The sequence below is a fragment of the Phacochoerus africanus genome, chromosome 3, assembly GCF_016906955.1.
Source record: "Phacochoerus africanus isolate WHEZ1 chromosome 3, ROS_Pafr_v1, whole genome shotgun sequence".
In the NCBI taxonomy this organism is placed as follows: Eukaryota; Metazoa; Chordata; class Mammalia; order Artiodactyla; family Suidae; genus Phacochoerus; species Phacochoerus africanus.
The window spans coordinates 30,677,358-30,785,287 of NC_062546.1; the positions used below are offsets into that span (position 1 = coordinate 30,677,358).

At 48.9% G+C, this 107,930-nt stretch overlaps 5 protein-coding genes across 10 annotated transcripts; all 5 read right to left on the bottom strand.

Moving 5' to 3' along the window:
- Positions 1–915: 915 nt before the first annotated feature.
- On the bottom strand, positions 916–2,907 carry AVP (arginine vasopressin). Its single transcript, XM_047770351.1, has 3 exons — positions 2,725–2,907; positions 1,334–1,535; positions 916–1,158 (listed from the first exon to the last, which is right to left on the bottom strand). Exons 1-3 carry the CDS (start codon positions 2,842–2,844, stop codon positions 980–982), a joined length of 501 nt encoding a protein of 166 aa, XP_047626307.1. The 5' UTR covers positions 2,845–2,907; the 3' UTR covers positions 916–979.
- Positions 2,908–22,944: 20,037 nt separating this feature from the next.
- Positions 22,945–63,681, bottom strand: UBOX5 (U-box domain containing 5). Of its 3 annotated transcripts, none has more exons than XM_047771479.1 (6): positions 63,581–63,681; positions 37,829–37,996; positions 31,135–31,229; positions 27,941–29,141; positions 26,694–26,855; positions 22,945–23,702 (listed from the first exon to the last, which is right to left on the bottom strand). In XM_047771479.1, exons 3-6 carry the CDS (start codon positions 31,186–31,188, stop codon positions 23,494–23,496), a joined length of 1,626 nt encoding a protein of 541 aa, XP_047627435.1. In that variant the 5' UTR covers positions 31,189–31,229; positions 37,829–37,996; positions 63,581–63,681; the 3' UTR covers positions 22,945–23,493. The 3 variants fall into 3 exon arrangements, with proteins under 3 accessions (XP_047627435.1, XP_047627436.1, XP_047627437.1); XM_047771480.1 differs by lacking the exon at positions 63,581–63,681 and adding an exon at positions 54,014–54,124; XM_047771481.1 differs by lacking the exon at positions 37,829–37,996 and having other exon boundaries at positions 63,581–63,654.
- FASTKD5 (FAST kinase domains 5) lies at positions 51,563–63,674 on the bottom strand. The gene is made up of 2 exons (XM_047771478.1): positions 63,581–63,674; positions 51,563–54,287 (listed from the first exon to the last, which is right to left on the bottom strand). The coding sequence occupies exon 2, from the start codon at positions 54,248–54,250 to the stop codon at positions 51,809–51,811; it is 2,442 nt and encodes an 813-aa protein (XP_047627434.1). The 5' UTR covers positions 54,251–54,287; positions 63,581–63,674; the 3' UTR covers positions 51,563–51,808.
- Positions 63,682–65,809: 2,128 nt separating the features above from the next.
- Positions 65,810–76,127, bottom strand: LZTS3 (leucine zipper tumor suppressor family member 3). 4 transcript variants are annotated; one of them, XM_047771484.1, is made up of 5 exons: positions 75,808–76,127; positions 70,837–71,063; positions 69,878–70,348; positions 68,667–69,533; positions 65,810–68,377 (listed from the first exon to the last, which is right to left on the bottom strand). In XM_047771484.1, exons 3-5 carry the CDS (start codon positions 70,328–70,330, stop codon positions 67,679–67,681), a joined length of 2,019 nt encoding a protein of 672 aa, XP_047627440.1. In that variant the 5' UTR covers positions 70,331–70,348; positions 70,837–71,063; positions 75,808–76,127; the 3' UTR covers positions 65,810–67,678. The 4 variants fall into 4 exon arrangements, with proteins under 4 accessions (XP_047627440.1, XP_047627441.1, XP_047627438.1 ...); XM_047771485.1 differs by lacking the exon at positions 75,808–76,127 and adding an exon at positions 75,478–75,626 and having other exon boundaries at positions 70,875–71,063; XM_047771482.1 differs by lacking the exon at positions 75,808–76,127 and adding an exon at positions 75,478–75,626.
- A 17,342-nt stretch (positions 76,128–93,469) lies between these two features.
- Positions 93,470–104,922, bottom strand: DDRGK1 (DDRGK domain containing 1). The gene is made up of 9 exons (XM_047771487.1): positions 104,744–104,922; positions 103,352–103,549; positions 102,065–102,177; positions 101,745–101,846; positions 98,255–98,377; positions 97,916–97,954; positions 94,683–94,739; positions 94,093–94,141; positions 93,470–93,770 (listed from the first exon to the last, which is right to left on the bottom strand). The coding sequence occupies exons 1-9, from the start codon at positions 104,832–104,834 to the stop codon at positions 93,604–93,606; spliced, it is 939 nt and encodes a 312-aa protein (XP_047627443.1). The 5' UTR covers positions 104,835–104,922; the 3' UTR covers positions 93,470–93,603.
- Positions 104,923–107,930: the final 3,008 nt, after the last annotated feature.

Below are 107,930 nucleotides of genomic sequence, written 5' to 3' on the forward strand. Positions count from 1 at the left end.
TTTAGGGCTGCGCCCCCGGCATTTGGAAGTTCCCAGGCTAGGGGTCCAATCGAGCTTTAGCTGCCAACCTGCACTGCAACCACGGCAACTCAGGATCCGAGCCATGTGTGTGACGTACCCCACAGCTCATGGCAACACTGGATCCCTAACCCACTGAGCAAGGCCGGGGATCGAACCTGCATCCTCATGGATACTAGTCAGGTTTGTTTACCACAGACCCACGATGGGAACGCCATTATTTTATTATTTATTTTGCTTTTTCTCATCCAAGGAATATGGAGGTTCCCAGGCTAGGGGTGGAATCAGAGCTGCAGCTGCCAGACTACCCCACAGCCACAGCAACAGCAACTTGGGCTCCGAGCTGCGCCTTCGACCTACACCACAGTTTATAGCAACCACAGATGGTAACCCACTGAGCAAGGCTGGGAATCCAACCTGCATCCTCATGGATACTCATCAGGTTCTTTACCGCTAAGCCAGGACAGGAACTCCAGTCTCAGGATGTAAATAGGGACGGGAACTCCAGGTCACCCTTGGCATATTGCCCCTCCACTCTTCTCTCTGACTCTCATTCTCTCTCTCTCTCTCCATCCTTGTACTGTCTCTCTCTCTTGCAGTCTGGTCCACCAACGTCTTTCCCCGTCTCTGCCTTTATTTCCATCCGTCTACCAAATCCCCAGCCCAGCCCTTCCACAGCCACTCCCCGGCACTGGCCCTTCCCCTCCTTGCCCCCCAGGTCGCCCCGTCTGCCGCCACAGGAGTATCTAGAACTGTGCTGGTCCCAGATCGCTTCCCCTACAGGATTTGTCCCTTTTCTGGGGTGGATTTGCCCACAACCTCGGGTCTGGGAACTGGTCCCCACCCTCCCGTCCTCTCCCCTCCCCAGCCGCAGAGACAGAGACGCACGCTAGTCAGTGCCTTTAAAACCGTTTATTTTTCGTGCTGCGAGAGCGGGGTGGGGTGGGGCGGTCTGGAAGGCTCAGTAGACGCCGGGCTGGGCGGGCTCCGCGGGCTCGGGCGCCCCCGCCAGTTGCACCAGCCGCAGCAGCAGAGCCCCGCTCGGCCCGTCCAGCAGGGTCGCGTTGCTCCGGTCGCTGGCGCGGGCGCGGCGGAGAAAGCTGGCGCCCTCCCGGCACTCGGGCTCGGTCACGCAGCTCTCTGCGGAGAGCACGGACTCAGCGCGCGGCGCGGGAGCGCAGTTGGGTGCCCAGACCACCAGTTCCTCCCCAGACCCAGACCCAGACAGACCCAGATCCAGACCGCCCCCCACCCCACCCCATCCCCGGCCCCCAGCTGACCCGGCGCCCCACCCGCCCAGGCCCCGGCCGCTTACCGTCGTTGCAGCAGATGCCGGCGGCGGCACAGCGGCCCCCGCTCCCGCACGGCTTCTGGCCGGACTGGCAGGGAGACGGCAGGTAGTTCTCCTCCTGGCAGCGCAGCGCCTCGGCTGTGCCCACGAAGCAGCCCAGCTCATCCCCGCAGCAGATGCTGGGCCCGAAGCAGCGGCCTTTGCCCCCGGGGCCGCAGGGGAGGCACTGGCGGAAGGGCAGGGGTGAGCCGGGGTCGGGGAGGGGACCGGGCTGGGGCGGGAGACCCTGCGGGGCGAGGGGCTGAGCCGGGCAGGGGAGGGCTGGGGGATCGGGTCTCTCTGGCGCTGTTTGGGCCCCGAAAGCGGTCGAAGGCGGGCAGTCAAAAGCTACTGATTCGCTCGGTTTTCAGTGACAGCCCTCAGCATCCTCCCGCTTCGTTGCAGGAAGGATCCCCCACTCTTTCCTGGCAGCTCCTGGTGTGCGCGCTTCACTCAGCTGCCCACTGCCCTCCCCTTAGTGCAGACAGACCTTCCTCTCCTGCCCTCCTTGCTCAAACTCCCTAACACTGCCCTGCCCGCCGCAGGGAGGCCCCTGCACCCCACCCCCATCCCAGGCGACTCCCAGGTCCTCCCCCCTTGTCCTGTTCCATCTCTTGCCTTGCTCTGCTTCTCAAGCCAGTGGGCCTCACTGGGGCCCTGGCCTCTGCTCACCTGCACAGACTGACTGTGGGGGTGGCAGGGGGAGGAGGGCATGAGGCACCAAGCAGAGGGAGAGGTCCTCCGTCAGGCCTGCCCACCTACCCACCCTAGTTTGTTCATCAGCTCAAAGTTGGCTACCGTGGCCATGGCAGCATTGGGCTTGGGGATTGAATTTCCTTCAGCTCTGCTGAAGATGGAATACGAGGGAATCAACTGGACTTGCAGCTTGAGAGATTTGGGCTAGGTACCCCACTGAACTTCCTTACAGGATGCCTGGGGGCACTTCCCACTTGGGCAAGTTCAGGGTAATGGCCAGCTTGTGTGTGCAGGCAGCGGCCTGTAAGCTGGAGAGACTTGAGGCTGGGCAGAGGCCTCGGAAACTCCAGCCGGTCCTGGGGGAGAGGCCCCCACGGGCACAGACGAGGCTTCACAGCCCAGTTCTCCCTGATCCAGCCCCAAGGCCAGATCCTGCGGAAACATCGGTCTTCCCTGCATCCTTGTCTGGATGGGGACAGTGTCTAGAAAGCCCTGCAGCCTGTCCTAGTCCACCCAACAGCCTGGTCCCCTCTGCCTCGCCATGCGAGGCCTCCCTTAAGCTGGGCATGTCCCCTAAAGCCTGCCTCGCCGAAGACTTCCCTTCCTAGTCCCCGCCCTGTGGTGCCATCCCTGGTCCTCTGGCCCTGCCCGGCAGCCCTGAGATGGGCCACGGTTCTTACCTGTCTCAGCTCCAAGTCGGACATGGCCCTCTTGCCTCCCTTCGGGCAGTTCTGGAAGTAGCAAGCGGAGGTGAGGGCCAGCAGGCCGAGGAAGCAGGCGGGCAGAGTGGCGTCAGGCATCCTGGCTCAGGTGGGCACAGTGTGCAGGGCTGCTCTGCCGACTGTGCTGCGCTGCCTTCGCCAGCTGCCTATTTATGTCCACAGGTGTCCCCTCGGAGGTGACGTGGTTGCCACCCCCCCCCTCCCCAGTGGCTCCCCAGGAGCCCACAGCTGCCAGGTCCCCAGTCGTCAGCAGTGATTCAGGCATCTGGGGACGCACGTGGGCCTGTCTGTGCAGGGGACAGTGGGGGAGGGGTGCTGGCCTCGGGGCTGTCATCAGCAGTGGTGTGGTCAAGATGTGACAGGAGCTGCCACAATTGTGATTTCGAACTTTCTGGGCTCAGGGAGAGGGATAGATGGGGTGTGGGGGGGGCACCTGGAAACCATCTCCAAGCATTCTGGTGCCCAGGAGAGGCTGGGGCTCAATGGTGCCCCCCGCACACACCCCAGAGAAGAGGGTGGGGGCTGCTGTGTAAGGAGCAGGCCAGGCCCCAGCCCAGGAGTGGTGGGCAGGGAACAGTCGGTGGGCTGGACCCCATCAGGAGGGTTAGCCCTATGAAAGGACGAGTGACCAAGAACGGCACACACCCGACGTGCTGCAGACAGATGCCTTTGTGCCCTCTTAACCAGAAAAGAAAGCGCTGCCCATAACCCTGTGTCGCTGGAGGCAAGGGACCAACATGAAACTGGGACCTGTCTCTTGGGAGGAGGGGGACGGCTCCTGGAAGGGAGTTGGGGGGTGCTCCTCTGCCCACACACACCCAGAGCAGGGTCCAGTGACTCAGGGACGGCTTACCTTGAGGACAGCTTCTTGGCAGATCCCCATTATTCCCCTCCCAGAGAGGAACATAGGGTAGAAGGAACATCTATGGAGGAAAGAGGAAATCCAGACCCGGAAAGGTTCAAAGGTCAAGGGAGAAACTGACAGCCAGCTTACCTCAGTTCCTGCCCCGACGAGGACCCTGGCAGGTACCAGCTCAGGTGTGTGTGGGGGGGGATGCTGGGGGGCTTTGGGGCTAGAGGAGAGGAGGGGCCACAGCAAATGGGTCCAGCCTGAGAAAGCAGCCTTTGGTTTGTGACTCTGAGCTGCGCAAGTGGCCCTCTGGTCCTTGGACCCAAACTAGTCACCCTGCACCTCTCACCCTGCACAGCCCCCAGCTTGCCAGCCCCCAGGATCTTGGCACCCTCTCCAGGGTGCTGCCAGGAAGCTCTAGCTGCCTCCTGCCCACCAAGTGCCTTGCCGGGTCCTGGGTCCCGGGGGTGGTGGGCTTTGAGGATGCAGGAGCCCAGTGGCCTGGTGGAATCTGGCCTCTGCTGCTTGAAATGTCACGACTTGGGTCTGTCGCTGACCTCTCTGTGCCACATTTTTCTCCAGTGGGAAGCAGGGACAATTCTAGCACCCACATCACAGGGTTGTCCTGAGGACTGAGATAATATAATATATGAGAGCTTTGGAAAAGTGCCCATACCACCATAAAGTTAATAATAGTACTGTATTATTATTGTTATTTTTTTTAAATTTTTTAAATTACTCAATGAGTTTTATTACATTTATAGGCGTTCAACAATCATCACAACCAAATTTTATAGCATTTCCATCCCAAACCCTCAGTGCATCCTCCCACCCCCCCACCCCCAACCTATCTCCTTTGGAAACCATAAGTTTTTCAAAGTCTGTGAGTCAGTATCTGTTCTCCAAAGAAGTTCATTGTGTCCTTTTTTTAGATTCCACATGTCAGTGATAGCATTTGATGTTGGTGTCTCATTGTCTGAATGACTTCACTTAGCATGATAATTTCTAGGTCCATTCGTGTTGCTGCAAATGCCGTTATTTCTTTCCTTTTGATGGCTGAGTAATATTCCATTGTGTATATGTGCCACATCTTCTTTATCCACTCTTCTGTCGATAGACATTTAGATTCTTTCCATGTCTTGGCTATTTATTATTGGCTATTTTTTGTTTTTTCTTTTTTAGGGCTTCCCCCAAGGCATAAGAAAGTCCCCAGGCTAGGGAATCAAATCAGAGCGGCAGCTGCCAACTTATGCCACGGCCACAGCAACAACAGATCGCAGCCGTGTCTGCGACCTACACCACAACTCACAGCAACGCCAGATCCTAACCCCCTGAGCAAGGCCAGGGATCGAACTCGCGTCCTCACAGATACTACTCAGGTTCGTTACCACTGAGACACAGTGGGAACTCCTATATCATTATTACCAAGACCTGAAAAGATTTTTCCAGGGAGAGTAGCTTCTGAGTTAACAGGAGGAAACATTTCATTCCTTTCATGGCCTAGAAATAAACTTGGTCTGGACTTTGCCCTCCTGAGACTTGGGGCTGTGGGGCAGGCAGAGGCGGGGAAGCCAGAGGCCTGGCTTTGGTCCAGCTGTGTGGCCTTGGCCCAGCACCGTACCCTCTCTGCACTTTAGGTTTGAGCTGCCGACTGAAAACTGAAGGGGCTACAGGCAGTGAAGGGCTCAGGCTCTGGGACAAGCTGTGTCCTGACCAGCAGGGTCTCCCCGAATCATCATGCTAAGACTGGCTCCCCACACCAGGGCCCCTCTGAAGACCTCCAACCCCACTTCTACATAAGTGCTAATACCTCCCTTCTTGGAAAATATATTGGCTGGAAAAAGTCCCATTACTGTGTTGACGGGCTGCATTTCTTTTTATTTATTTTTAATTATTTACTTATTGCTTTTTTAGGCCCACACGTGCAGCATGTGTTCCAGGCTAGAGGTCAAATTGGAGCTGTAGCTGCCGCCCTACACCACAGGCACAGCAACTCCAGATCCGAGCTGCATCTGCAAACAACACTACAAGTCACCGCAATAGCACTGATCCTTAACACACTGAACGAAGCCAGGGATCGAACCCGCATCCTCATGGATCCCAGTCAGGTTTGTTTCTGCTGAGCCGCAATGGGAACTCCTTCTTAGGTAATTACTTCTAATGCCATAATGGTATAACCCTTCTACAAACTAATGATTCCCAAATGCCTCTCCCCCAAGTGCCAGACTTGCAGTTACAACTACCCAGTGGCACCTCTCCCTGGATGTTCAATAGGCCTTTCCAACTGAACATGGTCAGACTCAGCTCCTGATTCTGAGCTGCTTCCTTGGTCATTCCCAGGACTCTCCAGCTCTGCAGTTCACACCACCATCCAGGGAGCTGGTCCTCCCAGATCCTGGGACTCACTTTGGTCCATTGCTTTCCCTCAATGTTAGTCCTACCTCTAAAATCGGTCTCAAATGATCTGCCTTTGTCCACCCCTGCTTTGGAATTTCAGAGCCTGCTGCTTCCTTGTCCTAAAAGGCTCGGATTCCCCTGACTGCTTTCCAGTGTCATCTCCCAAGAGGAGCCTTCTCTGAGTTTGCACCTGGAGCGTTCCTCACCCATACCTCAATTATTTGCTAACTTGGTATATGTTGATGAATTTATTTTATTTTTATTTTTTGTCTTTTTTTTAGGGCCACACCTGCAGCATATAGAGGTTCCCAGGCTAAGGGGTCTAATCGGACCTACAGCTGCCAGCCTATGCCACAGCCACAGCAACGCCAGATCTGAGCTGTGTCTGTGACCTACACCACAGCTCATGGCAATGCCGGCTCCTTAACCCACTGAGTGAGGCCAGGGATCGAACCCACAACCTCATGGTTCCTAGTCAGATTTGTTTCCGCTGTGCCACGTTGGGAACTCCTATGCTGATGAATTTAAAAGCACCTACTAAAATTTTCAGTTTGTTTGTTTATCCTTTTTTTCTGTGTATGGTTGTACTCCCTCTAGAATGAAAGCCCCAGAGCAGAAAAGATTCCATCTTTGTGTCCTATACTGTAGCCCCACTCCTGGTATAGTGGGGCTACAATAAGTTATGGAATGAAGGATGGGAGGGAGGGGAGCGCCAGGTACCGGCCTTAGTTCTCCAGGGAGCACTGTGTGACCTTGGGTAAGTCACACCTGTTGCCAAGCTTCTAAATGTACTGACCCCATGTCCTAGCTCACTGAGGTCTTACAGGAATCAGAGGAAGTTGCTATAAAGGGTTGGGGTTTTCTGAAATCTTTACCTAACAAAGAGTTGCAAGCCTTCAGATTAAACCCCAAATCGCAGAATGTTAAGTACCTTCTTACGCTTAGGCCATCTTTTCTTTTCTTTTCTCTTCTCTCTCTTTTTTTTTTTTTTTTTTTTGCTTTTAGGGCCGTACCCGGGGCATATGGAAGCTCCCAGGCTAAGGGTCAAATCGGAGTCGAAGCTGCTGGCCTACATCCCAACCACAGCAATGCAGGATCCGAGCCAAGTCTGCAACCCACACCACAGTTCACCACAACGCCAGATCCCCAACCCACTGAGCAAGGCCACGAGATCGAACTTGGATCTTCATGGATACTAGTCAGATTCGTTTCCGCTGCGAGACAACGGGAACTCCCTAGACCATTTCTTTTTCTTTCTTTCTTTCTTTCTTTCTTTCTTTCTTTCTTTCTTTCTTTCTTTCTTTCTTTCTTTCTTTCTTTCTTTCTCTTTCTTTCTTCCTTCCTTCCTTCCTTCCTTCCTTCCTTCCTTCCTTCCTTCCTTCCTTCTCTTCCTTTCTTCCTTTCTTTCCTTCCTTCCTTCCTTCTTTCTTTTTTGTCTTTTTGCCTTTTCTAGGGCCACTCCTGTGGCATATGGAGGTTCCCAGGCTAGGGGTCCAATCAGAGCTGTAGCTGCTGGCCTACACCACAGCCATAGCAATGCCAGATCTGAGCCGCGTCTTCAACCTACACCACAGCTCACAGCAATGCCAGATCCTTAACCCACTGAGCGAGGCCAGGGATCGAACCTGCAACCTCATGGTTCCTATAGACAATCTTTTCTGAGAACAGTCCCCTCACTGTCCCCCAATTCCTGTTCCTTGTTCTTCTTTTCTTGGGGTCAACCCGGTGCCTGTGCCATACAACATCCCTGCTACCCTCCAACATGAATGGTCTCATTTTCAAACAAGTCAGCTGCCAGCTGCCAGTAGATAGCATCTTATCTCATCTGCTTCCTATTAGTCCGACTGGAGACCCCTGGGCGGTGTGGACACACACGTGACCTATGCAGAGGTGAACGAAATTGAGCGAAGTTGTAGGAGCCCAAGAACTGCTGATGGAATTGAAGCAAAGAGGGTGTGTTGTATCTCTCACTATCGTCCTGTATTAATAAATCCATTTCTTGCCTATCACTTAAAAAAAAAAAAAAAAAAAAGAGGGCATGCTAAGCAGGGACAAGAAGAATGCTGGGCCTTAGTACGAAACTGCCTTGGGTCTGCACCAGGAGTAAGAAAAAGGGAAAAAAAGCTTTCATCTCATCAGACAGGAGGGAGCTGAATATGAATATTTATCAGCTCGCTAAAGGGGGTTCCTTAAGCTTAAAAGAAATCAGAAATGAGAAGTTAGAAAATTTCTGGAGTTCTGGTCTTGGCGCAGTGGTTAACAAATCCGACTAGGAACCATGAGGTTGCAGGTTCAGTCCCTGCCCTTGCTCAGTGGGTTAACGATCCAGCATCCAGCGTTGCCATGAGCTGTGGTGTAGGTTGCAGACGCTGGCTTGGATCCCGCGTTGCTGTGGCTCTGGAATAGGCCGGTGGCTACAGCTCCGATTTGACCCCTAGCCTAGGAACCTCCACATGCCGTGGGAGCGGCCCAAGAAATAGAAAAAAGACAGAAAAAAAAAAAGAAAATTTCTTACTTACAAAAATAACTTAAATAAAAAGCCATATAGGGAGTTCCTGTGGTGGCGCAGTGGTTAACGAATCCGACTAGGAACCATGAGGTTGCGGGTTCGGTCCCTGCCCTTGCTCAGTGGGTTAACGATCCGGCGTTGCCGTGAGCTGTGGTGTAGGTCGCAGACTCGGCTCGGATACCGCGCTGCTGTGGCTCTGGCATAGGCCAGCGGCTATAGCTGCGATTCAACCCCTAGCCTGGGAACCTCCATATGCCGCAGGAGCGGCCCAAGAAATGGCAAAAAGACAAAAAAAAAAAGCCATATAAACTTGCAAAACTATATATATATATTTTGGTCTTTTTTTTTAGGTCTGCTCCTGTGGCATATGGGGGTTTCCAGGCTAGGGGTTCAATCGGAGCTGTAGCCGCTGGAGCTGTGGCCGCTGACCTAAGCCCAGAGCCACAGCAACTCGGGATTCGAGCCACCTCTGCGACCTACACCACAGCTGACCGCAACGCCAGATCCTTAACCCACTGAACAAGGCCAGGGATGGAACCCTCAACCTCATGGTTCCTAGTCGGATTCGTTAACCACTGAGCCACGACGGGAACTCCTGCAAAAATATTTTTGATAAAACTCTTTTTCCCTATTAAAAGCCCTGTAGACGCCAGTAGGGTGGGGTCACAGCTGGGGACTCCAGGCTCCAGCTCCAGGGCCCGCGGCCAGGCTGGCGCACCGCTGCGGACAATGGCCTCTGCTCCAGGGGCCAGCGCGCTGGCCCCTTTGCTGGGCTGCGGGGGAACCAGGGGAGGGCCCCGTGCCCTGCCCCCACGCAGCAGCCAGACAACAGGCAAGAAAGGCTGCGGGCCCGGGGGAGCAGAAACGCAGTTGGGAGTGACAGGAAGCTTCGTGGGCCTCGGGGACCGGAGGGGTCGAACGCAAATTGAGCGCCGCTGCCGGGGCGCACGGCTCGCTGGCGGGCGGCTCCCTGGGGATGTCTCGCTGCGGCCTCTGCCCCGAGCTTCAGGCGGAAAACCGCACGCTCGGCGGCCCGGCGAGGCGCAGGTGGAGAGCAGCCAAGCGGGCACGCGCGGGCAGCAAGGTCACGACGCAGGACAGTGCCAGGTGCATCCTCTGTGCCTGTAGTTGGGGGAGCGAAGGCTGAGAGGGGAGCTGAGCTCAGGGACCTGACACAGGATATACAGGCATGTTGGACCGCAGACAACAGACTTCCACAGCCCTGAGAACCTGGCTGAACTGTTCGCAGCCTTTTACATATCTTTTCTTCTTGAATCCTCATTAAACCCTAGGAAGGAAGAAGTAAATTTTTTTTTTTTTGGGGGGGGCAGTACCCCGAGCATATGGAAATTCCTGGCCAGGGATGGAATCCAAGCAGCACAGAATGCTGGATCTTTAGCCCACTGCCCCACAGCGGGAACTCCAGAAGGAAGTAATTTTTATCTCCATTGGTAGACAGGACACTAGGGGTCAGAGAGGCTGGGTAACTTGTCCTAGGAGGCGCAGGTAATAAACAGCAGACCTGGGATTGAAACATCAGCCCCACCCACAGCCTGGAAACCCACTAACTAAACCACCAGCACATTTGTAACTTATGAGGGGTCAAGGTTGGAGGTGGCTGTGCTATGCCTGGCTTGGGGTTCAGGGATGTCACGGGGGAATTCCTTCCTCCCTTTTGGCACCTTCCTCATGGCAAGGGAGGCAGCCACAAAATGGGTCCCTTCCCCTGAGCCTCTTTCTTCTCAGGGAGGAAAAACATGTTCTTCTTCACTAAAGAGGGAAGATGCATTAACAGAGATGATGGAGGGTGGCTGACACTTACTGCAGGCTGCAGGGTGTTCCCAGCCCTACACTAGAAGCTACGCGGCAATGTCCAGAGATATGTGTATCACTATTTTATTGACGCGGAAACTGAAGCACAAAGGGATCAAGCAATTTCCTGAAGTGCCACAGCTGGCAGGAGCAGGATCGCAGCCCAGCATCCCAACACCTGAGCACCCTGAGGGGACCCCACCCCTGTGTCTTTCCAGGCTTCGATGGGGTTATCCCAGGTTGTGATTTACAATTTTGTAGGGAGGAGGGAACTCTGGGAGCTCTCACTGTCATATCCTAAAGTTGTTAATCTGGAGCTCCTGATGTGGCTCGGCGGTAGTGAACCTGACTAGTATCCATGAGGATGCTGTTCGTTCCCTGGCCTGGCTCAGTGGGTTAAGTAAGGATCCAGCATTGCCAGGAGGTGTGGCTTAGGTCATAGATTCAGCTTGGATCTGGTGTTGCTGTCGCTGTGGCGTAAACCAGCAGCTGCAGCTCCAATTCGACCCCTCGCCAGGGAACTTCCATATGCCACAGGTGTGGCCCTAAAAAGCTCAGTAAGTAAGTAAGTAAATAAATAAATAAATAAATAAATGTTGTTAATCCGATGCCGCCCTAACTGGCTTCAAAATAACATGACGGGGGTGGGGGTGGGGGGGGAGTTCCCATCATGGCGCGGTGGAAACAAATCCAACTAGGAACGATGAGGTTGTGTGTTCGATCCCTGGCCTCATTCAGTGGGTTAAGGATCCGGCGTTGCTGTGGCTCTGGCATAGGCTGGCAGCAACAGCTCTGACTAGACCCCTAGCCTGGGAACCTCCATATGCCGCAGGTGCGGCCCTAAAAAAAAAAAAAGACAAAACAAAAATAATAATAACAGGACAGGGAAGGGTAAGTAAAGAAGAAACAAAACTTGCCAGGAAGTGAGAACTATTGAAACTGGGTGATGGATACATGAGAATTGATTATTCTAATCTGTATTTTTGTATGTGTATGAAATTTTCCACAGTAATTTCTTTAAAGTATCAACCCCCCTTTTTGGGGACCTGGGGTAAAATATGACTAAATATATAAAAGTTTTAAGTCAAGCCAACAAAATTTTATTCATTCATTCATTCATTTATTTGTCTTCTTAGGGCCACACCTGAGGCATATGGAGGTTCCCAGGCTAGGGGTCGAATCGGAGCTACAGCCGCCAGCCTACACCACAGCCAAAGTAACGCAGGGTCCGAGCCGCATGTGTGACCCACACCACAGCTCACGGCAATGCCGGATCCTTAACCTACTGAGCAAGGCCAGGGATGCAAACTTTGTCCTCATGCATACTAGTCAGATTCATTTCCACTGAGCCACGACGGGAACACCAAGCCAATAAAATTTTAAATGAGGCATATTCTGTCCTCCCACCATGACAATGACCTGAAGCCTGGGTTCAGGTTTGGAGTTCTGCAGCAGGATTTACAGCCTGGGGGTGGGAGGGGCCTGATCTCTTCCTACAGCTTTGTTCTCTCCCCCATTCCAGGGACAGGAACACAGCCGGGCCCTCCAGGTTCTGCCTGTGCACCTGACAGCCTGTCCCCCGATAGCCACCACGCAGGCACCTTTGCATCTCTGAGGTGCCATCCACCTGGGCACAGCCTCCTGGAAGAGGATGCCTCCAGCGGCCACGGGAGAGCTAGGCAGGGTGCTCCAGGCCACAGCCCCCATGCACAGGTTCTGAGTGGCATGTCAGCTTCTGGGTCTCATCCTCTAACGGCCAGGGCCAGGCTTTTTCCTTTCTGGGTCTGGACAGTGAGTCTGCTGAGCCCTACCCTCCGTCGGCACTTGGCTCCAAGGATTCAGCTGCTTCATCATCTCCTGCCCTAGGACACCAGGTCCAAAGCAGAATATAAAGACCTGTTTTGGAGTTTGCGGGGAGCCGAGGAAATACAGGGACTCGAGGAAGGGACCTTGCCTGACGGCAGAAAAACCCGAAGGCAGGTTCCTAGCCAAGGAAGGGAGCTCGCCTGAATGGTACAAGCCGAAGGTGGGCTTCTGGTCAGGATAAAAGCCTGCCTGAACGGTGAAAAACCAAGGGCAGCCCTTAGATTACACGACTCTCATGTTGACATTGATGGGGAAGAATTGGGGCTTTCCCGGGAAAACAATTTCCATGTTTGCACTGGAGAACATGGGTTGTTTCTCGGATGACCTAGTCTTTCCTGTTGTTTTACTTGCTATTCAGTTTTTCCTCAGTCTTTCCTGATTATTTGCTTATTATTCTTATTTTCCATTCTTATTTTCCTGTGGTGATTTGTGCTTTAACAAAATTACAAAAATAATATAATAAGAATTTCATCCTGATGGACTTTCCCCTATTCAAATCCAATTTAATTAAAAACATAGTGTTTATCTACTAACTAGTTATACAGTAAACTTTAGAGTTAGGATTTTAATGAGGTTCATAGAAGTTGGACATATATTATTCATGATCAAAAGAAACCTAGCTATGAGTTTTGTCCTTGATTTTAGAAGCTTTTACGTGACAGCTAGCTAAGTTGATTTATATTTTCTCATACTGTCTTCCTGCCATGATGCTTTGAAGATAAGCATTAATCTAAAAACAAAATTTGTGAATGCCAAATCCTTATGTCTGTAGCCTTTTTAACTGTTAGCTAACCACATGATGCTCTGTACTAAATCTTCTTACTTTCACATGATGTTTTTTTCCGCATGATCTATTGTACTCATGATGTTTGGGGCTTATTGATCTTAGTTTTAATTAAAGATCTTAGAACGTAATGCATAACTACCGTACCCTGTGATCAGAAAACATAATCTAAAAGTTAACCTTTAGAACTTAACCTTCAGGTATACTTTTAACATTGTGGTGTAATTAAAAACTGTCTATATAAACATCTATGCCAATAAAATTCAAGCAGTCCAGCGCTCTGAAAAAGAGACAACGAGGCTGTATCCGTGTGCATTCGCCGACACCGTCCATCCCCGACAGTGCCCGGCTCCTGCCCTGGCGGTCAGGAGATTTCCTGAAGAGGAGGGGCGGCAGGCGCAGGAATAACAGAGATGCACACACTCCCGAGTAGTGCTCAAGCAGCCTCAAACTTATTGGTGAACAGCAGCAGCTTATATAGGGCAAAAACTTAAAACGTACATCAGCAAAAAAGATCAATGTCTCATAACTGTGCCAGGGTTACAGATTAAGTGTAAAGATAGAAAAAGGCACCTGGGTTGGGGAAAGTACACCCTAAACCCATTAAAGAGTAAACAAGCAGAAAGCTAGAGGCACATACGGGTCACAAACAACCGGGTAAATGTCACATACACCTCACTGTCCTTTAACACAAATGTCTATTTACTACCTAGTAACAATCTTACTTTAACTCCCAACCTTATAATAGATTTGTATACTTATACAATAAAGTAATAATAATCATCAATTCCTAATGCCTACAAACTATATTGTAAAAACCAAATAACTGTGCTGCCTAAATAAAGCATGCCAGTATTATCTCAGATCATCATATGAAAAAACAGAAACCTCCCCAGAAGCTGTTATTTTGGAAGTAGACAGCATGGAGCCATAGCTCCAAAGATAAACTAAAAGCTAACAAACAAAAATAGGTTGAAGCTTAATTAGAGAATAATAAATTTCTTTCTGAAGGCAAAAAGAACACAGAGTTAAGGCACAGTAAGCAAGGCATGGATCAATCATTAAAAACAAAAAAACAGAAGCCAAAGGTATGTACCTCCAGGCCCTGGTCTCTAATGCCTGGTGGGGGTTTCAAGTCCTGGTGGATGTGCTGTTTTGCAGAGCCTTCTTCAGAATCTCCTGGACTTTGTTATAAGGCAGATTCCTTTCTCCAGAGTTCCCTGGACTTTGCCTTCAGTCGGATTCCTTTCTGACAGCACGGCTCCCAGCTTGACAGGGTGCACATCCCTGGCCGCTGGAGCTGGACTCCGGCAGGAGTTCCCATCATGGCTCAGCAGACTGTGGTGTAGGTCACAGATGAGGTTCAGATCCCCTGTTGCTGTGGCCATGGTGTAGACCAGTGGCTACAGCTCCAATTCGACCACTAGCCTGGGAACCTCCATATGCTGTGGGTGCAGCCCTAAGATGACAAAACAAACAAACAAACCCTAAAAAACAAACAAAAAAACCCCCCACTTGTTTCACTGTCTTCTGCCACTTTCTGGCCAATCCTACCTGCCCATCATTTTCTTAAAACAATGCCCTTAGGCATCTAAATAAAACTCCCTCAGTCCATATCCAGGGCCTTAAAAGAGTATCAGGGTGGGAAGTTTCCATCCTGGCTCAGCAGTTAACAAAACTGACTAGCATCCATGAGGAGGCGGGTTCGATCCCTGGCCTCACTCAGTGGGTTAAGGATCCGGCATTGCCGTGAACTGTGGTGTAGGTCACTGATTCGGTTCATTGTGGTATAGGTCATTGCTGTGGCTGTGGTGTAGGCCAGCAGCTACAGCTCTGATTGGACCCTTGGCCTGGGAACCTCCATGTGCCATGGGTGCGGCCCTAGAAAGACAAGAGATTTAAAAAAAAAAAAAAGAAATGAAAAGAAAAAAGAGGAGTTCCCGTCGTGGCGCAGTGGTTAACGAATCCGACTAGGAACCATGAGGTTGCGGGTTCGGTCCCTGCCCTTGCTCAGTGGGTTAACGATCCGGCGTTGCCATGAGCTGTGGTGTAGGTTGCAGACTCGGCTCAGATCCCGCGTTGCTGTGGCTCTGGTGTAGGCCGGCAGCTACAGCTCCGATTAGACCCCTGGCCTGGGAACCTCCATATGCTGCGGGAGCGGCCCAAGAAATAGCAAAAAAAAGACAAAAAAAAAGAAAGAAAGAAAGGAAGAAAGAAAGAAAAGAGAAAATCAGAGATTTCCTGTTGTGACTCAGTGGGTCGAGAACTTGACACAGGGTCTGTGAGGATGCGGGTTGGACCCCTGGCCTCACTCAGTGGGTTATGGATTTGGCCTAGCTGCAAGCTGCACCACTGGTTGCAGATGTGTCTCGGATCCAGTGTTCTGCGGCTGTGGTGTAGACCGGCAGCTGCAGCTCCAATTCAACCCCTAGCCTGGGAAACTTCCATATGCCGCAGGTGCGGCCCTAAAAAGAAAAAAATAAAATAAAATAGTCACAGTGCGTGAAGTCCAGAGAAAGGGGTGGAGACTAAGGTTTGGAATAGATGTTTCCAGGGAGCCTTGGAAAGATGTTTGGGAGCAGGTGCCAAAAGGACTGTGGGAGGTAGACAGGAGGATAAAAGGGGGCTTTGAAGAAGAGCCGCTGAGTGACACCACACATGATGTGAAAAGGCAATTTGCCTGCTGAATTGGTGGTTTGGCTCCCATCACCCCAAGACCGAGCCGAGCAAACCACAGATTTACAGGCATTAAACAGACTAAGCTAGTCGAAGCCAGGCCACCCAAGCCTAACCACCAGTGTCTTGAGTCAAGGAAACTTTCGGTGGGGGTGAGGCACTTGCCATCATTTCCATCATTTCCTTACAGCAGGTCAAGCGGCCAAGGCCACCTCATGCGCTAGTGCGTGTTCCGGCATCTCATTTGCCCTGGTGTTTATGCTCGCCCTGCCCTCTCCTCATTCCCTGGGGCCAGATCCCCCCAAGTCTGAGCTCATCCTTGGGTGGGAGGGAAAGGAAGGCAGGTGAGAGGGGCTCTCTCTGGAGGATCCTGTTTCTGAGACAGGCTAATTACAGGCTTCCTAATTAATGAGCCATGGGGTTGCATTTCATCAGCTGAGTCATGGTTGAAGTCTGGGCCCTGGGCCCAAGGGGAGGGTAAGAGGAATCATGGGACCGGAGGCATGCCTGCGTCTCTGCCTCCCCTACCCTGATCCTCCACCCCTTCTCTTTTCAAACGCGGCTCTCCTTACCAGTTAAGAGGGTGTCGGCAGCCCCCCTTCCTCCCTACTCCCACCTCTGCATCCCGATACCTTCTGGGGACTGTCCCCCAGTCTGTCCATCCCTTAGGCCTGCCCTCCCCACCTGGGCCACATACAGCTCGTTGGTTACTGGTTCCCCAACATCCCATTTCTCTTTCAAACTGGCTCACCCGCAGCCAAATACATCACACCACTGGGGCTGCTGTCTGCACTGTGGCAACCACATCTTGGGGTCCTCGCACCCCCTTGCCCTTGACCGCAGCCTGCCAGGGACCATTCCTGAGCCACTCTGTGCCCGCTCCGACCTGGTCTGTCTCCTCCCTCCCGCCCACACCCTCCCTTTTCTGTAACTATACATGATGAGTACTTTTCCATTTGAGTTTCAAACAGGAGATGCATCCATTTGCATGAAGCTAATGCTGCTGTCTCTATTGGGGAGGGAACATCTTATTTTTGTGCCTAGTGATGTAATATTTTTGAATTTTCCAAAGCTGTGCTGTAGCTTGATCCTAAGTTATTCCATAGGCTTTTTTGTGCCTTTGGTTCTGGGTTGCGCGGTGGGCTTGGGCCCAAGTGACAGGTGTCCTGCAGGTGGTGGGCTTGGGTGGTGGCCCACCAGATCAGGGCTGGCAGTGCCCCTGTGCCCTGTGCCAGGCTCAATGGAGGGAGCCTTAGAGGGTCTGTGGTGACAACATCCAGGCCAACCTTGTAGAGGGGACTAGAGTCTGCTCTTTGCCAGCCTCTCAGGGCATCTCAAGGGTTAAGTTGGTGGCCCTGACGTCAGTAAGGTGAGCTCTTCATGGAAATGCGCCACAGTTTCCTACTTCTGCCAAGAGTTGTGAGAATTAAATAAGATAATACATAGGAAGCACTTAGCCTGATGTCCAGGACAGTGTGCTCAATACACAGAAAATTTCTGAAAAGCTTTGAATGTAAAGGTTTTTTTTTTTTTTTCTCTTTCTCCCACACCTGGATGGCCTTTAAAGTCTCATAATCTCCTTGATAATATGTGCAAAATCCTGTGTGTGTAGACCACTTATTCTCAGGCCCATCTTCTGGATGTAGTCGGCTCTGAGCCCCCCAAGGACTGGCCCTGGCTGCTCAGGCTGCCTACTGGGGTCCCCAGAATTGTTCTCTTCATTTTTGTTTGTTTGTTTGTTTTTGCTTTTTAGGGCAGCACCTGCTGCCTATGGAGGTTCCCAGGCCAGGGGTCCAATCAGAGCTATAGCTGCCAGCCTAGAGCACAGCCACAGCAACCCGGGACCCCAATCGCGTCTGTGACCTACACCACAGCTCGCAGCAACGCCAGATCCTCAATCCACTGAGCGAGGCCAGGGATGGAACCTGCGCCCTCATGGATGCTAGTGAGATTCGTTTCTGATGAGCCACAATGGGAACGCCTGTTCTCTTCACTTTTTTGCCAAGGAATCTTTGGGCTAGAATCCTATGGGGGGTCGGCTGGGTTAGAGGGATCAGGCATATGTAATTCTGATAGATATTCCCCTCCTCAGAGGTTGTACCCCTTGCATTCTCATAGTATCACCAGCAGATTGTGGCCAAATTTTGAGATTTGTCCCAATCTGCTAAACAAGAAACAGTATTTCAGGGTCCTTTTTTTTTTTTTTGTCTTAATAGGGCCGCACCCAAGGCATATGGAGGTTCCCAGGCTAGGGGTCTAATTGGAGCGGTAACCGCTGGCCTACACCACAGCTCACAGCAACACCGGATCCTTAATCAGGGTCATTTTTATTTCATCATATTATGAGCAAGGTTGAACATGTTTTCACCTGTTTAAAAAACCGTTTTCATTTCTTTGTGTGTCTTTTTTTTTTTTTTGGCCTCGGGGTGCAGCGGCTTGATGTGGGATCTCAGTTCCCAGAGCAGAGACTGAACCCAGGCTGCAGTGGTGAACACTGTATCCTAACCACTAGACCACCAGGGAACTCCTTTCGTGTGTCTTTCTTATTTTTAGAAGCTATATATTGAAATGATAACCATTGTAATACAGGTTACATATTTTCCCAGCTTGTAACTTATATTTTCACTTTGTTAATGGTGGCTTTTTTTTCCTATGTAAGAGATTTTTTATTTTATCTTATTTTAGGGCCACACCTGTGGCATATTGAAAGTTCCCAGGCTAGGGGTCAAACAGGAGCTGTAGCTGCTGGCCTACACTATAGCCACAGTAACACTGGATCTTAACCCACTGATCAAGGCCAGGGATTGAACCTGCATCGTTATGGATAATAATTGGGTTTATAACTCCTTGAGCCACAACGGGAATTCCAGGAATTTCCTCATTTTCCATTTTCTTCTGGTTCTTAGATGATCTCCTTCTTGTAGTGACTCCAGCACCACTTACTGAAAGGTCTTTTCCTGTTCGTGGGTGACTGAATTTCCATATGCAGTGAACCCAGTTTCCATATGCATGGGCCTGTTTCTGGATTTTTTTTTTTTGTCTTTTTGTCTTTTGTTGTTGTTGTTGTTGTTGCTATTTCTTGGGCCGCTTCCGAGGCACATGGAGGTTCCCAGGCTAGGGGTTGAATCGGAGCTGTAGCCACCGGCCTACGCCAGAGCCACAGCAACTCGGGATCCAAGCCGCGTCTGCGACCTACACCACAGCTCACAGCAACGCCGGATCGTTAACCCACTGAGCAAGGGCAGGGACCGAACCCGCAACCTCATGGTTCCTAGTCGGATTCGTTAACCACTGCGCCAAGACGGGAACTCCTGTTTCTGGATTTTTAAACGTTTCATTGGTCTGTGTGTGTATTCATGGGTTAGTTTTCCCCACCCCCAATTCAAACTGTTCATTTTTAGGATGTTTCTGGTTATTCTGGCTTGTTTTTCAACATGATCTTTATAATAAGAGTAGTGTATAATGACAACGGCAAATGTCCATTGAATAATTTTAAGGGAAATAGCAAGCAAAAGAACCACACAGCATAAACACATGAATCTCTTCCCTTATAGAAAAATACTGGAAGAGAAAAGAGCCAAAATGTTTGAGTGGCCATCTCTCAGTAGTATGGCCATGGGTAGCATTATCTTGCTATTGACTCAAATCTTTTTTGGAGGTGGGGGTAAGTCCACACCTGTGGCACATGGAAGTTCCCTGGCTAGAGGTCGAATCAGAACTGCAGCTGCCAGCCAATGCCACAATCACAGCAACATGGGAGCCAAGCTGTGTCTGCGACCTACACCGCAGCTCACGGCAAAGCCAGATCCTTAATCCACTGAGCGAGGCCAAGGATTGAGACCGCATCCTCATGTGGGCTGGGGAGAGGGCTGCAAGTGGGGAGAGGGCAGCTCTGAGGGAGGAGGCCGCTGCCTCGCCCCTGCCCCAGTGGCCAGCACAATGGCAACTGGCCCGGTGTCACAATACCGCAGGTGGGAGGTGAGCAGCCGCCTGGCAGCCTGGCAGGCAATTTCCTCCAGGAGCAGGTCTCTTTGTCTGCAGACCTACTTACAGCAACCCAGGCAGCAGAGGACCGGTTTCCTGGGGAATGGAAAAGCACCCAGCAGCTGAGCGGCTCAGGCTGGAGACCCCAGGAGGAAGCAGAGCAGAGCAGAGCTGACGTAGGGATGAGGGAGCCTACTGCGCCCTGGATCCAGACACTGACGGGGGATGGAGTATTCCAGGCACTGAGCGGCTGCTCATCTTCTTGGCGATTTCATTTCCCACGTCTTCCACCTTCAGGACTACTTCTGAGCAGCTTTTCCTTCTGCCTGCCCCTGGGGCTGCAGGGTGACAGCAGAGTGAGCATGAGTGAGGGCAGAGTGGCCAAGGGCTAGGAACTCAGCCCCACAAGGAGGGTAGCCAGGACGCAGGGCAAGGGCTCACTCTGCACCTCAGGGGTGAAGATTGGATATTGGCCACAGGGCCCAGCTTCCTCCTCTCCAAGGATTCAGGGCTGCCTGCCCCCGGAAGGACTTTGAGGGAGTTCCCGCTGTGGCTCAGTGGGTTAAGAACCCAACTGGTATCCATGAGGACATGGTGGGTTGTCATGCCTTGCTTAGTGGGTTAAGGATCTGGTGCTGCCATGAGCTGTGGTGTAGGTCGCAGATGTGGCTTGGATCCTGGCATTGCTGTGGCTGTGGTGTAGGCCAGTGGCTACAGCTCCAATTTGACCCCTAGCCTGGGAATTTCCATATGCCGTGGGTGCAGCTCTAAAAAAAAATAAAAGAACCTGACTGGTATCCATGAGAATGTGGGTTCTATCCCTGGTCTCACTCAGTGGGTTAAGGATCTGCATTGCCATGAGTTATGGTGTAGGTCACAGACACAGCTTGGGCATAGGCCTGCAGCTGCCCCTCCCATTCCACCCTAGCCCAGGAAATTCCATATGTTGCCTTGTGGCTGTAAAAACAATAAATTAAAAAAACAAAACAAAACAAAAAAAAGGACTGAGTAAGTGCTACAGGAAAGGGGACATGTGCCCCAGAGAACCACATGTGGCCACAGTAGCCAGACAAGGGGGCAGCACAGTCATGTCAGGGCTTTGAGGTCCTGAGTCTTCTCAGAGTCAGAGCCCATCTCCTTGTGGTTATTGTTTAGCTGCTTTGGTTGGGCCTGGGCTGGGCTCTGGTAGGAAACAAACTGCCCTTTGTGACTAGTTGGCAGCAAGAGAAACTTTAGTCCCGTTTTCTAGCGGAGAGAACCGAGCCCAGCAGTGATTAGTGTGTTTCTGGCAAGAATGGTGAAGAAACCACTTCCTTTTAGAAGACTGTTTAAGATAAAAATGGGTGCATCTCCCAGGATATGGATGTGGCTCCCCTGGTAGCAGGACAGAAACTGTCCGTCACAGTGGCTCCCATGCCTGCCTGGTTTCCCACCAGAGCTACCTGGGGAGCAGGGGCCTCTTCAAAATGCAGATGGCCAGGCCCCCTGCAGGCGGGGGCAGCTCCGCCCTCATCTGGGCACTCTGCTTTTGCCACTGACCCCACGCCCACAGCTTCCTCAGGCTCCCAGGTTAGGACAGATGGGACCCCCCCATCCCCACCCCACCACCCCCTCTGATGGAAGGCCTGCCAGCAGTGAACCTGCACTTGGGGAACCAGGCTGCTACCCTAAACCCATGACAGGCTGAGGGCAGGAAATGCCCTCCTCTCTGCAGCAGTGCTTTTGCTGCAAATGGTGGGGCTTTTCCTAAAACACAAGCATGCAAGAAGGGTAGGGCGGCAAGAAGCTGAATGACCCAGATATTTAAAGGACACACAGGAGCCTCTCCAGCCAAGAGGAAAGCCCGCCAATGCAGACCCTGGGGTCTTGTGAGGGTCATGTGACGAGGGGTCAAGGGAAGTGCCACTGGGAGACAGAGGGGAGGGTGGGTTTGCCTCTCCACAGCCACCTTTGTGGACATACACACACTCAAAGAGCTCTTAAAAACACAGATTCTTGGAGTTTCCACTGTGCAGAACTAGAAGGAGAAATAGAAACGCCCACAGTCGCAGAGAGCCCTGTGCTCTCGGAAACTGGCGAAACAAACTGAATCAGTGCACTTTTGTTGTTTTCTCTTTCCTCCCTCCCTTTCTTTCTTACTGATTAATTTATTAAAAAGCAAGAATTAGGATGTTCCCCTTGTGGCCCAGCAGGTTAAGAACCGATAGGCTCCTGAGGATGCAGGTTCAATCCCTGGCCTTGCTCAGCGGTTAAGAACTTGGTGTTGCTGTGGCTGTGGTGTAGGCTGGCAGCTGTAGCTTCAATTCGACCCCTTGCCTGGAAACTTCCATAGGCTCCAGGTGCAGCTGTAACAAGAAAGAAGAAAAAAGAACAAAAGCTCCACTGATTCTCTAATCCCAACCCCAGATCTCTAAATTCTTAGATCTAGAGTCCAAGAATCGGGTTTTTAATAAGCTCCCTCCTCCCCCCATTAGTGCAAGAGCTATATAGTTCTGGAGTTGTTTTGTAGCTCAGTGAGTTAAGGATCCAGCATTGTCACTGCTGTGGCTCAGGTAACTGCAGTGACCCAGTTCAATCCCTAGCCCGGAAATGTCTGTATGCCAGAGGTGTGGCCAAAAAGGAAAAAAAAGGGAAGAATTAGAGTTCTCTCTGCTCCACAGGCCGACACCTCCCCAGGGGTCCCCCCAGTGCAAAGCAGAGGCAGTGGGCCTATGGGAGGGAAGGAGAGCTGGAGGCTCAGATTCCTGGGTGGCCTGAAGAACCCCCACGGCTTGTCCACAGGTATATGCAATGAAATCTTAAGCAGAAAATAAGAAGCATCGCTGGGCTCCCCCTTTTCAAACATGCTCAGAAAGGAACAGGGAACAGCCTGGTGTATCTTCTCATCAACATTCTTCTGACTACAGTCAACTCCATATAGTGTAAAGAGATGGAGGAATACATATTTTCTCTCTGGGACTCCATAAGATGAAATTTTGAATGGAAAAAAAAAAAAAACCCAAAACCTAGAAAAGTAGCCTGTAAACAAGTGTTTTTTCTGAAACAGGTCCCATGCAGAAAAGGTACTTTCCCCCACCATCACGCAGCTAAGCCAGCTGCCACCTGCCCGGGGGGGCTGCTCAACACCCCTTCGGCGCCCAGCCACCTGCAGACCCTCATGCATCAGACGCATCTGCAACGGTGACTTCTTGTCCTTTCAGACCACTGACAGAGTTGCGGTGACCGCTCACAGCTGCCCCGTGACAGTCCCACTTTGTGTGGGGCACAGGGGCAGGAGGACCAGACAAGAGGAAGCCCAGAGCAGTTGTCAACCATCGCTTTATTAAGGCTCGGAGTGCGCTGCCAGTCAGAAGGGCTGAACCACTCACTCCGCAGACCCTGGCCTGGGCCCACTTTCGGGTGACACTCAGGGTGGAGGCTCTCTCTGAGATCCGGAGCCACAGTCTATATGCTCCACTCACACCCACCCTGGAGGATGGGGGTGTGTGTGCATGTGTGCAAACAGTTTGGGAGGCCCGCAGCAGGGCGGGGCTGGCTCTAGCAGGCCCCGGGCTCTGGCAGGAGGCGCTGGCGGGCAGGCACGGGAGGGCAGGGACTTCTCCCCACCCTCCCAGCCCAAACTATGGCTTTGTTATCCTATTGCCACTTGAGCGGGTGTAGGGGGCCCCTCCCCACCCCTCACTCCTAGGCCCACAGGCTCCACTGGGGGAGGAGATAAAGGGAAAGCCCCCCGGAAGAGCAGGGGCCCCTCTGTGCCTGGGACCTGGCCAGACCTCAAGCACGTCAACCTCCTCTCCCTTCCCCTCAGCTCCTCCCAGCAACGGGTCTTCTCAGGTTGAAGCCAGTCACTCAGAAGTGAACTCGGAGAATGTCCTGGCTGGCGACTGGCTGCTGGCAGGCTGTGCATGTCATGGGCAGGGAGCGCTGCTTCTCAGCCAGGCAGGGCCGGCACAGGAGGTGGCCACAGGGCAGCTGGTACACGGGCTCCTTTTTGACGTAGGGAGAGAACACTCTTTTGCAGGATGCGCATTCGGGGCCCAGACTGCCCCCAGGCTGCTCTGGTGAATCGGGGAGGGAAAGAGACCACGGTTAGAGAAAGCTGCCCCCGCCAGACTCCATCCTGGAGCCACGGCACGTGCCTGGAGTGGGACAAGAAGCTTCCTTACCCTGTGCTCCTGCAGCAGCCTGGCTTCCTCCCTCCCTAGGCTGCCTCTGACTGACCTGGGCAGAGAGGGTGCCAGGGAGACTGGGAATCTAGGGGCCACCCCTTAATCATTACACCTCAGTGTTCATCTGGCTTCTGAGCTGCTAGGGCTGCTGGCGCCACTGACAGCACTGGGCCCTTCCTGCTGCTCTCCCAGCAAGATGGACCTTCCTCTGCGACAGGCTGCCAAGGCCAGAGCAAGGTACTCGCTCACCCTGACAACCTTGATAAAAGGGTAAGAAAGGCGAGTTGTGTTAAGAAGAGGAATAAAGAAAAAAATGGCCTGATGTGCCCAGATTGGGCAGGTCAAGAGGGGATGGAAGTCACCAGAGGGGTGGGGCTGAGGTCTGTCTGCAGCAGACCCGCCTGCCGAGCCTGGCACCTGCTTCTCTGCAGCCCTGTCTTCCTGACCCATCAACCCACTCCCTGTGCTGTAGGCTCCCTCCTTCCAGGCTCCCTGCAGGGCCTCCTGAAAGAGGGCCACAGAAGGGAGGTCTTGCCTCCTCCCTCCCCAAGGAGGCCACTCTCCCTTCTCTTGTGGCCCTTGCAGAGGGCCCTGCTCATTCTCCCCCAATCCACACCCACCTGGAGAGCGCAAGAACAGCGTCTTGGGTGAAGAGCCATAAGAATGAAAGGGAGCCAGCCATGCAAGAGTGAAATAGACAGCAAGTAGAGAGAGGCAGGTCCATTAAAGAAACAGAAAAGAGGTGTGGTGCGAGAGTGTGGCTTCAGAGGGTGTGGCAGAGAAGGACAGAGCGGGGCTGGAGCAGGCAGGACCTCACAGGCGGCAGTTTAGATTTTACACTAAGTTCAATGGAACGCCCTGAAAGGACTCTAAAGTGAAGTACCACGATCTGATGTAGGTTATCAGAAGATCCTTCTGGTTCCTTTGAAGATGATGGGCAAGGCAAGGGTGACTGTAGTACCTTCGGTCTGTGGGGAAGCAGCAGGGGCTGCTACAGGAATCTGGGGGAGCAGTGCAGGAGCCACGGCCAGGGTGGTAGCAAGAACAATAGAGCAGAGAGGTCCTCCCTGAGAGCTCCTTTGCAGGAGTGCCAACAGGACTTGAGGATGAACAGAATGTTAGGGATGGTGTCACAAACCCAGGATGACCTCCCCGTTCTGAGCCTGTCCAGAGGGGAGAAGATGCTTGCTCTTTACCAGCAACTGGATGGGGGCACGTCTTTGGAAGGTGTCCACAGTTCTGAGTTAGAATTCTGCTCAAGATATCCATGAGTTTCCCACACAGAGGCACCAAGCAGCTGTAAGGGAGGTCGGGGCTAATTTCTAAGGAGAGGCAGGAGCTAGAGGTGAACAAGGTGGTCACTGGCTACGTGGGCTCCCACTTGGGCGACAGAGTATAGAGAAGAGAAGGGAGAGTCAGCAATGGAAACTGAAGGGAGACTACTGAAAATGGGGAGAAGGTCGTAACATCCAGAAGGCCAAGACAGAAGGTACTGCAGGAAGGAGGGGTCTGTGAGCCACAACAGACACTGCTGGGAGAGTACGTGACCATCAAATCTGGGGTCACAGAAATTTCTGGTCACTTGGACAAGATGGATTCTGGGAGTGGTCAGGATGAAAACAGAATCAGATACATGCACTGGTATGTTCACTGCAGCACTGTCCACAATAGCCAAGCCATGGAAACAACCTAAAATGTCCATCGACAGATGAACAGATTAAGTGTGGTATATATATATACAAGGGAATACTACTCAGCCATCAAAAAGAACAAAATAATGTCATTTGCAGCAACATGGATGGAGCTAGAGACTCTCATACCAAGTGAAGTAAGTCATAAAGAGAAACACAAATGCCATTTGATATCACTTATATCTGGAATCTAATATATGGCACAAATGAACCTTCCCACAGAAAAGAAACTCATGAAATTGGAAGACAGATTTGTGGTTGCCAAGGGGGAGGGGGAGGGACTGGGAGCCTGGGGTTAATAGATGCAAACTATTGCATTTGGAGTGGATAAGCAATGAGATCCTGTTGTATAGCACAGGGAACTGTATCTAGTCGCTGAATGATGGAACATGATGGAGGATAATGTGAGAAAAAGAATGTGTATATATGTGTGACTGGGTCACTTTGCTGTGCAGTAGAAACTGACAGAACACTGTAAACCAACTATAAAGGAAAAAATAAAAATCATTAAAAACAAAACAGAACAGAATCAGAGAGACCGGAAGCTGGGGACAAGAGGTAGAAAAGGTAAGATGGCCTGGGATCCAGACAAAAAGAGAACAGACCAGCTCTTCCTCCAGGATAGGCAGGAGGAAGCAAGTGCACACTTCATCATCAGCCCCAGCACATGCCATCTGTCAAAAGTGCCCCCGGGCCTCTCACTTTGTATCCTAATCGAGTCTATCATCCAATGTGATCCCAGGTCCATTTCAAGCAAAACTTGGCTCAGTAAGCTACCACTGTTCTAAGACACTTGTAAAAATGTTAATAGCAAGGGATGAAGATGACAGACTCAACCCGAAACCGCTCCCCATGTTTACATAAAGTACCACAGATGTCAGCTGGGAGACAGACTATGTAAGAAAAATCAGCAAAAAAGGAGAAACAAACAAAAGTCCTCAGGACAAAGTAATTAACCTTAGGTCTCACCAAAAAACAAAGCAGAGGGTAGCCAAGCCCCAAGTCCACAGAATTACTAAGAGCTGACTAAAGAAAGGCTTTCTTGTGGAGAGTTAAACTCACAGGCAGCTAGCCCCTCAATCGCCCAGGAAAAGGAGAGGCCTAGGTGTTGGGGCTGAGGAGGCTGGCCAGGGAGGTCCCAGGAGCTCCAGAGGCTTGGCCCAGCATCCTGCTGGAGGGCTGAGCTTACCTGAGCTGGCGCTGGGCCTCAGGGAAGTACTGCCCCCTCTTGTGCCGAGGTGTTGGAGCTGCCCCCGGGGCGGCCGAGCGGTGAAGGAGGGCATGGAGCCAAGGGTTGACATCAAGGCAATTTCTAAGCTTTGTGACAGCTTTTGCTCATGGGACAGTGGACCTGTTGAGAGATACACAGATCACAACATTCAGAGATACTGGCAACAAAGGAAACCAAAATACAGAGTCCTCTGAGGACCACAAAATGGTACAACTGCAAACAGACACAAAGGTAAAGCAGGTCCTCCCTAATGTCAACGAACAGGCCATGATGACAGGAGACCAGGAGTCAAAGCTCTGGGGCCCCTGGCCACTCTTACCCATCTCACACTGCTTTCAGGGTCCTGGGCTCTGTGCCAGCTCTCCTCTTCCTGGACAAACTGCCGGGAAGGCCTGGGCCACCTAGTGGCTCACCTGCAGAACTGCACCCTACTTTCTGAAGGCCTCCCTTGTCTGCCAAGGGGGCGAGCAAACATCCAGCCTTGAACTCCTGCTCCCTGCCCCCATTCCCTCCCCAAGAGCTTTAATCTGCTTTGTCCCCATCTCCCCCCTTCTGGGGCCCCCACTGCTCTGCAGGGCCCCTGGCCTGCACTCTCCTGGTGCTCGTGTCCTCTCTCCTTGGGGGAAAGGAAAGCAGTAGGGAGTGGAATGAGGCCCACCTCCCCAGCCCCACTCCACCATCTAGATGGGCTCCTCTGGATATGGGCTGAGGGTGAAAGCAGCAGGGGGAGGACAGGTGCCCAAGGAAGGACACAGCGATCTGCTTCGAGGCAGGGCTCCCCAAAGTGGAACCCCAAAAGTACACCAAAGTGGGGAGAGAATGTTTGGTAAGACATAGGATATTAGCTTAAGGCCTTGAAGGAGCACTAGTCAGACGGTCCTGTGTCACCAATAAATCTCTCAAGGCCAACGTCACTTGAGACCTCCACAGACATCTGAGGTTCAGTAACGCCCCATGAATTCTGCACCTACTACGTGAGTGACCATGGAAGTGAATCCTTTCCCAGTAAAGCCTTGAGATGGCTGCAGCTCTGCCAACACTGATAGAAGACAATCCCACCTGGATTCCTGACCAGAGAAGCTAAGAGATAATGAATGTGTGGCCTGGAGTTAATCTAAGCTGGCAAAGCATAAAACAAAGGCCAATGCCAAGTGTCATCCAGGAGTAGAGATGACAAAGGGCTTGGACACAGGATGGGGGGTTACCTGTTGAACAATCCATGTGTGTCATTCCGAGCTCACTGGCAGCTTTCATTTTCTTAGCAGTGTGCTCTGAGGTAGTGGGTGAGACCAGAAGGCTTGTGGTAGAGAAACAGGAAGCATTTGAACCAAGGCTACCGTGTGGAGCATGCTCAGCCTCCTCCATCTTCCTTTTCCGAGAGGGCAGAGCAATGGAAGAAGGGGTCACTGCCGATGCAGTCTGTGCTCTCCCAAGCAGGTTGCAGCCGGGGATGGAGTGCTGGAGCAGGAAATGGTCAATCCGGGCCTTCAGGGAGGGGTGAGGCAGGGGCTGGGAGTGTGGAGTAAAGGCTACTCCTGTGAAAGGGTCACTGGGCACTCGGCCCCACGCGGCTTCGCTGCGGTTACACTTCTCCAGCGTGCTCTGGTCAATGACCTTGCCCGAGGGCAGCAGCATGGGGTAAGGCATGATCTCCAGGGTGATGGGGTCCAGGAACTCTTCAGGTACATCTTGAAGTACCTCAGCCAGCTCCTGGAGGCTGGAGGGGGCCTGCTGGCCCTCAGACTGGCCTCCGGCATCACAGTCACTCTCCATGGGCAAGGCTGGGGCCTGCAGAGACAAGTCCTGAGGAAGGCTCTCCGAGGCAACCAGCAGGACACTGTCTATCACCTCCTGAGAGCAGGTTTTGGCAGGCTGACCCCACACTTCCAACCGCTTGATACAAGGGATGCCGCTGCCTGTCACATGGGTGATACAGATCTTGACATGGGCCACATGACTAAGAGAAAGAGCCCCTTTATTCCAGAGCTCCTGGGCCACGACAGCAGGGGACGGGAGTGTGGCTTCCATCGGGCTAAAAGGTGGCCTGGCCTTGAAGCCCCTGTGGCTAAATACCACTTGGCTCTGGTTTTTCAACAAGACTTTGCCCACCAAGGTGAACGCTTCCTTGCCCGGGATGGATGGCTCGGCTGGGCCTGGGGTCCGGCAGTCGGGGGTACTCCAAGACGCTCTGCTGGATAAGGCAGATGTGTACATTTCCAGGCCGGTGACATTCTGGCCTCCCCCAGCGGGGAGGTCTATGTTAATCCTACAGATTTCTACACTGAAGGGAAAGGAAACTGTCACATAGACTGGTGGCTTAATGAAATACTCTGTCCTGAAACCATGACTTCTCTTTATGAGGTCTTCAGAGATGAGATTTTCTACTTCATAACCATCGGCTGATATCTAGATTTAACGACAAAAATAGACACATTGATTGGATGAGATCCAAATGAAGACAGCTAGTTTTCAAGAACTTGTCACTTCCAAAAAAACTCGTTAAAGAAAGTCTAAAGTTCCTCATTTTAAATTTCCTCTATGTCATCGAATTTTCAAGATTTTTGTTTTTTTTTTTGCAGGCATCCAAAATCAGGTCAAAGGCTGAAGGCAACAGCATATCCGAATACTTTCCTTCCTCAAAAAAAACCTGAGCAACAAAAATCAGCCTAACCAACCAAAAATTCCTTCAAAATATTATCTCTCTGGAGTTCCCGTCGTGGTGCAGTGGTTAGCGAATCTGACTAGGAACCATGAGGTTGCGGGTTCGGTCCCTGCCCTTGCTCAGTGGGTTAACAATCCGGCGTTGCTGTGAGCTGTGGTGTAGGTCGCAGACGCGGCTTGGATCCCGAGTTGCTGTGGCTCTGGCGTAGGCCGGTGGCTATGGCTCCGATTCAACCCCTAGCCGGGGAACCTCCATAAGCCGTGGGAGCAGCCCAAAGAAATAGCAAAAAGACAAAAAAAAAAAAATTATCTCTGTGAAAAGGGGGAAGACATACAAACGGCTTTGTGTGCACACGTATGTGTGTGTGTGTATCCCCAGAGGATGAAAACACGCAGATTTAGGGAAAAACAAAGAATTTCACTAAGGTTCTCAATTTTGTAGTTGAACTCTACCAATTATAACAGTTTCCCTAGGAAAGAAAAACAAATGAGCTGCTTGGACATCTATGAATGTTGAAACTTGGAAAAAAAAAATGTGTGGACAGAAACAAGGACCACAGAAGACCATAGGAAATTTAAAACAGAAGGGAGTTTCCGCTGTGGCGTAGCAGGTTAAGGATCCAGTGTTGTCTCTGTGGCAGCACAGGTTCGACGTGCAGCCCAGCCCAGTGAGTTGAGTATCTGGCACAACTGTGGCTCAGTTTCAATCCCTGGCCCGGGAACTTCCATATGCCATGGGCACAACCAAAGAACAAAACAGTGAATGTGCTAAGGGGTGGGATTGTGAATAGCTTTTCCTTCTTTTACTATTTCCAATACTTGTTACAACCAATGTAAAAAAATATTTTGGCCGCACCCATTGGCATATGGAAGTTCTGTGGCCAGGGATCAAACCTGTGCCTCAGCAGTGACCCAAGACACAGCAGTGACAACAGTTGAATCCTTAACCTGCTAAGCCACCAGGAAATTCCTAACCAATGGCAACTTTAAGATACCGTTGTCTGAACAAGTTAGCTTAACAATCTGGGAACCTGAAATAGTGTGCTGTGTGCAGAAACTCCAAATTAGAGGAGTTCTCCACTTGGAGTTTCCTTACTCCCTACTCTGGACAGTGGAAAGACACCCTCCTTTGCACAAAAGGGGAGATAGTGTAACTCAAATAGTAAAGAACAAGGAATCCAAATAACAAAAATAAGCCATTATTTCTAGCATGAGAAGTTAGCAAGAACAACAGGGGAAAGAGAGTATTTCTACCTTCACTCTGACTTTGAGTGAAATTAAAATTTATCACCAGAGGGACGAGAACCCTCCACAAAATGAGTCATAGCTCAGCCCATAATGGCACTATCTGACTCTGGAGGTGAAGCCTGATTCATGCTTACCTAAACATTATCTGGTAGAATCTAAAATAAGGAGGTGATGGACTTTCCACTGCGGTGCACAGGGCTCGGCGGTGTCTTGGGAGCGCTGGGATGCAGGTTCGATCTCCAGCCCAGCACAGTGGGTTAAGGATCTAGCATTGCCACAGCTGTGGCTTAGGTTGCAACTGCGGCTGGGATCTGATCCCTGCCCGGGGAGTTCCATATGCCACAGGGCAGCCAAAAAAGGGGGGAAAAAAATGAGGGTGAAAGCACATTAAGCCTGAATTAAGTCTATATACACAAGGTAGGAAATGGAGAAAAACATGAAAAAACAAATGTCATATATTTATTTATGTGTATATACTTGTTTTGTTTACCTTGTTGCAGTAAATTCTTGGTTTGAACTGTGGGAGGCAAAGGTTTATTACCATCTTTATGGCTGAAAGGATAGCTTCCAAGCATCAGAAATAGCCTTGAAAAAATAAAACTTGGTATTAGACAAGTTAAAATTCAAATCTAAACTTTTAGGGGTTGACTCCTAAGAGATGAGAATCTAACAGGATAAAAAAAACTTTAACACAAACACACCCACACACTCTCATGGTCTATATTCATGCCTTTCGTAAACCATACGTGATGCTAGGAAATTAGTCACTGAAAAATTGCAGAGGAGATTTCTTTTGAAGACTGTATAGGTTGGTTCGCTGGCTGATAGCTGTTTTAAAGACGAAAGGAGGAGTTCCTGTTGTGGCTCAGCGGGTTAAGAACCCGACTGGTATCCATGAGGATGTCAGTTCGATTCCTGGCCTTGCTCAGTGGGTTAAAGGATCAGGTGCTACAGCGGAGGTCACAGATGCAGCTGAAAACTGGCATTGCTGTGGCTGTGGAATAGGCCAGTGGCTGTAGCTCCCATTGGACCCCTAGTCTGGGAACCTCCATATGCCAAGGGTGGGGCCCTAAAAAAACAAAGGAAAAAACAAACAAACAAAAAACCCAAGGAGGCAAGAGTCTATTAGCTCTGCAGGGGGCTCCCCACAGGAGAGGGTCAAAAGTAGCTGAGCTCAAAGAAAGATGACTACTTAGAAAGTTGAGAATGAAAAGGGTCACAGAAAATAATCTTAGTGGTGCTGTGTCTTAGTGTCTTTGTCGTTTAACACTTGTTAATGCAATCAGGCTTTCTTACTAAAGTGAAAAAAATTGGAAGAGTAGAAAAAAACATCACTATAGGAGTTCCTGTCATGGCTTAGCGATTAACAAATCTGACTAGTATTCATGAGGACACAGGTTCGATCCTTGGCCTTGCTCAGTGGGTTAAGGATCCAGCGTTGCTGTGAGCTGTGACGTAGGTTGCAGACGCGGCTCAGATCTGGTGTTGCTGTGGCTGTGGTGTAGGCCAGCAGCTACAGCTCTGATTAGACCCCTAGCCTAGGAACCTCCACATGCCACAGGTGCAGCCCTCAAAAAGACAAAAACAAAAACAAAAAGAAAATCTAACCCAAATACAGCTGATCCTTGACCAATATGGGGTTAGGGGCACCTTCCCTCCACACAGGTGAAAAGTCACCTCTAACTTTACAGTCTGCAGACCCTCTGTATTGATGGTTCCACATAAGCGAATTCAATCAACCTCAAATTGTGTGGTACTATAATATGTATTTAATGAAAAAAATCCACATATAAATGGACCTGCATAGTTCAAACCCCTGCTGTTCAAGGGTCAACCACAGTCATTTTGATGAGTAATAGCCAGAGTCAGGGAAATGGATAAAGGTGGTCAAAAGGTACACACTTCTGGCTATAAGATGTATAAGTCTGGGGGTGTAATTAATGTACAACGTGGTGACTACAGTTAACTATACTGTATTGCATATGTGAAAGCTCCTGAGAGTTGATCTTAAAAACTCTCATCACCAGAAAAAAAAAAAATGTAACTATGTGAGGTAAGAGAAGTTAACTAGTTAAACTTAGAAGTTAAACTAATCATTCAAAAATATATACATATATCAGACCATTATGTTGTACACCTTAAACTCATACAATGTTATATGTCGATTATAGCTCAATAAAACAGGGAGAAAAAATGACGAATGTCCAACAGCCTTTGTTACTCTCTAGAGTAACAAAGCCACTAGAAATATCCCTCCCTGTGGCACACCCCCCAACAGATCTGAGCTCCTTGGCTGAGGCCAGCCAGCCCTTCTATGCTTTTCCATCTGGTAGACAAGGCCATGAAGAACTCCCCCTAGGGACAGGGCCCTCTGGAGTCTTCGTGTCATCGTGCTCCACAGGTGCACTTGCAGAGGTCTTAGAGGGCAGTTGCTGCACAATGAAGATTTGCCATGAGACCTTTAAATGTTTATTATCTCAGCCTAGCCCCTGTGCCAGTTTTACATATAAACACAAAATAAGTTTTTTGGTTTTTGGTTTTTTTTGTCTTCACGCCTTTTCTAGGGCCGCTCCCGTGGCACATGGAGGTTCCCAGGCCAGGGGTCTAATCGGAGCTGTAGCCACTGGCCTATACCAGAGCCACAGCAATGCCAGATTCGAGCCACGTCTGCGACCTACACCACAGCTCACGGCAATGCCAGATCCTTATCCCACTGAGCAAGGCCAGGGACCAAACCTGCAACCTCATGGTTCCTAGTCAGATTCGTTAACCATTGCGCCGCGACGGAAACTCCAACACAAAGTTAAGTTTTAACATGGTTTTAATACATGCTGAACTTTCTAGGAAGGGAACGTCCATGTAAATTACACTTTGTTTACTTCAGATCTTTTCAGGTGTTCACCACTTCTGAAAACCATAACACTGAGAGAAATGTCAATATACCTGAGAGTCCACATTTGTAGCAGTCTGCATTCTAGGTGATTCCACTTGGTGGTAAAAGCTTTAGATTACTTTGCCAGGGGGGTGAGGTCGCTCCTGCAGCATGTGGAAGTTCCTGGCCAGGGACAGAACCCAAGCTGCAGTTGCAGCCGGTGCCAAAGCTATAGCAGCCTCGCATCCTCGTGCTGCACCACAAGAGAACTGGATTGCTTTTTTTATGCCTTCCAATATGGTCATACCCAAACATTCACACAAGAGAATAAATTTTATTATCACACTATAAAATTTCCCCTTTAAATTACTGTTAAGGCATTTATGTGCATACATATGTTTGTTTTAAACTAAATACAAAGGCTATATACTATCTTTGATTTTAAATTCAGGAGAGTAGAAGGGATATTGCAAAATATGTATTACTAAAAGAGGAAGATAAATCTGATGAGGTAGAAAAATCCTTGGCCTAAAGTCTTCTATTCTTTGTTCAGAACCTGTGCTGAAATTCCTTGTGCTTCTCACTGTTTGAGGTATACATGTCATCTCTTTGCCGGAACCTTCTAGAATCTGTCTTGGAATCAACACAGACTAGTTGATAGAATTCCTTTTTTTGAAGACTGTGTTAATATCTCTAGGCTTCTAATATCTTCTTCTTCTTCCTTTTTTTTTTTTTGGCCACCCCATGGCATATGAAGCTCCTAGGCCAGGGATCAGATCCAAGCCACAGCCAAGAACTAAACCACAGCTGCAACATCAGATCCTTAATCCACTGTGCCGGGCCGGAATCAAACCCACATCCCAGCACTCCCAAGACACTGCCGATACCTTTGCACCATAGCAGGAGCTCCTCTAATATCTTCTTATTTTCCACATTAACTCAAAAGTAAGTGTCTGAGGAATTAAATCTGCAAATATCCCCGGGGCCCTTGTATGTACCTCCTTTTGGTCAGGAAACCAGAACTCATTTAGAGCAGCACTTCCCTCAGTTCTCCTGCCCAACTAGGGAACAAGGGCTCCTTGCTAAGTTTTTGTGGTTGGGTTTTTTTTTGTCTGTCGCCAAAAAAAAGTTCTAGGGCCAGGGATCAAACCTGTGCCACAGCAGTGATAATGCCAGATCCTTAGCCCACCAGGGAATTCCTTGTTAAGTTTTTGTTTTGTTTTAAATGTAAAATTAAGCCATTGAGTTTATTTTTATATGGAAGTATTAAAATGAATATATGGTCCAGACCAAGGGAACAAAATATTTCTCTTGAAAAAGCAAACCAAAGATTTGCCAAAGAAAACAGACAATATGATATTGACATGGATGGAGACACAACAGATATGCTAGTGCAGAACTATGTAAACTTGAGTTAGCTGGCTCTGGGGTTTGCCAGGGTTTTCCTTTGGCGGCCACAGGCAGTTCTCTCCTTCCCTCTTTGCCCTGATGGGAGGGGGCTTTGGTAAGAAAAAACGAAGAGATAGAAATTATGTTATAATATCTAAATATTAAAGTTCCCACTGTGGTGCAGTGGGTCAAGAATCCTATTGCAGTGGCTCAAGCTGCTGAAGAGACACAGGTTCAATCCCTGGCCTGGTGCAAGGGGTTAAAGGATGCAGTGTGGCTGCAGCTTAGGTGTAGGTCACAGCTGCAGCTTGGATTCAATCCCTAGCCTGGGAACTTCCATATGCCAAGGGTGTGGCCATTAAAAAAAAATCAAAATATTAAGAGAGGTAGTTCATATTAGTAAGATAAAGGTACCTAGCCTGCAATCATCTCTATCCCCACAGTCCACATCCTAGGCCTTTTTTCTGACTTTCAGAGACAAAAACAAACTCTGGCAGAGGTAACCATGCCAACCCATTGGAGTGTAGATCTGATTCCCCAGTGGGAGGAACTGATTTCATTAATATTTACTTTCTTCCTATGTCCTGTTATCTTCTTGGACATTTCACACTGTGGTCTTTTAATTTTTTATTTATTCTACATATTGTGATATTCATTTATATGAGAATGTAAATGCCAGGACCAGAACAAGTTGGGCGGGAATCTTGGAATCATGAAGAGCCTTCCTGTATGAAGCCAAATGGAAAAGTCTTCAAAACGTATCTGAGTTCCCAACTCAAGAGTAAACGGCAGCATGAGACAGAGTTGCTCAGATGTGACCACTCTCAGGACAACTGCCCTTTGCCCTAACCCCTGGCTCAGCTGTCACCAGATATCTGCTCCTGTGGCTGGACTTGAGAGATGCCCAGGATGAAAAGGAAAAGATCGAACCGAGGGCTTTCAACCTTTTGCTACCTCATAATTGTAAAAAATTCCACCACAGATGGAGAGGGGAGAATCTGACTGCCTTTCCAGTCAACAGAGTAATTTAAAAGGTTTATCTGCGCTCTATCTCAGCATCTCAGGGCCCACACTTCTAGTGAGTCCTTAGACATCGACCCGCTAGTAGCGAAAACACAACTCTGGCCATTGAAGCACATACACAAAATGGCTTAGATGAGGCCCCAGGGATTTTATTTGATTTAAATCTTACCAACTGGTTAGCCCTAAAGTAGGTACTAATATCCTTATTCTGCAAATGAAGACACTGAGGCTCAAAGAAAGACTAAGCTGGGACTCAGATTGCAAACTTTCCTAAACCACTTAGTTACTGTCCACAATTTACCTTGAAAGATTTACCAGGAAGTTATACAGCTTCAAGTTAGATGTTCTACAGATGTCTTACAACCTCCTCCTGCAACCTCTCTGCCCCTGTTACTTAGGTCAAGGTTTGGTATCATTCATTTTTTAATTTTTAAAATTTTTATTTATTTATTTATTTTTGGCTTTTTGCCATTTCTTGGGCCGCTCCGCTCGTGAGGCCTATGGAGGTTCCCAGGCTAGGGGTTGAATCGGAGCTGTAGCTGCCAGCCTACACCACAGCCACAGCAATGCGGGATCCGAGCGGCGTCTGCAACCTACACCACAGCTCACGGCAACACCGGATCCTTAACTCACTGAGCAAGGCCAGAGATCGAACCTGCAACCTCATGGCTCCTAGTAGGATTCATTAATCACTGTGCCACAATGGGAACTCCCCATTCATTTTTTTTTTTAAAAAATCAATTCTTGTAATTTCTGTTGTGGCACAGTGGACACGAATCCAAATAGTATCCACGAGGATTCGTGTTCTATCCTTGGCCTTGCCCAGCAGATCAGGGATCTGGTGGCTTGGATCTTGCTCTGCAGTGGCATAGGCCAGCAGCTGTGGCACAGGTCAGCAGCTGCAGCTCCGATTCAACTCCTAGCCTGGGAACTTCTATGTGCCTTGGGTGCGGCCCTAAAAAGCACACACACAAATAAAATTCTTCCAAACTTACAATTAATGTGGCTATACTTTACAATGTAGAAATCTGGAAAACGTGACTGTCCATTGCAACATATGTTGGATCAAGCCTCAAACACTTTTTTAGAAATATTAATGTATAGCTGATTTACAATGTTGTGTTAATTTCTGCTGCACAGCAAAGTGATTCAATTATACACACAAGTACTTTTTTTTTTTTTTGGTCTTTTTGCCTTTTCTAGGGCCGCTTCCCAAGGCATATGGAGGTTCCCAGGCTAGGGGTCGAATCGGAGCTGTAGCCACCGGCCTATGCCAGAGCCACAGCAGCTCGGGATCCGAGCCGCATCTGCAACCTACACCACAGCTCACGGCAATGCGGCTCCTTAACGCACTGAGCAAGGCCAGGGATCGAACCTGCAACCTCATGGTTCCTAGTTGGATTCGTTAACCACTGCGCCACGACGGGAACTCCTACATTTTTTTTTTCCTCCTTTTTTTCTTTTTGGGGCCACATCTTCAACATATGCATGTTTCCGGCTAGGGGTCAAATAGGAGCTTCAGTTGCTGGCCTACACCACAGCTACAGCAACACCAGACCCAAGCCACATCTGTGACCTAGACCACAGCTCACAGCAATGCCGGATCCTTAACCTACTAAGTGAGGCGGGAGATGGAACCTGCATCCTCGTGGATACTAATCGGGTTTGATACTGCCGAGCCACAACAGGAACTCACATACATATTCTTTTCAAATATTCTTTTCCATTAAATTTTTTTTTTTGAGGAAAATCTAGGTAAGCTAGCCTTCTATTCAAGCACCTCACCTCATGAAGTTTCTCAACCTTCAGCAAAGGTTAACTCCATTAATCAACCACTAAAACTTATGGATTCTGTATCTGACCTGAGACAGACAGCCAACTTGTTCTCCACAGCACTTACCAAAATCCGAGAGGATATTTACAGAGACTGTTCAGTCCATCCACTATAAATGCCTTTTAGTGCCAGCCTAAGTGGCACCTCTTGCCTCCTGTCTGGCTCCACTGTTGGCTGCTGCATTCATACCCCACACCACCATCTGACAAGCTTCTTAGCAGCGTGGATCCTCATCTGTAGCAAAAATAAATGTAACACATGTATAAAAATTCAGTGGCCAATTCATGAAGAGTTGCAGGACATCTGGGTTGCACCACACATCAACTGAGAACCATACTTTTAGTCTCTAAAATGTATTACTCCTTTGAGTTGCCCTCAGGGCAGGGTACTGGACCATCCTCATGTTCATCCCAGCTATAAGCGCTACCACTTTTCTAGCCCCACTGCAAATACTCTTTACCAAACGGTTGGGAGCAAGGGATTTTATTTTTTGTTTTTGTTTTTGAATTTAATTTTTTATTTGTGTATTTTATTTGTTGTGCTGTGACAACAAAATGACTTCTGTGTACCAGAGCATACATAGTATTAATAGTAAGATGTAACTTTTCATTACACCACTGCCAGAATACTTAGCTTTTTGTAGGACGCATTAGCATGTAAGATGGCCACACCAAATAATTTTGTTTTTTGTTTTTTTTTTCAGATAATCTTAAATTTTATCAGTAATACTTTATCAACCTCACTGTTAATAGAACTGTAAATTAGCTGGGTGATAGGGTATGGGGGAAAGCAAGGGATTTTATATGAAACAGCTCTATAAAACTGGGTGCTGAAGCTTCCACTGAGGCATAGAGGAAACCAATCTGACTAGTATCCTCGAGGATGCAGGTTTGATCCCTGGCCTCACTCAGGGTTGGGGATCCAGAAGGGCCATAAGCTTCGGTGTAGGTCGCAGATGTGGCTCAGATCCCACACTGCTGTGGCTGTGGCTGGCAGCTGTAGCTCTGATTCGACCCCAGGCCTGGGAACCTCCAAATGCCGCAGGTGCGGCCCTAAAAAGAAAAAAACAAACAAACCGGGTGCGGTGTTATTAGGTTGTCGAAACAATCATTCTCTATTCTCCACGGTATCCTCTCTGAGACCCGTGAGAAAATTCTCTTTGGTCTCAGTACTAGGAACAGTTTCTTCTTCCAATCAACTCAAAGGTATGTCTATGAATCATATCACTGATCATGATCTTCTCTTTATTTTGGCTGCTAAAAGGCTCAGAATGAAATCTGTGGCCCATCCGTCAAATTTCTCTTTGCCTGAATTCTTCACTTATTTTATGTCATAATATATGTTGTGAAAGCTACCTTAAAAACATTTTGGAACAGGATAGAGCATAAATAAATTTTTTTAAAATCCTCTTTTTGTTGGAAATTTAGGTTGTTTGCAACTTTTCACTATTATAATACTAAGATAAAATTCTTGGAGTTCCCCAAAAAGATACATGTACTCCAATGTTCACTGCAGCACTATATACAATAGCCAAGACACGGAAACAACCTAAATGTCCATCGACAGAGGAGCAGATAAAGAAGATGTGGTACATATACACAATGGAATATTACTCAGCCATTAAAAGGAAAGAGATAATGGCATTTGCAGCAACATGGATGGACCTAGGAATGAATTATCATGCTAAGTGAAGTCAGTCAGACAGTGAGACACCAACATCAAATTGCTATCACTTAGATGAGGAATCTAAAAAAAAGAACACAACATGGAAACAATCCAAATGTCCATTGACAGACGATTGGATTAGGAAGATGTGGTCTATATACACGATGGAATACTACTCAGCCATCAAAAAGAACGAAATAATGCCATTTGCAGCAACATGGATGGAACTAGAGACTCATATTGAGTGAATTAAGTCAGAAAGAGAAAGACAAATACCATGTGATATCACATATCTGGAATCTAATATAAGGCACAAGTGAATCTTTCCACAGAAAAGAAATTCATGGACTTGGAGGACAGATTTGTGGTTGCCAAGGGGGAGGGGGACAGAGTGGGGTGGTTGGGGAGCTTGGGGTTAATAGATGCAAACTATTGACTTTGAGATGGATTAACAATGAGATCCTGCTGTGTAGCACTGGGAATTATGTCTAGTCACTTAGGATGGCGCATGATAATGTGCAAAAACAGAATGTGTACATGTATGTGCAACTGGGTCACCATGCTGTACAGTAGAAAAAAATTGTACTGGGGAAATAACTATTAAAAAAATAATAAAAATTTAAAAAAATTTAAAAAAGAACACAATGAACTTCTTTTCAGAACAGATACTGACTCACAGACTTTGAAAAACTTGTGGTTTCCATGGAGTTCCCGTGGCTCAGTGGTTAACGAATCTGACTAGAAACCATGAGGTTTTGGGTTTGATCCCTGGCCTCGCTCAGTGGGTTAAGGATACGGCAATGTCATGAGCTGTGGTGTAGGTTGAAGACATGGCTTGGACCATATGCCGTGGATGCAACCCTAAAAAGAAAAAAAAATCTTCAGTAGATTTTTTTCTTGTTAAGGTCACTACTTATGAACAGGATCCTTTTATCTTAATTTTCCTAACCAGTTATTTCTATATTAGGAAAGCCTCTCACTTTTGCATCTTTATTGTGTATTCACTTCTTATTGAACTCATTGATTTAAAAAAACTTTTAGGGTGGAGGGGTGTTCTACAATCTCAATAATAATGAGAGCCTCCTTTCTTAAAAGGGTAACTCTCATTTCTTTCTTTTTTTTTAAGGCCACACTTGTGGCATATGGAAGTTCTCAGGCTAGGAGTTGAATCAGAGCTGGAGCTGCAGGCCTACACCACAGCCACAGCCACAGCAATGCCAGATCTAAGCCGCACCTTTGACCTATGTTGCAGCTTGCAGCAATGATGGACCCTTAACCCACTGAGCAAGGCCAGGGATCAAACCCGAATCTTCATGGACACTATGTCAGGTTCTTAATCCACTGAGCCACACTGGGAACTCCAGTAACACTTATTTCTGTCAGTCATCTTACTACATTAGCTAGAACTGCTAGAATTATATGAAATAGTAGAGCTTTGTTTTGTTCCTATGAGAAAACGCCTCTAGTGTTTCATCTTTGAACATAACGCTGATTGTTATATTGATATATTCTTTATGTGAATAAAGCACTCTAATTTTCATAGTTTTTTTAAAATCAGGGATATGCTTTGAATATAATTTTCTCTATATATTGAGTTTTATTATTTTTTCTTATTTGATAGACTAATGAGATATATCACATTTTCCAATTTTAAGCCATTCTTTTATTCCTAAGATAGGCTCTATTTTGTTGTGGAAGATTATTCCTTAAATGTTTTTCAAACTCTACTGAATTTGATTGCTCATACTTAATTTTTTTTTCCTTTTTGTCTTTTTAGGGCCACACCAGAGGCATATGGAGGTTCCCAGGCTAGGGGTTGAATTGGAGTTACAGCAGCCACCTACACCACAGCCACAGCAACCCAGGATCCGAGCCATGTCTGCGACCTACACTACAGGTCAAAACAATGCTGGATCCTTAACCCCAAGTGAGGCCAGGGATTGAACCTGTGTCCTCATGGATACTAGTCAGATTCATTTCTGCTGAGCCACGACAGGAATTCCCCCTCATATTTAATTTTGGATGAGACATAATTGCACATTTGTGTAACATTTATTTATAAGCCCTATGCTAGGCACTGGAGTAGATATAAAAATGAAATGGTCAGGTGGTGAAACTATTCTGTATGATACATGGCATTACGCATTTTTCAAAATTCACAGAACTGCATAAGAAAAAGAATAAGTCTTAATGTAAACTATGGACTTTGGTTAATTATAATATTATCAATATTGGCTCATCAATTATAGCCACACTAATATACGACACTAATGTAAGATGTTAATAATAGAGAAACCACACGCAAGAGAGAGGACATATATGGGAACTCTGTATTATTTAATCAATTCCTCTGTAAGGCTAAAATTCCTCTTAAAAAATAATCTAATGGAGTTCCTGTTGTGGTGCAGCAGAAATTAATCTGACTAGGAACCATGAGGTTTCGGGTTCAATCCCTGGCCTTGCTCAGTGGGTTAAGGATCCAGCATTGCTTTGAGCTGTGGTGTACATCGAAGACACAGCTGGGATCCTGCGTTGCTGTGGCTGTGGCATAGGCCGGCAGCTGCAGCTCCAGATTCAACCCCTGGCCTGGGAACCTCCATATGCCACAGGTACGGCCCTAAAAAACAAACAAAAAAAGTCCATTTGCAGCAACATGGATGGACTTAGAAATTATCATGCTAAGTGAAGTTGGTCAGACAGTGAGACACCAGCATTATATGCTATCACTTACATGTGGAATCTAAAAAAAGGGACACAATGAACTTCTTTGCAGAATAGATACTGACTCACAGATTTTGAAAAACTTATGGTTTCCAAAGGAGACAGGGTGGGGGTGGGAGGATGGGCTGGTTGTTTGGGATGGAAATGCTATAAAAATTGGGTTGTGATGACCACTGTACAACTATAAATGCAATAAAATTCATTGAGTTAAAAAATTACAGAGTTTGGACTCATAGATTCCTGAAAAAAAATTAAAAATAATAATATAAAATTTTAAAAAATAGTCTAATAGAAAAAAAAAAAATCTAACAGGAGTTCCCTGATGGCCTAGTGGTCAAGGATTTGGCATTGTCACTGCTATGGCCTGGGTTCAACCCCTGGCCCAGGAACTTCTGCATGCTGTGGGTGTGGCCACAAAAAGTATAATAACAATAATGATAAATGATTAGGGGAAAAGTGACTGAAAACAAATTAGGACTGGAGATCAAACTGAAACAAATGACTGTGCCATTACAGGATTAGAGTGGCAGACTCTTTTTAAAAAATCTTACAAATCATGGCCTCTGTTTCTTTGGGAAATAGTGATACCCAAACACTGCAGGATTCTATAGAACTCTGGTTGATCTTTTCCTCTCTCTGATTCCAACACCCTTAATCTTTTAAGGTAAATATCTCCTGCCTTAATGCTTAACCCCCCCAAAAAAAGAATAGCTCACCAGATGACAACAGCCTCATCCGGGAAGACTGCCTCTTCAGCCCTGCCTAGGAAACAGCCATGTTACCTGAACTCACTTCAAACACTGTCCAGTAAACACTGACACATTATAGGCTCCTTATCTAAATTTGGCATCTAGGTACAAGAGAGACCAGGTCTGGAGTTCCCGTCGTGGCGCAGTGGTTAACGAATCCGACTAGGAACCATAAGGTTGCGGGTTCAGTCCCTGCCCTTGCTCAGTGGGTTAACAATCCGGCGTTGCCATGAGCTGCGGTGTAGGTTGCAGATGCGGCTCGGATCCCGAGTTGCTGTGGCTCTGGTATAGGCCGGTGGCTACAGCTCCGATTGGACCCCTAGCCTGGGAACCTCCACATGCCATGGGAGCAGCCCAAGAAATAGCAAAAAGACAAAAGAAAAAAAAAAAGAGAGACCAGGTCTGAGTATAAACTGGGGACCAGAGATCATGCCTAATGCCCCCTGCAGTGTGGAGAAGCAGCATGAAGCCCAATATTAATGGATTATAAGATAGCAAAATAATCAAAGTTTATAAGCAGATAACACATCAATTTTCATTATAAAGATTTTTTTTTTTTTTTATTGTGGCATGTGCAATTTCCTGGGCTAGGGATCAAACTTGTGCCACAGGAGTGACTCCAGCCATTGCAGTGACAATGCCAGGTCCTTAACTTGTTCAGCCACATGGAACTCCTACAAAGATTTTTTTTAATTACAAAATAAAAAGATAGAGGATATAATTATTATAAAGGATAAAAAGGTAAAGAATACAATATAGTAGACACTCTTATAACCAACACCTAGATTTAGCAAAGGCTAACATTTTGCCATGTTTATGTCTCATTAAAATACCTTAGTGATAATTTGCCATGTGTATTATCTTACAAGTTGATTTTCTATTAAGCATTACGTTTTTCCATGTTGTAATGTGTATATCTAGTTTATTCTTTTTTTTAACATCTTCAGAGTATTCAATTGTATGACTAAAACACAATTTCTCCACTGACCTGTAATTTTTTTTACCATGAAAAAAATGCTTCAATAAATATTCTCTATAAGTCCTTTTGTGAGGGGAAAAAACAAAAATAAAAATTTTTGGCCACACCTGTGGCATGTGGAAGTTCCTGGGCCAGGGATCAAATTCACACTACAGGAGCAATCTGCTGCAGTGACAATACTTGATCCTTAACCTGTTGCATTGCTAGAGAACTCCAAAAAAAAAAAAAGAAATAAAATGGTCCTGTCCTCAAGTCTTGAGGCATTACAGACTTCCTTCCAACAGTGATTATGGAAGAAAGAGAACTTTCCACAGATGACATTCAGAGTGGGGAAGGATGGCCTAAAACAATGGTTTTCAAATTTGTGGTTTTGTAACGAAGTTATGGATTGAAGAAAAGAAATACAAACTAAAAGAGTACACAATACCAAAGTGCACAAAGTGCATTATTTCATGAGACTTTTGCTTCAGTTTTATACAAATATATCAAATGTATATATTAGGTTCAATATAAAATGTATTTTTTTTTTCTTTTCTAAAATGTATTTCTTTTTATTTTATTTTTATCTTTTTGCCTTTTCTAGGGCCGCTTCTGTGGCATATGGAGGTTCCCAGGCTAGGGGTCCACAGCCACAGCAACGAGGGATCCGAGCCACCGTCTGTGACCCACACCACAGCTCACGGCAACGCCGGATCCTTAACCCACTGAGCAAGGCCAGGGATCAAACCTGCAACCTCATGGTTCCTAGTCGGATTCGTTAACCACTGAGCCACCACGGGAACTCCTAAAACGTATTTCTTATTGCGGCTTTTGATAAAAAGACTGAAACAATGGCTAAAAGTATACCCAGAAGTCAGGCAAGAACTTATAGGAGTAACATTTAGACTAGAGACAACCAAGACACATGCCTGACCTCAGAGGCAACTCTGAAGGACAGATACTACACACTATTGGCAAATTGGACAGTATGTGCTTGACCATAGGAGCCCAGAGGCAAGAACAAGAACAAAATGGAAAGGGCACTAGAGAGAGGGACCAGTAAGAGTCAAGGCACAGACATGGAACCATGTGAGGCAAATCCAACAAATGCTGAATATGCCACTTAGCTAGAGGAGGCAGGGCTGGAAAGGCAGGAGGAGGTGATGTGGAGGCCCAGAATGTCATGACTCCTTTACCCGGAGGGCTGAGGCAGTATTTTTACAAATTGCAGATCAAGAATCAAGAACTTCTATTACTGAGCCATAACCAGAATTTTAAAAAGTAGAGGAGTTCCCTGGTGGCCTAGTAGTTAAGGACCCAGCATTGTCACTGCTGTGGTTCAGGTCACTGTTGTGGCTTGGGTTCAGTCCCTAGTTTGGCAACCTCCAATGCTGCAGGTGTGCCCTCCACCACCCCAGCAAAAAAATTAAGTAGAATAGAAAGAAAATGTCAGTGCACCATACCTGAGGGTAAGCAGCGTTTTATGAAACTTTAGTTTCAAAAATTTGTATGTACGAAACTATATCTCTATCTATCTACCTACCTTTTATTTATTTGGAGTTTTGATGAAAATGGTATTTCTTACTAACAGTTGTGGTAAAAAAGAACTTGAAAGATACTGGTCAGGAGTTCCCATTGTGGCGTAGTGGTTAACGAATCCGACTAGGAACCATGAGGTTGCGGGTTCGGTCAGTGGGTTAAGGATCCGGCGTTGCCCTGAGCTGGGGTGTAGGTCGCAGACACGGCTCGGATCCCGTGTTGCTGTGGCTCTGGCGTAGACCAGTGGCTCCAGCTCCGATTGGACCCCTAGCCTGGGAACCTCCATATGCCGAGGGAGCAGCCCAAGAAATAGCAAAAAGACAAAAAAAAAAAAAAGAAAAGAAAGCTACTGGTCAGAGGGAAGTCATGGAAGGCTTATAACTAGGGAGAGAAATGACACTAATGAAAAGTCTGCCATTAACCTTCTAGATGACAACAGCAATTCCGAACCACTTACAGGCAATTCACCCATCAAAGGGTTTCCCTGTCCTCTGGCTGATGTGTTTGTACTACCTTTTTTTGCACTGCATGAGGGGCTATCTTTGCAAATAGCTTTCTGAAGACACCAAGAAGGAATACCAAAGTACAAACTACTTAAAAATAAACTAGCAGTCTCAGTTTTTCCCTTGACATTTTACTTTTTAAGGGAAAGATTCTTTAAGAGGATGAAAGAGGAAAATGAACTATGTATAACATATTGCTGAGTATTTCACAAGGATTTCAAAGCTACCTTCTAAGAAATCTTTTATTTTTAAAAATTTCAATTAAACTTTTAATAAACTTTTAATTTTAAGGTCACAAAAAATTCATGTGGGAAGTGCCCTTGTGGCACAGTGGGTTAAGGATCTGGTCAGCCATGCCACAGGTCACAACTGTGGTGCGGGCTTAATCCCTGGCCTAGGAATTTCTCCACACCACAGGTGTGGCATAAGTTATTCAACTAATGCATTAATTCATGTGCATGGTAAGAAACAATACAGAGATCTCACATAACCTTTAACCAGCTTCCTTCAATGGTAACACCTTTCATAGTTATAGTTCAACATTACAACCAGGAAACTGACAATGATACATCCACTCACCTTACTCAGATTTCACGTTTTACATGTGCTCATTTGTGTGTGCTTGTGTATTAGGTTCTATGCAATTTTATTCTATGTATATAGACTTACATAATCACTTTTTGTGTACCAAAGATACGGAACAGTCCCATCACAAGGATCCCTTGTACCATCCTTTTATTTATTTTTTATTTTTATTTTTTTGGCCATGGTGTGTGGCAGCTTGATGTGGGATCTCAGTCACCAGACCAAGAACTGAACCCGGGCCACAATGGTGAAAGCACCAAATCCTAACTACTAGACCACCAGGGAACTCCCTCTTATTTTATAAGTCCAAATACTCTATTACCACAGAAGTCCTTTTTTTTCTTTTGTGTTTTTATGGCTACACATGCGGCATATGGAAGTTTCTAGGCTAGGGGTCAAATTAGAGCTATAGCTGCCGGTCTACGCCAGAGACACAGCAATGTGGGATCCGAGCCTCATCTGTGACCTACACCACAGCTCATGCCAACTCCAGATCCTTAACCCACTGAGCAAGGCCAGGGATCGAACCCAAGTCCTCATGGATCTAGTCAGGTTCATTAACCACTGAGCCATGATGGGAACTCCCTACCACAGAAGTCTTAAAGTTCCTCAACTGAAGATTCCAGTTAATCCCAACACCCACACTGTAAGAAACAAACTTGAGCAACATATGCATTTTATTTTATTTTATTTGGCTTTTTTTAGGGCCACAGGTGGAGTTCCCAGCCTAGGGGTCAAACTGGAGCTATAGCTGCCAGTCACAGCCACAGCCAACACCAGATCTGAGCCATGCCATGTCTGTGACCTACACCACAGCTCACAGCAACACCGGATCCCCAACCCACTGAGTGAGGCCAGGGATCAAACACTTATCCTCATGGATCCTAGTGGTTCATTTCCATTGAGCCATAATGGGAACTCCAACATGTTTATTCTTGATGTACCTGTCACTTAAGTGATAGATATGACTATGCAAGAAAATGTAAAGTATATAAAAAATAAAGAAAAAGAACTCAAAATAATAGAAGCATTAGATTATACATTTGTTAAAAATCTGTATCTAGGAATATGTACATATAGATTGGGAGTGTAGAAATTTAAAATATATAACATATTGGAGTGGTAGGATAAATTGTTTTTTTCCTTTTGTATGTTTAAGTTCTAAGTAGATAAACAATGGGACTGGGTTCCTGAGGCTTCAGCATGAAATAAAGAGGAACATGCTCAGAGCATTTCTTGCAGCTGATCGCCCCTCTGTAGGGGCTGGATGTACAGATGGAGACAGACCTTTCTCCTCTCGCTCCCTGTATTCAGGCCAGGAAGGGAAAGGGTAAGGAAAGAACTGAGAAGAAGGTAGGGTAGGGTGACCATCCATATGGTTTACCCAAAACTGAGTTTTTCAGAACATGGAACTTGCAGTGCTCAAACCAAGAAAGTCCCAAGCAAAGTAGGACAAACTGGCCATCCTATCTGGAAGGTTTCTGTCTGTGCTTTCCTGGAGTTTAAAGCAGCCAAGCAAAGCTTTTTGCTGCTGAAGACTCAGAACCTAGGGGTGGGGAAGTGTGGAGGAATAATTTAGAAGAGAATAAGGTGACCATGACACTTTCTGAACATCTGTACATCCATGTTCCCTTGGCTTGCAAAGAAGCTGCCACAGTTGAGTTATACAAGTTTATTTTTGAGTCTCATCAAAGTATAATGGAAAGTAATTCTGGCAGATACACGTATTTTAAAGACTAGGCTCAAATAGGTTACAGAGAAAAAAAAAGATTACCTGTCAAATAAGAGAAAAGCATTTAACCTCAGAGAGTGGGTGGAATACCAATGCACTGAGCAATTTTACAAATTGGGCACTTCAGCTTTTAAAGAAGTACAATACTTCTTATAATTTCTAAATTGAGTTACCTGTCCATCCAAGTAAAAAATCTGACTTGGGTGCATTGTTCTTGCAGCTGGTTAAAATGAAAGACAGCTGTCCCAGCCTGTATCACAGTCACCCACCAGAGAGGGCAACAAGAAGACCAGAACACAGATGTAGGCCCAAAAGAAGCTGGCAATGTTATACACTTGGAGCCAATTCACCCTTCAAGTGCAAGGCATTCTGCTAGGCACAAGTGAACACAGTTTCTACTCTTTTTTTGGTGGGGGTGGGGGCTGCACTCAAGGCACATGGAGGTTCCCAGGCTAGGGGTTGAATCGGAGCTACAGCTGCTAGCCTACACCACAGCCACAGCAACTCTCAGCTGCGTCTGCGACCTACACCACAGCTCATGGCAACACCAGATCCTTAACCCACTGAGCAAGGCCAGGGATCAAACCCTCAGCCTTATGGTTCCTAGTGGATTCTTTTCTGCTGCACCACAATGGGAATGTCACAGTTTTACTCTTAAGAAACTATGTATAACAAAACACAGCACAGAAATTCCCATCGTGGCTCAGTGGTTAATGAACCCTGAATCTCTTCAACTTATCTCTATTGGATCCTTTCCTCAACAGGTAAACAACATTCAGTATCTTCTGCCCCCAGGAGTTCCCATCATGGCTCAGCGGTAACGAACCCAACTAGCATCCATGAGGACGCAGGTTCTATCCCTGGCCTTGACCCACTGAGCAGTGGGTCAAGGATCCGGCGTTGTCATGAGCTGTGGTATAGGTTGCAGACATGGATCCATCATTGCTGTGGCTGTGGCAGAGACCGGCAGCTACAGTTCCGATTCGACCCCTAGCCTGGGAACCCCCATATGATGCAGGTGCAGCCTTAAGAAGTTAAAAAAAAAAAAAAAAGGAACTCCCTCTTTTTCTGATTTTAACCTGTATCCTTTCACTATAACAATGTGTAACTATAAGTTTATCTTAGTTCTGTGAATCCTTCTAGTGAGAGCAGTCTTGGGGAACCCAGACTTACTTCCACAGCCCTATTTTTTTCCTAAGTTTGACAGTTCTTCTGTCTTTAATCACTGGAGCCCTTTGCTTTGCCCTCCTATAAATTCTAGCATTCTACTCTTGGTCATCTTCTTCCCTCTATCTGCGATAACCTACTTTCCACCTATCCGAGGCAATTTCACTCACAGTTCTGCCACTGGACCTCATGCCCACTTGAGACCTCAGCCTGGACCTTTCTGCCCATAGGACTATCTCAGCATGACCAAGGCAGACTCAGCTTTAACTCTCTACCCAAACATGTTTCCTGCTTTAGTCTGTTTTAGTTGCTGATTCTGTATCAATCTAGGCACAAAATCATCATTCCCCAATCCAATCAATGAGCAAGTCTTGTCTTTCTCCCCTTACAAGGAACTCTGAAATTTCAACTTCCCATTCCCATAATTTTGGCCCTCACTGTCTCTCCCTTGAGCTCTTGCATACATTTGTAAAATATTCTCCCTGATTTATCTCACACATCCCCACCCCTCAATCTAGTTCTATCCTGCTCTTTACCTAACATTTCTAACAGCTGAATCTGCTCAATTACTCCGACTTAGAACCCTCTAGAGACACTCTAGCCCTGTAAACTTAGGCTCTTTGGCAAGGCTGTAACACATCTGTGACCCAGATACTCTTTCTAGCCCCACCCTCTCCCTTCCTTCCACCCCCAGCTCTGCAGCAATGCCCAATTGCTCTAAATTCCCTGAACACACTCACTAAACCTTGTGTTCCAGGACCCATTCTAGGCACTGGAGATAAATTCTTTTTTTTTTTTTTTGCTTTTTATGGCTGCACCTGCAGCATATGGAAATTGCCAGGCTAGGGGGTGGAACTGGAGCTGGAGCTGCCAGCCTACACCAAGCCACAGCAACACTGTATCCTTTAACCCACTGAGCGAGGCCAGGGATTGAACCCGCATCCTCATGGATAATAGTTGGATTCGTAACCCTCTAAGCCACAACAGGAACTCCAATAAATTCTAGACAAAGTTAACTCAAGGGACTACTTTTATTTACTGGGAAACCAATAAATAAATAGAGAATAATTTCTAATACTGCTGAATGCAGTGAAGAAAATGAAGCTGGAGATGAGAGCATGATCAGAGGCCAATGGAGTACCAACGACAGATGTGGAAGTGACTTTTTTTTTTGTCTTTTGTCTTTTTTGTTGTTGTTGTCGCTATTTCTTGGGCCGCTCCTGCGGCATATGGAGGTTCCCAGGCTAGGGGTTGAATCGGAGCTGTAGCCACCGGCCTACGCCAGAGCCACAGCAACGCAGGATCCGAGCCGCGTCTGCAACCTACACCACAGCTCACGGCAACGCCGGATCGTTAACCCACTGAGCAAGGGCATGGACCGAACCCGCAACCTCATGGTTCTTAGTCGGATTCGTTAACCACTGCGCCACGACGGGAACTCCGGGAGGTGACTTTTGAGAGAAAACCTAAATAACGGTGGGAGGAGTATATTTTAAAACAAATTCTCAAAGATCCCAAGTGTTTTGAAAAGTTATCTGTTTTGTGTTTTATATATATATATATATATATATATATATATACACACACACACACACACACACACAAACACACATACACATATACAAAATCTTCTTATGCTTTTGGCTCTAATATAATCAAACTTGAAGCCCTTGACTTCCTATTATAGGAGTAACACATTTCCTTCTTGTCTGAGTTAATCGCCCTGAAAAACATTCTGCCTAGTCAGACTTGGGAACCACTGGCCCAAGAGACACTCACAATTCTACTCTTCTAGGTCCAATTTTAGGGAGAAAATAACCTTGGGGGGGGAGGGAGGTTATGCAAGAAAAGCAGAAATGCAAGTAAGAGGGGGCTAAGAGGACACAAGCTAATTCTAAAATGGCTCTTTAAAACAGGAAGAACCAGCAACCAAGGACCACCGACTGAATCTAAAGGAAAATGAGAAATACTTTAGAGAATGTGATGAAAACATACATGGAGGAAACATTGTGAAAAATTTTAAGTGAAGCTGCAAGAAGGTTCTTAAGACAATGTATAAGAAAACCACTTTTTTAAACGGGCTTTAGACAATGCCTGACTATACTTTTATCCCCAAAATTCAAAATAACCATGAGATAAGGCTGGTAAACAAAAAGAAAAATGAGATAGAAATTACTTGACTATGAGAAATTTTAACATGTTTATTATTCACCTGCAGAAATTAGCAACTTATACAACTGCACCGGGTTACAATCAATCACAGTAACATTTGCCATGGCTTCCATCTGCCACAGACAAGAGCACAACCAAGTCTCCTCAACGGATGATTTTATTACCAAACCTACATTCTGGCTTTTATAACTTTCGCAACACCTGGCACAGTGCACATCACCAGCATCTGTGAGTTGAAATGACTCTGAAGGCCCTTCAGAGAGCAGAGGTGAACACTTTCTCATGGAGGAATGCCAGCTTTTCTAAGCGAGTTCGTCTCAGTAGCGGGTGCCAGTCCCAGTGGCATAACTCCACCACACGGTACCCAAGCTGATTCAGCTGCCGCCTCTTCATGTTGTGCAGTCCAAGCAGATGCCTGGAACCATAGCAATACTGGTTCTTGTTTGTCAACTGAATAGCCAGCTTCAGTTTTGGCGCCTGCACAGAAGCTGGAGGACACGGGCCAGCCATCTCCATGGCCCCCAATCTGTCAGCCGTATTGCAAAAGGAGCCCCCAACAGGAATGGACGCCGCCTCTAATTTCATGGGCTGCTGCCCAGTGTCTGACTCTGTTTCCCTCTGGGAGTGTCCTCTTGCTCTCCCTTGTAGTAGCTGACTCATCAAATCATCTGTAAGGCTGATTCCCACATGCTTAAGCCTTAATTTGGCTACATCTTCAATCGGTGTGGCTTCTCTGTTAAACGGTAATGGCTTCATGTTAACATCAAGCTGAACCTCTAAATCGGAGGATCGAGTATGAGGCAAAATCATATGGTGTTTGATGTACTGCGGCCCACCCAGCATGGTCTGAAGTAAAAAGAGAGTTTCTAGGAATTCGGGCTTTGCGCTCATATCCTTCTTTGCTAAATTCCACAGCATTTCTGACCCCTCTTGCTGAAGATCAGAACTAAGGCGATTGCCTCTATAATCTGGACACTCAATGCCAACTGTACCATCAAGAGTATACAGCTCCTTAGTGACTTCGAACTTACTTCTCTCCTGAGCTAACCTGACAAACCCTGGACTCAAAGCGAAATCTATGAGCTCTGTTGGAAAGTACTCAGAAAATGCCAGGCCCAGCAGGCAAGTGAGCAGGTGTTCTGGGTATCGGTTGAACTCAGGCATCTTTCTGTGAATCTCATCTATCAGGCTGGAATAAAACTCTTCTGTATTGGGTGGCTTATAATTCAGAGTTCCAAATGACCACAGAATCTTGGCAACATCTTTACTTCGACAGTGTGCTACCCTAGGAGGCAAAGAAGCAGCCACAGCGTTCATCACCCCTTCATCCAGGATGCGTAAGGCCGAGCAGGCCAGTGTCAGGTGCATGACACCCTGAACTCCCAGGGAAGGAATTCGCTGAGGAGCAATCTGTCCAAACTGCTTCATGAAATTTACATGATCCACGTGAGTAAAACGGAACATTTTAAGAATATTTACTAAGGCATAACTACTCAGATGCTGCATGTCAGCACAAGCTATATCTCCAATTTTCCGCATGACAAATTCAGAGAGACTACTACTTGATTTAAAAAATCCCAAACAGATTGTACCAACTTCCTCTAAATTGATCAAATCTATGTACTTGAGGATCAATGATTCCAGTTTTTGCATCAGCTCCTGGGGTGCCTGACGACTTTCACCTATAATATAAATTAAGTGAATCAATTGGGTCAAGGACAGATCTTTCCAGTGCAAATTAAGATAACTAAAAAAGATTTTAAAAAACCGAGGTACTCTGCGGCCCAAGTTCCGCCAGAGGTCAGCTACCAAGAGAAGTTGATCCAGACTCATCTCCCACACCTTATGGCAAAATCTGGTTTCAAATACGTCGAGCATTGAATGAGAATGAGGGATTCCTAAAGTGACAAATGCTTTCAAAATACTGATCAGATCTGGGACATCAAAGAGCTGTATGTTTTTCACGCTCAGTTGGCAGAGCACAGCAAAGCTGGCACTGGACAGCAAAACAGGATGCTGCTCTGCAGGCAAAGAGCTCAGCTTACAGAAATAATCAACAATAATTTGAGGCTGGAGATTATCTTGATAAATTGTGACTTTGCTTAAAATTAGTTCACCTTCTGAAACAGACAAGGGCTGACAAGGCTCAGATCTGTTATAGCTGTGAAGCTGGTATTCTGGTCGTAGCTGTAGGAATATTCGAGGGTCTTCAAAAGAATCAAAAGTTTCTATATCCTCTTCACCAACTCTCCCGGCCCTGGGTGAGCCCAGCTTCAAGGTGCTGGCCTTAGAGGCAGAAGCCCTGCTGAACTCCAACCCGGGGAGGGTCCCGCTGGTAGTCAGACTCCTCCAAGAAGCAGAGGTACTACACGTGTTAACTTTTCTGACAGGGTGGCAGAGACTGTTTTCTGGAGAGTCCTGTCTCTTGTGCCATGTGCAGCTGCCCACATTCCAACTTACCACACTCTGGGTTGCACTGCAGGCAAAAGGACTGCAAAATGCTCGATATCCTAAAGGCTTTAACAGCTTCAGAGTGGCTGCCATTCTGGTGTCAGTACTGATCATTTTGGCAGTCAGAACACAGTCCTCACAGGTCTGATCAAGCAATTTCTTGTTTATATGGTTCTTGATTAGAGCTGGACAGGAAGGCGTTCCACAGAAACTGCCTGGAAATCTTCGGCATATCACAAGAGCCATGGGTCACAAATGACTGGGCCAGAATTGGTGCCAGATACTGAAAAAAGGGTAGATGAAGAATAAGTGGCTTCCACCCATCACAATACCAAAATTTACAAACTATAAGAAATGGATTAAAATGACACCACTGTCCACTCAAGTAAGTTCAATGCCCAAATCATGAGACAACATACATCAAGGATAAATCCCGCAACCTTTGCATAAAGGCAGAGGAAAAGCCCCAAAACCCAGAGTACAACTATTGGGCAGTTCTCTGGACTGCTCCTCAGGCTGAACTTCCTCTGTCCTCTGGAAAAATTTCCTTTATGGTTAGAAAAGAGACAGCTGTTTTACTCACATCCAATAGGAAGGAAGAAAGCAGATTTCCATAAACAAAGCTGGGAACAAAAGTGAGTATCTTTTTGATACCAACACATAAAGAGCACAAGTGGAGAACAAGAAAGTTAGCAAAAGCTGCCATAGTAACAACAAAAGTAAAAAGTGTGATTTGGTGTAAAGATTAATTAATTATACCGACACTAACCCTCCCCCATCAAGTACAAAACTTCTGATTACCAATTCTGTTGTTCTAATGCTGCTCCTGTATCTTTTAAAAGATGCCTTTTCTCCTCTCCAGGCCTGTAAGTCTGAATCACCATAGCAGAGTAGTCATGCACTTGGGAAGTAAACTCACTCACTTTCGTGGGAGAGGGCAGAAGGCCTAGGCTCTGCTCATTGTCAGTTCATGAGTAGGAAGCAGAGAGCTGCTTCCTTCAAAGCTGGGCTCAGGAGTTCCCATCATGGCTCAGCGGTTAACCGAACCTGATTGGCATCCATGAGGATGAAGGTTCAATCCCAGGCCTCACTCAGTGGGTTAAGGATCCAGTGTTGCTGTGAGCTGTGGTGTGAGGTTGGAGACACAGCTCGGATCCCGAGTTGCTATGACCCTGGCATAGGCTGGCAGCTACAGCTCCGACTGGACCCCTAGTCAGAACCTCCATATGCTGCATGTGTAGCCCTAAAAAAGACAGAAAGACAAAAACAAAAATGCTGGGCTCAGAGAGCACCAATTCATGCAATTGCCCTGCTGACAAACAAGGGGAACAGCATGGCTTTCCTTTGAAGAAGGCAGATGAGCAATGCTTCCAGTGAGTCAGGCACTGATTATCCTGCCTGTGAACAGCACAAGTCCTGTTTTTCTCCCATAGTAGAAACCATGAGAAGCTATGAAAATGACTCTGGTGTACCCTTGCTTTCCCTCAGTGCTTACGTCTTCCCCCACACTTAAGAAACGCCAAAGCCTGGAGTTTCTGTCATGGCTCAGCAGTAATGAACCCGACTAGTATCCATAATGACATGGGTTCGATCCCTGGCCCTGCTCAGTGGGTTAAGGATCAGGCATTGTCATGAGCTGTGGTATAGGTGGCAGACATGGCTCAGATCCCACATTGCTGTGGCTGTGGTGCAAGCTTGCAGCTGCAGCTCCAATTTGACCCCTAGCCTGGGAACTTCCATATACCAAGGGTGCGGCCCTTTAAAAAAAAAAAAAAAAAAAGAATATCTGCTTTGGCAGACTGTGGCTGCCAAGGAGGAGGGGGATGGAGGTGGTGGGGAATTGGGAGTTTGGGATAAGCAGATACAAACTATTATATGTAGGATGGCTAAAAATAAGGTCCTACTGGATAGCACAGGGAACTATAATCAATATCCTGTGATAAACAACAGAAAAGAATGCATATATAACTGAATCATTTTGCTGCACAGCAGAAATTAATACAAGACTGTAAATCAATTATACTTCCATAAAACTTAAAAAGAATACCTGCTTTGGAGCTGGAATCTAAAGTTAGTTCAACACAATGTGCAACTAAAGCAATTGTTCAAAGTGCTTCATCTCATCTTAGGAACAAGATCGGAAGAAATAACTTTTAAAAAAAGACATAATTTTTTTTCCTACTATAGCAAAAAAACTGAAAACCCAAATGTTCATCCAGAAGGAGGAAGGTGTTTACAGAATAAATGTGTGTCAAGTAACAACACATGGAAAAGTACATACAAATATTCAGTGGAACAAACAGAATACAAGTGCCATCATTTAAAATACACTAATATAAAAGGAAAGTGACTATTCGGCTTCTTTTTGGAGGCTTTCTTCATATCTTTCAGAAATTAACTTTTTTCTCTTTTTAATTGGGGTTAAAATTGTTAAACAGAGAGTGCATGGATTAATTTAACAAATACCTTTATAAATAATATAACTTGAAAAGCACATTAAATAAATTACTTCGATTGATGCTACCTAAGGGTACTTAATGAGATTACTGAATATGGTCTTGAACAAAAGAACCATTTCCTGGAACATCAATGGTATAGATCTAGAATTCTGAGTTAATGTGACACTTTCTGATTTGCAAAAACACAGACTAAGTCCTAAGATGGAAATAATTAGAGCCAAAATTGTCTTAGAGTCTCCTCCATGCTAAGCCTTGAATGAGCAGGATTTTTCATTGTTTTGGCCTTTTAGGGCCACACTTGTGGCACACGGAAATTCCCAGGCTACGGGTCTAATTGGAGCTGCAGCTGCCATCCTATGCCACAGCAACATGGGACCCGAGCTGTGTCTGTGACCTTCAACACAGGTCACAGCAACGCCACATTCTTAACCCAGGGATTGAACCCTCATCCTCATGGATGCTATTCGGGTTCATAACCTACTGAGCCACAACAGGAACTCTTTTGAATGACCTGTTTAATCTGCATCAATTCAAACCCTTACAACTTTTTGTAATGTAGATTTTATTATCTTGATGTTGTTGATGAGGGAAAAGAGACTTCGATGAAGATTACACAACCAAGGCACAGAATGGGGTTTGACATCAAAGATTATCTGGTTCTGAAACCCACGCTGCTAGTGTAGAGACAAGAAGGGGAGTCAGGTTCCAGAAAGGGGAGTGGGGAGGACTCCAAACCATCTATAGGGTTTCTAGGTGTCAGGAAGTTGGAGGGTTAGAACTAGGAGAGCTCAAAAGGTCCTCATACCTCGAATACTCTAGGATCCTAGCTATCACTATGCTGAGTATATACTACTTAGAAAAAGAATGAAGAGAAGACCTCAAAGGCCAAAATCTACATGAAGGAACTGAGTTTACAAGAGATGCCCCAGTATTAAGGAAAAGAAAACTATCACAGGGGTTCCCATTGTGGCACAGCGGAAACGAATCCAACTAAGAACCATGAGGTTGCGGGTTCAAGCCCTGGCCTCGCTCAGTGGGTTAAGGATCCAGCATTGCCATGAGCAATGTGTAGGTCGAAGACACAGCTTGAATGCTGCATTGCTGTGGCTGTGGCGTAGGCCAGCAGCTGCAGCTCCAATTAGACCCCTAGCCTAGGAACCTCCACAGCCACAGGTGTGGCCCTAAAAAGACAAAAAGGCAAAAAAAAAAAAAGAAAAAGAAAAAAAGAGAGAACTATTACAACTGAAGACCTCAAGGCTGGCAGGAAAGATATGTGATCCAGAATTTAGAGTTCAACACAGAAAAGAACTAAAGGGAAATCCCAGGATAACAATAATGGGAGATCCCAGGATGACTGCAATGAGCAGACATAAAAAGCAACTGGTTTATGGTGAAGGGGATGGGTATTACCTAGGAGAGAAGATTTACAATTGTGATGGGTAATCTGAGGATGACCAATTAATAGACAGATGGATAACCAAACCAATAACATCAGTAACGAAAAGTATTAACTTCAAGGGGAGTTCCCATTGTGGAGCAGCAAAAATGAATCCAATTAGTATCCATGAGGATCCAAGTTCGATCCTTGGACTTGCCCAGTGGGTTAAGGATCTGGCATTGCTGTGAGCTGTGGTGTAGGTCGCAGATGCAGCTCGGATCCTGTGTTGTTGTGGCTGTGGCGTTGGCTGGCAGCTGTAGTTCCAATTCGACCCCAAGCCTAGGAACTTCCATATGCCATAAGTGTGGCCCTAAAAAGCAAAGATAAAATAAAATAATATAAATTAAAAAAATATATTAACTCCAGGGAAAACAAAAAATTTGTCAAGACAGAAGATGTTATCATATTGTACTTCCTGCTCAGCTTACATAATCTTACTAGTATAAACCTTGAATACCTGCCTAACCAAAAATCATGAGCAAACTATATTGGGAGGATGAGGGGAGGGAAATGGAGAAGGGGGATCAGGCACTGATACAAGAGACCTGGAGCATCGAAGTCCACAAGAAAGAAGTCAAAGAGTTTACAGACATAGATATATCCTAGAAAACAAGAAATAGCAACATAGAAGTTCCCATCGTGGCTCAGTGGAAACAAATCTGACTGGTATCCCTGGGCATGCAGGCTTGATCCCTGGCCTCCCTCAGTGGGTTAAGGATCTAGCATTGCCGTGAGCTGTGGTGTAGGTCACAGACGTGGCTCGGATCTGGTGTTGCTGTGGCTCTGGTGTAGGCCGGGGCTATAGCTCTGATTTGACCCCTAGCCTGGGAATCTCCACATGCAGCAGGTGAGGCCCTAAAAAACCAAAAAAAAAAAAAAAATCAAGAAGTAGTAACACTAATATAGTATTTAGAAATATACCAATGGGAGTTCCCCTGTGGTACAGCAGATTAAGGATCTGGTATTGTCAATGCAGCAGCTCGGGTCACTGCTGAGACAAGGGTTTGATCCCTGGCTGAGGAACTGCCACATGCTTCAGCTGTAGCAAAACAGAAAAAAAGAAATACACCAATGAAAGGAGTTCCTGGTGGTCTAGTGGTTAGGACTTGGTGCTTTCACTGTTGCAGCCCAGGTTCAATTCCTGGTCTTAGAACTGAGACCTTGGGAGTTCCCGTTGTGGCTCAGTGGTTAACAAATCCGACTAGGAACCATGAGGCTGCAGGTTTGATCCCTGGCCTTGCTCAGTAGGTTAAGGATCCGGCATTGCCGTGAGCTATGGTGTAGGTTGAAGACACAGCTTGTGGCAACACCAGATCCTTAACCCACTGAGCAGGGACCGGGATCGAACCTGCATCCTCACCAACACTATGTTGGGTTCTTAGCCTGCTGAGCCACAATGAGAACTCGCCCCCGGAATTTTTTTAAATAACAAAAATAAAATACAGCAATGAATACCAAAAGAAACAGACAAATAGTTGAAAAGTAAGGAACAAAAGGAGTTCAGGTCGTGGTGCAGCAGAAACGAAGCCGACTAGGAACCACAAGGTTGCGGGTTTGATCCCTGGCCTTGCTCAGTGGATTAAGGATCTGGCATTGCCGTGAGCTGCAGTATGGGTCACAGATGCAGCTCAGATCTGGCGATGCTGTGGCTCTGGCGTAGGCCAGCAGCTACAGCTCCAATTAGACTCCTAGCCTAGGAACCTCCATATGCCATGGGTACGGCCGTAAAAAAGGACAAAAGACAAAAAAAAAAGAAAAAAGAAACAAAAATGAAGGGAGAAAAAAAAGGGAACTAATATTGAGTGTCATAAGATCTGTCAAATTATTTAATTATGTGAACCATGTACATGTATAACTTTGAAAAAATGAACTTACAAAATGCATGTTCTAAAAGGAAATTTAAGTATTCTTCAAGAAGACAATTAGTGGAGTTCCCATTGTGGCACAGAGGAAACAAATCCAACTAGGAAACAGGAGGCTGCGGGTTTGATTCCTGGCCTTGATCAGTGGATTAAGGATCTGGCATTGCCGTGAGCTGTGGTGTAGGTCGAAGATGCCACTCAGATCTGGCGTTGCTGTTGCTATGGCTGTGACGTAGGCCGGCAGCTGTAGCTCAGGTTGGACCCCTAGCCTGGGAACCTCCATATGCTGAGCATGTGGCCCTAAAAAGACAAAAGACCAAAAAAAAAAAAAAAGACAATTCGTGAATAAAAAATGCAATTTAAGTTCTCAAGGAAAATGCTGAAAGGTTATTTCTAGTGCAAGTACTTCCAGTAGAACTTCTTTATGGATGCCCAGTAAGAGAAACAATGACAAAATAAATAATCTTAGAGCCATTCAGAAAATGCAAATGGCAAAAGGTAGCTACTCCCTTTTTCACCACACAACTTTTAAGATAACTGTACAGACACCATATCTACATTTACAGATATGAGATATAACCACTTCAGAAGTTAGGTCTTAAGGAGCTCCCACAGTGGCCCACTGGGTTAAGAAACTGACTGCAGTGACTCGGGTCCTTGTGGAGATGCGGCTTCAATCCCCTGTCCAGCACAGGGTTAAAGGAATCCAGCCTTGCCACAGCTGTGGTGTGGGTCACAACTGTGACTTAGATTCAATCCCTAGCCTGGGAACTTCCCTATGCTGTGGGTGCGATCATAAAATTAAAGCAAACAACAAAAAAAGAAGTTAGGTATTGAGTACTATGGAGAAGAAAAGGGAAGAAACCCAAGGAAGACAGAGAACCAGTAAAGCAAAAGAGTGGGGAGAAAATGCATGGCAAATGATGGGAGGTGAGGATGTGCTGTCAAGATGGAAAAAAAACACAGGAGGGTAAGGAGAGTTGGTTTCTCCTTACTTAAGGACTCCCAGAGAATCCATAACAAAGCTGAAAAGAGACCATTATGAGAGGCCAAATCAATAACTCCTGATGCCTTTTCTAAAGGTTCAAAGCTGTGTGTTATCCTCTCACAAAACCGTTTTCCTATTTTAAGTGCCCCAAGTATACCTTCCTTCCCATCCCCTCTTTAGGGGTCCTAAAGAATAAGAATGGAGCCTCAGAGACCACTGGACCATGGCTATTTAGAAGGGACTGCCCAAACCACCCTGAATGATGTGATTTCACAAGAGTGAGGAATCTTACCTTCCTACCTTCCAGGTACAGGTCTCAGCAAGGCTGAGTAGCTTCATTTTAAACTACAGTCCAGAAGGTAGGAGAGGGGAACCAGGTGGAGGAAGGCAGCCAAACTAACTAGAGATAAAGTATATGACACCCTCAGCATATTCAATTAACAATTACTGGAGATCATCCCTTAATTCTGGTTTGATTCCTTTGCTAAAAAAAATTTAACCCACTGATAAATCCCAATAAAACTGCCACAAACAAATGGATGCTTCAAACTCCATTTCTGTCTTAGCAAAGAATGTGTTGAGCAGCCCCAATAATTTTTTTAAAAAAAGGCAAAAAAACTAACTTCCTACAAAGTTAAGGAACTTTGTAACCAGGGGCTACAAAGCTTTAAAGCCCCCAGTGAAGGATTAGAGACTGACACTGGGGGGGCCTCATCTGTTAATGAGGATGCTAACTGGGCTAGACTCTTCTCTTCTGTGCTTCTGTTAAGCACAACCTACAAAAGAGGGGTCGGCTGCAACTAGGGAGGTAAAGCACTAGTGCAAAGGTGTTTAGGTCAAGGAAAGTACCCCCCACACAACCAAGCCAAACCAAAATCAAGTCTAACTGCTGATCCTCTCCATTTCCGTTCCAGTTTCCACACTTAGGGGAGAGAAACGAGTACATTACAATCATCTGTGGGGGTTTTTGTTTTTTAAGCTTACATAGTCCACTCCTTCTAAGACTCTGCTATCCCTCTATCAGAATGGCAAGGACCTGGGTTGATATAGTCTCAGAAGACCCCACAGATGAACCTGTTAGAACCACTGCTATTTTTTTTTTTTGCCCCCCCCGCCCCTCCCCCATGGCATATGGAATTCCCAGGCCAGGGATCAGATCTGAGCCACGGCTGCAACCTCTGCCATAGCTGCTGTAACACCAAATACTCTAACCCACTATGCTGGGCCTGGGATGGAACCTGTGTCCCAGTGTGCCAAAGAGGGAACTCCAGAGCCACTGCTTGTAAAAGGTTTCATAAAACTCTTATCTGTAGGAGTTCCGCTGTGGCACAGTAGGTTAAGAATCTGACTTCGGCTGCCTGGGCTGCTGCTGAGTATGGGTTTGATCCCTGGCCTGGCACAGTGGGTTCATTGCCCCAGCTGTGGCATAGATCGGATTCATTCACTGGACTGGGAACTTCCATATGCTGCAGGTGAAACCATAAAACAAAAAACGCTACTTTTAGAAATTTCTGGGTACAACGGTAGAGAGCAGACACTCATGTCCTCTCAGCCCATCTAAATGGGACTATGAGAAGACTGACAAAATCCAGACAGGTAAAGTATCTGCACCCAGAATCATGTGAAAAAAATTCCAAATTAACAGTCCAAATATCCATCACTGTTAGCATAACCAAACATTTGGTTGTATCTGCTTTCCTAGATTTGCAAGGCCACATAGTATTCAGAATTCCTTGGTATCAAAGCTGACTTATATGCATGATGAATGGCAGAGCCTCGTTGGGGACCAGAAAAAACAAACCAATGAATGGGGCAGAAAGCCACACTGACAAATAAATTAAATCTGCATAACTGCCAAAGGCCTCAGATATATTATGCAGCACAGTCTCCCAGGCAGCAGCTTCATCTCAGGTTTGCCCAAGGCCATTCACATTAGGGAGTCACAGAACCTAGTTCTGGAAAAGTGACTGTTCTCATCATTCACAAAGTGTGAGCAAAGTGCAGAAAACATAAGTTCAGATTCCAGCAGCAAATTATTAAAACACAAAACATTAGCCATGCTGGTGCTAAAGCGCTGGGCTCCAGCTCCACAGTCCAAGTGAGTGGGCAGTGAAGCATCACCTGAGGAAGCCCATGAACATAACTGGTATGAAGAGGGCCCCAAGCTCCATGAGTCAGGGCAGAAGAGCTGTGTCATGATTTGTATGGAAAGAGAAAAGACAGTTGTTTTTCTTATCTATGGAAAGAAAAAAAGGAAGAGGGCCAAAAATACTACCCTTAGGCTCGTGCAATCAGAAACTGTTAAAAAATGGGTTTAAGTGCATACACTGTATTGATATTTATTGAAGACTCAACCTGTCGCAGGTACTAAGCGAATATCGCGGGGCCTTGCTGCTCAAAGCGCGGGCTGCGGAGCAGTGGCCTCAGCCTCACCTGGAAGCTGATGAGAAACGCAGAATCGCAGGCCTCATCTCAAATTTACATACAAAATCAAAATCTCCAGATCCCCAGGTGATGCGCATGCATATGAAGTGTAGTAAGAGGAGCGGCAGAGCATCTCACTACGTTCTCACAACAGACCAGGGGGGCGAGTACTGCCATTACCTCCGTCTCATAGCGGGAAAAAAAATCGAGGTTCTGGTAAGACGTTTGGGCAAGGTCACAGGACTCCGGGTCGCCGAGGTTCTCCCTAAAGCCGGGCCTGCGACAGCCTGGGCCGGGAAGCGCCGCGCCCGGCCTCCGCGCACGCCCGGTGCCGAGAGGCGCTGGCCAAGGCCCACGTCGGCAGAGAGCGCCGCTGCGACCTCCTCCCCGGCCGCCGCCACTCACCTGAGCCTGGCAAGCGCCGGCGCTGCAACACCAGTCCCCACTCCGGCAGACGGCGGCTCCGCGGCCACTTCTTCGGCTACACCTGGGCCTCACAGCTCCACTTCCGGCCAAATGCCCGCTACTTCCGGCCGCTACGTGAGCGACGGGTGCGGCCAAGGCTCAAAACTCTTTCAGCGTTTCCCAGGGACGTTCCCTAGTGTCTCCCAGCGATTCTGCCGAAGGACGCTGCTGAAGAGACATGGGGAATCCAGGACCTGAGGAGAGGAAACACCACCGTGGATGGACCGCTGTGGAAGTTACCGAATAGCCTAAACACAGGTTCGAATCTCAGATCGCTACTGAGAGTTCTATGGTTTTGGGGAAGTCACGTAAATCCTCTAAGCCAAGTTTCTCATCTGTATAATGAGGTAATCATGCATTTATAATAGAGATGTATCTACAAAGTGCTCTCAGGAGGAGAGTTAGTGATGGATAGAAGATTACCCTGTTAGGGGAAATGGATGTGAGGAGCTGAATAAGGAGGCCAGAGCTTTGGCAGATGAACCCAGGTGATCTTCCACCTCCCCAAGAAGGCGGGGGCGGGGGAGGGGGCCTTCCTTCCTCCTGAGTGGGTATGGACAGCTAGGCAAGGAAGAGACTCTCGAGACTTTCCAGGAGGACTTGACCCCAGACAGCCGTTCCTAGGCGCACTGGAGACTGCTGATCAGGGTGGTCACACCTTGTCTGTGCCTTGGCTGCTGGTCCGCCCATCCTGAGGGCTATGCAGGGAACCTGAGAAATGGTGCTTCCTCCAGGGAACCATCTTGATGGGGAGACAAAATCAATTGTAGGAAGGACACTTCCTTGCAAGGAGGGGCAAGCTTGGCATCTCAATACCTAAGCTCTGTGGAGGACACTGTTTGGGACACCGCTGCTTGGAGAGGGTTCTCTCACTTGGGCCAGACCAGGGCAAACACTGGGAGTTGCCGATTTATGACTCTGTCCTTGCCATCAGAACCCAGAGCGCCCAGGAGATGAGATGAACCGTAATTGCTCCTAGGCAGCCATAACAATCCTGATCGTCTTTGCCAAATACTCAATTTCCCAGCCTCCCTTGAAGTGGGAAGAGCCTATGACTCAGCTCTAGCCTACAAAATTTAAAGGGAACGGTGCTGTGGAACCTCTGGGAAAGGTTTTACTTTCATGATACAGTGCTGCTGCCTCAATCACTTCACAGAGCTGTGGCTGCCGCCTTGTGGTAAAGAGGGAACAATGTGCCACAGATAGTGTAGGAAGGCAAGAAGTCTAGGTCCTTAATGAACCAAGCCCTGTGACACTTATGATGCCTATGTTCAGACTTTTTATCAGGTGAGGATGAATAAACCACTCTTTGAGGTCCTGTAACTCAGGCTGCATTACTTGTAGCAGAGTACATTCTTGCTTGGGGAGCTTCATGAGGATGAGCAAAGGAATGATCATAAAAATCTGCTCCCTCCCTGAAGCACACTTGGGCCCCTTCTGCCTTTGGGGCCTCACCACTAATTACAAATTGGTTCTTACTGCTAATTACAAACATTTCACGTCTATGTGTTCTGCCCTCAGACTTAAGCTCATCACTGTAGGGTGGCTCAGGATGCTGCAGGCTGCATCTGGTTCTGTTGCCTCCCCTGCCTTCTGGCCAACAGCCTGGTATCCAGTTTTATATATATATATATATTTTTTTTTTTTTTTGGCCTTTTTAGGCCATACTTGCAGCATATGGAAGTTCCCAGGCTAGGGGTCTAAGGGGAGCTGCAGCTGCTGGCCTACACCACAGCCACAGCAACACAAGATCTGAGCCGCGTCTGCCACCTACACCACAGCTCAAGGCAACGCAGGATCCTTAACCTGCTGAGTGAGGCCAGGGATTGAACCAGCAACCTCATGGTTCCTAGTCAGATTCATTTCCACTGCACCGCGAGGGGAACTCCCAACAGATTCTGAGCTGGAACTAGTTGGAGACCCTTTTGGCGACAGGCAGACCTGAAGAGAAAGCCCTGTCAGGCAGGAACGTGGAACCACTACTCCTCCTAGCCACAGGGAGGAGCTTGGGCTTTGGGCCAACCTCCAGGCACGGCCCAGTGAGCACCTCCAGTCTCATGCCTCCTCTGGAAAATGTTTACTCCAGCTTTGCCCTCCACACCTCCCTTACCCAGCCTCAGCTTCACACCAGCAAAGACACAAGCAAGCCAAAAAAAAAAAAAAAACCACTCAAGAGGCTTTCTCCATTTTATTTCTTTGGGAAAAGAAAACGAAGTCTTTCCATCACATATGGTAGAGATATATATTTTTATATATTTATATATAATTTCTTTTGTGGTTGGAAGTCCCAAAGCTGAGTCTGTTCATTTTTTTTTTCTATTTTTTTTTTTCCTACTAATGCCTTCTCTTCCCCCTGCCCCTCTGGCCCAGGCCCAGGTTCTGGGGCAGGTGTAGTGAAGGGTGAGTGGAATGGGCAGTGATTGCCAGGACAGCCCCTCACCCAGCTTAGAGATCTGGGGAGGGCCACCGGAAGGGGCTGTGCAGAAGGACAGAGGCCACGCAGAGGGGCACTCCTGTTTTTGTGGGGGATGCACAGCTGGTTAAACAGTCACCAGTCATGGGAGGAGGCTGGTCAGGGGTCGGGGGTTGCTCACAGTAGTTGCCAGCTCCCTCCACCCTGCCCCACAAACCCAGTCTTGGGGGTGGGAGGGAGAGAGTGAAAAGAGAAATACCAGGGCTGAGGGCCAAGCCTCCTCTGATTTTTATTGCTGGTGTGTTAGAAATTTGCCTTTCCCTTCTTATCTTGGGGAGATAGAGTCTCAGAGGGCCCCGAGAGGAGGAAGTGACATTGGCTGCCCCCACCCCCACTGACGGCCATGCCAGGCCTACCCTGGGCAAACCCCGGGCTACCTCAGGCCCCTGGGACCCAGGGGTCAGTGTTCCTCTCCATTCAGCCTTGCTCTTCAAGAGCAATCATAGCCACCCCCTGTCCCCCAAAACAAGGGCCACAGGCTCAGGCTTGGGCCCAGTGGAGTGTGGAAGTGGGCAGTGCACCAAAGATCAAGCAGAGTTTTCTACTGGAAGAAAAGGTGAGGTTTGGGGGAAGCGGTGGCCTAGGACAACGATGTTCAGAGCATGAAAGCAGAAGGAGGCTGAGGGAATCAAGTGGGGGAAGACACAGGAAGACATCACAGACACTCATATGACCTCAGAAACTGGGTGAGGGGAGTGCCTGAGAGGCAGGTAGCACTTAATAGCTGTAGTTAGAGCTGGACAGTGGTCCGGGGTATGGGGTCAGCCAAGCAGATGGGACTGTTGTCCTGTGGGATCCTGGCCAGAAGGGGCAGGGTAGAGCTAAGAAGCCTCCAGGTGACCCTTCCCAAGAAGAGGAGGGCAGAGCTTCCCTGGGCACTGGGCCTCCAGCCCCTGCCCTTCCCTCCTCCAACACACACAAATGGACACACACTCAGGACCAGGCCAGGCTCTGAGGCCTGAGCCCAAGAGACCTTGGGGGGGGGGGAGGGGCTGGGCAGGTAGCCCTCTCAACCACAGGCAGGCCATCTGCTCCCACTCGTCCTGCCAATCTGCCAGGGAGGGAAGACTGCGCAGGAAGGAGAGAGGCCGGGAGCCCAAGGTCTGTCCACTCCGGCAGACCCCAGGCAGGCCCCCTCAGGCTACACGGCATAGGAGATGGGCACAGAGCGCATCTCTAGACACACGATGGGCCGGCAGTAGCAGCCCAGACCATCAAAGGGCTGGTACCTGGCGGCACTGCAGGCCTGCCACCTCTTCAACAAGGGAGTGCCAAGAAAGGGAGCCCGGGCTCCCCTACTGCCTGGGTCCTTCATCCCCACACACTCAGCCCTCCCCCTATTTCCTCCTTGGGAGGAGGGTCAAGTGGGCTGCCCAGGGGGGCAGTGGTAGAGCTGGGAGGCACCCAGTGAGGGGAGGGAGGGACCTGGTCACAGCTGCTTTGAGAACCTCTTTGGTCTGGGGATACAGGGGGACATGAGGGGAAGGTGATGGCAAGGAAGGGATACTGGGGACTCTGGCCTTTGACAGGGTTTTTGTCAAAAGACCACATGCCCAGGGAGGGGATCAGATTTCTGTGGACTCAATGCGCTCCAGGCGGGAGGGGGTCCAGGCTTTCTTCTCCTCCCCGTGTTGGGGTGTAGGCGTGCTGGCACCTCCCGCGGCCCCGCGCTCTCGCAGCCGCCGCTCCAGCTGCTGGTTGCGCTGGTACATCTCCACGTAACTCAGCTGCAGCTGCTTCTGGTACTCGATGACCTTCTCCTTCTCCTCCAGCCACACGCGGCGCTCCTCTGCGAAGCTGGCACCCTGGCGCTCCCGGGCTCGCCGCTCGGCTGCGAGCTCAGCCTGTAGCCGCCCCACCTCCCGCCGCAGGGCCCGCGTCCCACTCTCCCCCCCAGCATCCACCTCCCCATCCAAGGAAGCCAGGGAGGCGGCGGCAGCCACCCCAGCCTGACGGCGCATCTTGGCCTCGTCACTCTCGCAGGTGGCCAGGGCATCCTGCGGCTCAGCCGGGTCCACTGGGGTCAGTGCCGGCTTGAGGCAGGCAGAGGGCAGCTCGCCCTCGCCCAGCTCCAGGCTGGCCTGTTTGCTGCTGAAGGAGTCCCTCAGGCTGAGCAGCTGCTCCTCCTTCTCTCGCAGCGAGGCCCGGCCCTCCCGCAACTGGGAGCGCAGCCCTACGATCTCACTCAGCTTCTGGGACACGTCGGCCTGCGAGTCCTTCAGCTGCTGCTTCAGGAGGGAAATCTCCCCAGCCTTCTGGCACACCTGGGCAGGAGCGGGTGAGAAGAGAAGTCAGGGTGAAGGCCGAGCTCTGCCCACCCCCACCCCAGCCCCAGGGCATTGAGCTACCCCGGGGCTCAGGGTCAGCTCCTCATCAGAACAGAAAGACCCCCTCCTCAGACATGGCTAATCTCACACAGCCCTGGTCTTCAGACACCCCTAATCGATCCCGCCACAACCTTCGCTTCCCCAGTGATGGTTGTGGGTTGCTGTTCTGGGTTTCTCCAGCGAGATGGAAGGGGACACAGGGAGAGCCCAAGCCCCCAGCCCGCACCTCCCACTTAGTTTCCTCCATCCGGGGCAGGAAGTCGGCCTGTTCCTTCTGGCAGGCGGCCACCTTGTCCTCAAGCTCTTCCCGTTGGCGCATCAGCCGGGCTGCCTCCTCCTGCAGCTGCTTCTTGTCCTGCTGCAGCCGCAGCACCTGCAGCTGTAGGCCTTGCTGGGCGCGCTGAGCGCGCCGGGCCACCTGCTGCAGCTTCCCACTGCAGCCCTGCCGCAGCTCAGCCAGCTCACGCTCCCAGGCCTTCTGCCGCTCCTCCAGCACCTGAGCCACCGCCGCCTCGCTCTGCTCCAGGCTACGCCGCAGAGCTGCCACCTCCTGCTCCTTCTCCCACAGCCGCTCCTCTAGCTCCTGGATCAGAGTGCTGGGCGAGGGTGGCGAGCAGGCCGCAAACGGCAGGCCTCCACCTCCACCCTCCCCCGATCCCAAGTGGCCTGGCCGCCCCATGGATGAGGATGACCCGCTTTTGCTGGAGGCCCGCCCACTGTCAGAGGTTGCTAGGTCCTGGTAGCCTGACCCACCACCGCTGCTGCTGCCACCACTGCCACTACCATAGCTGGCAGTGCCAATGCGATTGATGTGGCTGGTGGAGGCACTGAGGGGTGCCAGGTGCTGGCTGTAGCTGGAGCTGTAAGTGGGCAGGCTTGTGAGTGAGTTCCGGCCTGAATCTGAGAGGCCGCCCCCACCCCCACCCGCTGGGGTCATGGTCCGAGACTTGTCCAGTCCACCCTTGAGGCCACCGGGGCCCTGTCGTCCCTCAGGGGTCCCGTTGGACTGCGGGGGGCACAAGTTCTGCATGGAGTGGAAGTTCTTGGGTACAACGGGCTTGAAGGCTGAAGGCCGAACCAGTGGCTCTGAGCACTGCATAAAAGCAAGGGAGGGGGAATGTGGAATCATGATGGGGCCTTGGCCTTGGCCTTGACCCCAGTCTTTTTCCTCTGGCCTAGATGTCTTCAGCCCCACCTCCCCCCTACCCCATCGGAGCTCCATCCTGGGAGTCCCTTCTGGCTGGGTCTTTACCCAACATCCACCCTCCTGATCCCAGCAGCCAGGTCTCTGCCCTAGACCCAGCAGGTGGACTTGGCCTCCAAGGCTCCTCAACTCAGCTTCTACCCCAGCCCCTACAACCCAGCCTCCAAGAAGACCCACTTCCTCCCCATCTCTGGGTTGCCTCCCACCCCCAGAAAAAAGCCCTGGGGACTGACCTGGTCTAGCTTGCCAGAGGTGGGCAGGAGTTTGGGTGGGTGGCTGGGTTCACGATATTGTGGTGGGGCCTTGTCACTGCCACCGCTGCTGCTGCTGCCACCACTGCTGCCCACCACATTGCCGCAGACATCCGTGTGGTCACTGCCCCGCAGCTCGCCATTGAGGTAGAGTGAATTGGCGAGAGCCTTGTCCTCTGAGGGGTAGCGGCCTGGCCTCTCCCTGCTGGCCCCACTGCCACGGGGGCCAGGAAAACTGCCCTGGCTGCCCCCACCCCCTGTGCGGGTGCCCACACTCTTCATGGCAAACTCCTGGGTGTGGGCCACCCCGCTGCCCACACTGCCCATGGCCAGGCGAGGGTCTGGGGGTCCGAGCTCAGAGGGCCGAGGGGCAAAGGCCAGGAGGGGATCCCGCCCTGGGTCAGCGCGCACAGGCAGTGTCTCCAGCTTCGCCATGACTAAGCCAGGGGAGCACTGTGGACACAGGTGGGAAAGCAGAGATAGGTCAGCCCCACCCCCACTCCCACCACCCCATCCAAGACAGACCTGTCCCTCGGTGTCCCCTTCCTTACAGTGGGTACAAGAGTTCCCAAACACCCAAGGTGAAGGAATGGGGCTGGGGAAACAGTGATAGCTTGGTAAGAGGGGCTGCCTGCTGACAAAGCCCACCCCCCAGGGACCATGCACCTACCCTCCCAGCTGTGCTCTCCTCAACTCCCACCTCAAACCCACCTCCTCCAGGAGCCTCCCAGACTCAGTGATGCCTCAACTCTTCCCTGCAACCTCCAGAACTTAGGGGTTCTTTACTCTGGGTCTGGGCCTGTACATCCCACCCGGCTGGGGAGATGGGGTTGGAAGGCGGGAGCGGTACCTGAATCCAATAGGGAACCTCAGAAGTTAAGGGAGGAAGAGAAACCCACCCCTCTCCAAAAACTGTGGGCTGTCCTTCCCAGCCCCCTAACCTAGGGTGTTGCAGTCAAGGGCAGAAGTGGAGGCTCACTACGAGCGCAGGATCCTCTCCTTGCCTCTCCAAGGGGGTGGGGGGGCCGACGGGTCCTCAAGCCTGGGACCCTCCGAGGCCCGGTCTGCATGGGCCATGTGCCTCACTCTCGTAGTAGGGGCTCGGCCAGAACCAGCTGTGCGACTTTGGACGGGCCGACTGAGCCATCCCGGACTGCAGTTTTCTCCTCTGCGAAATGGGAGGAATGAAGGACCTACCTCGCAGTGCTGCCGTGGGCCAGGCAGCCCAGGGCAGCGGGCGCGGCAGGCGACGGGGGTTTTGGGGGTAAGGTGGGCGGGAGTTCCCGCGGCCGCGCGCATCTGGGCGACCACAGGTACGCCCCACCTCCCCCCCCCCCCCGCAGACGGCCGGGGACCGCGGCTGCTGCGCGTGGCAAGGGAGGGACCTCGCCAGGCGCGGAAGCGCCCCCTCCCCATGGTCAGTACCTCGGCAGAGGGCTCCGGGCTGGCCGGGGCCAGGGCAGAAGACGCAGCGCCGCCTGCCCGCTGCGGGCGCGGGCCTTTCCTCCCTTGAGCACCGGGGTTCCCACAGGTGGGCGTGGTCAGGGGCGGGGCGTCCGCTCCCAGCGGAGCCCAGGAGGACTCCGCCCCCGCAGGACCCCTCTAAGAATTCACTGCCGCCGGGAAGACTTCCTGGATTACTCCCCTCCCCCAGCTCCTCGTGGACCTTGACCCAGCTCACTTCGCCGCGAATTCCTCTGAGCCCTCCCGTGAGCTTGCGTCCCCCCTCCCTCAAGGCCGGCCCACAGGAGCCGGGGTGGGGGAGCAGGGCCTCAGGTTACTTGTGCCCAGAAAGGCTCTGCTTCCTCGTTCCTTTGTCTCAAGTCCGCCCTGGAAACACCTGCCCCAGAGAGCCTCAAAATCCAGCCGGGCAGTGGCAGCAGACAGCACCTGCCAGGAGTGTAGATGCCCGGATACATGTGCCAGAAATGGCAGAGGGCACCCTCCAGGCATTTAATCTCTGCTCCCACCAGAAACCTGCTAGGGAGCCCTCCTCTCCCAAGGCAAAGGAGGACAGGTGGCAGACCTCTGTTCCTAGAGCGCTCCTCTGTGTTCTACCCAGCTGCCCACTTCGAATGCTGTTTGTCCTAACGGGCCTTAGACCAGGAGAGCCTAACAAAACTCTTGCCCTTCAGGAGACTTCTGGTCAGCACACCCAGGATTACAGCCCTAGGTGGTTGGAAAACTCGCCACCAAACTGGTTCACACTGCCTTTGTAAAATTCCATTCTCTCAGCCTCTGGCTCCCGAGGAGGTGTGGAGAACAGGACTTTACCACCTTCCTCCCTTAAACTAATCTGTCCCCATGTCCCACAAGCCTGAGACGTGGCGTGCAGCAAGAGAGGCAACTAGGGTGCAGTTTCAGTGCAGGCTCAGCAAGCGCAGGACCCTGGGGTGTGAGTGCCTTTTTACATCGAGTGCCCTAGGTGCCTCTCGTGATTCACCCTCGCCCTGCTCTGTCTCCACTCCCCATACACTCCAGCCCAGATATCCACTTCCCATCCTAAGCATGACCCCCTTTTCTTGCCACTTGGGGATGCAGTGTAGGGACTGAGAGGATGGAGGCTGGGTGACCTGGGGCTCAGAACCAGTGGGAAGATCTGGGCAGGTTTGGGAGGAACAACTGACAAAACTTCATACAGATGGGGTTCAGGGGTTGGAGGCAAGGGAGGAGTCTGGACTGGGTGGGCACCAGGGTAGGTAACACCCTGAACATGACAGGAGGTGAAAGTCTGGGGGAAATAGGTGCTTTGAGGAAGACCAAAGAAATATTTCTATTACATCCTGGATGGAAAGAGAGACTGGACTCATGAGCATTCGAGGGGGCTGGGGGGCGGGGGGTGGGGCCCAGCATGGAGTTAAAGTGACAGTGCCTAAGAAGCCTAGTAGATGGTGTGGGAGCAGGAAGGCCAGGAGAAGGCAGGGCCTGAGGACGAAGATGGGGTGGGCTTCAAGAATGTGGAGGCAGCTCCTGATGTTAAAAAAAAGGGGGGCCAGCTAAAATTGGGATTGGAGAGGGTGCCCTGAATTCGGCAGGTGGAAACATCACTGCTGTCTACGAGAGAATGATTTCAGAAAAGGGGTGCAAGGCAGAGCCAGACGGTAGGAGTGGGGGGAAGGGGTCTGAGGGAATGAGAAAGTTCCCTGCTAAAAGAGAAGGGCTGAGAAAGCAGTAATTTAAGGTGGTTTGGGATCCAAAGGCTCTTTTCTAATTTTAGAATGAAACAGGGTAGAAACCCGAGTGTGGTGATGTGCTGAAGGAAGGGCGTCGATAATGAGATTGGAGATCTAGGCAAAGGGGGCTGCGCCAGGTGTGGGCAGACGCAAACAGAAGTGATTGAGTTGATCATAAGAGCCACGGAGGATAATATTTGCGAAGGTGCTCTGCAAACTGTAAGGTGCCATATAAACATGCAATACTATCTTCTCTGAGCTCCAGGAAAGGAGGATCTGGCCATAGGTTGGGGCTGATCACATGGCACTCTGCCCCACTGTTGCCCCTCCCCCCCCGGGGGGGGTTGTGTGGGGTCCCCAACCAGGCCCGGATGCCCAGAGTCCTGGACAGATGGAAATGAGGTCCTGAGCCTCCTATTCCCATGGTCTACTTAGGGAATCCTTGACTACCAACACACTGCTCTTCTCCCTGGAGCCTCGCTCCCTGAAAACTTCGCACCATAATTCTAACCTGTTTTGGTCAACCCCATGTAAGTGCTCCCAGCCCCTTGCCTCTCCCCAGCTTGGGCTGCTGCAGCTTCTTTCCTCAAAAAGACAGCATGGAACTGGCAGGACAAAGAGGGGCATATGTTTCCCTGATAGGCAGAAACTGAATACAGGGGAAGGGTTTGAGCTTCATCTGTGGGTCAGGGTCCTGCACTAGCCCAGGCAGCTGAGTGTGCACTGCAAAGACAGCCTCATGGCATCCACTTAGCTATGGGATGACAGCCTGTTGCCTGATTCTGCCTCTATCTCTGTCCTGTCAACCCTCCGTGCGTGGGACATTACACACAGTATTAGTGGTCACAAAGGGACCAAATGGACAATACCTGGAGGTTACATGGGCAGGTCCTTCCATCCTACCATGACGAACCAGGCCCTCCCTATCTGTGCCCCTCCTAAAGCTAGGAACACTCCACCCTTCTCTTGGGGTCTCAGAGGCCCCAAGCTCAGCCCACTCAACCCCTAAAGATCTCACCAGCCCCTCCTGCCAGCATCCTTGCTGGGGGCTTCTCACTCGCATTTCTTCTTCTGCACTCCCTCCCCTGTGTAGCTGCTGAGGGACACTTTCTAAAGGGCAAAGCCGTTGTCCCTGCTCTGCCCGAATTCTTCCATGAACAGCACCAAGTGCAGTAGACAGAGTTATGGAGGCATCAGCTTCAAGTGTAAATCCCAGCTCAACTGATTAGAGGTGGAACTGCATGCAGGTTATTCCACCTCAGATTCTCACACCTACATTACAGGAATGTTAAGAAGTGAATGTATTATGGGTAAATGCCTGGCATTCCTCTCAACCCTCAGAACCAAGGTAGAGCTTGCAGCAGAGCCCCCAAGGCCTCTCCTGCTGCTCATCCTATGTCCCCTGACCTGAGCCCATCTCACTCCATGCACAAAATCTCTTCTCAGCTCCTTGTGCCCATTCTGCATCTTTCAAGGACCAATCCAGATGCTGCCTCCCAGGACAGCATTCCTGATCTCCCCTGCGGGAAGAGGTCTTAAAGCACTTGGCTCAGGCTACTCCAAGATTTCATTCTGAGGCATCTCCAGGGCTGGACTGTGGGTGCCCCCCGCAGGGAAAAAGACAACAGAGTGTTGGGGTCTTTAGGCCCTGGCACTGAGGAGATGCAGAGAATGCATGTGGGAAGGCCAGTTATGAGCAATGCAAAGAGGCAATGAATCCGGACGGGAACATCAGGAAGGGCTTCTGGGAAGGACTGAGGGAGAAAAGGTATCAGGGTCACAGTAGGGCTTTGAGGGTGCAGAGGTCTCCAGAACTTCTTGGTTGGGATGTGTGAGGGGAGATCCATCTTCCCTTGGCGACAAAGGGGGAAGGGATCCATCCCTTAGATCCTGGCTCTGATGAAACCCGTGCTTCAGGACTGAGGGGGCTGACAGCGCCCCCACACAAACCCCGAGGACACACGCGCGCACACACGAGCCTCCTGCACGGGGGGTGGTGTGGGGGGGTGCACGCCATTCACCAGCAGCCCGCGGCCCGCAGAGCCAACAGAGACCAGGGCCCCAGGCCATCCCGAGGAGGTGCCCGGGGAAGGGTCTCTGCAGTGGTTGAAATCCCTCCGGCACCTCCCGGTGCTCCCCACCAACGCGTGTGGCCCGGGGGGCGGGGCGCAGAGGGAAGAGGTGACATAATCCGGGCCGCACCCCCTCCGGCCGCCACCATCCCCCAGGCCCTGCGAAGCATCCATGACATCATCGGCCTCATCTCCACTCCCCTCACCCCGGGGACCCCCAGCAGTGGGACGCACCCCCTCCCCAGCTCCAGGTCAGACTCAACGAGCCTCGCGGTGCAGCGGGCACAGCGACAGGTCGGAGCTGCAAGGAGCGCCGCGGAGGGCCTGCCTCACTTACTCGCTGCCTCAGGGTCCGGTGCGGGGTCTTCAGCACGGGCGCCACCGGCCCCGCTCGCTGGCGCAGCCAGAAGCCCGCCCGGCGGGGCGCGAGGCGCGGGCCCGGCTCGGCTCCGCGCCCCTCCCGCTCCCCGCCCGGGCCCCGCCCACCCGTGGCTGCGGCAAACGGGGGCCCGCCCTCCGGCCACGCCCCCCGAGCCCGCCAATCCCCGGTCTGAGGCGGGGCGCAATGCCTTAACCCCTTCGTCGCTGCATACCGGTCCGCGTATGGGACCTCTATTTCACCCACCCTAGTGCTCCGCGAATCTGCACCGAGACTCCCTGCTGATACCTTATTGACCCCCAAGGCCCTTGGGCTCAGCCCCCAGTCTCTCCTCTTCAACAAATCCAGTAGGACAGCGCCTTCCCTGAACCTCACTTCTTTGGCGACAAGGAGAAACCCTCTGGCTTGGGGAAGGGACTCTAGACGCCAAGCCACGAGCTCCAGTCCTCCCCCGCTCCTGCTCTTCCGGGCGCGGCCTCCCAGCGGACGCCGTAAGACCCTGCAAATCTGCAAGGTGGGGGCGGGGCGAGCTGTAGCGCGTGGAACCAACACGGCGCAAGGAATATCCGCTCCGGCGCCGGGACAAGCAGGTTTGAGGGGAAAAGAAGGCTTCGATGGTCCGTGACTGCGTCCGTCCCCAATTGGAGCCGGCTTGAAACTTGCTTCTCGCCAAGGATCACAGTCCGGAGGAAAAGGCGGGGGACGGGGAAAAAGATACAACATTACAATCGAGCAGAGTTTGAGTGCTTCACCCAGTGGCCGGAACCTGGCACGATGCCCGGCCCCTCGCAGCGAAAGGGAGTTGGGGGGATACTCCAATGTGGAGCACCGGGAGCTTGCCGGGAATGAGAGAGGAATGCTCATTCCTCCCCAGGTGGCCTGGGAGTACTGCCGGGAGGAAGAAATCTGTCTGGAACTGAAGCCTTAGCCTTGACTAGGGCAGGCAAGCAAGCCACGCCTAGGGTTCAGCATTAAGAAAAGCCTGGAGGCACTAAGGGTCTGTCTTAAAAACTGCAGCGTCTCCACTTGGGCTGGTATTTAACCCATTGTAGCTTTACTGTTACAGATTTATTCGTTTTGTCATTAGTCATCTCATTTTATAGTTTTAATTTGCGGCTATTGCCTGTGTTTTGAATTTTTCTATATTTGCTTTTATCTCCCATAGTGACTTGCAAGGCAGAAAGTCTGTTTTTAATTCTCCTGGTTGTTGCCTTTTAGTTTATCAAATAAAAATGCGGTTTATATTTGACAAATTATTAAAGTCAATAAGTCATTCATTTTTATGTTCCTCCTTATATAATGAGTAATTTAATATACCTATACCTTTCCATCTCTTGGCCTGATATTCTCACACTTTTTTTTCTTAGGCCGAACTTGCAGCATATGGAGGTTCCCAGGCTAGGGGTAGACTCGGAGCTCCAGCTGCTGGCATATGCTACAGCCACACCAGATCCAAGCATTGACTGTGACCTACACCCAGCTCATAGCAATGCTGTATCCCTAACCCACTGAGCAAGGCCAGGGATTGAACCCACATCTTTGTGGATACTAGCCTAATTCTTAACCTACTGAGCCACAGTGAGAACTCCTCACTTGACTGATTTTTAAGGAGGACTCCAGGATGTTATGTTTTTCTAAGTCTTTGCTCTAGATGAGAATTTTGTAATGGCTTTACACATTTGTGTGTCTACACACAAATGGTGGCTTCACTGTTAATAGAATTCTTCAATCTCAGACTTTTCCTCTCAAGATTCTCTTATCCTTATCTCACTGTCTTTTGGCTCTTAAGATGGTAGCAAGTACACCTGAAACTAATAGAATGTTATCTGTCAATTATAGCTCACCCAACACCCCCAGGAAAGGTAGCAAAGCTGGGCTGGCTTCTTTTAGGCAAGTAGTTCACCTGATGCTTGTTGGGATTTTTCTTCTTCTTTTTTTTTTTTGGTCTTTTTGCCTTTTCTAGGGCCGCTCCTACGGCATATGGAGGTTCCCAGGTCAGGGGTCTAATCGGAGCTATAGCTGCCGGCCTACGCCAGAGCCACAGCAACTCGGGATCCGAGCCACATCTGCAACCTACACCACAGCTCATGGCAACGCCAGATCCTTAACCCACTGAGCAAGGGCAGGGATCGAACCCGCAACCTCATGGTTCCTAGTTGGATTCATTAACCACTGAACCACGATGGGAACTCCCTTGGCATTTTTCTTTACTTTCAAAGTCAAACATTGCCAGTATAAGTTTCAGTATAGGCATTTTTCTATTACTTATCCAGAAATAAAAAAGGTATTATTTTCAGCTGAGATGTTTTCTATTTTCCTGTCCATTCTGTTGACAGATTGTTTGGGTTTTTTTCCTCCCCTAAAATTATTACATTGGATCATCACTGTCAGTTAAATCTCTTTGTCCCTTTTCTCTGCATTCTGAAAGAGTATCTCAATTTTTTTTCCCCCTTGGCCACAAATACAGCTGGCATGTGGATGTTCCCCAGCCAGGGATGGGATCTAGCCACAGTTTCTGCCTGTCCCATAGCTGTGGCAATGCCAGATCCTTAAAATGATGTGCCAAACAGGAAATTCCCTTTTTTTTTTGTCTTTTTGTATTTTTAGGGCTGCACCCACGGCATGTGGAGGTTCCCAGGCTAGGGGTCTAATCAGAGCTACAGCTGCTCGCCTACACCACAGCCACAGCCATGCCAGATCCGAGCCACATATACACCACAGCTCACAGCAATGCCGGATCCTTAACCCACTGAGCAAGGCCAAGGATTGAACCCACAACCTCATGGTTTCTAGTCAGATCCGTTTCTGCTGCGCCACGACAGGAACTCTAACCAAATTTTTTTTTCACCATCATGGACATAGTTTTCTTCAGAGTAAAGGATACTGTCTTCTCTAATAAGCTATTTGTTTATTTTCCTTTCGATTTAGCTGTTTTCCACCCCAATTTTGCCTTTGGTTTGTTTTTTGGGGTTTTTTGTTTTGTTTTGTTTTTTGCTTTTTAGGGCTGCACCTACGGCATATGGAAGTTCCAAGGCTAGGGGTCAAATCGGAGCTACAGCTGCCAGCCTACACCACAGCTCACAGCAACGCCGGATCCTTAACCCACTGAGCGAGACCAGGGGTCAAACCCGAAACCTCATGGTTACTAGTCTGATTCGTTTCCACTGTGCCACGATGGGAACTCCCCCAATTTTGTCTTGATCTGAACTTAATCTTTTCATAGTTTTCTGTTCTTATGTTACATCTGTTCTTACATCTTAAGAACACCAGGAGATGTATGCCTTCTGGTTCCCAGGCTCTCCTCTGTCCAGCTTCAGCCAGCCATGACCTCAGTTTGCCCTTGGCTGTGGTTGGTGGCTCATCCCCCCACCACCTTCTCAGCAGCTGGCCTCGGCTGCTCCCTGGCACCAGTTCTGCTCCACACCAGGGTGTGGACATCCTTTCTCCCACATTCTCTTTGGACTCTGAGCCCAGTCTAGACTGGTTGCGGGCTTCTCTGCTTGAGACTGAGCACTGATTCCTCAGAGGCATAAATAAAGCCCAAGCAGCAGCCCCCTGCCTGGCCTACTACCCAGCCTAAAAACAAAAACAAAAACAAAACAGAAGAATAAGAAAATACCATATCTGACTCCGGTTTGTTTTTTGCTTTTGGCCACACCCTGGGCCAGGGATCAAATCTGAGCTGCAGCTGTGACCTATGCCACAGCTGCAGCAATGCTGGATCCTTAACCCACTGCATCAGACTGGGATTGAACCTGTGCCTTAGCAGTGACCCAAGCTGCTACAGTTGGATTCTTAACCCACTGCACCAAGACGGGAACTCCTAACTCTATTCTACTGAATATGACAATCTTGATGATGTGGACCATTTTCCAGGAAATAAAATTACAAAAATAAGAAAGATGGTGAAAATATTATCCAAGGAATATGTCCAAAACAAGCTCTAGGCCCAGATAGTTTAATAGAAGAATTCTCTCAAACTTTCAATGAATCCTCATCCTGTAAATCTGTATCAGAGCCCAGAAATGTTAAAATACTACCTTAATTTATGAAGCCACAATTTCCTTTACACCAATGCCCCATAAAGGTAGCACAGAAAGGAGAGCTGCAAACCAGTCACACTTATCAGTTGTGACAGGGGTGGAATTCCTAAATATGACTCAAGGAAATACAATGAAATATTATTGTACATGAACTTAATAATCCATGCGTGTGTTAAATGAGAAAAAAACAATTATCATAATAGATGCCAAAAAGTCATTTAAAACATCAATAACTGAAAGAACGCTCATAATTAACCAGGAACGGTTGAAATTAAAATTCTTTTTTTTTTTTTGTCTTTTTGCTATTTCTTGGGCCGCTCCTGCAGCATATGGAGGTTCCCAGGCCAGGGGTCGAATCAGAGCTGTAGCTACCGGCCTACACCAGAGCCACAGCAACACGGGATCCGAGCTGCGTCTGCAACCTACACCACAGCTCACGGCAACGCCAGATCGTTAACCCACTGAGCAAGGGCAGGGATCAAACCCACAACCTCATGGTTCCTAGTCGGATTTGTTAACCACTGCGCCACGACAGGAACTCCCTGGAATTAAAATTCAATCTGTTGTGCTCCCTTGATACCTGGTAGAATCTAGAGGGCCTCAAATGGCCTAACTGAAAGTTGCCCGAGCCAAACAATCCTCTTTATCGAATGCGCCAGGTGCAGTTTCTGCTTATCTCTGAACAGCGGTTTTCAGTTCTCTGCCGGCGCTCAGGATTGTTCAAACAAGCCAATCAGATCCCCTGCAGGAACCAGGGGGCTCCCCACCCTCCTGCTGCTACAAAGTCTGCCCCCACCCCACCCCGTACCTGGTTTTTGACTATATTCCTGAGTGAACACCTGTGTGGCCCCGTGTGGCTTGTGGTGTTGTCCTCCCCTGGGTTGTGAGTATATGTGTGGTTAATCTCAGCCGCTAAGTGTCAGATATTGTCACTGGAGAAGCCCAACCTAAGGTGGGAATCTCTGGTTTACCAATGGGGTGAAGGAGAGGTGATTACAACAAGAATATATCACACAAAGAAAATTTGAAAATCCATGTTGAGGCTATAGGGAAATAGGAACTCATAATGTATTTTCGAGAGTATAAATTGGTACAACCTTTTGGGAGGACAACTGGGTAATTTATTAAAATGAAAAACGCATATATCCTCAGACCCAGCAGTTCCATTTCTGGGAAGAAACACCATCACAAAAAATATGATAGATGTACAAAGACAGTCACTGATGCAATGACTGTAATAGCAAAAAAAAAGTGTTTTTTTTTTAAAACCTAAATACATAAATTAATAGATGATAGATCAAATGAATAACAACCAATGCAATGCAAGTGAAAAAGAATCACACGAACATACTATAATTTTTCTATTGTTTTTAAAAGAATATGTGTGTACACGCATAGAAAAGTCTGGAGATACACTAAACTATTAACAGTGGCTACCTTGAAGAGTTCCCTGGTGGATCAGAGGGTTAAGGATCTGGCATTGGCAGTGCTGTGGCACTGATTTGATCCCTAGCCCAGGAAATTTGGCATGCCTCAGGGCAGGGCCAAAAAACAAAGACAAAAAATAGTGCCTACTTTAAGATGCTGGGATTGCAGGGGATCTGGCAGAAGAGAGGACTCCAGGCACTTTGGTAACGTTCACACTTTTTTTGTGTCTTTTTTGGGCCACACCCACAGCATATGGAAGTTCCCAGGCTAGGGGTCTAATCGAAGCTACAGCCACCAGCCTACACCACAGTCACAGCAACTCAGGATCTGAGGTGTGTCTGTGACCTACACCACAGTTCACGGCAACGCCAGATCCTTAACCCACAGAGTGATGCCAGGGATCGAACCCACGTTCTCATGAATACTAGTCGGGTTTGTTAACCGCTGAGCAATAGATGGGAACTCCCTGTTCACACTTTTTATAAGATGTATTACTTTTGTAAGAAAATTTTTTTTTAATGTAAAGAAGTTTGCCTGGAAGAATAAACAGATGAGTAAGCTCTGAAAATTTAGACACAGCAGACTATTGATATTAAATATTTGCTCAAAAATCCCTGCCCCAATGGAGTTTGCATTCTAGTAGGAGGCGACAATAAGTAAAATATATAGCGAATTAGAAAGGATGGAGTTCCGTGGTGGCCTAGTGGTTAACTGTCACTGCTGTGGTGCAGGTTTTGAGCCCTGGCCCAGGAACTTCCACAAGCCATGGGCACAGGCAAAAAGGAAAAAAAAAAAAAAAGTGGCAAGTACTAAGGAGAAGTTGAGATGGTGGGATCCCAATTCTGGATGAGGTAGAAGGCCTTGCTGCAAAGCTCACAGTCAAGGTACAGACCTGGAAGGGAGCGAACAAGCCTCAGGTACGAGAGAGGTTCCTAGGACACATTTTATCTATAATAATAGGAGCTTTCCTTTTTCAATATTTTGCTTTAACTGCACTAACTGAATTTTTCAGATAGAAAAATGACTAAACATTGTTTTGGGGGGTTGGTTTTTGCTTTTTAGGGCCAAACCTGCAGCATATGGAAGTTCCCAGGCTAGGGGTCAAAGATGAACTGTAGCTGCTGACATACACCACAGCCACAGCAACAAAGGATCTGAGCTGCATCTGTGACCTATACCACAGCTCATGGCAATGCAGGATCCTTAACCCCCTGATCGAGGCCAGGGAGTGAACCCATATCCTTCATGGATACTAGTCGGGTTCGTTACTGCTAAGCCATGATGGGATCTTCTAAACTTTTTTCTTCTTTTTTTTTAATGCCACATGCACAGCATATAAAAATTCCCGGGCCAGGGATTAAATCCCAGTTGTGACCTACTCTGCAGCTGCAGAAATGCTGGATTCTTTAATCTGTTGTGCTGGGCTGGGGATCAAACCCGTGGCCTCCATAGCAACCCAAGCTGCTACAGTAGGATTCTTTTTTTTTTTTTTTTGTCTTTTTGCCATTTCTTGGGCCGCTCCCGCGGCATATGGAGGTTCCCAGGCTAGCAGTCGAATCGGAGCTGTACCCACCGGCCTATGCCAGAGCCACAGCAACGCGGGATCCGAGCCACATCTGCAACCTACACCACAGCTCACGGCAACGCTGGATCCTTAACCCACTGAGCGAGGCCAGGGATCGAACCCACAACCTCATGGTTCCTAGTCGGATTGTTAACCACTGAGCCACGACAGGAACTCCTGCAGTAGGATTCTTAACCCACTGTGCCACAGCAGGAACTCTGAAACATTATTATTATTATTATCTTTAGGGCCACACCCACAGCATATGGAGGTTCCCAGTCTAGGGGTTGAATCCGAGGTGTAGCTGCCAGCCTACACCACAGTCACAGTAATGCCAGATCCCAGCCATGACTGCAAACCACACCACAGCTCATGGGAACTCTGGATCCTTAGCCCACTGAGCAAGGCCAGGAATCGAACCTCATCTTCATGTATACTAGTCGAGTTCATTACTGCTGAGCCACAAGGGGGACTCCTCTGAAACACTATTTTTAGCCTTTTCTTCTTGGCCACGCCCAGAGCATGCAGAAGTTTCCAGGCCAGGGATCAAACCTCTCCCACAGCAGTAACCCAAGTCACACCAGTGACAAACCAGATCCTTAACCTGGGAATGCCAAGGTCCATCCTTTTAAATGGCACTGGCCCCCAGGGAGTTCCTGCTGTGGCACAGTGGGTTAAGAATCCAACTGTAGGAGTTCCCGTTGTGGCGCAGTGGTTAACGAATCCGACTAGGAACCATGAGGTTGCGGGTTCGGTCCCTGCCCTTGCTCAGTGGGTTGACGATCCGGGCGTTGCTGTGAGCTGTGATGTAGGTTGCAGACGAGGCTTGGATCCCGCGTTGCTGTTGTTCTGGCGTAGGCTGGTGGCTACAGCTCCAATTCGACCCCTAGCCTGGGAACCTCCATATGCTGCAGGAGCGGCCCAAGAAATAGCAAAAAGACAAAAAAAAAAAAAAAAGAATCCAACTGTAGCGGCTAGGGTTGATACAGAGGCATGGGTTTGACCCCAAGCCCAGACCAGCATTGCCACAGATGCAGAGTGGATCGAAGCTGCAGCTGGGATTTAATCCCTGGGCCAGGAACTTCCATATGCCACATATGTGGCCGTAAAATCTTTTTTTTTAATTTAAAAAAATTAAAAAAAAATTGGTACTGGCCCTAGATTGTTTTATGATTGAGTTCTACCAATGAAACAGATCATTCTAGTCGTAGGAAAAGATAAAAATCTCCCCAACTCATTTTATAAAGGTAGAATTATCTTAACGCCAAAATCTGACAAATGAGATAAAAGCAAATTGTGTGAGTGATTAATCACCTGTCTTCCGCATTAGCATGTAGCATCTATGCAGACCAGATCCCTTTAAAAAATTCCATATCCCCACCTTAATACTCTGGTAAGCAGAATAACGGCTCTCCCAAAGATGTCCAAGTCCTTATTCCCAGAACCTGTAATGATGTTAGGTTACATGGCAAAAGAGAATTAGGATTGTAGATGGAATTAAGCTTTCTAATAACCTTAAAATAAAGAGATTATCCAGGTGGGCTCAAGATAATCACAAAGGTCCTTAAAAGTGGAAGAAGAAGTCGGTGGGAGAGTGGGGGGAGATGTAACTATGGAAGAATGGTTAGAGAGACACAACGTTGCTTGCTTTGCAGGTGGAGGGTGGGGGCCATGGTAACATGGGGGACCTCTTGAAGATGGAAAAGAGCCTCCAGAAAGAAGCAGCCCATTCTTGATTTTAGCTCAATAAGACCTGTATTGGGTTCCTAACCTACATAACTGCAAGGTAATACATTTGTGTGGTTTTACAACACTAAGTTGGTGGCAATTTGTTACAGCAGCACAGCAAAACTAATGCAAGCACATAAGAGACACTTGACATTCATTTGCTGAATGATGAATGAAACCCAAAAACCCTGGGTCCATAAATAGGTAAAAGAGAAATATATCATTGGCAGACTATAAATGGCCAATAAGCAGTTGTAAACCTCTTCAGCAGATACTGAAGAGATGCAAATGAAAACCCATCAAATTAGCAGACTGTTGTGATCCTTTGGGATCCTCCCCACAGAATTACCCAGAAGGGAACTAGAGGCTTCTCTAGGATGATCTGGCAGTTACTTTCAAACACCAAACTGGGGAGCAGACAAGGCACTTAAATCCATGCTAAAGTTTGGATGCTTCTACTAAAGGTTTTTCCAGCTGTGCGTGCTTTATAAATACAGGAAATAAAAACCTCTGGAATTGGGTCAAAACTTCCTAGGAATGACCAGTATAAGTCTTGGGGGTTATCCAGATGAACATAAAACTATAATGGAAATGTTTATGATCCAAATATGCTCCTTTTTTTTGGCTTTAGGGCTGCACCCGCAGCATATGGAAGTTCCCAGGTTAGGGGTCAAATCGGAGCTATAGCTGCCGGCCTACACCAACAGTCACATCAACGCCAGATCTGAGCTTCGTCTTCGACCTATACCACAGTTCATGGCAATGCCAGATCCTTAACCCACTGAGCAAGGCCAGGGATCGAAGCCACATCCTCATGGATACTAGTTGGATTCGTTTCCACTGCACCACTACAGGCACTCCCTTAACAAGCTGTTTTATAAGGTGATTAGCTCATGTTACACTTTCTCTCTCACACACGCACACACCCTGGGCCTGTGAAAAAGGAAAGATAAAAGAAAAATACAAAAACATTATTCGGCTGTATTCTCCTTTTTACCACTATTCTTTATTAATAGCATGTTTTACCTAAGATGAAAGTTGGTTTATACTTTCATGTTTCCCAGGAATATTTCTTTTCTATGACATTTTCCTTTTCTGTTTTCATATAATTGACGCTTTGTTTATATAATAAGATACTTTGTCTATACCTATATAATATAAACCTCATTGTAAGCTATTTAGAAACAAAGTAAAAAGGAACACAAGTCACCACCCCACCCACCATCACAAGTGAGTTTTATGTACTCACATCTATTTGTGAAGCACATTGGTCCCTTTTAAAGCCCCAAGCAAAATAATTTTTTAAATGATTACTGCATCAAGGAAATTACGGTCATGTCCAAACCTCTAATCAATTTTTTTTTTGCTTTTTAGAGCTGCACTCTTGGCATATGGAGGTTCCCAGGCTAGGGGTCAAATCAGAGCTATAGCTGCCAGCCTACGCCACAGCCACAGCAATGCCGGATCCAGGCCACATCTTCCACCTACACCACAGATCACGGCAACATCAGATACTTAACCCACTGAGTGAGGCCAGGGATCGAACCTCAACCTCTGGTTCCTAGTTGGGTTCGTTTCCGCTGTGCCACAATGGGAACTCCAAACCTTTAGTCAATTTTATGGAAACATGCAAAATACAAAAATGTTACCAGACTTAATTTTTGTGAAAGCTGGGGTAAATCCGTCCAGCAGAAAGTCTTCTTTGTAAACTTTGTACATTATTGTGGCAGACAGATTCGGTGGTAGCTAAGTGAAACTTTTATTACCTGCCTTTAGGGTCCAAATTTCCCATGGGTCCAATATGCACAAACTAAAAAGGCATCAAGACAAGTGCCGAATCAGGGAGTTCTCTTCGTGATGCAGAGGAAACGAATCCAACTGGGAACCATGAGGTCGCTGGTTCGATCCCCGACCTGGATCAATGAGTTAAGGATCCAGCGTTGCCATGACCTGTGGTGTAGGTCGCAGACAAGGCTCAGATCTGGCGTTGCCGTGGCTCTGGCATCTTAGACCCCTAGCCCAGGAACCTCCAAATGCCACTGGTGCAGCCCTAAAAAGACAAACAAACAAAAAAAAGACAACGGCCAAATCAGACATAAAGCATGTGTCCACACAGCTTCCACGGAGTTTGGTTCAACAACAAGTGCCTCACTGATGAGAAATAAAGGAAAAATAAAACAACAGAAGTATTTATCACTCACTGATGAGAAATAAAGGAAAAATAAAACAACAGAAGTATTTATCACTCACTGATGAGAAATAAAGGAAAAATAAAACAACAGAAGGATTTATCTCAGATACTCAGTCATGATACAGTTGGAACATTACTGGTTTTAGTTTTGGTATTATTATTATTATGCATGTGTTTTTCTGTATCATGTTAGAAATTTAAGTCAAATTGTAAAATCACATAAGAAAGTTAAAATGAGGGAGTTCCTGTCGTGGCGCAGTGGTTAATGAATCCGACTAGGAACCATGAGGTTGCGGGTTCGGTCCCTGCCCTTGCTCAGTGGGTTAACGATCCGGCGTTGCCATGAGCTGTGGTGTAGGTTGCAGACGCGGCTCGGATCCCGCATTGCTGTGGCTCTGGCGTAGGCCGGTGGCTACAGCTCTGATTCGACCCCTGGCCTGGGAACCTCCACATGCCGCGGGAGCGGCCCAAGAAATAGCAAAAAGACAAAAAAAAAAAGTTAAAATGACTAAAAGCAGTTGGAGTAAATCTACCTGGTTATATGCAAAGAGCTATATACAAACAATTTTACTGTTATAGTATCAGCATTTGATAGATTCTTTAATAAGATTCTCTTACACAGGCAGCAGTAATGAGTAATCAAATATTCCATTAGCCAGTCGAAAATTAGGAACGGCGTCAGAATTACCCAAGTAAAATTATTTTTTCAATGTCCCTACTGTAGTCTATGTTGCTTCTGGTACAACTCTCTGATGACTGCAAGCTATATATCATATACAACTCTTCACTCAGATACTGCTCCTTGACCCTGTCAATATAAAAGGGATAAGCTCCTTAGAACCTCATTTTTGAAACTGTGGGTTGAGATCTGTGAGGGGGTTAAAAAATCAATTTAGTTACTATCAGCCATGAAACAGATTAAACAAATATCAATATGCATCAAACCATGATAAGCAAAGGATTATTGTGAAACTTTAGCTTGTTCAGTATTTATATATATGCACACACCGAGTACTTAATGTAAAATGGATCTCTTCATAAAAGATACTGATTTCTTTGAAAAACAGTCTGGTGGAATGGTCACCTTCAATTTTGGAGCCAAGTCTTCGGGCTGGAGGTGTCTGGGGTATGTACTCCTGAAGGCTTGCCGAGGTGCCCTACAACAGTACAACATGAGTGTGGAGGGAGGAGGTGATGTTGTAATAAAGTTTTGTGGGATAAGAAGATTGCAAAGAAGGCTTAAGAAATGAGTTGCTGGGAGTTTCCACCTGGCTCAGCAGGTTAAGGATTAGGTGTCACTGCAGCAGATCAGGTTGCTGCTGTGGGAGGGGTGTTCAGTCCCTGGCCAAGGAACTTCCACATGCTGCAGGCTCTGCCAAAAACGAACCCCACCCCCCACCCCCGCCCCAAATCTCTGGGCTCAGATTTCACCACCCCTGCCAGCTAGGTCCTAAGCTCTTTTCACTCCATCTCACCTTTGCCCGGCCACTCCCTTTCCTCCACCCAACACTCCAAGCCCCTCAGTGAACCACGAACCTTTACATTCTGCACACCTGGCCTCCCCTCAGCCCATATGGCCTCACCTTGTGATTACAGGCCATGCACTTGTTGGCTGGGTGATTGGCAGTCTCCCTGTTACATTAATAGCACTGCCTTGCCCCCATTGTAGATAGGGCCATGTTTTGTTTACTGTGGTTCCCTGGGGTGCTTAGCATTTTTTTTTTTTTTGGTCTTTTTGTCTTTTCTAGGGCCGTACTTGCGGCATATGGAGGTTTCCAGGCTAGGAGTCCAATCAGAGCTGTAGCCACTGGCCTACCCCACAGCCACAGCAGCTCAGGATCCGAGCCGTGCCTGCAATCTACACCACAGTTCACGGCAACGCCGGATCCTTAACCCACTGAGTGAAGCCAGGGATCAAACCCACAACCTCATGGTTCCTATTTGGATTCCTTAACCACTGAGCCACGACGAGAACTCCCTTTTTTTTCTTTTTTTGCAGTACCCAGGGCATATGGAAATTCCTGGCCAAGGACAAAATCCAAGCTGTGCAGCAACACTGGATCTTTAGCCCACTGCCCCACAGAGGGAACTCCAGAAGGAAGTAATTTTTATCTCCATTTGTAGACAAGAAACTAGGAATCAGAGAGGTTGGGTAACTTATCCTGGTTCATATTCAGTGTTTAATAATTTTTCAACTCCTGGCCAATGTTCTAAACAACAATTTGAAAAAATGTTTTATTATATGGCTCCCCAGTCACAAGCTTGTTGATATACCTTGAAGTTGCATAAAAAAGAAAAGTTGTGGACTTCCCGTCGTGGCTCAGTGGTTAACTACTCTGACTAGGAACCATGAGGTTGTGGGTTGGATCCCTAGTCTTGCTCGGTAGGTTAAAGAACAGGCGTTGCCGTGAGCTGTGGTGTAGGTTGCAGACACGGCTCGGATCCTGCGTTGCTGTGGCTCTGGCGTAGGCCGGTGGCTACAGCTCCGATTTGACCCCTAGCCTGGGAACCTCCACGTGCCATGGGAACGCCCCAAGAAATGGCAAAAAGACCAAAAAAAAAAAAAGTTGTGGGAGTGACCTCGTGGCTCAGCAGATGGAGGACCTGGTGGCATTGTCACTGCTGTGGCGTGGATTGCAGCTGTGGCATGGGTTCGATCTCTGGCCTGGGCACTTCCACATGCCAAGGGTGTGGCCAAAAAAAAAAAAAAAAGTTCTGATAGAACCAAACTGAACCAGACTGGACTCTACTAGGAGCAAGAGTTTTCAAAATAGATTTGTTGAGCTGAACTGTGAAGATAAGACACCCAGAACAAGCACAACAAGCACTGTGTAATTTAGGGGTTACAAAATCAAAACTTATCTGATTGGTTGAAGCCATGAGTTTAGAGTTCCTAATGGAACCCTACAAAAACTCTATGAAAGAGGGCCACACAACAGGTCAAGGACTCAGATGCATCCCTGTTTTTTTTGTTTTTTTTTTTTCTTTTCACAGCTGCACCTGTGGCATATGGAAGTTCCCCGGCTGCTGCAGCTGCCAGCTTATGCCACAGCCATAGCCACACCAGATCCAAGCCACATCTGTGACCTACACCACAGCTTAACCCACTGAGCGAGGCCAGGGATCAAACCCACATCCTTACAGACACTATGTCAGGTTCTTAACCTGCTGAACCACAGTGGGAACTCTGGGTCCCTGGTTCTGAATCACCATCTTTTAGTCATTGACCCTAGTGCTCAACTCTCAGGAAAAAATAAAATAAAAATGGACCCAGTGAATAAGCAAATGTAAATCCATGGTACTGAAATGTTTATAACCACTTTTAGCACTGCATTACAAAACTACGTGTGTCTGGTCAAAACTTTTTTTGGCTGTGCTCGTAGCATGTGAAAGTTTCTCGGCCAGGGATCAGATCTAAGCCTCAGTCTTGACCTAAGCCACAGCTGCGACCTAAGCCATATCCTTACCCACAGTGCCAGGCCAGGGATCAAACCTGCATCCCGGCTCTCCCAAGACACTGCCAATCCCATTGCACCACAGCAGGAACTCCCTCCCTGGTCAACTTTTTAAGGTGTGAAAGTATTTAAAATAATTTCAGGAGTTCCCGTCGTGGCGCAGTGGTTAACGAATCTGACTAGGAACCATGAGGTTGCGGGTTCGGTCCCTGCCCTTGCTCAGTGGGTTAATGATCTGGTGTTGCCGTGAGCTGTGGTGTAGGTTGCAGACGCAGCTCGGATCCCGCGTTGCTGTGGTTCTGGCATAGGCTGGCGGCTGCAGCTCCGATTCAACCCCTAGCCTGGGAACCTCCATATGCCGTGGGAGTGGCCCAAGAAATAGCCAAAAAAAAAAAAAAATTCATATGGCGCAGTGGATTGGGGATCTGGCATTGCCACTGCAGTGGGTTGGGCCACTTGCTGTGGCACCGCCTTGATCCCTGGCTGGGGACTTCCACATGCTGTGGGTGTGGCCAAAAAAAATGAAATAAAATAAAAAATTTCATATACAGCTGACCCTTGAGTAACATGGGTTTAAGCTGCTTGGATGCACTCACATGCGGATTTTTGTCCCCCACTTTTTACAAAGATTTTTATTTATTTTTAAAATGATTTTTATTTTTTCCATCATAACTGATTTAGTGTTCTGTGAATTTTCTACTATGTAGCAAGGTGACCCAGTCACACATGCATATATACATGCTTTTTCTCACATTATCATGCTCCATCATAAGTGACTCGACGGATTTTTTTTCTCAAAGGTAAATACTACAGTAGCACTATCCATGGTTGGCTGAATCCACATGTGCCAAATGGCAGATGTGGAGGAACCTGGGCTAGAGGGCTGGCTCTGAGTTACACCGGATGTTGGCCTGGGTAAAGGGCTAGTGTCCACAACCCCCCATAGTGTTCAAGGGTCAAATGTGCTAATTTGGGGACTTCAAATGCTTAGAAGTACTTAAGTAATAATTAAGGTTTAAATGCTTGTCGGAGTTTCCATTTGTCAGCTGTGAAAGTGGTGTGCACATATTTAGAAAAATGTTAATTGCTTATTATCTGAAGAACTATTCATGTGATAAATTTATTAGACTAGCAGATTACTAAATAATGCACAAAAGGTCATAGGTTTTTTTCCCATTGGTGATAAGCTCTCTACACACAGAACCTCAGAAGACTTCTGGGATGTGAAGAACGGTTGTGCCTTTTCTTATTTCTCCTGGCCTGAGGGGGGAATGTGGGGGCTGGGCTTCCACAGCCATCTTGCTACTTGGCTGACAGTGGCCAAGGATGCTTGAGGGAAAGGATGGAAGAGCCCTGGAGCCACTGCCTTGCTCTTCCAGAGAAACCCCTTCCACTGGGGACTTTGACTACTTGCAACTTGATGGCTTGTCTTTCCATGCCACCCCCACCTCCATCACTGGCTTTCAACCTTGCCTACACTCTGGAATTTCTCCTGATGCTCCCTGGACCCCACTCCCAGAGATTCTGACTGAACTAGTCAGAATCTCATGCAGTCAAGCATGAGACTGGTGCAAACCCCCCCAGGTGAGTCTTTTTGTTTCATTTTGTTTAGGGCCACAACTGCAGCATATGAAGTTCCTGGGCTATGGGTCAAATTGGAGCTGCAGCTGCCAGCCTATGCCACAGCCACAGACACAGCCACACCAGATCCTAGCTGAGTGACACTGCAGCTCATGGCAACACCGGATCCTTTAACCCACTGAGCTGTTAAAGGAACCTCATGGATACTAGTCAGGTTCTTACCCTGCTAAGCCACAATGGGAACTCCAATCCCCAGCTGAGTCTAACAAGCAACCAGGGTGGAGAATCACTGCTCCAACTGTAAGCCGACTCTTCTTTTCCCTTTGGAACTTTATCTTATTCTCTCATACTGCGGTTATCTATGTCTATTTCTTCCCCTCTCCTGGATGGTGGGCTCCCAGAGGGCCTTCCAAACAATGCGTGGGTCCCTTCCCAGCTCCAGGAGACTTAAGTCCTGGTCGCTGATAGAAGTAGCAGAGTCCTGCCTTTCTTGGAAAATCTATGTTTACAGCCTCAAATGCGTCAAAATCACCCTTGACAATCCCTCAGGAAGGCTCTGCTCTGGGAGCCCAGTGTCCTGTCTCCCCATCACCATCTATGTGGATTGTTTCCTCCTGGGCAGGAACAGAAAGCTGCCTCCTCCTCCACCAGGCACCAGAGGAAGTAGGTGGTTGTGTTTAGGAGCCATTTTGCGTAAAAAATACACATTTAAACACATGCCTCACCCTCAGCACAGCAGGAAGCTCACGCCATGAACAGCCCACAGGAACCAGAGAGACTGACCCTACAGGAGACACGCATCTTCCACCTCACACCCACTCCTGAGCATATGGTCCTTATATCCACCAGTGGGTGGCACCACCCACACCATCTAAACTCTTTGTCGAGGCTGTAGAGCTGAATTCTTGTGCTGTCCCTCTACGCACAATTCTATCCAGCTCAAGCAGGTCCTCTTCTTCCCTCTCCCCGTCCCACGAGCAACTGGCCCAGCCGTTCTCCCTCCTTCGCGACCTCCCTTCCTCCCACTTAAAGGCTGATGTTCCCTAGGACTCTAATCTTGGCGTTTTTTGTTTGTTTGTTTTGTTTTTTCTCCTTTTCCAGCTGTACCTGCGGCATATGGAAGTTCCCAGGGCAGGGTTCAAATCGGAGCTGCAGCTGTGCCCTGCACCACAGCTACACGAACACTGGGTCCTTAACCCACTGCACCACTGTGGGAACTCTGGCACTTGTCAACTCTTCTTCCTAAGGGCTCTTGTGGTGAGAACCCCTTGCCCAGTTTGGGGAGATGTGGCCCAAGAAGATTCCCACTTTTGCTCTGGGAAGCCAGGGGAGGGGAAGTAAGATGTCATCCAGGTCTTGGGGGCTGGGTTTGCAGGACACAAAGGAACACACTAAAAACTCAAATATTTTTTGGGGGGGATAAGAATGGAGCTTTCGGAATTCCCGTCGTGGCTCAGTGGTTAACGAACCCGACTAGTATCCATGAGGACATGGTTTTGATCCCTGGCCTTGCTCAGTGGATCGAGGATCCAGCAGTGCCATGAGCTGTGGTGTAGGTTGCAGATGTGGCTGTGGCATAGGCTAGCAGCTACAGCTCTGACTCGACTCCTAGCCTGGGAACCTCCATAAGCCACAGGTGCAGCCCTAAAAAGACCAAAAAAAAAAAAAAAAAAGAATGGAGCTTTCAGGAGTTCCCTTTTGGCAAAGTGGGTTAAGATCCGGCACTACCACTGCAGTGGCTCAGGTCACTGCTGTGGCACAAGTCTGATCCCTGGCCCAGGAACTTCGACATGCCACAGGTATAGCCAAAAACCAAAGCAAAAGAAACAAACAAAAGAACAGAAATTCCATGTGCCTCCAAAGGACTCTACCCACATACCCGAGATATATGCCGAGGCCAAGATGTTCATCTAGCACCCGAGGCCAGGCCTCCTGCCACACACACCAAGTCACAACAAGCTCACCAGTGCGCATAGGCCTTTAATCTAGAACCATCTGGCCACACTCCATCACTGCCCCAAGACGGTGGGGAGGGATAAAGATGTATGGCCAGGTAGGGCACGCCAGCTCTGAGTCCAAAAGGGAAGGGCTCGGTCAGGCTGGGGCCTGGGCAGGGGGCTCCCGGCCCCAGGCGATGAGGGAGTTGCTGGCCTGGGCAAGCTCCGTGATGGATACCCGGCCCCGCTGTCGGATGAAGTTAGCCACGGCAGCCAGTTCCTCCGGGGTTATGTAGATGAACTTGCCCCGGTCGTCAATCACACCTGTGGGGACACGCAGATCGTGGGGCTGAGCTGTCCCCACCTGCCCCGAGCTGCCCAACCCCCCCGCCCCGCCATCTGCCTGCCCGGCCTTTCCTGGCTGCATCCGGTCCTGGCTAAGTGAGTCGAATTAAGCTCCCTTGCCTGTCCTTGTCTCCCAAAGCCACCCCCAGGTCTCGGCATGTCCTCCTTGTAACTGTGGCCCCCCTGATGCCCATCACTGTGCACTGCTCCCCCACCCAGATGGGCATCCTGCCTCTATGGCCCCGTGTGGCTGCCACTGCCCACAACCAGGGCCTGGAGTGGCTGACTCTCATCCTCTCACCTGTCAGAGTGCCCTCGGCCAGCAGATCCTGGATGCGGTTTATGGTGTCCTGTGAAGAGAACAGTTCTCAGAGCAGAGACGCAGGCTACCATCCCCACCTGCACCCTCCCTCCCACGACAGCTCAATCTCCTTCTCTCCTTCTCACGGCCACCCTGCAATGCGACTCCATGCTTCTCCTTTGGAGGAGCCAGGGAGAAGGGGCTCTGGTCCTACGGCCCTGTGGGACCCCTGAGTGAGGCTTCTCCCAACAAGGAGAGGAGTGGTGGGGACGTTTGGCTGAGAAGACTGGTGCAGCCTGTTTGCAAGAGAGCTGTCAAGGTAATTGGCTTTGGGCTGCTTCAGTTACAGGGCTGATGGAGTGATGGGATTTGGACTCTGTTCCTTTTCCTCCCTGCCGGTTTTCCGGTTTTCTGTGTAGTTAGAAAGACAGGATTCCTGGGCTGCCAAGAGAGTCCTGCACTCTACTCACTCTTGGTTGGGGGCAGGGTGGAAGGGACATCGGCACGCTCCATCTTTAGGGCAGGCCCTCTGACAGCCATACAGACCCCATGGCCACATTCCACACAGCAGACCGCCTTCCGGGGCTTACCTGAGTCCGCAGGCCCACCTGGGAGGCCAGGTCTTCCAAGAGCACGACCTTGGACTGCTACAAAGGGAGGAAAGGGAGCAGGGCTGAGCTTGGGCAAATCCTTCTCACATTTGTGAACGCTGTGAGGCTGGCATTCAGATCTGATCTGCCCTGGGCAGCTGGACAGACCCTGTGCAGATTCCTACGGGAGAGCCTCTCTCCCTTTGAGCCAGACTCACACACTCTCCCAACCACCACATACAGAGACATACCCATTCATAAACCCTCTGGTTCCCTTGCTTGTGGGCAGAAATCTGCCCCAAACGACCACCTGGACCCAGGAAGGGGGACCACCTTGAGACGGTCTCATGCTTGGAGAGCCAAGCACAGCTGCCGTCCTCTCCTCTGCAACCAGCTGTTGCATCTCGGACATAGATGAAGGGAAGGGGTGACAGTCACCAAAAGCGATCCAAAAAACTTGTCCTAAGACTTCCCTTGTGGTGCAGCAGGTTGGGGATCTGGTGTCGTCACTGCAGTAGCTCAGGTTGCTACTGTGGTGCAGGTTTTTTTTTGGGTTTTTTTGGCTCCTGCCCAGGAACTTCCACACGCCATGAGCATGGCCAAAAGCAAAATAAAACAAAGCAAAAATACCCCAAACTTTTCTACGACTTGTGTTTGCTGAGACCTGCCAGAACAAGGCACTGAGAAGGGATGGGAGAAGCAATGCTAACAAGACGATAGCTCACTGCCCGCCAGGGAGAAGGTGAGGACATGGAGAACAGAGCAAACAAAGGCCCCAACACGCCAGGGCCTCAGGAGCAGCAGTGGAACCCATTCTTTTTTCCCCCCCCTGTTTTAGGGCCCTTGGCATGGGAGGTTCCCAGGCTAGGAGTCAAACCGGAGCTGCACCTGCTGGCCTACACCACAGCCACAGCCACACCAGATCCAAGCTGCATCTGCAACTTACACCACAGCTCACGGCAGCACTGGATGCTTAACCCACTGAGTGAGGTCAGGGATCGAATCCACACGCCTCATGGACACTAGTTGGGTTTGTTACCACTGAGCCACAACAGGAACTCCCGGTAGAGCTCATTCTTGCCTCACTTTTGCTCACTGGAGAGCACCACACCCGGACATGCCCTCCTCACCCACCCTCTTCATCAAGGCACTAAGCCCTCTCTTAGTGGGGCTACCACTGCTCAGTGCTTTCCACACACAGCCACATGCCACGTGCTTCCCTCACACCCTCAGGAGCAACGGTAGGTCACGGATGTAGGTGAGGATCCACTGCTGGATTCTACACATGCCCCTGCCCCGCCTCCCCCACAGACAGACGGCATAGAGAAAAGGTGGTCTTTTGCATTTCTGTGACTCTCCCACGGCAAATGAGCTGCGGGAGGAGTGACATGGTGACACCTCCCCAGCTGCAGATGGCATGTGACTGTTGGAAATGCCAAACCGAATGTGTAAGCCGGGGCGCAAGTGAGCGGCCGTTGTGCCAGGGGACAGGTAAGCACAAAGTGACCCGGCCAGCCGGCCTCTAGGTACAAGGCAGGGAGTGGGCGCAGGGCTCCCGGTGACAGCTCAGAGTGGGAAAATGGAATCACCCCAAGGGTCGCTGAAAACCTGGCCTGAGGGGCTGCTGGGGTCCAGAGTACATTTGGAAAAACCAACCAACCTCATCAGAAAGGAGAGTGGACTGATAAGAGCCAGCCGTGCCTGGGTCGCACATCTCTCTGCTGGGCACAGAAATGTGCCTCCAGCTCAGAAACCCTCAGGCGAAAGGGACCTGCCCCTCGGAGCCAGGAGGGCTGAGTTTCAGAAGCCCTCCTCCCTGCAGACAGCAGCTCTAGGGGAATCAGCCATCACAGGCTGCAAAGACCTCCAGAAGAGTTTGGAGAACCTCCAGAAGAGTTTGGAGAATCCCCAGAAAACGGCCCCTCTGAGAGCTGAGTCAGGGCTGGAAGTGCCCTGAGGGCCCTTTCCCAGCTCTCTGCCTTGGAGAGGGGGACCTAAAGCTGGTGCAGGAGGGCTTCCTGGAGGAGGGACTCAGGATTATGTTGCTGCCCATGGGGTAGGTGGGGACGGTGAGTTCCAAACAGCAGCCAGAAAGCAGGAGATATCCTGCCCGGGGCTGTAGCCCTCAATCAAGCATGCCAGGCTGGAGAACAAGCTCCATCAGAGGGGAAGGGTCACATTCCGAGGGAGCACCCTCCCTCTCAGGAATGCTCACCCCCAGGCTGTGAGCCTGGCCCCCCGCTGCTGGGAGAAGTCGGAACCCTGCTCTCTTCCTGGAGAGGTGGGGGGAGGATTATGCAAGCCCTGGCTTCTTGGCACCCCTAGTACCACCCCCACCACCGCCTCCGCTCCCTCTGCACTCCTTCCCTCAGCCGCCTCTGCACCCCTGCACTGCACTTGAAAACCTCTCCCCTCATCGCATCCTTCGTGGGAGAGAAGTTGCTTAGCAGCAAAGCAGAGCAGGACGTGCTTATGCAACCTGGAGCAGCATTTGGGAGGCCTGCGCTGCAGCTTCAGACAGAAGGGGGAACACCTGCTGCCCTGCCCTAGATTCCAAGGGAAATACCATCCTGTACCCCCCGGGACATCCAAGCTCCCGGTCAGGAACACATGGCAGGGGACATTTGTTCAACCTCAGTGGAGCCTCGGTGTGACAGAACTGGCAGAAAACACATGTGAAGAAACTTGAAAACACAGTGACTCATTGAGCGTAGGGTCTGACGAGCAGGGAAGCTGTCAAACCCTGAGCATAAGGAAGTGATCACAGGCTCTCGCCTCCCACACAGACCAGGTCCTTCTCCACCTTTGGGGTCAGAGGAGAAAAGACTCTCCTGGCCAGGACCTTGGGAGCTCAGCCTCTCTTGGTCCCCCTGCACACTCCTGTAGCTCCGGCTCTGGCCTACTCCCTCTAGGCCCTGAAGATGCATTTGAAATGCACACAAGAAGCAGGCAGCTGGGGTTCCCGTTGTGGCGCAGCAGAAACAAATCCGACTAGGAACCATGAGGTTGCGGGTTCGATCCCTGGCCTCGCTCAGTGGGTTAAGGATCTGGCGTTGTTGTGAGCTGTGGTGTAGGTCACAAACGCAGCTCAGATCTGACGTTGTTGTGGCTCTGGTGTAGGCTGGCAACTGTAGCTCCGATTCGACCCCTAGCCTGGGAACGTCCATATGCTGCAGGTGCAACCCTAAAAAGCAAAAAAAAAAGAAGCAGGCAGCTGACACCCAGGCTCTTACCTTAATGTAGTTGATGAACTCGGCCAGGAAGCTGTGGGACTAGAGAAGCAGAGGAATCAAGGTGAATGCCCCCTGGCAGGGACCTCAGGGACCTGCCTACCCACCCAAATGCCACCTGCCTGCCCTGCCTGTGTGCCTGTCCGACCACCTGTGTGAGGGCACTGAGTCACCACCCCTCCCAAAAACAAGGTCTCAGCCCCTAGAGCCTGACTGGTCCTGATGCCCACCTGCCTCTCACTGCCTGACTGTGGAGGCAGGCAAGGAGGAGTGGGGTGTCAGGGATGGGGTGGCCAGCCTTGGTGGGCACAGGGAGGGGGTTTTCCAGGGCTGTGGGCCCACCTCTTCCTCGGTCATGGTCTCGCCCACGCCTTCCTCCTCCACCACAAAGGACTCCTTCAGTTTCAGATACTCCTCATGCTCCCGCTGGGCCTGCTCCTCTCGGGCCCTCCTCTCCTCCTCCTCCTGTGGACACAGAGGAGGCAAGAGTTAGACATGCTGGGGTGGATGCACAGCCCTTTCTCAGAGACAGAGTTCTTTCAAGACCTTGATCCCTCTGGTCCCTAAACCGAACCTCAGGATCCCTCTTCTCATCAGTTCCATCACCTTCCAGACAAAAGCCGCTCAGCTTCCCTCTCCCTGAAAATCCTGCCATGATCCCACCCAATAATATCCTCCACCAACACCCCCCCTCCGCCACCCACTTTCTGCCCTGCCATGGCCAGACTTTGTGAAAAAACACTCAGGCTCAGAGTTCCCGTCATGGCTCAGTGGAAACGAATTTGACTAGTATCCATGAGGATGCAGGTTCGATCCCTGGCATCGCTCAGTGGGTTAAGGATCCAGCGTTGCTGTGGCTGTGGTATAGACAAGCAGCTACAGCTCCAATTTGACCCCTAGCCTGGGAACCTTCATATGCCATGGTGCAGCCCTAAAACAAAAAACAAAGAACAAACAAACAAACAAAAAAATTACCCAGGCTCCATTTCCCACCAATCATTCATCCCTCCAGCCCAGGCCAATCTGGCTTCCGCATGCTCAGCTCCACCAAAACCACTCCTGCTCACCCACAGCCTCACCCATGCCCTCTACCCACCAAGGCCAAGGGACATCCATCAGGTCCCATAACTTTGTCCTTTCAGTAGCGCTGGGCAGAGCCGACCATCCCCTCTTCCCCCGCTTGGCTTCCAGACCCTGACCTCCCCTGGATCTCCTCCTGCTCCCTGGGCCCTTCTTCCCGCCCTCTCCTTCATTCAGCCCTGTCCCTTCTCTCGCCTCCACTGTCTGGGCCACCTGACCACGCCCACAGCATCAACAATCATGTCGTTGCCCGTGACTGCCACAGCTGTGTTCCTGCCCCAATCTCTCCTTCCAAACATAGACTGCCCACGTGACACCCCCACTGGGTCTCATGGGTGCCTCAAATTGATAATGTCCTAGAAAGACCCTATGATCTACTTCCCACACACCTGGTCCTCCTCCAGGGCCCCTGGCTCAGTGACTCACACAACCAGCTGGACAGCTGCCCTGGTCAGAAAGGAAGCCCCATCTAACTCTTCTCTAACTTCTAGAAAATTTCTCAGTCCATCCATGTTGCTCCAAGACCACCACCACCTAGTGCAACAGGCTCCCCCCAAATCAACCTATTTTCTAGAATTCTCAGAAAGACATGGTTTAAACATGAAGCAAAAGCTGGAACATGGAAATCCCAGATAAGCCTGGAGCATTTTGCAGTGTCAAAAGTAAGAAAGAATGTGAAAAAACAGTGAGAGTATTTCATAGGTACACAGGAACCAACTAAAATAAGCTCCCCCCAAAATAAAATAAAAATAAAGTAAGCTCCCAATGGCCAAAGCTGAGACAATCTAAGAAAAAAAGTAAATAAGATAGCACTGGATTATAATACAAAGTTCGAAATAAATATCCATAAGTCCATGTATATAGAAATAAACAACTGAATAAATAAAGAAAGAAAAGATAAATTTGGAGTTCCTGTCGTGGCTCAGCAGTAACGAACCCAACTAATATCCATGAGGACACAGGTTCGATCCCTGGCCTCGCTCAGTGGGTTAAAGGATCTGGCATTGCCGTGAGCTGTGGTGTAGGTCCCAGACGTGGCTTGGATCCTGTGTGGCTGTGGCTGTGGCTAGGCTGGCAGCTGTAGCTCTGATTTGACCCCTAGCCTGGGAACCTCCATATGCCACAGGTGCAGCCCTAAAAAAAAAAAAACAGAAACAAAAACAGAAAAAAGCTAAATCTGAACAAAAGAAGTCCAAATACTTTATGTAACTCCCCGCCCCTTAAGTGTGGGCTGTGCACAGTGACTTGTTTCCAAAAAAGCATGGGAAAGGAAGAGTAACATTACAGTAGAAAAATCTGGCAAACATAACTTTAACCAGGCAATCAAAATTAGCATTAACTAGTGATAAATCACATCAATAATACGTACCCTTGGAGTTCCTGTTGTGGCTCAGAACCCAGCTAGTATCCATGAGGATGCAGGTTTGATCCCTGGCCTTGCTCAGTGGGTTAAGGATCTGGCATTGCTGCAAGCTGCTGCATAATCACAGATGTGGCTCGGATCTGGCGTGGCTATGGTTGTGGTGCAGGCTGGCAGCTACAGCTCCGATATGACCCCTAGCCTGGGAACCTCCACATGCCATAGGTTTGGCCCTAAAAGGACCAAAAAAAAGTACCCTTGACATGTTGTGTCGAGGCTGGCATTTCACCTGAGGGCCCCATTCCAGAAATCCATAACCCCCACTCAAACCATGACAAAAACACCAACCAAATGCAAAGCAAGGGACATTTTACAAACTGCTTGCCCAACCGTTCTCAAAACTGTCAAGATCATCAAAAGCAAGGAAAGCCTTGAGAAACTGTCACAAGACATAGGAACCTAAGGAGACATGACAACTAAGTGTAATGTGGTATCTTGGATGACACCCTGGAAAAGAAAAAAGATACATGGGGAAAACTAATGAAATCACAGTGATGTGCCAAGTTCACTTGATAACAATGTATTAATATTAGTTGTGAGAAATACACCTCAGCAATGTATGGTATTAATAGTAGGAGAATCTGGGTACAGGAAAGAAGAGCCTCAGAATATTTAAGGTTTATTATTAGGATCAATATTCAGAAAGGTGAAAATTCTCTCAACTAATGTCTTCGCTCTTCTGTGTGGCAGCCCAATTGCTAGAGCACTCACAGCCAGGCCTTCTGCCACCTAGTGTCTCTGGTCATCAGAGGCCAAAGGCACCAGGCTATGGAGTCTTCCTAGCTGAGCAGCCCTGGCTCTCACCCTATATACCCCACATATTTGTGATGCTGCCCTTCTTGGGCGCCTGGTTCTCAGGAGGAAGGCAGCACCTGGCAAACAAAGGCTGATTCACCACCCTCACTGCAGTGGCCTCCATTCCCTGAGCATCTCCTCTACGCCAGGCCCCAAACAGAACCTGGTCCCGGTATGATCCACCATCTTTCTGTGTCCCTTAACAGCTTCGAGGCCCTCAGGACCCCGACCCCCCTCCACCCCTGACCCCTCTGACCCCTTTCCTTCTTCCTCGCCCTGCTTGAGCCACTTGGTCTCAATATTCTTCAAATGCTCTGGTATGTCCAATAAATCACATGCACACAATTCTAGTCTCAAGCTCCCTTTTCCGTAGCAGCCTTACACAAGCTGTGCCTAGAGCACAGGGACCAAATAAACCAAGGCCTGCCCCTGCCCTTGGCCCTGACCTCTCTTCCAGGCTGGAGGTGCTGGGAGGTGGTGTGGGAAGCAAGGCTGCCTGGGCAGGTGTCAGAAGTCAGCATCCGGGGTCTGGCTCACCTTCTGTTCCTCCTCCAGGCGAAGCCGCTCCTCCTCCTTCTTCCACTCTGCCTCCCGCTGGGACTCTAGGCGTTTCCGCTCCTCCCGCTCCGCCTCCTCTGCCTGGAGAAAGGCCTTCATAGGGGAGACATCTCCACCTCCAGCTAGAGTTGGCCCACCTCCCAAACAGGCCAGGCCGCAGACCAAGGGAGCCAGGCAAGCAGCAAACCCCAGCCCAGTATGCAAAGGGCCTGGGGGTTGGGGGTCAGTCTGCCACAGGGGACAGGGAAGGCAGGGCCCTTTCTCACTTCTCAGGGCTGCACCCCATCCCTCCTGCTTGCCTCACGCTGGGCTTTTCGTGCTTGTTTCTCCTCCAGCTTCCGTAGTTTTTTGGCTCCAATTTTCCCTGACAGGTGAGTTTCCACTGGCTTCTCGATGATTTCTTCCTCCAGGGCTGAGTATGGTCAGAGAAAGACACCTCAAGTCCTGCCCAGAGAGGGCTAATGATGGATTCACTCTACTCCCTGTCTCTCTCCTCTTGGGTGGCAAATACTACCAGCCCAGCTCTGCCCTCTAGAGGCAGCTGCTGGGTGGAATTCATCTAGGGTGTGTGTATGTCAGGTGTAGGGGGGGAGAGGGGCAAGAAAACAGGTAACTTTAGATGCTGCACAGCCTTAAAGAGGGGAACTCCAGGTTTCCTCACCTGAGTGTCTGAAAAAATCACAGGCAGGACTGTTTAGACTTTCAGAGTTCCCTGGTTTCTCTCTCTGAGACAAACCTCCAGGGGAGGAGGGCCCCATGTGGAAATTTATCCCTATCCCAAATCTAAAATCATCCTCATTGTGGTCAGGAACTGCTGAGGTTCTGGGATCAGCCCCTCACCAGGGTTATCCATGAGTCCCATGAGATCCAAGGCAAAAAGAGAGCCCAAACCCCAGGACTATACCAGGGCCAGCTAAAAGTTAGAGGCCTGCTGATGTCTGACCCCCAAGTGTGAGACAGGAGGGATGGTGTGACATAAGGCCTCTTTTTTTGAGCCAAAGGGGCTAGTTCTCAAGGGTCCAAGGGCAAAAGCCCCAAATAGCTCCTCTGGCTCAAGCCTGGTGTTGAGTACTGAAGAGACATTCTTTCCCACAATCCACAGAGCACTGTTAGTTTCCCAGCACCAGGGATATGGGGGCCTCTGTCAACAAAAAGCCTCTATCCCCACACACTTCTAGGGTTATGGTTGATGACACTCTAGAAACCGCGCAAGCTCGTGGCCAGGCACTCTAGTCCTAGGGTGAAGCCCTCAGGGGATGAGGGTGCCCACACCAGGAAGAGTGCTAGGAAAGAAGGAATGGACTATAGAACTTTCTAGGTCAATCTAAAGACCCCTGCCCTCCTGATTAGCACTGAGAGCCAAAATGAAGGAAGAGGAAGTTGGCCCAATGGGATAAGGATCAGGGTCCAGGACTGCTAGTCCCCGGGACCAGAGGCTGGGTCCTGAGTCTCCCCTAACTACCTCCTACGGCTCCCAGACATCCCTCCCACACTATGGCTTCACACTCCACTCTTCTGCCCAGCTTTGCAGGGTACTCTCACCCTCTAACCCAGGCCCCCTCTCCACCAGGCTGGGCCCCTCTCACCTGGGATGATGACTTCCTCTTCATCCTCATCCACTTCTGCCCAAGCTACCCGCTGGGCTCGACGCTGGGCTTGCAGGCGGCTGCCCAGATCCCTTCGACGCCGAGGCCTGCCACCGGCTCTCTGCTCATCGAGCTCAGGCTGGGCCACTCGGCCTGCTACTCCCAGCTCCTCCTCATTGTTCAATGGCTCTCGGCCAGCTGTAGGGACGAGAAGAGCCCCGATGATGTCCAGCAGCCCAATGGCACATCATGGCAGCAGGAGCAGCATCCTGGAAGCCTTGATCTCATCTGGTCAAATTTCCCCAGGCTCTCGCTGTCCATTGCACAAAGTCCCAATTTCTCAGTTTGACTGTGAAAGCCTTCATAACCCAAACTCAAGCCCTAGGCAGCAAGATCACCCCTTCCTTCACACCTGTGTCAATTCCTTTCTCTTCTCTTAAGGCCCCACCTTTCCAGCTGGCCTGTTAGGAGACTACCACTCTGGAAGATGGAGCTGAAGCTCTACCTCCTCTAGGAAGCCCACCTTGACCTCTTTAGACCTCATGTGAGTGCCCACTGCAGGACTGCATTTATCTCTTGCCTAACACCACCTGCCATGGTTTTACCTGGCATCCCAATCAGAGAGCACACCTGGGTCCGAGTCTCTCCTCCCAGTTAGATTTACTGGCTATTTGCCTTACCTCAGCTTCTCCTACCCCTGGCAGATGTTCTGATGTGGCCTGTGGGCCCAGGGACAGGGAGAAACATACGCACATACCCATATGGTGATAAGAAATGACGGGGAGGGGGGTAGGATGGAGGATGACAGGTGTATCTCTTCTGCGCCCTGGTGGATGATATGGCCTTTGGGGCAGGTTGCAAAACTGGAAGGAGGGTGCCCTGGGGGAAGGACAGAACTTCCTGGAGCCACCTCATGCTCTGTTCAGCTCCTGGGCAAGTAGCAAACACTTAGGTGCCGCCTTCTTGTCAACTGCTCCAGGGCCAGCCTTGGAGGGATGGGAAACCTCTGGGCACCCAGTGGGTCAGAGGGGGGCGCTGCCCCAGTGAGGGATGGGAGTGTTCGCCAGGGCCTGGCCTTTCTGCAGTGGCAGGGGGCGAGGAGAGAAATGAGATGAGACCCTCTTTGGGGGCCAGGAGAAAGATTAGGGACTCGGACACTCGATCCGAGAGCTGGGATCGTGCTCTGAGAGTCCCCGCCGGCCCTCCGTTGCGCACGCATGCGCACGCGCTCGGCCTATCTGATGCGCGGAGAGCGCCGCTAAGCACAGACGGCCAGTCAGCCCAGCCAGGCAAGCCAACGCATGCGCAGGAGCCGCGGCGCGACGGCCTAGAGAGGCTAAGGAGGCAGGGAACGTGCGGCCCTACCGGCTCTGGCGCCGCAGAATCTCCTACCTGCTGCTGCCCGGCCCCTCCTGCGGGTCAAGAAGAGGATAAAGCCAACGAGCAGAGCCGCCACCACCAAATACACCACGGGAGCCACCATGACGATGGCTTCCAGGCGGAACCTGCACGTCCACCCTGAGGCCCTGGATCTCCTAGGCCCCGCCCAATGCCCATGTGGCCCCTCCCAATGCCCATGTGGCCCCTCCCAATGCCCATTCTAGGCCCCGCCCACCACTCGGGGCCCCGCCCAGGCGGCACGCAAAAGTCAGAGGCCGTAATTTTTAACTTTAAAATGAATTATGAAAAATAAAATAAAATTAATTATAAGGGCGTAAAAAAATGAAGTGGAAATTACTGCAGGACTTCCCGCCGTGGCTCAGCAGAAAGGAATCGACTAGCATCCATGAGGATGCAGGTTTGATCCCTGGCCTTGCTCAGGGGGTTAAGGACCCCAGGTTGCTGTGAGCTGTGGTGTAGGTCGCAGAGGAAGCTCGGATCCCCCGTTGCTGTGGTTGTGATGTAGGCCGGCAGCTGCCGATTGGACCCCTAGCCTGGGAACCTCCATATGCCGCAGCTGAAGCCCTAAAAAAAAAAAAAAAAAAAAAAAAAAAGGACAAAAAAAGAAATTACGGGTTATGTTCAGTGTGACATTTATGTTTGCTTTAAAAGCGCTGAATACCACAGTGTTTATGGAAACATACATATGCAGAAAAAGCACAAAAAGATGCTTGGGAATGATACATACCAACCTCAGGATAGTGGTTGCTTTTTGGGAGGGAAGAAGTTGGAGGGCGTTAAGGGCAGAGCTTTGCCTACATCTGTGACATCTGATTTCACTGAAAAGGGAGAGTAAACCTTCTATATAAATAAATTATGATATGCTTTGGTACTCAGGCCTGGAATTTTATACATTTTTTTTGTTTGTTTTTTGCCACACCTGCTTCATGAGGAAATACCTTGGCTGGGGATCCAACCCAAGCCGCAGCAATGACAACTGTTGGATTCTTAACCTGCTGAGGTACCAGGGGAACTCCTTTATACCATTTTAAAATAAACTTATTAGGCTGTACAAGATTTATTGATCCAGTTTTCCATAGTGAGGACTTGGAATTTAAATACTTACAGGGAATTTAAATTATCCTTTAATTCTTGACACTTTTTAAAAAAAGCCATGAACAAATTATACCACAATAAAGTTGTTTACAAAAAATTGGGAAAGGATGTAAACTCAAGATTTTTAAAGAAGCAAATAAGGAGTTCCCACTGTGGCAAAACGGGATCAGTGGCATCTCTCACAGGTCTGATCCCAGCCTGGCCCAGCAGGTTAAGGATCTGGAGTTGCTGCAGCTGCTGCATAGGTCACAAATGCAGCTCAGATCTGATCCCTGGCCTAGGAACTCTCTATGCCTCGGGGAGACCAAAAAAGAAAAAAACAAAACAAAAGCAAATAACAACCACTGGGAATTTGCTATTATAGTAGCAAATGAAGTTTTTTGCATGTGTGATGGCATAAATAAAGATCCCAGGACCCATGTATTTGGGGGAAGATTAGAAAAAATATGGACACATGTTAACACATTAACATCTGTTAAATTGGAATGGTGGGAACTTGAGCATTTATTGTTTTCTGTTAAGTTTGAAATAGTTCATCATTTATATGATTATAAACTATTATACAATATTACATATTAAATGAACAATTATACAAGCAAAAGGGCAGGATAGCACTTTTAAAACATACATAAATTTTGATAATTATTGTTATTTTTTTTTTGTCTTTTGTCTTTTTAGGGCCGCACCCTGTGGCACATGGAGGTTCCCAGGCTAGGGGTCTAATCAGAGCTGTTGTTGCCACCTACACCGGAGCCATAGTAACACCAGATGCGAGCTTCATCTTCGATCTACACCACAGCTCACAGCAATGCCGGATCCTTAACCCACTGAGTGAGGCCAAGGATGGAACCTGCAACCTGATGGTTCCTAGCCAGATTAGTTTCCACTGTGCCAAGACAGAAACTCCTAAATTAGCTTTTTTTTTTTTTGTCTTTTTTAGGACCAAACCCAAGGCATATAGAGGTTCCCAGACAAGGGGTTAAATCGGAGCTGTGGCCGCTGGCCTACGTCAAATCCACAGCAACGCAGAACCCAAGCTGCGTCTGTGACCTACACCACAGCTCACAGCAGCGCCAGATCCTTAACCCGCTGAGAAAGGCCAGGGATCGAACCTGCGTCCTCATGGATGCTAGTCAGATTCGTTAACCGCTGAACCACAACAGGAACTCCGATGTTGATAATTGTTAAAGTTGGTTAATGGGCATATAGGGGCTCATCATACCACTCTTTTCTTTTGTTAGTTTGACACTTTTGTGCAAGTTCAAAATTTTCCATAATAAAAAATAATATTACAAAGTAAAAAATTAAGACTGTATACATGTTTGTGTGGAATTTGCATGTGCACAGAAAGTTGTTTGGAAGGGCAAGACCAAAAAAAACCTGTCAATAGGAGTTCCTTTGTGGATCAGCAGGTTCAGAATCTGGTGATGTCGCTGCTGTGGCTCTGTTACTGCAGTGGTGCGGGTTCGACACCTGGCCCAGGAGCCTCTGCGTGCTGCAAGCACAGACAAAAAAGCTATCAATAGATATAACTTCTTTGCTGCCTCAAAACAGATAAAGCACTTTTATGGTTTTCATTTGGATTTCCCAGGTTCTCAGGGTCCTGGCCCCCAAGCATGTTGCTTAAGATTTGTGGGCAGGAGTTCCCATTGTGGCTCATTGGATTAAGGATCTGACTAATATTCATGAAGATGCAGACTTGACCCAATCTCTGGTCTCATTCAGTGGGTTAAGGCTCTGGCATTGCCAAAAGCTGCGGTGTAGTTCGCAGATGAGGCTCAAATCTGGTGTTGCTGTGGCTGTGGCATAAGCTGGCACCTGCAGCTCTGACTTGACCCTTAGCCTGGGAACTTCCATATGCTGTGGGTGTAGCTATAAAAAGAAAAGAAAATTTGTGCGTAGCCTGTAGGGGGAGAAAGGTGGCAGGGAGAGCAGTGAGACAGCTGCTGCCCTGGTCTGAGTCAGAACAAATCAGTGCTGGATTCATGACAGTAGCAGCACAGTGGTGAGGAGTGGACTGATTTCAGAGGTTGAATTGATAGGACCTGACAATCTCCTTTGAGGGCAGGAATTGTCCTTCTTT

What these genes read in the sequence shown, in the direction of transcription:
- AVP (XM_047770351.1), bottom strand. Translation starts at nt 2,844, where the DNA reads ATGCCTGACGCCACTCTGCCCGCCTGCTTCCTCGGCCTGCTGGCCCTC. An exon ending in CCGACTTGGAGCTGAGACAG is followed by an intron (nt 1,536 to 2,724) that starts GTAAGAACCGTG and finishes CCCTTCCGCCAG; the next exon opens with TGCCTCCCCTGCGGCCCCGG. An exon ending in CGGCATCTGCTGCAACGACG is followed by an intron (nt 1,159 to 1,333) that starts GTAAGCGGCCGG and finishes TGCTCTCCGCAG; the next exon opens with AGAGCTGCGTGACCGAGCCC.
- UBOX5 (XM_047771479.1), bottom strand. Translation starts at nt 31,188, where the DNA reads ATGGTAATAAACCTTTGCCTCCCACAGTTCAAACCAAGAATTTACTGC. An exon ending in CAAGAATTTACTGCAACAAG is followed by an intron (nt 29,142 to 31,134) that starts GTAAACAAAACA and finishes CGTTAAATCTAG; the next exon opens with ATATCAGCCGATGGTTATGA. An exon ending in GAGGCCCAGCGCCAGCTCAG is followed by an intron (nt 23,703 to 26,693) that starts GTAAGCTCAGCC and finishes CCGATTCACCAG; the next exon opens with AGCAGCCTGGGGGCAGTCTG.
- FASTKD5 (XM_047771478.1), bottom strand. Translation starts at nt 54,250, where the DNA reads ATGGCTCTTGTGATATGCCGAAGATTTCCAGGCAGTTTCTGTGGAACG.
- LZTS3 (XM_047771484.1), bottom strand. Translation starts at nt 70,330, where the DNA reads ATGGCGAAGCTGGAGACACTGCCTGTGCGCGCTGACCCAGGGCGGGAT. An exon ending in CCTCTGGCAAGCTAGACCAG is followed by an intron (nt 69,534 to 69,877) that starts GTCAGTCCCCAG and finishes GCTTTTATGCAG; the next exon opens with TGCTCAGAGCCACTGGTTCG. An exon ending in TGGAGGAAACTAAGTGGGAG is followed by an intron (nt 68,378 to 68,666) that starts GTGCGGGCTGGG and finishes GCTCCTGCCCAG; the next exon opens with GTGTGCCAGAAGGCTGGGGA.
- DDRGK1 (XM_047771487.1), bottom strand. Translation starts at nt 104,834, where the DNA reads ATGGTGGCTCCCGTGGTGTATTTGGTGGTGGCGGCTCTGCTCGTTGGC. An exon ending in AGACCATGACCGAGGAAGAG is followed by an intron (nt 97,955 to 98,254) that starts GTGGGCCCACAG and finishes CTGCTTCTCTAG; the next exon opens with TCCCACAGCTTCCTGGCCGA. An exon ending in AGTTCATCAACTACATTAAG is followed by an intron (nt 94,740 to 97,915) that starts GTAAGAGCCTGG and finishes CTCCCTTTGTAG; the next exon opens with CAGTCCAAGGTCGTGCTCTT.